The sequence below is a fragment of the Bos indicus x Bos taurus genome, chromosome 29 (assembly GCF_003369695.1).
Source record: "Bos indicus x Bos taurus breed Angus x Brahman F1 hybrid chromosome 29, Bos_hybrid_MaternalHap_v2.0, whole genome shotgun sequence".
In the NCBI taxonomy this organism is placed as follows: domain Eukaryota; kingdom Metazoa; phylum Chordata; class Mammalia; order Artiodactyla; family Bovidae; genus Bos; species Bos indicus x Bos taurus.
In genome coordinates this window covers 18,367,324-18,511,502 of record NC_040104.1, presented here as the reverse complement: position 1 = coordinate 18,511,502, position 144,179 = coordinate 18,367,324, and the positions used below count along the sequence as shown (strand labels likewise).

At 43.5% G+C, this 144,179-nt stretch overlaps 1 protein-coding gene across 1 annotated transcript; it reads left to right on the top strand.

Annotated features, from left to right (window-relative positions):
- Positions 1–40,456: 40,456 nt before the first annotated feature.
- On the top strand, positions 40,457–122,682 carry BARX2 (BARX homeobox 2). The gene is made up of 4 exons (XM_027532320.1): positions 40,457–40,993; positions 107,135–107,432; positions 112,815–112,899; positions 121,720–122,682. Exons 1-4 carry the CDS (start codon positions 40,807–40,809, stop codon positions 121,984–121,986), a joined length of 837 nt encoding a protein of 278 aa, XP_027388121.1. The 5' UTR covers positions 40,457–40,806; the 3' UTR covers positions 121,987–122,682.
- The last annotated feature ends 21,497 nt before the right edge of the window (positions 122,683–144,179 follow it).

Here is a 144,179-nt window from a genome sequence, read left to right as displayed (position 1 = left end):
CAGCCATGGCTCTCGTCCTGTCTCTCTCACCTCATTCAGAGCCCTTTCCTTCCCAGAGGTGGTTGTTTTTTCATCTTTGAGATAAAGGCAGAGTAAGGGCAGAGACAGCCTGGGGTCACAAGGGTGACCACAACAGAGTGGAATGTCTGTCATTAAATGTCTAGAACAGGGTGTAGTTTGAGGAGGAGGAGAGAGAATCTCACTTCAGGTTTTTCGGTAAGTCTGGTTATCTCCAAACCACCCAGCCAAGCAGGGCTTCAGTCCCACAATGGAGTGGTGATGGGCAAGAGAGGGAAGGCTAGAACTTAGGATATTTTTGCTTTACTTTGACGTCACTTGTGTCTTTGTTAGATGGAGCCTTTATCTCTGATCTCACCTCACCTCCTGAGGGTAGTAAGTGTGTCCTGGAGGTCCAGGGGCTGTCCGGAGCAGTGGAATCAGACCATTTAGTGTCTGTGTGACCATAAGCAAGTCACTGAAAGTGTTGGTCTCTCAGTCTTGTCCGACTCCTTGCGACCCCGTGGACTGGGACCTGCCAGGCTCCTTTGTCTATGGAATTCTCCAGGCAAGAATTCTGAAGTGAGTAGTCATTCCCTTCTCCGGGGGATCTTCCCAACCCAAGGATCAAACCTGGGTCTCTTGCATTACAGGCAGGTCATTGAGCCTCCATGAACTTCACTCTTCATCTGTAAAAGACTAGTAATAATAAATAGAGTAATAGGGAGTTCTCAGTGCAGGGGGAATGAGTTTGACCCCTGGTAAGGGAAGATCCCACATACCACATGGCGAACCCCCCAAAATAAATTTTAAATAAATTAAAAAAATAAATGGAGTAATAATACCTTCAATTTATAGGGTTCTGAGGACTACACTGAAGACACATTAAACCCTGCCACATCATAGATACTTAGTCAGTTCAGTCACTCAGTCATGTCCGACTCTTTGCGACCCCATGGACTTCAGCATGCCAGGCTTCTCTGTCCATCACCAATTCCCGGAGGCTACTCAAACTCATGTCCATCTTGTCAGTGATGCTATCCAACCATCTCATCCTCTGTTGTGTCCTTCTCCCACCTTAAATCTTTCCCAGCATCAGGGTCTTTTCCAATGAATGGATTCTTCACATTGGGTGGCCAAAGTATTGGAGTTTCAGCTTCAGCATCAGTCCTTCCAATGAATATTCAGGACTGATTTCCTTTAGGATTGACAGGTTGGATCTCCTTGCAGTCCAAGGGACTCTTAAGAGTCTTCTCCAACACCACAGTTCAAAAGCATAATTTCTTTGGCACTCAGCCTTCTTTATAATCCAACTCTCACATCCATATATGACTACTGGAAAAACTATAGCTTTGGCTAGACGGACCTTTGTTGGCAATGTAATGTCTCTGCTTTTTAATATGCTATCTAGGTTGGTCATAGCTTTTCTTCCAAGGAGCAAGCATCTTTTAATTTCATGGCTGCAGTCACCATCTGTAGTGATTTTGGAGCCCCAAAAAATAAAGTCTGACATTGTTTCCACTGTTTCCCCATCTATTTGCCATGGGAAGTGATGGGACTGGATGCCATGATCTTCGTTTTCTGAACTTTGAGTTTTAAGCCAACTTTTTCACTTTCCTCTTTCACTTTTAACAAGAGGCTCTTTAGTTCTTCTTCACGTTCTGCCGTAAGGGTGGTGTCATCTGTGTATCTGAGGTTATTGATATTTCTCCCAGCAATCTTGATTCCAACTTGTGCTTCATCCAGGCCAACATTTCTCATGATGTATTCTGCATATAAGTTGAATAAGCAGGGTGATGATAGCTATGTTTATTATTATTATATGAGATACTTAATAAACTTAGCTATTACAGTCAGGCTTCTGTTTCCTCAACTATAAAATAGGGACCATAAAATACCTATGTTAGTGAGTTGTTTTGAAGATTAACTCACTTCATATTTATAAAGTTCTTAGAGAGGTGCCACACACAAGATTAAACTCTGTCCGGGTGTTAGTAAGTAAGCTTTATCCTCTTGTCACTTTCTTCAACACCTGGACATCACGTTGTCCAGGCGAGGACTGTGCTAAGTATTGCAGACACAAGCCCACTGCAGCCACAGGGCTCAGGAGAGACGAGGGAGGAGGCGTTGATTTTACTGGGGAACACGCTTCTATTTTTTTTGTTCTGTTTATTCTAATGTTGCTGATTCCTTAGTCTGTATCCTCCTAATCAGCCTTCTCCCCTGTTCCCCATGCCTGGTACTTCATCTCTCATCAAAGGAACAGCAGCTGACTCCAGGCTTCCCTTATCAACTGAGAAAGCATGTGAGCATCCAGATCTGTATCTGAATTTCCTTTTGTGACCTCAAATCGAAAGACGCAGAGCACCACTATAATGCTGCATCTAATCCTCATTAAGCACGTGTTTATTAAATTCGTGTGAGGAATTCAAGTGCACATGAAGTCCAGCAAGGAAACAAATCCACCAGAAACAATGTTAAAACAGTCCACATAATCAGTTGGTTGACTTTCTTTCTCCCCGATCCATGAATTGCCCTGTTTATGTTTAACTTCTCTGGTGGCTCAGTGGTAAAGCGTCCGCCTACCAATGCAGGAAATAGGGGTTTGATCCCTGGGTCGGAAAGATCTCCTGGAGGAGGAAATGGCAACCCACTCCAGTATTCTTGCCTGGGAAATCCCATGGACAGAGGAGCCTGGCAGGCTACAGTCCATGGGATCCTAAAAGCATCAGACACAATTTAGCAACAAAACAACAGCCACAAAATTCATCTTTAAGATAACATTTATGGTGCCTTTACTATGTAAGCTGTTCTTATCTCATCCTCAGATCACCTCTAGAATAGCTATTATGATGTTTATTTCACAGGTGAGGAAACAGAAGGTTTACAGAAGTTAAATAACCCATCCCACATCACACCTGGAGAAGGAAATGGCAACCCACTCCAGTATTGTTGCCTGGCCAAGAATCCCACAGGCAGAAGAGCCCGGTGGGCTACAGTCCATGTGTTCGCAGAATCGGACATGACTGAGTGGCTAACACACACACATTACACACACATACAGTGTACACACACACACACATTACACACACATACACACATTACACACACATACACACACATCACACACACACACACATTACACACACACACACACACACACACACATCATACAACTAGTCAGTGGCAGAGCTGGTCCTTAAAGCTGCTTCCAGAGATCTTGCTTCCTCTGTTACATCCATAGACACCAACAAGTTTCCATGGAAGTTAGACTTGGCTGTTCTCTTGGCTTTGTCTAATCTACTCTTTAAAATATACAAGGTGGCACTTCCCTGGAGATCCGGTGGCTAAGACTCTGCACTCCCAATGCAGGGTGCCCAGGTCAGGGAATGAGATCCCACATACCACAACTAAGAGTCTGCATGTTGCAACTAAAGATCCAGTGTGCCACAACTAAGACTCCGTGCCACCAAATAAGTAAATACATGTTTTTAAAAACAAAATACAATCCATCAGTTGTGTTTGCTGGAATTTTTGGCAGAGAAACCGTGTGCATAACTGTCCTGTAAACAAAGGGTCTTTCGCCTCATCCTTCCTTTCCATTCAGAAAGCATCTTTCCTGCTGGACTCCCCACCCAGGACCAGCCCCTTCCTAGTCTCAGCTACACAGCCTGTCACTGACTCTAAGAGGGTTTTAACAAAAGAACTGGAACAGGACGGGTTTTTAAACCGACTGTCTCTTTCTCTAAATAATTAAAGAAGATGCTATCTGGGAGATCAGGTTGTTATTAGCTCTTCTCGAGTTCGGTGTCACTTGCTTTCACCCGAGGCAGGATTGAAGGCTGGGCTGAACGGCGGACATGGAAACGTGCTCTCATTTGGACAGAGCTGGGGAGCCCATTGTGCAGGCTGGCCATTCACCTCCCGTCTTGATTCTTTGCCAGTGGAATAGAGGGTGGGCTTGAATGGCAGGTTACGGTCCTTTGGAAACAAATTCAGAGGAAATGAATGAAGGAAGGAATGAATGAAACGCTTGTTGAACCCTGACAATAGCGGGTGGATTGTGGGTGGCAAGGCTTTGAGAATGCTAGCTCCAGGGCCCCGAGGGTGCAAAGCAACTAGAACACTGGAAAATAAGCCTCAGGAAAACAGTTTCTAAACTGGGGAGTGGGAACACAGCTCCCATTCAAACATGTCTCTGAAATCTCAGTCTGGGCAGGCGGTTCTCAGCAATTTCTCTTTCTGCAGGGATAGGGGGTGGTGTGGTAACAGCCCAGGAGCCCACCCTACACAGCAGGGTGTATCCCAGAAGCCTGTTGGACGATAAGGAGGAAATTGGTTTTCCGGGAGCAATTTCTCCATCAGCAGAGTATCAGCATTTGCATAGAGGAGAGGTTAGGCAGACTCTTGGAAGGGTTCCATCTGCTGCTCAGAGTCCTCATTTGGATGGCCATGGTGTTAAAAGGACATGACAAAATGCACTTTTTAATGTGGGAAGGAATGTTGATCTAGAGATTGAGGGACTCCAGGCCAAAGGAACTAGCTGGGAATGGACTCACCCTGAGCGCTCGAGCTGGTTCTTTGGTCTCCTTTTCTGCTACTAAATATAAAATGAGGTCACGCAGTGCACGAGGCAAGGGTTAGGGGCAAATTGAAGATTTAATAATATATATTTATAGTGCCTCATTCATGACAGGGCTTATGCAGATCCTTATTAAATATGTGTCAACTTGACTTGTTTCTTTGATTTACACTAGAATTTAGAAAGCTGGGGGAGTGATTATCTATATCTTGTCATTTAACATCTTGTTTCTGGGAGGAAATTAGGAAAAAAGAAAACCCCAGAAAGTAGCATCTCCTTTCTGTCGAATGCTACCCCCTAAAGGAACAGGACTTTTAGTTCTCTAGATTCCTTTCGGCCTTGCTGCCCAGGTCTGGAAGAACTCAAGACCCCAAGTTTTATCTGGCTTTGAATGTTATTTCTCTGGTGTGTAGGGGACAGCCGCACCCACTCTGGATTAAGGCAGGCACAGTGGGGTCAAGTCAGTCCACTGGAGGGCAAACTGCCTGGAACAATGGACCCTTCTTTACTCCCCCACCCACGCCCTGTTGACTCAACCTTCAGAGTTGAGAAAACAGAAAACGTTTCTGCCTACGACCTCCGGCAAGTCACTGAGCCTCTTTGGGCTCCAGTCGCCTCCACTGTGAAATGAGGGGCACTGGATTGGATGGTGTTTAAGAACCACAGCCATACATCCCCTCTTTTTCTGGGCCATCACCAATTCTAATAATGTGTTCTCTGCCCCCATAAGGGCACTTGGGTTTGCCAAACTAAATGTCCTAGTTTTGGGTTCTGAAAATATGGTCCCTGTTCTCATAAGATCACTTTCAGCACTGACATTCTATGCCACTAGGAGTCTAAATAGGTAATAACCTTAAGTGACTGTTCTAATTACTGGAGGTGTGACCGTGGGCAAGTCGGTTAACCTCTCTGGGATTCAGGCCCTTGTCTGAAAAATTAGGGACAATAAAATCTTATCTCCAGGCAGGGAGCTGGGCTAGACAGAATCCCTCCCTGCTAAGGATTTATGATTTGAGGACTGGGACCCATCTGCTTCAGCCAAGGCGTTGTTGGACTCCTGGATGTATAAATGAGGTCTGTTGTTGTTGTTCAGTTGCTAAGTTGTGTCTGACTCTTTGTGACCCCATGGACTGCAGCAAGCCAGGCTTCTCTGTCCTTCACTATCTTCCAGAATTTGCTCAAATTCATGTCCATTGAGTCTTTGATGCTATCTAACCATCTCACTCTGTGTAGACTGCTCCCTAAAGGATTGAGTAGAGGAGTAATGGTGATCCTGAGGACAATGTCCCTTTGCAACCTGGAGAAGGACCGGGAGCACCATCCTTGCTGCTCGATGCAGAAAAAGGAATTCTTTTGATGAAATACTGGCGGCCTCTTCCAGCGGTCCCCGACCTTTGTGGCACCAGGGACTTGTTTTGTGGAAGACAATTTTTCCACAGATGGGAGTTGTGCCGGTGGATGGTTTCAGGATGATTCAAAAGCATTCAGTTTAGTTCAGTCCCTCAGTCGTGTCTGACTCTTTGCGACCCCATGAATCGCAGCACGCCAGGCCTCTCTGTCCATCACCAACCCCCGGAGTTCACTCAGACTCACGTCCATCGAGTCAGTGATGCCATCCAGCCATCTCATCCTCTGTCGTCCCCTTCTCCTCCTGCCCCCAATCCCTCCCAGCATCAGTCTTTTCCAATGAGTCAACTCTTCGCATGAGGTGGCCAGAGTATTGGAGTTTCAGCTTTAGCATCAGTCCTTCCAATGAACACCCAGGACTGATCTCCTTCAGAATGGACTAGTTGGATCTCCTTGCAGTCCAAGGGACTCTCAAGAGTCTTCTCCAACACCACAGTTCAAAAGCATCAATTCTTCGGCGCTCAGCTTTCTTCACAGTCCAACTCTCACATCCACACACGACCATAGGAAAAACCATAGCCTTGACCTGACAGACCTTTGTTGGCAAAGTAATGTCTCTGCTTTTTGAATATGCTATCTAGGTTGGTCATAACTTTCCTTCCAAGGAGTAAGTGTCTTTTAATTTCATGGCTGCAATCACCATCTGCAGTGATTTTGGAGCCCCCAAAAATAAAGTCTGATGCTGCTTCCACTGTTTCCCCATCTATTTCCCATGAAGTGATGGGGCCAGCTGCCATAATCTTCGTTTTCTGAATGTTGAGCTTTAAGCCAACTTTTTCACTCTCCTCTTTCACTTTCATCAAGAGGCTTTTTAGTTCCTCTTCACTTTCTGCCATAAGGGTGGTGTCATCTGCATATCTGAGGTGATTGATATTTCTCCCGCTCAAAAGCATTACACTTATTTTATTTGTGTTTTATTTCTAATCTAACGCTACTGCTGATCTGACAGGAGGTACCAGTTCATGGCCCACAGGTTGAGGACCCCTGTTTTAAGCAGTTTCCTGTGCAACCTTTTTTTGGAAACAGAGGAAAGCCACTCAGGAACTCAGGCCAAAGTCCTGGGAATGTCAAAGTATTGCCTTGCCTTCCCTTATTCAGGAAGATTCTAGAGAGAGAATGTTGGGACTTTCCTGGTGGTCCAGTGGTTAAGACTCCATGCCTCTAATGCAGGGGGCCTGGGTTCTATCCCTGGTCAGGGAACTAGATCCCACATGTTGCAACTAAGACCCAGCATAGCCAAATAAATAAATTTAGAGAGAGAAAGTTGAGGGAATTCAAGTACTCTAAATCCTGGTTCAGTATGAGTTTGGGTGAGCTGAACCAATCACATCATCTCTCTGGGCCCAGTGTCCTCATATGAATAATTAGAATATCAGATTCCATGTGTTCCAAGATCTCCTATTTGGAGGGTCTAAGGACTCATATGGCATCCGGTCCCATCCCTTCATGGGAAATAGATGGGGAAACCGTGTCAGACTTTATTTTTTTGGGCTCCAAAATCACTGCAGATGGTGATTGCAGCCATGAAATTAAAAGATGCTTACTCCTTGGAAGGAAAGTTATGACCAACCTAGACAGCATATTCCAAAGCAGAGACATTACTTTGCCAACAAAGGTCCGTCTAGTCAAGGCTATGGTTTTTCCTATGGTCATGTGTGGATGTAAGAGTTGGACTGTGAAGAAGGCTGAGCGCCGAAGAATTGATGCTTTTGAACTGTGGTGTTGGAGAAGACTCTTGAAAGTCCTTTGGACTGCAAGGAGATCCAAGCAGTCCATTTTGAAGGAGAACAGCCCTGGGATTTCTTTGGAAGGACTGATGCTAAAGCTGAAACTCCAGTACTTTGGCCACCTCATGCGAAGAGTTGACTCATTGGAAAAGACTCTGATGCTGGGAGGGATTGGGGGCAGGAGGAGAAGTGGACGACAGAGGATGAGATGGCTGGATGGCATCACTGACTCGATGGACGTGAGTCTGAGTGAACTCCAGGGGTTGGTGATGGACTGGAGGCCTGGCGTGCTGTGATTCATGAGGTCGCAAAGAGTCGGACACGACTGAGCCTTCAGGGTTGGACCTAGTCTCATCCATTTTCTGCGGTGGAACAAGGTCAGGGAGAGAGGGCCCCCCAGCTGGGAAGGCTCCCTGAGAAACAGAGACAAGCAGGTGGGTGCAGAGGCAGGCAGCTGTGGCTGCAAGAGAGCTTTGGTTTGGCAGCTGGGCTTGAGACGTTCATACTGTGGCTCAGCCACTGGTAGCCCGGTGACCTGGGGCGTGTAACTGAACTTCTCTCTATCTGGGTTTCCCATTTGTCAAGTTTTAAAAGAGGCTGTAGGAGGGGTGAGATTGAATGAGCTAACAGAAGTAAAGTGAGATACTGATGAACCTATCTATCTGCAGGGCAACGATAGAGACACAGACATAGAGAACAGACCTGTGGGCACCGAGGGGCAAGCAGAGGGTGGGACGAATTGAGAGAGTAACATTGAAACATATACATTACCATGTGCAAAATAGATAGCCAGTGGAATTTGCTGTATGACTCAGGGAGGTCAAATCCAATGTTCTGTCACAACCTAGAGGGGTGGGAACCGGTGGGAGGTGGGAAGGAGGTTCAGGAGGGAGGGGTCATATGTATACCTATGGCTTTGATTCGTGTTGATGTGTGGCAGAAACCAACACAATATTGCAAAGCAATTAAAAACAAATATATTTTCTTAAAAAGAAGTAAAGTGAAAACAGTTCTGTGTACAAAGCCCTCCAGAAATGTTCATTCTCATTTTGGAATAAGACTAAAGGAAAGCTGATGGTTTTGCAGGATCTCAGAGGCAGATGGAGGAGTCAGACTGGGCTTGGTGAGATAAGGCATGGGGAACATGTCGAATAGAATTTGGGATGAAGAATCAGACCCAGGCAGCCCAGCCAGGCGGTGGCTGCTGGGATCAGGGTGTAAGGATGTGGTGACCACGAGGCAGATCTCAAGACGGAATGACAGATCAGATACGGGGATAAAGGATTGCTTCTGTGATGTTTCAAGGCCGAGTTTCTAGAACTCTAGATCCAGAAAGTGCCCCAAGAAAGGACCCATTCATCTAAATTGGAGAAAACCACATATTTCTCTGTTTGGAAAGTCACAATGTATATTAACAGAGTAAATCAGTCTAAGAACTCTGCAGTAAACAAACAGTTAAAATTTTGATGAATTCAGTACTTCTGAAATAGTTTGATCACAGGACATCCCTCCCCTTCTTCCCCCAGATGAGTAATTCAAAGAAGAAGAGCCTCTGTTCAGCAGGACCCCTCTGGAATCCACTGCCGTGGTAACATGTGTGAACCGTATAACAGTTCACAGAAGGGAGAACACACACACACACACGCACAAAGCCTAGAATGTTACTGTTTTCCCTTCCGCTGTTCGCTGGTGGGCTCACACAGTGGGGAGCCCAGGAGGACAGCTTAAAATTAAATGCATATTTCCCTTTCCGTGCTTGGTGTGAAGCTGCCTTTCTCCCTTGCCTCCTACCCACTTCCTTCTCCAGCAGAGTTTGCGTGCCCTAGAGAGAGCCATCTGGGTATTAATGCTGCAATATTGACTCTTTCAAGACACCTCCTTTTGGCATTCATTCTAGTTCGTGGTGTTTTACTTCAGCCTCTCTGTGTTAGAAAATCATCTGGCTTCTCTAAGTGGTTTCTTTGGGGGTAGTATTATTAGTACAATTTTTCTTTTTCTCCAGAATCAAGGCTATTTCCTCCCCCTCCAGGACTTCTTGGCATTTCCGTGAGGTGTATTATTCTGTTGTGCTTGAAATAGGTGGCATCCTGTTTGCACGGCAAATAGTAGAATAAAATCCCCGCTCAGGATCACTAAGGAGCCTTAGGGTCACTTCTGCAGAAGGAATTCCATCTGTCCTTGGTTGGCATCTTGACCCAGGAGACGTGTCTGGACTGGAAAGGGAAATGGGACCGGCAGAGGTGATGTCGACTTTGCAGGCTCCGGTTTGCACTGCGATGTGAGTAAATGCAGGTAAGGAGGGCCAGAGGCCACAAGGTTATGTGAACCACCGACATTCAGAAACTGAGAATGAACAGCTGGGGCTGGTCCCACTTCCTAAATCTGGGCAAGAAACTCTCATGCATAAAGAGACTCCTCCTGAAAATCTTCCTCATCCTTCAGACGTGTCTGTTCTCTTATCCCTCCTTAGCAGCATGGTGTCATCAACATATTTCTGTGTGTTGGATCATGCAGTTGTGTCCGACTCCTTTGTGACCCTATGGACTGCAGCCTTTCAGGTTCCTCTGTTCATGGAATTTTCCAGGCAAGAATACTTGAGCGGGTTGCCATTCCCTTTCCCAGGGGATATTCCTGACCCTGGAATCGAACCTGTGTTTCCTGCTTGGCAGGCCCATTCTTTACCAATGAGCCACCTGGGAAGCCCTCTGTTCTCATCTCCCTCCTTAGCAGGACGGTGTCATCAGCATATTTCTGCTTGGTTGGCTATAAGAACTGCACAAAAATGGGAGAGTTAAACAGACAGATCCACGGCTATCCTTGGCTTGGAAACCGTCTTCTAAATAAAACTCAACACTTCGGGTGCCCTTCTTGGGTACACACTTCTCCCCTGTGAATCCAACTTTTCTTGGCCACATTTTCTGGGCAAACCAGGTCCTTTGGGGGTTGGGATTCAGATACCAGATCAATTCCAGGTCAAACTGCATCTACTCAGCCACTGAATTCTGAAGCTCTTTTTCCACCCTGCAAGTCTCCTGATTGGCCTCAAGCAGGAGCCTCCACTCCCACTCGAGTTCCCAAGCAAGCTTCCCCCTGCAGCTGTGACTGTCACTCTGGAGCTTGCTCTGAGAGGATTGCCATGGTTTTCCATTGTTAAGGCTCCTTTTCCTCATTGGCCAGATAAGAAAGCTTTATCCTAGGAGACTGAGAATAATTGGAGAGACACTTCAAGGAGGCTTATTTCTGGAATTTAGGCAGGTGGGGCATGGAGCTGAAATAAGGGTAGTATATAAAAAGTAAGTGGGATCTCATTCTGTTATAGGCTGGTGAGGCCAGTGATGTGAGTTACTCGGGGGCATTGTTACTTGTTGATATCTCTTTCTTACCTGGTTGAAACCATACCTTACTCAGTTTTACATCTTCAGAAGCTAGCCCAGTGCTCGACCATAGAGAGTATTCAATGAGTGGTTATGGAACACATTTCCCTCTTCAAAAATAACTCCTCAGTGTGACTGGTTAACTCTATGTGATTATCTGGAGCAGAGACAAGTTTCTGATCTCACAGAGTAGATCGTGCTGAAACCACACTACCCAGATGGGACTTGAATCAATGGGCCAGACTCAAACCCAGCCTGAACCCAGATCAGGACTTGAACCCACAGTCTTTTAACTGAAATCACACACCTGGGGTCAGGACTTAAAGAAGCTCAGATTCTTTATGTCGAACTTCCCTGGCAGTTAGTGGTTAGGACTCCGTGCTTTCCAAGCAGGGGGCACAGGTTCCATCCCTGTTCAGTGAATGAAGAGCCCACATGTTGTTGTGCATAGTCAAAAAATAAATAAATAAAATTAAAAAATTTTTTAAAAAGATTCTCTAAGACTCATGTAGACAGAATTCAATAAAAGACAAAACAATAGGTAAGAAGAGTGTTTATTGAGAGACGCACATTCCACAAACAGAATGCATGGAGATGTCTATCTAGTAAAAGCTATGGATTTTCCAGTAGTCATGTACGGATATGAGACTTGGACCACAAGGCTGAGCACCAAAGAACTGATGCTTTCAAATTGTGGTGCTAGAGAAGACTCTTAAGAGTCCCCAAAGGAGATCAAACCAGTCAATCCTAAAGGAAATCAACCCTGAATATTCATTGGAAGGACTGATGCTGAATGTGAAGCTCCAATTCTTTGGCCACCTGATGCTAAGACCTGACTCTTTGGAAAAGACCCTGATGCTGGGAAAAGATTAAGGGTAGGAGAATGAGGTGACAGAGGATGAGATGGTGGGATGGCATCATTGACTCAATGGACATGAGTTTGAGCAAACTCTGGGAGATAGTGAAGGACAGGGAAGCCTGGCATGCTGTAGTCCATGGGGTTGCCAAGGTTGGAAGTAACTTAGCTACTGAACAATAAGAGACAAAATGTGGTCTATCTCAAAAGGGGAGGACAGCCTTGGAAGAAATGCACTCCACAGACAGTGTGGGCTATGTTGGAAGGCCAGGGGGCATGAAATGTGAGGTGGTTAGGTTTTACGGGCTGTGTAATTTCACAGTCTAGTAAGTGGAAGGATTAGTCCAACTGTTTGGGGGAAGGGGCAGAGATTTCCAGGAATTAAACTTTTAGGGTTGCCCAATTTTTTGGCCTTTTAGGGTTGGCCTAAGAACTGTTGTGAAACCTATGGGTGTGTCATTTAGCTAATACATTACAGGGCGTGTATAATGAGTCTCAAGGTCCACAGGAAATTGAATCTCCCACTATCTTGGACCTAGTTGGATCTAACCAGTTTTTGTCAGGTCGGGTGGTCATGTCATTCTTTCAAAGGTTGTGCCCTATCCCTCTTCCTTCCTGTTTCAATTCCACGAACAGGTACTTCTTAACATTTTCAGAGATTTTTCTTAAATGGAATTGAAACCTGCCTTTATTCTTTCTACTTTGCCCTCTGGAGTCAAAATTACAAATCAGATACCTCTTCCAGGGTGATATTTGGTTTTCTAAGAAACTTCTTTCTCATGTTCAGTTCAGTTCAGTTGCTCAGTTGTGTCCGACTCTTTGCGACCCCATGAATCGCAGCGCGCCAGGCCTCCCTGTCCATCACCAACTCCCGGAGTTCACTCAAACTCACATCCATCGAGTCGGTGATGACATCCAGCCATCTCATTCTCTGTCATCCCCTTTTACTTCTGCCCCCAATCCCTCCAAGCATCAGAGTCTTTTCCAATGAGTCAACTCTTCACATGAGGTGGCCAAAGTACTGGAGTTTCAGCTTTAGCATCAGTCCTTCCAATGAACACCCAGGACTGATCTCCTTTAGAATGGACTGGTTGGATCTCCTTGCAGTCCAAGGGACTCTCAAGAGTTTTCTCCAACACCACAGTTCAAAAGCATCAATTCTTCGGGGCTCAGCTTTCTTCATAGTCCAACTCTCACATCCATACATGATCACTGGAAAAACCATAGCCCTGACTAGACGGCCCTTTGTTGGCAAAGTAATGTCTCTGCTTTGGAATATGCTGTCTAGGTTGGTCATAACTTTCCTTCCAAGGAGTAAGCATCTTTTAATTTCATGGCTGCAGTCACCATCTGTAGTGATTTTGGAGTCCCCAAAAATAAAGTCTGACACTGTTTCCACTGTTTCCCCATCTATTTCCCATGAAGTGATGGGACCGGATGCCATGATCTTCTTTTTCTGAATGTTGAGCTTTAAGCCAACTTTTTCACTCTCCTCTTTCACTTTCATCAAGAGGCTTTGTAGTTCCTCTTCACTTTCTGCCATAAGGGTGGTGTCATCTGCATATCTGAGGTGATTGATATTTCTCCCAGCAATCTTGATTCCAGCTTGTGCTTCTTCCAGCCCAGCGTTTCTCATGATGTACTCTGCATAGAAGTTAAATAAGCAGGGTGACAATATACAGCCTTGATGTACTCCTTTTCCTATTTGGAACCAGTCTGTTGTTCCATGTCCAGTTCTAACTGTTGCTTCTTGACCTGCATATAGGTTTCTCAAGAGACTGGTCAGGTGGTCTGGTATTCCCATCACTTTCAGAATTTTCCACAGTTTATTGTGATCCACACAGTCAAAGGCTTTGGCATAGTCAATAAAGCAGAAATAGAAGTTTTTCTGGAACTCTCTTGCTTTTCCCATGATCCAGCAGATGTTGGCAATTTGATCTCTGGTTCCTCTGCCTTTTCTAAAACCAGCTTGAACATCAGGAAGTTCACGGTTCACATATTGCTGAAGCCTGGCTTGGAGAATTTTGAGTATTACTTTACTAGAGTGTGAGATGAATGCAATTGTGTGGTAGTTTGAGCATTCTTTGGCATTGCCTTTCTTTGGGATTGGAATGAAAACTGACCTTTTCCACCAGTCCTGTGGCCACAGCTGAGTTTTCCAAATTTGCTGACATATTGAATGCAGCACTTTCACAGCATCATCTTTCAAGATTTGAAGTAGCTCAACTGGAATTCCATCACCTCCACTAGCTTTGTTTGTAGTGATGCTTTCTAAAGCCCACTTAACTTCACATTCCTGGATGTCTGGCTCTAGGTGAGTGATCACCATCGTGATTATCTTGGTCATGAAGATATTTTTGGTACAGTTTTTCTGTGTATTCTTGCCACCTCTTCTTAATATCTTCTGCTTCTGTTAGGTCCATACCATTTCTGTCCTTTATCGAGCCCATCTTTGCATGAAATGTTCCCTTGATATCTCTAATTTTCTTGAAGAGATCTCTAGTCTTTCCCATTCTGTTGTTTTCCTCTACTTCTTTGCATTAATTGCTGAGGAAGCCTTTCTTATCTCTCCTTGCTATTCTTTGGAACTCTGCATTCAGATGCTTATATCTTTCCATGTTAAACATTTCTAAATACTTGAATTTTCTCTTATATGACAAGCTATCTTAGTGCTCATTGCCTGGGTGACTCTCTTCAAATAATTGATCATATTTATGAGCATAAATTAGAGTATTTGCCCCTGAAATCACTCCTGTTTATTAAGAACCCTTTTAAGGTGAGCACCAGGAATTGCCCTCCAGGCTTTGGGGCAGAGGGCAAAGTCATCCTGGACAGAGTCGCTTCCTCCTTTGCCCCCTGCTCTCTTTTTCTACCAACGCACCTGCAGAGCATTCAGGCCTTTAGGAGGCCACTACAATCGACAGCAAATTCTCAGGAATGCAGCCCTAAGGAAATGGAGGACAGGGCAGCTGAGTTTTGATGCAAATAGGGTGGAGAGCTATCTGGAGAGCTGGAGTTTAGGGAGAAAGACAAAGTCAAGCTGGGAGTTATCACAGGTGGAAAAATGCAGGGAGGGAAGGTTCCCCTTCCCCATCCCTTCCCTCAAAAATCAAATATAAAATAGGAGTGGGGGTGACTGGGGAGGTCATTCCAACTGGGAGGCTAAGAGGAGAGGCCTGGGGTGTGGCAGGGAAGGGAGAGGGTGCTCAGACAAATTCCCCCTACCCAGACCCCTAATCCAAGCCCCACCTATAGTCCCGTGCTTAAAAATAACATCTTATGGAAAAACCCCAATGAACTTTTAGGCCAACCCAATAAATCTGAGACTAAAGTTATTGAGCTTAGCTGTCAAAGAGAAAGGATTCCATTTTAATTTCATTTTAATAGACTTCTGCTCTATGAATTTTGCATCAAAATGTTTTACATTTGCACTTATACAAAATGTATGATCGAATTCAGAATGAAAAACGATAAATTACAGAGATACATGTTAGATCTTCTATTCTAATGCCAGCCTATTAAACCAACTCAGTAGTTAAGCAAATTCAATCTTCAATTAAAATAGACAAGTATTTTCACTAGTGAAAAGCTGAAATATAAATGACTGGCTTATATCTAGAGCTCTTTTCCTGGTCAGTAGGTAGGATAATTTGTTGTGAATTGGTCTCTTTTCATCAAGAGAAAGCAGTGAGGCTGTAATTTCCTATCTGTCACTCTTTCTTCTCCTTTGTCTTGAAGATGTTATTTTTCTTCAGAAAAATCTCCTTGGGGTGGATTTCTTAGCCAGATGAGTGTCTTGGTGATCTTAGAGTTCAACATCTTATTTTGTTGCAGATAAAAGCATCAGAGAGGTTGCTGATTAGCCTGCAGTCGCACAGCTAGTTGCTGACAGACTGTTAGTCCCTTAAAGAGTGTTATATTCTGCCTTTTCTTGGACTTTCAGAATTTATCTGGGCAGTTTGTCTTCTGGCTAGGACTCCCAGTCCTCCTCTCTCCTCTTGAGCGCCAGTGTTGCCTCTCTTAATTCCAACTCTACACACTTGGAATGAACACAAGCTTTCCCTCCTCCATGAGAACTGTGAAGACGTGTTAACGCAAGTTTGTGTTCCCAACGCAGTGAGGCCAGACAAACAGAAATGTTGGGACTTTGAAGCAGAGAAAGGTTTACTGCAAGGCCATGCAAGGAGATGGGTGCCTCATGCTCTATAAAGGGTTTCCCTGGAGGGATTCAGGAAAGGACTTTTAAAAGCCAGGCAAGGGAGATGGGGGTCAAAGGGTGCTAGATGGATCTTATCGAACCCAATTCTCTGGTCTGCTGATGGTGAGGGAGCAGGGTGGTTTTACAGGGGTGAACATGATCAGTCCTCAGGCTTCAGGAGGCCTGGGGCTGTGTGCTCAGGCTCATCAAGTAGTTCTTTCATTTAGTGGGTTTTTTTTTTTTATACATCTACAAAACAATTCGGGAAATACGCATCAAATACTGTTATCTATTCAATAAGTACTTCAGAGAGGACCTAAAGCAGATGATGCTGGGATGGAGGGAAGGCCCCATAGGGTCCTGTTCAGTTACATGCACAGAGAAATGTAGGGACTATTTCTAACACATTGTCCAAATCAGGTGGGGAATATTGGTGGGGAGGACGCCCAAGAGAAAAATACAAGATGGGCATAGAATAGGCTGATTTGCATCTGATTATGCTTAATGTCTGACCTTTCTCTGTGGCGAGAGAGTAAATAATCTGTCTGCGGGAGATTCAAGAGACACGGGTTTGATCGCTGGGTTAGGAGGAGGAGGAAATGGCAACCCACCCCAGTATTCTTGCCTAGGAAATCTCAAGGACAGAGGAGCCTGGTGGGCTACAGTCCATGGGGTTGCAAAGAGTCTGATGAGACTGAGCACGCGCGCGCGCACACACGCACACACACACACACACACACATTTTCTACATTTACTGATGTAACCCTGCAGGGCTAAACAGAAGATTACATAAATTAACCTGAATTTTGCTAACTAAATGACTCAATTTTACACTTCCATGCATTCACATTAAGAGAAAGAGACAGAAAAAAATGGAAAGGAGATTTAGGAAGAACAACTACATCAACATTGCTGGTCAGCGTCTCTGGTTCTCTGCATCTGGGTCTTCCTCCTGCCCACAGGGCATGTCTGCATGGACAGCCTTGGCTCATATGGGACTCAGCCTTACCATGTCCCACCGAGGTGCATTTACTGAATTTTGTTATTTAAAACAAATGGAGGGACTTCCCTGGTGGTCCAGTGGTAAGGACCCCGCACTTCCTCTGCAGGGGGCACAGGTTCAATCCTTGGTCTGGGAACTAAGATCCCACATGCCGTGGGGCAACTAAGCCGGTGTGCCTCAACTGCTGAAGTCTGTGCACTGTACAGCCTGTGCTCGGCAAGAGAAGCATTGCAATGAGAAGCCCACGCACCACAACTAGAGTAGCCCCGACTCACTGCGGCTAGGGAAAGCACATGCACCGCAAAGAAGACCCAGCGCAGCCAAAAATAAAGTAAATAAATAACATTAAAAAAATAAATTAAAAAATAAAACAAATAGAAAAAGACTTCCTCAGCAGTTTCATACCTGACATTGAACTTAACGACAAGTCAGGGGTACACAGTAGCCATGCTGTTTCCTCTTTTTCTTCCCATGTCTTCTCCTCTACAGCCTGTTCTCTCCTTTCCATCTTAATCTGCTTCTTTTTCTTCGATTCCTATCCTTCTTGGTTTTTTCTCTTTTCTCTTCCCCCATGTTTTTCTCTTGTGCCGATGAGAGATAGAGAAATTAGGAGTCAATTGAGAGTGATCCCAGAGGCCACAGGGAGAAGTGTGGAGCACTTCAGCTCTGGACTTGAGGCTGGAATCCTGGTTTTGACCTTTGCTAGCTGTGGAAGTCCCAGCAAATTATTTAAACTCTCTGAGCTTGTGGTTACTCATTGGTGAAATGAAGATGAAAAGGACAGCTTCCTTCATTGGTTTTTGTGAAAATTAGAAAAGATAATGCATGTAAAGAGCTTCATACAGTGGTTGGATGTTAATGGTAGCCACTTATTGTATTAAGAGAAAGAGAATGTATATTGTGGAAGCCATGCCTATATTTTCTGTGTTATCTTAGGGATAGGATTCTTGAACAAAACTGCATGTTTCAAATGTGTATTTAAGGGCTAGGGGACAAGACTTGCCATGTGTGTCACGTTCTTTTTGAATGAATAGCCCCATGGATAAGCATCCCACTTACCTGTCTGTTCCCCTTCTCTACTTCAGTAATTCTGAGCAGACAGCTTGTGGTAATGGTGGAAATGAGCAGATGGGGGACCAAAGAAAATGGGAAAAGGAGGGGTCACGTCTGAACCCGAAGCTGAGATATGCACGTTAGGTACTGTATTTATTAGAAGTCATTTGGGCCTATCTCTATCCCACTGACAGCCCCAGTGGTAGACAGATACACCTCAGAATTTATCTGGACTTGAGGAACACAGGCCTGAAAAGAGACGCTCTAGTGGGTGTTAAAAGAATGGGAGCTGGGGAGATCCAGGGAGAAGAGAGGTGCCAGGCACCACGTGCTCAGTAAACAGCAGAGAGATCAAGTAACAAATACATTTATTCACTATTAAACTATCTATCATGGGCCAGGTCTGTACCAGGCTGTAAGAAAAAAGATGACTAAGAAATGGTCCTTGTCTGCAATAACATGGATGGACCTAGAGATGATCATACCAAGCGAAGTAAGTCAGACAGAGAAAGACAAATATCATGTGATATCACTTATATATGGAATCTGAAAAACTGATACAAATGAACATTTTTACAAAACAGAAATAAACTTACAGACATAGAGAACAAACTTATGGTTACCAAAGGGGAAAGGCGGGTGAAGGGATAAATTAGGAGTTTGGGATGAACAGGTACACACCACTACACACAACATAGGTAAACAACAGGACCTGTTGTATGGCACAGGGAACTATGTGCAATAAAATATTGTATTAACCTGTAACAGAAAAGATTCTGAAAAAGTTTCAAATATATATAACTGGATCACTCTGTTGTCTACTTGAAACTAACACATTACAAATCAATGATCCTTCAATAAAAAGTTATTTGTTTTGGGAAAAAGAGTCAGTCCTTGTCACCAAGAAGCATATTATCTACTGAGAGACAGATATCTAAATAAATACTAATTACAAAACAGTATGGTATAGAATTTGGTACTGAATGGCTTGCTCCGCCTCTGGAGTTGGAGTGTGTGGCTTTGAATCACACTACTCTCACTTTGTGAGTATATTTGGACACGTCAATTAACCTCATTGTGTCTCAGTTTTCTCATCTATTAAATGGGGATAATAACAGTGTCTGTCTTCCTCATAGGGTAGGTGTGAGAACTGAATGAGTTATACGTAAAGCATATAGACTTCTGCCTGGCACAAAGTAAATGCTATGTATGTGTGGGCAACAAGCATTATTTTTACAGATGAGCACACTATGTGCTGGGGCTTCCCAGGTGGCACTAGTAGTAAAGAATCTATCTGCCAATGCAGGAGACATAAGAGACTCAGGTTCAATCCCCTGGGCTGGGAAGATGCCCTCGAGGAGGGCACGGCAACCCACTCCAGTATTCTTGGCTGGAGAATCCCAAGGACAGAGGAGCCTGGCGGGTTACAGTCCATAAATTCGTAAAGGGTCAGACACAGCTGAAGCGACTTAGCAGGCATGCATACCATTTGCTAGATGAGCAAGGTGGAAAGAGCAGATGATTCTGGAAGGTTTTATGGAGAAGGTAACATTTGACTTAAGTCTTGGTATAGTTTGGTCTTCCCTGGTGGCTCAGACAGTAGAGTCTGCCTGCAATGTGGAAGATCCGGTTTTGATCCCTGAGTCAAGAAGATCCCCCAGAGAAGGAAACTGCAATCCACTCCAGTATTCTTGCCTGGAAAATCCCATGGATGGAGGAGCCTGGTGGGCTACAGTCCATGGGGTTGCAAAGAGTCAGACACAATTGAGCGACTAACACTTTCACTTCATATAGCTGTTTGCTGGCAGAAATAGGGCAGGAGGAGGTATAGGAGAGAGTGATACATGCAGGGAGATCACTTGCATGAACAAAGACTTATGAAAGAGGATGGGGTGACTGGAAAACACAGTCCACGGATTGCTTGTAGGTCTTTAAATACATTTCCTTTCTTTCAAAGATGCAGTAAAGGGAAAACGACCAACTTACTTGGAGAAAATACATCTCACTGTGTTTTGTGCTGCTGTTGTCTTGAAAGCACTGAATGCCTGTGTGCATGGGGAAGGCAACTCCCATAAGGGGATGAAAGTTGTCTATACCTACAAGAGTAGAGAGGACATCTCTATGCACACACACACCAATGTCTATGCACAGAGACAATTGTCCTTTGTGGCTGGTTTGGAAATCGTTGTGTTCCTGGTCTTGCAAAGTTCAGACTTGTATTGATTGTCATGATCACAGACTTCTAGACCACAGAGATGACATCATCCAATGACCTCATTTTATAGCCAAAGCCTGAGGCCCAGAGAGTGACTTGCTCCACATGACTACATTGCCCAGTTACTTAGTGGGAGAACCAGGATGAGAACTGGGGTGTTGTTATTGGAGGAGCTGTGTCAAACAAGTCCATATGCTGAAGTCCTGACTCCCAGGACCTTAGAATGTGTCTGTATTTGGAGATATGGTCATTAAAGAGATGATCAAGTTAAAATAAGGTCATTAGGATGGGCCCTAATCCAAAATGAGTGGAGTCCCTTTACAAACAGGATATATATACATTTTAAATTTTATTAATTTTTTGAAGTAGAGTTGATTTACAGTGTTGTGCTAATCTCTGCTATTTAGCAAAGTGACTTAGTCATGCACAGACATTCTTTTTTTTAATATTCGTTTCCATTATAGTTTATCACAGGATATCTAATATAGATCCCTGTGCTATGCAGTATGTATGTGGTCAGTTCAGTCGTGTCCAACTCTTTGTGATGCCATGGACTGTAGCCCACCAGGCTCCTCTGTCCATGGAATTTTCCAGGCAAGGATACTGGATTGGTTTGCCATATCCTCTTCCAGGGGATCTTCCTGACCCAGGGATCGATCCCGTGTCTCCTGTACTGGCAGGTGGATTCTTTACAGGGAAGAATTCTTTACCTAGGAAGCCCTGTACTATACTGTCAAAACTTGTTATTTATCCATTCTATATATAAGAATAAGATCCCACATGTGACAATTAAGAGTCTGTACTAAGACCTGGTGCAGCCACATTAAAGAAAATAAAAATAATGCTGATTTAATTTTTGAACAGTGACTATTCATAAATACTGCTGGAGTATTTGCATGTCTTCATCTTTTTTTAATACTTACTTTTATTTGTTTATTTATTTGGCTGCTCTGGGTCTTAGTTGGCGCATGTGGGAACAAATTCCCTGACCAGGGATTGAACTCAGGTCTCCTGCATTGGGAGCATGGAGTCTTAGCCACTGGACCATCAGGGAAGTTCCCAGTGATTTAGCTTTTGTACAGTGACTATCCATAAATATTACTGATGTATTTGCATGTCTTTATCTTGATTGCATGTCTCATCCTTGGCAAGGACTGTAATAATGTACACCTTTATGTGTTCTTTGTGTCAATAAAAAAATCCTCATTAGATAATAAAAAGAAAATTTATCAGCAGTAATTCAAACAAACAGTGCCTCTGCTTTGGCATCAGCACAAATTCCTGCAATTGGTACCTCTTGGACACGCTGTCCGACTCCCTGTTGACACACTGCCATCTGGTGGAGCGGGGCCTGCAGACCGCCTTTCATAGTCTGATGTTGCCTGTGTCTTGACATATGTTTGTTCCCTTTTCCTGCTGATTTTCCTGACAGCTGTCCAAATCCAGGGGCGAGACCCATGCAGGCCCAGGCCTTTGCAAAATACCACAGGAGGCAAAAATTGTCTTCGATTTTCTCTTGCTTTGCCTTTCAATGATGCTAACAGCCTGGTGTTCCCTGGTTTGGGGATGAAAACTTGAATTCCATTCACCAAATTAACATCTCTCTCCCTTTCTCAAATCCCCTTTATTTGCATAAAGTTTAGAAATTTCTTCTGAAACTACTCTGTCATTGGCTTCAATTTTTTTTGAAGTAGGCATGTCTAGAATATTGCCTTCACTCAACAAAAATTTACTGTGTATTGACTTGCTCAATATTAGAACTAGGGGTACAGAGATGGTGGAAAGACCAGGGCCAACTTAATTCATTGCATGCAGAAGGCCTGGAGTCTTTCATATTGGTAGGGACCTATAAAAATGTTTCAATTTCTTTTAAAATCAGAACAAAAAATAAAGTTTTAAGTGGAATAAATGTAATTTGATTATTATATATGATCCTTTTAATGTATTGTTGAATACATTAAACATAATGAATTTCATTTGCTAGTATTTTGTTGAGAATTTTTGCATTCATATTCATCAGTATGGGGCTTCCCTGGTGTCTCAGATTGTTAGGAATCTGCCTACAATGTGGGAGACCTGGGTTCAATCCCTGGGTCAAGAAAGTGCCCCTGGAGAAGGGAATGGCTACCCACTCCAATATTCTTGTCTGGAGAATGCCATGGACAGAGGAACCTGGTGGGCTACAGTCCATGGGGTCACAAAAAGTTGTACATAACTGAGTGACTAATGCTTTTTCACTTCATCAGTATATGGGTCTATGATTTTCTTGTACTGTCCTTGTCTAATTTAGGTCCTGGGGAAATACTGGCCTTATAAAATGAGTTGGAAGTAGTCTCTCCTCTTGTATTTTATGGAAGAGTTTGAGAAGATTGGTATTAATTATTCTTTAAACGTTTGTTAAAATTCAACAGTGAGGCCATCTGGTCATGGTCCTTGTTGGGAAGTTTTTGATTGCTAATTCATTCTTCTTAACCAATTAGTCTGTCTAGATTTCCTACTCTTTCAAGATTCAGTCTTGATAGGTTGTGTATTTCTAGGATTTTATGCACGTCTGCCTTGTTCAATTTGTTCATAGTAGTCTCTTAAGATCATTTCTATTTGTGTGGTATCAGTCGTAATGACTCTTCTTTCATTTCTAAAATGGCATTGGACAGTCACCCTCTGCAGACCCACAGATTTGGAGATCCAGAGAGCTAGTTGTTCTCATCAATAACTCCCTGATTTTTTAAAATATAATTTTGAATTCATAGATTTAAACCTGTTTGAGGAGTTCCAAAGAATTGCAATTATTTTCATTTTGAAGCTCCAGCTGGATTTTCTTTGGCCAGTGAGAGTCTCTTTGTCTTGGTTCTTTCTGGCAAGATCCTAGGAATATTTGATAGCTTCCTTGTTATCTAGAAAGACAGGATGTTCTAGTCTTGCAACATTTCCTTCCCTAGACCTGAAATTCAGCCATTTTTTCAAGAAGTACTAGTTTCTTTTATTTTTTTTTTAAACTTATTTTATTTTTTGGCCACATGGCATGTGAGATCTCAGTTTCCCAACCAGGGATTGAACCCGTGCCCCCTGCAGGGGAAACACAGAACCCTAAGCAGTGGACCACCAGGGAAGTCCAAGAAGTACTAATTTCTTCAATTAATAGTGCAAATGGTATCAGGTTTCAATTGAAAGGTATCATGGGCTTCCTTGGAGGCATGAGTTCGATCCCTGGGTTGAGAAGATCCTCTGGTGGAGGAAATGGCAACCTACTCTAGTAGGAGAAGGGGACGACGGAAGATGAGATGGTTGGATGGCCTCACCGACTTGATGGACATGAGTTTGAGCAAGCTCCGGGAGCTGGTGATGGCTGATGTGTTGCAGGCTACGGGGTTGTGAAGAGTTGAACGTGACTGAGTGACTGAACTGAACTGAACTAGTATTCTTGCCTGAAAAATCCCATAGACAGAGGAGCCTGGTGGGCTACAATCCATAGGGTCATAAAGAGTCAGATACCACTGAAGCTACTGAGCTTGAACACTAGGTACTATGGTCTGAATTGTGTCCACTTCCTTCCCCAAGTTCATGTGTCAAAGCCCTAGCCCCCTAATGTGACTGCATTTGGAGCTAGGACCTTTCAAAGGTAACCAACGTTAAATGAGGTTAGAGGAGTGGTATTTTGTTATAGCAGCACAAGCAGACTAACATGTGCCTGTGTGACTACGTGTGTACACGGGTGCACAGGGTCATGCACACACACACACACACCTATATTTACATATTCTGTTTCTATAGAAACCTGTGAGTGCTCATCAAAACCCCCAATTCCAACCCAACAGCAGAGTATTCCTTTCGCCTGATGACCAGACAGTTCTTTCTCTCTTGTGAAGACACAGCAGGAAGGTGGCCATGTACAAGCTGGGAAGGCGAGTGAACCAGCCAGCACCTGGATCTGGGACTTTTAGCTTCCAGAACTGGGAGAAATAAAAGTCTGTTGTTTAAGCCATCCAATCAGTGCTTTTTTTTTTTTTTATGGCAACCTGAACAGACTAATATGCTTGGGATGCTCATTGTTACTGGATTGGTGATTACTTTTAGCTTCTTTAATGGACAAGACAAAATAAAGTTTATTCCTCATTATATGGTTTACAGTCCCAGGATAACAACACTGAAACTACCAACTATGTTATATAATGGAATATTTTCATCATATAATCACTAAAAAGGCTGAAAGCTCTTCCTTATACTTTCCTCATATAGCTCTACTATATTTGTATAGAGCATATTACCATTACACAATATTCTCTCCCTTTTAATTTTCATTTAGCCTTAAATTTACAAGTAAGCATAGGCTTAATGTTCATCAGTTTTGGGGTTACTTTTCTGTGTTCATAGTGCTGAGGACCTTTATTTTTCCCCAGCTTTATTGAGGTATAATTGACAAATGAAACATATTTATTTATTTTTAATTGGAGGATAATTGATTTACAATTCTGTGTTGGTTTATGCCATACAAGAACAAGAACCAGCCTCAGGTGTACACATGTCCCCTCCCCCACGAACTATTTATTTTTAATTAATTTATTTTTTGACTGCTCCATGCAGCATGTGAGATCTGAGTTCAGTGACCAAGGATGGAAACTGTGACCCCTGCAGTGAAAGCGTGGAGTCTTAACCACTGAACCTCTAGAGACATCCCCAACTTCCCCAATACATGTATTTATTTAAAGTGTATAATAGGATGATTTGACACATATTTATATATAATATCTATATATATGTGAAATAATGATGACCACAGTCAAGCTAATTCACACATCCATCACCTCATGTAGTCATCTTTTGCATATGTATGTTGTGGGAACACTTAAGATTTCCTCTCAAAGGTGGTTGTCTGAAAGCCAGGAAGAGGGGTCTCACCAGGAAGTGAATCAGCCAGCACCTTGGTCTTGAACTTCCAAGCTCCAGAGCAGTGAGAAATAAATGTCTGTTGTTGAAGTCTATGGCTAATCTATGGTATTTTGTTATAGCAGCACAAGCAGACTAACATGTGCCTGTGTGACTACGTGTGTACACGGGTGCACAGGGTCATGCACACACACACACACACCTATATTTACATATTCTGTTTCTATAGAAACCTGTGAGTGCTCATCAAAACCCCCAATTCCAACCCAACAGCAGAGTATTCCTTTCGCCTTGCCCTCATTTCGAATCTCAGACGATGAAAACTATGACTCTTGCTGTCCTCATTATTTTTGTCCTCGATATTACTTTATTTGCTCAGTCACCCTAGGCAATCAATCTTTTCACCCCCAATCCCTAGGTCTCACTTGGCCATCTTCCTCACTCTGTCCTAACCACCTGCTAAGCCACATCTCTGCCCAATCTCCTTCTTTGCTTGGGTCCCCTAATGGCTCTTCCCAGGTGGAGCTAGTGGTAAAGAATATGCGTATAATGCAGGAGACATGGGCTCAATCCCTGGGTCAGGAAGATTCCCTGGAGTATGAAGTGGCAACCCCCTCCAGTATTCTTGCCTGGGAAATCCCATGGGCAGTGGCCCTGGCAGGCTACAATCTATGGGGTCGCAGAGTCAGTCATGACTGAGCACCAGTGGCTCTTCTATTCAATTCGTTAAGAAGGAAATAAACTTGTATTATTTAAAAAATGAATTTAAATTTATCTTGAAATAGAGATTCACTGTTCTCTGTTGTAAGATTATGGCATGTTCTTATCTGTAAGGATGTTATTTTACTTCTTATTCTTTTTTTTTTTTCTTGTAAGAATTTACATAAGATTTGATTTTGATACTTTTCTCTTGCTATTTTTTATGTGAGGTTAGTTTCTCTGAGTTTTTAGAAAGAGGCAGAGTTGAGAGAGGCCCATCTAATTTCCAAAAGCATTAACAAACATGATAGCTTGCTTTCTGAGATTTCCGGTCTCTTTTCCTCCACCCCAACTTTGTCTGGGCCTTTTCTTCCATTGTCTTTTTCATCCCTGTCCTGTGAAATCTGATTTCACTCTTGGGACTTTCTCCTTAGTAGAGGTTCTGTTCTGGAAGTCAGTCTTTTTTTTTTTTTTTTTTTAATGGTACAGCCACTTTTTAAATTTTTTTTAAAGCACTCTTATTTCTTTATTTGGCTTCACTATGAGGCATACGGGATCCTGGTTCCCAGATCAGGGATTGAACCCAAGCTCCTGCACTGGGAACTTAGAGTCCTAAGCACTGGACCACCAGGGAAGCCCCTGGGAGGGAGTCTTGGAAGTCAGTTTTGAGACCTACAGAGGGTAGGCTCTCTAGACCTTTTCACGTTCACCTTGGACTCCTTGCACTCACCTGTTACCCAAGTAAATGGTACTACCATGCTGTTAAAACTGTTCGGTGTCAGGTGCTGCTCTCAAGTTAGACCATCACAGATTTTAGGGAGTACTAGTTGCTCTTTTGGGGTTCACCTTTTGTCAACTTCTCAGATACCCCATTGCTTCCATCTGCACATGTGCCAGTGCCCTACCAGCCTGTGCCATGGGTGGGTTGCCCTCACTGCTTGCATTTTGTAGTTCATGGGGACGCTTTATCACTTAGTTTCCCTGTAAAGTCGTGTCCAACTCACACAATCCCATGGACCATAGCCAGCCAGGCTCCTCTGACCATGGGATTTTCTAAGCAAGGATACCGGAGTAGTTTGTTATTTCCTTCTCCAGGGATTTTGGCCCCTGATTGACAACTACCGATCATACCTCCAGGCCCCCCCTCCACCTCCACTCCTATCAGAAAAAATAAGCAGAAGCAGTCTGCCCTCACCTGGGTGGAATGAAGGAAGACCTTTACAGTCCTGTCTCACAGCCTCGCCACATCTCCAGCTCTCTGACACATAAAATCCAGAAGGATTTGACTGTCCTGCTCTCCCGTGGAACATCATGCTGGCCCCTGACATTGATAACATTTTTTTCTAGTTGAATCTGGAAGAAAGAATTAGGGAACACTCTGACAAGATAGGAGAAGGCAATGGCACCCCACTCCAGTACTCTTGCCTGGAAAATCCCATGGGCGGAGGAGCCCGGTGGGCTGCAGTCTATAGGGTCGCTAGGAGTTGGACAGGACTGAGTGACTTCACTTTCATTTTTCACTTTCATGCATTGGAGAAGGAAATGGCAACCCACTCCAGTGTTCTTGCCTGGAGAATCCCAGGGACAGGGGAGCCTGGTGGGTTGCTGTCTCTGGGGTCGCACAGAGTCGGATACGACTGAAGCGACTTAGCAGCAGCAGCTGACAAGATGCATGCTAGAAGGGAGCTCAGAAGCGCTTGCTCCATCAGTGACAGTTCCAGGGCTGCTATGGTCTGGGGCTTAACAGCCACTGTTAAGTGAGGCACAGACTCCTGCACCTTGCATGCTCACTGCAAAGGAAAAGCACCCCGTTTGTGAGCCTGTTTGGGTTGTGGGGCTTCGTATCTGACATTTGGCTGTGCTACTTTGACTCACACACTGGGTCCCCCATTAGGCTGCTTATTTTGAGTGGAGCCTGATACAAGAACCCTTGGCAGAGCTGCAGGCTTCATTTCAAACTGTCCCACCAGTTTCACTGTAAAATCCAGCAGACCTAAAATTATGGAATCCCTGGCAGACAGAGATGCAACCTCCACCCAGCTCCCACAGGAGACCCCAGGGGCAAAGCCAGGCTTGTTCTGTGAACAACTATACTGTATTTGCAAATACAGCCACCTCACAGCTGGGTCCTGGCAGAGACGAGATGTCTGACGATGGGACACGAGATGAGTTTGTAACCTGAACTGTTTGACTAAACTACATTTGTCATACAACTAAATGCAACCACAGAGCAGCATGTCAGCATAGGATGGAACCAATATCTATGAGATCAGGCCTGAGCACGTCCAGGAGGCACGTTTTCTGTTGCCGCACAAGAAACTAAGTGATTCGAAACAATGACTTGTTATTTCTCTTGATTCCGTGGGCTGGGAATTCAGGCAGGAATTGGCAGAGGAGTGCAGGAGCTCCCTGCTGTGTCTCCATGCTGTGAGGTCATGACCATGGTGGGGCCAGATCATCCAAAAGCATTCACATGCCTGGCTCCTTGAGACCCCTCTGCATGGCCACTCTCCTCCCAAGAATTTGGGATTCCTCACAGGTCTGTGGTCTGTCAGGGGAGCTGGATTTCTTGCATAGTATGTACTTTCCAAGGGAAAAAAGTGGAATCGCCAGTGCTCTGAAGAGCCAGGTCCGGAGCCATCACTTCTGCTGTGTGTGTGTGTGTGTGTGTGTGTGTGTGTGTTAGTCACTCAGTCATGTCCAACTCTTTGCAACCCCATGGACTGTAGCCCTCCAGGCCCCTCTGTCCATGGAATTCTCCGGGCAAGAATACTGGAGCGGGTTGCCATTTCCGTCTTCCAGAAAGGATGCCTGATCTTCCCTATTTCAGGACATGATAGGGATTTGTGGTACTTCTGAGACAGCACTGAGGTCAGGGAGCCCCTGGAGTGGAGGACAGGGGAACTAGTTGTCCAGGGAGGGCATTCCTTAAACGTCTGCACTGAAATACAATAGAATGGTACCTCCTGAGGACCTTGGGTGCTGGTCTGGGCCCAGGTGATGCTCTGAGCCCACCGGCGCCTCTCTGAAACCAGTCTTGCGCGATGGAGATTTTTCTGCCAATAGAGGGAGACGTGGCACCACAGCACAGATGCAGTTCTTCCTTTCATCCGGGAGGGGGCAGTGCCGGCCGCCGCCCTAGACACCGCGGGCTCCCGGACAATCCGTTGCTGACTCCTGGCAGGGTCGCTCCGAAAGCCAAGGCGATTGGGCCCTAAAGCCCCTCCGGGGGCGCCGGGAAGGACTGCTAGGAGGTGAAAAACTTGTGAGAACTCCGAGAAAGCCCATTGACAGTCTACCTTCTACATGATTATCAACTCATTTTCCTTGCTCATGAAATTTCTGTTAACTTTCAACAGGTGATTGGGACTGTCTATATTTAGAGTAACCGAAGCTGCAGGACACATGAGATGCTTCGGCTTACCATCCGAGACCAACTTTGCTATTTCCTGACTTTAATATGTTTTCATATCAGCTTCCTTAGTATTCAGTACATCTCAGTTTTATAAAGTGCTGAGCATTAATCTTAATGTGGAAGATGAAAAACAGGTATTTGTATAACTGTAATTATAACTTTTCCCACCCCCTTCCCTCCTGTTTGGAAAAATAAACTGGTATTCTTGAAGAATCATTGTCCAGTGGGAGGTATAGTGAACTTGAACTCAAAAGACCTGGGTCTGGGTTGTTTCATCGCTAAGTCCTGTCAGACTCTTGTGACCCCATGGATTGTAGCGGGCCAGGCTCCTCTGTCCATGAGATTTCCCAGGCAAGAGTACTGGAGTGGGGTGCCATTGCCTTTTCCAGGGATCTGCCCAGCCAAGGGATTGAACCCTTGTCTCCTGCATTGGCAGGCGGATTCTTTACCAATGAACCCCCTGGGGAGCCTGAGGCTCTGAGATTAGGGTCTACAACATTCTTAGCTGTGGGTGGGGTCCTCAGGTAAAACACTAATTGTTCATACCTGAAACACAAATGATGAGATATGTCCCTTTTCATTCATAGGACTTTGTAAGCCTCTAATGAAATAAGCTATTTGGAAATTTTCTGTAAATGTAAGTGTTCTGCACATGTAAGATGTTTTAAAAGTATATAATATTTTTGAACTTAAATGAAATGCTTTTGAGGAAAATGAGAAATGTTAATTGAAAAATAATTCAAACAATATGAAAAACTACAGAAAGGAAAGTAAGTCCCTCAAAATTTCACTATTAAGAAATTATCACTGTTAGTATTTGAACATGTTTTCAGACAACTCTGCATGTCCATATTTACATATGTATGTAAACAGTGTTTCAAAAGTTAAATTGTATTCCACATTCTCTTATTTAAATGCCTTTTCCTCCACTCAACATTGCATAATATCTAATATTTATTGATCTTTAATAATGTGTCAAGCTTTATCTAAGCCTTTTAAGTGAACCCTTATTTAATCTCAGAGCAGTGGCATTGAGTATCTACTTTTATTGTAAAGATGGGGAACTGAGGTTCAGAGAAGTGAAATAACATTTTCCAATTTCCTGCCACTTTAAGGAGTCTTAGAACTAACGTATTTGCTTCTGCTTATGGCTTTTTCTACTTTTATTACTATGTCTTCAGCACCCTGTTTATTGGTAATGAAATCAAGAGAGCTACTTATTTAATACGTCGATTCTCATACCTGCAAATCTCTGGGGAAAGAGACTTAGGGGTTGAGAAATTTTTAAACAAGCTCTCCTTGGAAGTTGTTCTGTGTACAGTCATGTTTGAGAACCACAACCTTGGTTTAAATTCCTAGGTTGGGTTTGCTGGATCAGTCTTAAATCTGAGACATAATGCCAAACGGCCCTCCAGAAACGTCAACCAGTTTACATTCCCACAAACCGTGTGACTAATTTAGGCTCTTTTGCTTGGATCTCTTTTTCTATTCCACAATAGTATCTTATAAATTGTTTCCTAGTTTGTCATCAGGACAGTAACCTACTTCTTGGCTATTTAGCGTGTGTGTGTGTGTGCGCTAAAGTTTCAGTTTGAGGTTGAGCACTTGTTTTGAAATATGTTAATTATTTGAAGTTCAGGAACCTTTGTGTGTATTCTGTTCAACACTACCTTCTCTTCCTGTCTCATCTCTCTAACACCTTGCCTCATGCTGTTCTCTTTCTGGTCTCCAAGCCATTGTCTTCAGGACTATAAAACGTATTTTTCTAAAATCCTACTGGATAAATGAAAGTATAAACTGCATAATTAGTACCTCCAGGTGGAAAACAGATTCTTGTTATTTCCACAAGAAGTCAACTATAATCTACCTTCTGCCCCCGTTTGATCTCCTTAGTTTATCCTATTCTTAACCCAGAATCCTTCTGCCAAATTCTCCAAAATGTCTTGATCTTACCAACCTCCAGTCTCCCCACGTCAGAACTAAAGTCCTCCCCCTTGTCTACGTGAACATCATTCCTTTACTGGATCCCAGAGTTTATGAAGCAAGATTCTCCTTGTATTAAAGTTCTAAATAAAACTCCTTTTCTCCTTTTCAAAAACTATCTTCTTCCTACCTAGGAAACTGGATTTCTTTGAATTTCTTTGTCCTCAAAGTAAAGAGTTATTTTCTCTCCTAAAGAATACAGACTTTTTTTTTTAACCCATTCGTTAACTATTAACTTTTAACAATTAAGATACAGACAATTCACAAGTTATACACAGACAGCCCCTAAGTGACCATGTACTCTGGAATATTCAGTAGGAGGGTGAGTCATCTCAGACTTAAAGTTTACATTATTCATTTATGACAGTAATTGTTTCTAATTGTCTGTATCTTATAAAAAAACATTTAAATCTATACGCAGAGAATAAAGCCCTGTAAAATTAGACATAGGTTAAGTTATCTGGATTTCATTTTGCCCAAAAGAATATAAAAATGTCTTCTTTTTCTAATGCATTTATGCAAGTGAGAGCTTTCGTTCTGATACAGTTTTCTGAAACAAATTATTTTATAAACTGTTTCAGATCAGAAGATTTTTAGTCTGTGAATGAGAGCATGAATGTGAAAGGAAGACGGGTTAGTACAAGCAGAATGTTGGGCTGAGGTCCTGACACTTTCTCTTCCCTTCTCTGAGCATTTGTTTCTCTTTGGGGCTGTCTCTATGTCATCTAGAAAGGTAGTGATTTGAAATCACAAATATTCGTTGACAATTCCATATAGGAGGCTGAAAAAAATAAAAGGATTTCATTGTTATGATGATTTTACAGAGAAGCATTCTATGAAGCAGTGATTCAAAGAAACGGCTGTATTCTCATATATGTGGTCGTTCAAATAATGTATCAGATTTCCTTTAAGTGAGGACATAGGCGGACAGGAATGCTAGTAAATTCCAGGGGAATAAACACTATTCGGTGATTTCTAATACTGCTGCTTTTATTTTTCAACATTTAACAAACACCAGTCTGGCTTAATTCTGGCATGATCCCAACCTTGAGAACGTCGAATTCAAATGAACACAGAATCGTCTCAGAGACATGGCTAAGCCATCTTCATACCCATGACATTTTGGACTGAAGATCTGTCAGAACACCTCCCAAACATTAACCGATAAAAATCGCAACCTCCTTCAGGAACCGGTTTCAGAAGAGAAAATTAAAACCTTTTGAGCTGTATCCACTTACTGTCTACTCTGAGAAAACAACCCATTGTTCTGCTGTACAAATGACTAATTTGACTAATTTTTTCCCCTGACTTGGCAGAATCTTTTATTGAACTGATTGAAATGACCAGATGTTTTGGCAGCTTATGTAGACATAATCTAAGAAACTCAGTAATTGACTTAAGTAAACGTATCAGGATGTGGACTGGCAATAGAATTGGGGATTCTCTGTTCTGTGATGACTTCAAATCCCTTTTTAAAAGGAAGGCTGCTTGTGTAGTTGAAATGCACAACAGAGATTGGCACCATCTCATTCATTTACTTTAGTAATTTATAGCCTATGTAGATCTGAGCAACTCTGTAACTTTCAGAAAAAAAGCAAGGAAAAGCTTCAGCATTAGAGAGCTATAAAAATTGTCTGTGAGGCTGTCTGCTCAAGTGAAATGAAATACTTCTCTGCATAAGAATCCCCAGATGAAAAGATTGAAGCAGAATTTCATTTGACTCAAATTATCTAGAAAATGATACAGTTGCTTGCCTTAAGTTTTTGAGTGTTTTTTTGAGAAACTATTTAATACCAGAATTTTCCATTTTATTTTTTGATTCTCCATTTTGCTTTGAGCACACTTCTGTGTTATAATCTCTACTGATAATTAAAAATATTCATCATAAATAACTCACTAAGGTCAACTTTCTCTTAAAAGCCTATAACCAAAAGAAATATTTTATTTATTTTTTTTTTTCAAAAGAAATATTTTAAATTGTGGTTTATTCCTTAGAAAAGGAAACAGTTTAATGAAAAAAGAAAAAAAAAAAGGAAACAGTCTACACGTCTTTCTGTGTCCAAAAGTCTGCCAACCTGGGAAGACCACAGGGCAGACAGAAAACAAATGTCAAACTTTGGGCTGGACAATTCACTTGGCCTCAGGTTTTTTGTTTTTTTTTTTAAGAGTGTTTTTTCCCCTCTCCTCTAAGATTAAGGATTCCTCCTGAATTTGTTTAGGAAACAAGGTTTTTTAATATCTCTTATTTCCCCCTTTTCCTGTTTTTTCCTACTCATTTATTCCTATATTCTAAAAAATGTATAGAACCTGGGCTCTGGCAACTGTGCACACTCACCTCCTCTACACTTAGAACTAAGTGGGTGATTAGCACCTGTGTCCAGGAGTCCAAGCAACTTCCTCTTCCTTACCAGCTTGGAGAGCAGAGGCCATTACGTTCTGATTGGCACTCTGCACCCAGTGTTCTTGGTAAATATTGTTCTGTAAGAGCATAATAACAAACCCGCCAGCAAGTTAATCATTTGAGCATTGTTTTCCCTTCATGTGGTCAGAGGCAGACTGGCTCCACAAGTCTTTCCCTGTGCTGGCTGACACAGGAACCTTCCTGTCCTTGATAACAGCCTATGCCAACAACCAAACGACTGATCGCTCTCTTTGAAATCTGGCCTCTCTGGGTTGGTTGCTGGCTGGCCCTTTATTAGGGCAGATTACAGAGAATTCACATGAAACCTAACTGAGGCCTGCTTGAGGCAGAGGAGAGAATAAAAATACTTTATGAGATGATTTGGGTAAGCTGTCACCCAGTGGGTGCAGGATCTTAGCATTGTTTTGTGCAGACGGAAAACAACAACGATCAATGAGCCAGTCTCTTGTGAAGTGCTGGTTAGGATGATTGACACCTACAGATGTGCTGAGTCTGGGCTGCAGGTGCCAGATGTTGAGTAGCACTCAGGGACGCTTGGTGGCCAGCGCCATTCCCCTCAGTTAACGACAGTCCCTTACTCTTATACCGGTCCCTCCCACTCTTCATTTCTTGGTTGATCCTAGGTTCTGAACATTGAACAAAAGCCCAAACCAGATGTATATGAAACTGCAGTGGCTCTGACTCTTTTTAAAATATGCAATTGTATTTTGTGATGGTTTTTTAGCCTAATCCTTGCTGTTTATCTATTAAAAAAATTTTTTTTTGGCTACTTCACAAGGCGTGTGGGATCTTAGTTCCCTGACCGGGGATCTAACTTGCACTCCCCCTGCATTGGAAGCTTGGAGTCTTAACCACTGAACTGCCAGGGAAATCCCTTTGTGATTTAAAATATATATATATATATTATATATTATATATATATATTAGTTCATTTATTTATTTTTGGTTGCACTGGGTCTTCACTGATGCACAAAAGCTTTAATCTCGTTGCAGTGCGTGGGGGCTACTGTTTCCTGGGGTGAGCGGGCTGCTTATTGCAGCGGCTTCTCTTGTTGCCAGCCACAAGCTGTAGGGTGCGTGGGCCTCAGTAGCTGCAGCTCCCAGGTTCTAGAGCACAGGTTCAACGTTTATGGCACATGGACTTAGTTGCCCCGAGGCCTGTGGTGTCTTCCCAGATCAGGGATCAAACCCATATCTCATATATTGGCAGGAGGATTCGTTACCACTCACTGAGCTTCCAGGGAAGCCCTGTGATGGTTTTTGAAAGCAAATTGCTTCCTAGGTTCTGGACATTGAACAAAAAACCAACCAAAGGCTCAGATGCTTTTTGAAAAATGCAGTTGTATTGTGTGATGGTTTTTGAAAGTGAATAGTGTATTTTATAGAACTCAGAGTAAAGGCAGTGGGAGCACCGACTTCTCATAAATTAGCACAGTGCCTACAGTCCTCCATGGAACCCTCCAGCAAAAGTGAGTTGGCTATCATCATCCCACGTTGCGGGTGCAGACCAGAGGTCAGGGAGATTACTAACTGATTGGGCTGTGAATGGAACACACATTTGCCTGACTCAAAAGTTCTTTCCACTTACCCCAGGCTCAGAGCACTGCTCCCTAACATATTGAAAAATGATTCTCCTCTCTTGTGGCAGCTTCCTCATGAGTGAGGGATATTATTTCCAAAAAAAGAACAAATCAAAAGCAGTGGTGTCCCAAACATCAATATCCATTTCTACAACATTATGAAAAACATAGGAGTGCTTAAATTTTATTTTCCTGGCTATATCCAATGGGATAATTGAGAAAAATAGGCAGAAACAAGACTGTTTAGCCTGGATGGAAGGGAAGGTTGGGGGAGAATGGATACACGTATATGTATGACTGGGTCCCTTCGCGGTCCACCTAAAATTATAACAACATTGCTAGGCGGATATATTCCAATATAAAATAAAAAGTTAAAAAAAAAAAGAAAAAGAAAGAAGACTGTTTAATGTTAGGATAGAGCAATTTTAAAAAGGAAATAATCAACAAAACAAATGTTTTTTGAACTTTTTGTTTTATATTGGAGTACAGCTGATTCACAATGTTGTGATTGTTTCAGGTGGACAGCAAAGGGACCCAGCCATACACATATGTGCATCCATTCTCCCCCAAACTTCCCTCCCACCCAGGCTCCCACATAACATTGAGCAGAGTTCCCTGTGCTATACAGTAGGTCCTCAAAACAAGTGTGTGTGTGTGTGTGTGTGTGTGTGTGTGTGTGTGTTTTAATTTTTAAACCTGTATACCAAGCTTCTAAAAATTTGGAAACATTTGGATGATTCACTGCATTTTCACTTTTCACATAAATGTTAGGTGCCCTGTAGATACAGCAATCGTCTTTTTTTTTTTTTTCAGTTTAAAAACTTTTCCACCAGAAAGATGTTTCGAGAAAGAAGGACCTATTCAGACATTTCCAAGCCCATTTGTCAAGTGCATTGCATTTGTACCCTCTCTTAAAAAGATGCTTTACAGAGTATGAGAGCAGTTTTTGTAAATTAATATCATCATTAAAAATAAGCTGGCTTTCTTGTCTGCCTCCTTTGACTTCTTGTGCAAGACTGCTGGGCCGGGCTCTGCAGGCAGCAGTTTTGGCATGGCCCTGGAGCCCAGGGGAATATTAACTTACAAGGCTTTCCCTATTTTGCTTTTACATGTCTGAAACTATTTCAAAACTTAGCGACTGAAATACAAGTTATTAAACACACTTTACTGGAGTGTAAGGAGTGCTTTCGCTCCCCTCTCCCTACTTGGAGAAAAGACGATGGGGAATGAATTCGTTTACTCAGAAGGCTTATTTATGCACTGGCCACTTCGGTATCTACCTTGACACATTGCCCAAGGTTATAAAATGATAGTTACACAAAAAATGAAGCTGAGTTCATTTACCTAGGGTTAGCTCCTAGAGGCAATTTAAATGCCACCCTAGGATTTTTAAATACCATTTTGTTTTATTAAATTTTCATGTATTCTGGTTGAGTAGAGACACTGGGTGTCAGCTGAAATGGGAAAGAGCAGGTCTTTGGTTTCTAGTTGTCAAAACCTTAAACTTTACACAGGTGTCTTTGCCCCTTCTTTCTGGCTGGCCCTATCCCCAGGAATCAGGCGCCAGATGGGGGAGGGGAGCTGAGCTCCTGAAGCCTCCTGGGGGTGTGCATTATTATCCCCTTCCCTGCCTGCCTGAGCAAGAATGGCTGGGTACAGACGGGTCTGTTTCTCTCCGTGTGTGTTCCTCCCGGTAGAGGGGCAGACACCGCTGGGGCACCGTCGTCACAGGAGGCTGGGAAGTGTCTGTGGGTCTCCAGCAGCTGGAAAAGGTTTGAGGCTCTTTGGCAGATGTTTGCTGTTCCAGCCACTTCATTAATGTTGGAAACTAAACCCCGGACTATTTCTGACCAAAGCCCCACTTTGTGATTGACAGCTGGGGTGTGCTTCCTTCTACCGAAGCCCTTTACAATCTGAGATCAGGAGAAGGGGAGTGAAAAGAGAGAGATGAGAGCAAAATGGGAGCTGGGCTAGATGCCATTGCTGAAAAATCAAAACTACAAAGGAAAGAGAGATGGATTTAAGGAGAAAGACAAATTCAGTACAACCAGTGAAGATTCTGAAGTCCCACCAAGTTCTCGAGTCTTAGACACATTATACAATGATACAAACTTTCATGCATTAACTTATTCATGACATGTACTGAGAACCTACTATGTGCCAGGTGCTATGCTGGTCTTGGTGATATAAGATGAATTGTTCAGTGGGTGACACTAACACAGAGAAGACACTAATTCGGTAAAGAAACCCCTAAGATAGGAACAGCAACCCCAGTCTTGAGAAGTGGGGGATATTTTTCCAGAGGAGGTGACATATGAGATGGGCCCTGAATTACTTTTTCAGGCAGAGAACGAGGGAGGGGATGGGGTGCCTTGGGCATTCTCATTGAAGGCAAGAGCTGTAAAAAGGCACGGATCATGAAATGCCAACCTTGTGAAATAGATAGTATGATGGTCACGTACAAATGAAAAAACAGGCTTGTCTTTGATTATAAGTAACACAGAACTGCAGGCTCCAGACTCCAATATCCGGCATCCCTCTCCACTCTACTTGGAGACTTGTGCCCTCAGACCCCTTCTGAGATTTCTTGCGTCTGTGGTAGAAAATAGAAAAGACGGAAAGCCCAAGAATTATTACTTAATTTATTATGTAGCTATTTGAATACGCTGCAGATTTCCAATCGCAGGACCAGTTGCGGGAGAGTCTGGGCGAACGTTGTGCAGTGCTCGTGTGCACGCTGAGAGGAACGCGGGCTAGAGGGCGCGGAGGGCAGAGGCGAGGCCGGTTCCCCCCAGAACCGGCGGCTGGGGCTTTGGCGCAGTCCGGTCCCACGAGCCACCCGCAGCCGTCCGGGCGGCAGAGCGGCGATGCAGGAGCACAGGGAAGCGGCTTCAGATGCGTGTCTGAAGAGAGGGGGAGGGAGAGGACAAGAAGGAGCAAGGAAAGGAAGAGAGGAAAGAAAGAAAAAGAAATCAGGCTGGCAGATGGGGAGAAGGGGAAAAGCGGGAGTTCGATCGAGCAGAGGAGGCCCGAAGGCCTGGGAACAGTGGGGGAAGGAGAAATGGGCGCAAGCGGAGGAAAGGGACGGTGGCGGTGCAAGGGCCAGGAAGAGCCGGCGAGGGGAGGACCGGGCAAGAGGTGGAGGAAAAGACAGGGGCCAAAGGGCGCGCGCGTTCCGTGAAGGCCCAACAGAGGGTTCAAGTGGTTAACGCTCGATCCCTCTCCAGGGTCGCTGGGTGCGATGCAGAGGCCCACCCCACAGCACGCCGCGCCCTCCGCTCCCACCAAACAGTTTCTCGTCGCTGCAGACAACGCTGCACTTTCCAGCAGGAAATTTAGCTCCGCACCCAACAATGTCCTCTGCTTCAACGCCGTACCCCCTGGGACTGTCCCCAGCTCGTGGCGCAGCGTGTTCTGAAGGCGCCGGGCGGCGCTGCCCAGACTGAGCCCGGAGCATCCTCGGCCAGGCTTGGGGCAGAGGACAGGCCGCGGAACCCGCCACCACGGCCGGGGGCGCACCGGGGCCCAGCAGGGCGACCTCCAGGCCTTGCGGCGGGACGCGCGCCGCACCCGGACACATGGCTGCAGCTCCCGCGGGCCCTCGAGCTGTCTCTCCGGGGGAGAGAAGAATGAGCATAAGGAGATATGAGAATAAACGAAAATCGTACTAAATGCAGGGAAGGGGCGGAGGGGAGCCAGGGTGCACGCAAACACTTTGGGAATGAAGTTCCTCAAAGGCGCGTAGCGGGCCATGTCTAATGTAAGGCTATAATTCGGTTTATTACTACTTTTTTTCTAAGTGCCTCGTTATTAGTTCTCCAGGCGTGGCCCTTCCCTCGGAGTCGAACCACTCGCCCAGGCGCGCGCGTTCACTTGCTTTGCCGCGACTCCGGCTCCGGGACAAGCAGCTCCGCGGGGAGCCCGCCGCGATCGAGACCGCGAGATCTCACCAGCCCCAAACTCGGTCTCGGCGAAGGCCATTCGCATCTGTAATTCTTAATACTCCTTACGGCCCCGCGCAAACCCATTTCCAGACTAAATCGCGAGGAACTGGCAGCACCAACAGTTTCTGCCGAGCGCGGGCGCGCGGGGAGGATGCCGGCAGCACTGTCAGTCCGGGTGCCTAGGCTGGGTGGGGTCCCCTTGCCCAACAATTTCAACTGAAAGCAAAACTTCGTTCAGCTACTAATTGGAGCAGACTCGGAAGTTAGGCACCCAGGAGGCAAAAGACAAAACATTTCATGAACGCGTGTCCTCGAGAGTCCCCGAACCCTGCGCGTTGCCAGGGACCTGGGGGAGGAACGCTGCGGTGCCCGAGTATTCGGCGCCAGGAGCCACCGCCGGGCCGGCTGCCCGAGGACCGGCCGCACCGGCAGTCACTCTCCGCTGGCCCTCCTGGAGACGAAAAAAGGTTTATAAACAGAGTTAAAGAATAAAAATAAAAACACACACGCACACACATGTTTTTACTGATTTCTTTTTTTTTTTTTTAAGTTTACTGGTGGGATAACGGACAGCGCTAGGGTCATTGATGGCTTGGGATCTCCGTGGAACCATTAAGTTCGCGATCCCAGCGCACACTCCGGGTGCTGGAGCGCGCGGGCTGGGCGCGGGCTGCGAGCCTAAGGAACGCGAGGGGATGCCGTAGTCCTCGGGAAACGGCCTCCGGAAGTCCAGGTGGAGAGGGAAGAAGGCAACCAGATGCTGGGGGTCGCCGATTCTGGGGGTCGCCGATTCTGGGGTCCGCAGTCTCGGGAGCCACGGCGAGGTCTCCACTTCTTTCTAGTAACAGACCAGGAGGTGCCGGCCGGCTGGGTGCTGGCGATGGGAGCGGGACCGGGAGCGCAGCATGCCCAGAGCGTCGGGCTCGGCGGGGGCCGCGGCCAGCTGAGGCCTGGCCGGCAGGCGGGGGCGGCGCGCGCTCCCCTCACCGCGCGCACACACGGGCGCGCACACTGCACACACACCTGGAGCTCGTCCCGGGAAGGGGGTGGGGAGGAAAGCCAAAGCAAGTGTCTTAAAATAGGCAGGCAGAAGAGCGCTAGACGCTGAGAGGCGGGAGGAGGCGATCGCGAGCGGCAGGCACTAGGCGCGCAGGTCCGCGCCGGGTTGCACAGGAGGGCTGGGCGGGGTGGGCGCCGACGCCCCTCGGCGGCCAGCCCTCGGCGCAGCTCCGCACCCTGTCCCGCAGGAAGCGCGCGCTGATTGACAGCTGCGATGTCCCCAAAAGGCTCCGCGAAGATGCTGATCCGCGGGTGGGTCTAGACGCGCGGCCGGCGCGCCCGGTGCCGCCTCCCCTCCGCACGCCTCCTGAGCCCCGCCGCCTCCCGGCCGCGGAGGAGCCGGGCCGAGGCCCCCGCCGGCGTGCCAGCCCCACGGCCCCGGCTGGTGGGCGCTCGCCCGGGCTCACCATGCACTGCCACGCGGAGCTGAGGCTGAGCTCGCCCGGCCAACTCAAAGCAGCCAGGCGGCGCTACAAGACTTTCATGATCGACGAGATCCTCTCCAAGGAGACCTGCGATTACTTTGAGAAACTTTCCCTCTACTCCGTGTGCCCGTCACTGGTCGTGCGACCCAAGCCTCTGCATTCCTGTACCGGTAAGACGGCCTGCGGGGGCGCAGTGGGGTGCGGCAGCTTTGGCACCAGGGTCGGGCGCTTGACCACCTCTGTTCTCGCACCCGAGGGCGAGAGGAAGGAACCCGGGAATTCTGGGCCCCTGCAAGGGAACTAGGCTTCGCGGCTAGCATGGCAGAGGCCTCTGCAAGTTGGGGAAAGGCCCCGCAAGGTGTCGATGGCCAGGTTGGAAACGCAGTCACGGCAGCGCGCCCCCGAGAAACCGTGGCTCCGCAGCGCCCTGGGATCCGCCGGCAGGAGAACCTTCCTTCTTCCCAGCGCCGCTGTGGTTTTCCGGCAGAAAAGGCTTGTTTTCGGGCACAGAAGGCAACCCCCTGACCTGGTTCAGCGCCTAAATCACAGTTTCTCACCTGAGTTAACTCGTCCAACCCCCTCCTGTCTCCAGTGAGAATTTTACATGTAAATCAGTAGTATCCTGAGGTTCCCAGAAAAATCGTGAATCCGCTGAAGTTTGCTTTAAAGGATCGCCTTCTGGGAAAGTAGTACTTCTGGGGAAGAAGTGTGGCGTTGTGCGCCAAACACAACCCCCTGAGTTCTAAGCGAGTGAGAAACAATGCTCACAATAAAAACGGTCCTCAGGTCTGGTTTCCTTTCTCCATAAGAGCTAAGACCCTTGGGAAAGATAAAGAGCACTTAATAAATATATTTTAAAAGTCGTAGGTTTATATAGAAAATAAAACTTTACATTAAGAGAAGCTCCAAGTTTCATAGTACCCTGGTATTATAATTATAAAATCATTATAATTTGGATTTGGACTATCCAAACGTGGGTGTAGCAAAAAAAAATTTTTTTTAATCAAAAAAAAAACCTGTTGACTGTGCTTCAACTTAAGGTAAAAAGTTTAGTTTTTTCAAACTGGAAGACTCTTTGAAGTTATGTTTGTTGCATGGGTGATATGAAATAAATGAATTTAATTGTACTAACATTGAAAAAGTAAAGGGAAGTGTTAGCAGTGGTTTTCAAAGACAATTTTGTAATGTTCGGGCCAACTGCTGGTACACAATGCTTGGAATACTACATTTTCTGGTGGCTCCATTGACAGGCTCTTTAGGGAAATCAGTAAATCAGTGTGTGAATAGATAAAGTTCTTTCACAACCAAGTTGTTGCTACATGTGTTTGGTAATAAATGAATATTCTATTCAGTTACTCCTTTGTAAAATACAATTTGTCTGTAAGGTGAAGTTAGGTCTGATAGCCCAGAGCAAGACTTGAAATACTGAATTTCAAAAGCCAAGAAATTTATGAAACAAGAAATGAAGAAGAAATTTTAGAAACAAGACAGATATGGTTGATGTTGATGTTTTTACTTTTGTGTGTCTGCTGTGCGTTAGCCCTGGGATGACTCGTCCACATAGATCTTGAATGAAGAGAGGAGGTAGGCTGAACCTTATTTTGAGTATGAAGAATCATTTCCTGAAAAAACTCAAATCCCTTAAAGGAAAAAGAGAGGATCTGTTTTAATCATAAATCTCCATGAACCCTGCAAAGACATTGCATACCTGGGGGTCCCTAGGACAAAGCAGAACAGCTTCTCCTAAGCACCTTGGCATAGGCTGATGCCTGCAAACTTTTTAGTGACTTTGTACCATGCGTTGACTGGAAGGCAGCTTTTCCTGGCTTTTAGCAGTCACAGAGTTGGATCATAGAAGAAATCATGCCATAAAAAGAGTAATAAATAGCCTCCAAAAACAATGATCCAGTCATCAGTCAAGGCTGAGTAAGTTCTATGTTTTATTGAACCTTGTGCGGGACATAAATCAGAGGAAAATACAGTGATTCATATGTACTTTTGTGAGTGTTAAGAGTGAATTGCACATATTTCACAAACTAAACGTTTTGCTCAGTCTTGTGCTCTTGAAGTTCTTTGATGGTTTGTTGGGAAGCATGGTTGTTGGCACTGACATTCTTTCCCTATCGTTCCCGCGCTTGATTTCTTTAGGTTGTTCTTTTGAAACGTGTGTTATGATTTTGCTCTAGTTGAGATTTAAAATATAGAAACTGGGATTGGCCAGTGGAATTAAACTCAAGAAAACTGGCTACAATAGTCCATCCTTTCAGATCATAAGCTTTCAGTGGGTTTACGATTACAGTTAAAGCCTTACATGTATTAGATCATGGGAATACCATTAACGACTTCTCAAAGGCTTTGCAAATACCACGCTTTGAAAGTTTTGCTTTTAACAGTAATATTCAGGTTCACAAATCTTAAGATTGGATGAACTTAATTTTTTTTTGAACTTAATTTTTATTAATTGAAAAAAACAGCAATAAGTTGCTGGCATCCATAATGAAACTATATATACATATATATATGTATATATAGGATAGAAATAAGTACCTTAGCACTTTGGTGGAACCAATGAATAAAATATTCAAATCAAGTGAAAGGCATAATTTGGAATTAAAGTTACTGAACTGTCTCATCCTTTGGTTTTGCTGTTTTAAGGTTTAAATAACTAAGAGAAATGAGCTTTGTCAGATAAAATAATGAAAACTAAGATAGGAAAGTGACCACCCTCCACAATAAGTACATAAAATTGTAGAGAAAAAACTACAGTGTTTTAAAAGCCTCTACATAATTAAACAATCTGTGTTGTTTAGATTTAGCAATCCAAATGTCAGTTTATGATACCGATCTCCTTAGGCAGAAGAGCATGTATTCAAGTAAACTGAGAAATGGAAACATTTTTCATCAGGCAGATAATCGCCTGACAGTAATTTATTATTAGATACTTTAACCTTGATGGACTACTCATCTTCAAAAAAACTTATTTGTTTGAACAGGTCTTTTCTTATTAAAATATAGTAATTTTAGTTTTAGGACGCAATCTCTAAACGGATTTAAGTTTCCTAATGGATCTCTTACATCATATAATAGATATTGAGTGAAGCAATCCTTTTCTTAAAGCCAAAATAAAGGAATATTTGTCATTAAATTTAAAATGAAATAACTTAAAGAGAGTCTCCATTTGAAAAAAAATTGTTATTCTGACCATTGATGAATGTGGAACATGTTTAGAATTGAGTTTAGAACATGTTGTTCATATTTTAAAATCTGATAACAGTAATCTTTATTCAGAGGGGAACGATATTGTCGTTTAGAAGCCAGTGATGATCTCTCATAAGTATTAGAATGTTGACAGTGATTGAAGCGCAATATGACTTGTAGTGTATGATATCATGTTTAACTTTCTGGTGCCTTGTTTTATTTTTCTGGTTGTGATGACTGTTTCTTGGTGGGAGAGTTGCTTGAACTGGCTTCTCAGGACAGAACATTGCAGAGGTATCGTCACGGTTCCTTTGGAAGAATCTCTTTCAGTTTGATCTTTAGAAATGGGCAGGGTTTCTAAATTTGAGGAGTGTTTGGAAAAAATGAGTAACTTGAATCACAAAAACGAGTTGTTACAATTTACCCTAAGAGTTTTCATATGAGGATACTGAGAAACCAATGCACTGTGCATAATTACATATAGCATTATAATTATTGAGATTTATAACCTAGAATTACCCTAGGTCTTGGACATGCACATTTAGGGGGAGCTGACTATGATATTTGAACATTTTACAACCCGTGACCGCTACATGATTTTTAGTGATCTTACTGAAACCTATAGTTTAATTCCTTTTCTCTTCTCTGGGTTCTGTTGACTGTCTCCGGGACCTCCAGTGGCCAGTCTTATAGAGCTGACTGGTGAGTTTTAGAGCTGGAAGGAAACATACCAATCACAGACCAAGCTTCCCAAGTAGACATACTTTTATTTTTTGCAAAGTCCCCAAACTCCCCTCCCATCCAGGCTGCCACAATATGGAGAAGAGTTTCATGTAATGTATGGCTGAGACCCTTCACTTCACCCGAAGCTATCACAACATTGTCTGTTAATTGATTATACCCAGTACAAAATTAAAAGTTAAAAAAAAAGTGCTGTGGTCACATCATCAACATATGACAGCTTAGACGTACTTTCAGCCCGCACCAAACACTGCTGCCTTTCATATTAGGGTACTCAGAACTCAGGAAGATTTTTCCAATTCATTTACACACCCAGGATAAATCCACACAGTCACACCCAAGAGACAGTCAACCAGTCAATTAAAAGGGGCATGTGGGGAAGGGTGTTTATCTTAGGAGGTGGCTTTGAGAACATTTTATTCTTTGGTGGGTCTAAGAGAAACAAGTTCTTTTGGGTGGTGTCCTTGGGTTCATTTTTTTATCATAAAGATTGAGTGTCATCCTGGTTAAGAATGAAATGAGGTGTGGACATGTGTGATGACTTCTTTGGGACTTAGGGAGCTGGCCGCTGCTTCATGAGTTGGCTCCAGTGAGTCCCTAGATTGTAGCTCAGTTTTTTAAAATTAGAGCCCAAAACCCATTGGATATTGGGAGCCTGGCTCCTGGGCCCTGAAATGTTGATGGAAAAATGCAAACTGTGGGTTTGGAAAATGGTCTTTATCAACAGGCATTTGTATTTCTGCCAGAGGCAAATGGGCTTTTATTAGCAATTACTCATCTCTGTCTTTCCTGTTCCCATTCTCAGGGTAAATAAACTGAGGAATGCATGGGGTAGAGGACTCAGAGTCAGAATATATTTGGAGCGGAGCTCTTTTTGGATACTGAGTTTGGGATCCTCAGCTGTCGTCTCTTTCCTCTTTAAATTTTATAATGCCTCTGCAAAATAGAGAGGCTAAGGGGATTCCTTAGGAGTCAGTTTTAAGGAGTTTATTAGCAGTTTCTTCTCTGGTTCTGCTTTTTCTAATAGGAAATGGGAAAATGATTCCAAATTTAGCAAGTTAAAAATGCCTTTCCAAAAGTCTATAATCTTCAGTATCATTTAACTCAGTAATTTAATTCAACAAATATTTACACTTGGTTGGTGATGGCAGTCCCATTATTTTTAAGTTTATTTTAAGTCTTGACTAACAGTGGGGATATTTTAAACCTTTCTCTGAAGCACCTGTAGAGCCACTGCCTACTTTGTGGTCCTCTGAAGTCTGTTCGGGCAATTTAGAATTGTGGACATTAAGGGCATAGTAACCCACTCCAGTATTCTTGCCTGGAGAATCTCATGGACAGGGGAGACTGGCAGGGTTGCAGAGAGTCAGAGATGACTGAACTTCATGACTGAAGCAACTGAGCATGCATGCATGACAATTAAATCCTTTTGCTTACCATCTGGAATTTTCTTTTTGAAGTACACCTGAAGGGTATTATCAGCACCAAAATTGTCACATTAACCTCCTTAAATGCAACTCAACTGACACTGCATATATAATAAATCTTTTATGAAACCAGTTTCCTACAGTGTCAGTTGTACCTCTGGGTTGAAAATAGAATTTGTGATCCCAGCGTAGCCCGTATACAGTTGCTCGGCGGAAATCTAAATGAAAAGATTGTTACATTTTTACATCCAAGAAATCTATGTGGAAAGCAGTAAGGATGGTAAGATGTTGTTGAGATTGTAAAGAGAGATGAAAATGAAAGAAGAGATGGAATAGGGAAAAATAAAAAGAGTAGGTTTCTTTGAAACTCTTGAAGCCACTTGATTCCACCTTGTATGTAGCACAGTGTCCTTCAGGATGACCGTAGGGATGACACAAAGGTGGCTTCTAAGATTCTTCTGTCCCTGCGTGGAGAGGAAATGACCAACGCTGATTTTACTTAGACACCTCCCTGGGGTGTCTCCCTCAGGGGAGAGCCTGGCGCCAGTGCCCTGCCTGGCATTTAGGCCTCACGGTGCAGGACTGAGCCCGGGTGAACCCAGAGCATTTTTAGATGCTGTTTGCACTTTGTTTTGAGGTCAGAAGGAAGGGGTGGAAGTTAGGCAGGGCACGGACCAGAAGCGCCCTCCTTTGTAGGAGCCTGGGGACTTTGGTGTTGGAGCCTACAGGCTGCACTCACCACTCATCCATCCAGAGTGAAGACACTTTGGGTCCCCTGGCGACACCGTTGCTGACCTCTTAGCTGGAATATGATTAGAGGTCGTGGGGCTTTGGTTAGATGGATAGATAGAGGCCTCATTCTGCATTCTCTTGGGGAGTGTCAGTGTCCATTCTGATCTTGAGACGGTGGAGTTTTTCTCATGGACCCCTGACTCTGCTAGATTCACCCCCTTCTAACCCAGAACTTGCCAAAACCAACAGGTGCTCTCTGGCCTGCTGCGAATCACTGGGCTGCAGGTCTTTTGGGAACAGTACGACAAAGAGGAGGAAGGAGAGAAAGACAAATAGAGAACCTTTGGGTAGAGACTTCCCATGTGAGGCAAAGGCCCTCCGTCCCACCTGGCATGCCTGCCTCCGTTTCAGCTGCTGTGATGTTGGAATGGTTGTTTCTCCTTCCGTAACACAGATGACGGGATTAGAACTGGCCTTAGGATTGATCAAGAATGGGGTTCAGACCAGGACCGTGTACCAACTTAGTGATATTAATAAAATCAGAAATACTCTTGGTCCAGGAGGAGAGCTGTTTGTTTGTTTTTCACCAGAAATGCCTTGCAAACCCTCAGAATTTAATTTATTTTTATTGCAGTTTAATAACAGTTAGAAAAAGAAATGTCTTGTTAAAATGAATGCTCTAAATAAAAACAAGGTTAATTTTCCATTACAGTGTCTAATTACTTATCATCACCAGGGCATTTTTATATGGCGATTTAACTTCTTGGAAGCAGAAACTTGGCACACATTTAGGGAAGAAAGCAATACACCCAGATAGATATCAGAAGAGGGTCTAATTATATTTGGGCTGGAGTTGACACTTACACATGATTGCTCTGCCGAAGGCAGGAGGAGGGTCACTGAGGAAAGTCTCTGGTTTCTTGAGTGCTGGTGGAAACTGAATCTGGAGGGAGAGATGAGGTGCCAGTCACCTGTTGAAGCTGATGTCAGGACTTCTTGATCGGCCTGGAGGTCAGCTGTAAACGCTCCCTGACTCCCCTGGCAGAGTTCATGAGGATGAATGTGGCCCTTCTCCAAGGAGAAGCCAAGATGCAACTGAGCAGAAGCCAACCTGGGAGGCTCTTGGCACAAAATTAAATATGTTAAGAGTCTGAGCAGAGAGGCTTACGTGATTCCTTTTTATTGCATCTCTCTAGCTCACCACCATACCCTTAGAAACATGTGCTTCTGGATAGCAGGGATAGATAAGTATTTTCACAGAGTGCTTGCCACCGAGGTGATGTCAGTGTACTTTTGGTCACTATTATAAAAAACACTTCTCTGTTTGATATGTGATAGGATGATTGTCTTTTTGCTGTTCTTATGTGAGGGACGTCATGGAGGCATCTCATGAAGTCAAGGCTGTGCTTCCATCCCAGGAACACCAACAGGTCTCTAGCACTGACTTACCTGCTGGCTTCTACCACCACCTGCCCCCCTCCCTTTTCATGCAGGTACTTGAAATTCAGGATCATGGTCCTTCTGCAGACAAGATCACAGTCGCTTGTGGATTGGAGGATGTGTCACTTTGATGTTTCGTTTAAGCTGTCTGGGAGAATCAGCACTGCACACGTTCCTCATAGAAACTTGTAAACAACAGAATCTTATTATGTTCTTGTATCTAGGGGAAGTCGGAGTAAGAGATGCTCAGAGTCCCCTTCCTGGGTCCTGCAACATTTATCCCAAAGGAGTTGTGAACTGGGGAGGAAGGCTACAAATGCATACTCTAAACCTCATTCTTCATCTTCATCACAATAATGGAAATAGTGACTTGTTTTGAGGCTCTATGTGTAACAGGCACTGGACTCAGTGCTTTTTGATCTGCTTCCGATTGTTCCTAAGAGATGTTATCTCTACTTTTCTGATAGGAGGCTGAGAAATTAAGTCACTTTCCCAAAGTCACAGAATATATAAACATCTCTTCCAGACCAATTAAGAAAAAAAATGCAAGTAGGACTTCCCTGGTGGCGCAGTGGATGAGAATCTGCCTACCAATGCAGATAGGGGACTGGGTTCAATCCCTGGTCTGGGAAGATCCCACATGCCAGAGAACAGCTAAGCCCATGTGCCATGACTACTGAAGCCCAAGCTCTAGAGCCCATGCTCCGCAACAAGAGAAGCCACTGCAATGAGAAGCGCTTGCCCAGCTAGAGAGTAGCTCCTGCTCGCTGCTACCAGAGAAAAGCCCACAAAAAGTAACAAAGACCCAGCTCAGCCCAAAATAAATTTAAAAAGACAGCTTAAAAAAGGAAAAAATGCAAGTAGAAAAATTGGCAATTCATAGAAATGAAGATCTATGTCCAGTGAACATGAAAAGGACTTTCCTGGTAATCAAGAAAACACAAATGAAAACGAGGTACCGTTTCATACCCATCGGACAAGCGAGCATGAAAGAGTCTGATGCTATCGCTAGATGAGAAGGGTGCAGAACAATAGGCACTCTCATCCCCTGATGGTGGAAGTGTTGTTTGGTACAATTACTTTGGAAGCCATGTGGCAGCACCTGAAACTGCACATATGCACAGAAGCCCTTGATCTGGCACTTCCACCTCTGTTTACGCCCTAGATCACTGCATGTGGGCAACGGGATGCTGGGAGAGGAATGTTCATGTCTCTGTTGTTTATGCTAATGAAAAATCTCAAGCAGTTTAACTGCCTTCAGAGGAAAAAAATCATATGTATTGTATTCATGCAGTTAAATTCATGCAATAATGAAAATGAATGTGTGTGTGTGTGTGTGTGTTCGCGTATGCTCACTTGTGTCCAGCTCTTTACAACGCCATGGACTGTGGCCCGTCAGGCTCCTCTGTCCATGAAATTTTCCAGGCAAGAATACTGGAGTGGGTTGCCATTTCCTTCTCTGGGGTATCTTCCCGACCTAGGAATCGAAACCTCGTCTCCTGTCTCCTGCATTGCTGGGTGGATTCTTTCCTACTGTGCCACTAAGGAAACCCAAAAATGGATGACCCAGACCTAACTGTATGAAGATAGATAAGATTTAGAATTACAAGGCTGAGGAAGAACAAGCTGTAGGTTGACACCATGTATATAATGCTGGAAAATGTGTAGACTGATACTGTTATATTGTTTAGGAAAGCAGGTGCATGGGATTGGGAGGGCTACACACAGATTTTTTATTTTCCTGTGTAGTAATTTATTTATTAAGGAAAAGAAAAGGCCTAATGTCAGTATAGCCAGGCATAAATATTGGACAAAGTTGGTCACGGGCACAAAAATGTTCCTTACATTATTTTGTGGACTTTTCTGCATGTTTGAAAATTTTTATAGTATAAACTTTGAAAATGATAGTACAGAAGACTCCACATATTCATACACCTCTTGGTCTTGGGGACTTCTGATGGTTTTCTTCATTGCTTTCTATCCTGAAACAGAAACTTTTAAATACAAGCTTCCTGTATTCATACTCACAGTAGGGAAAGAACTTTATAATTAGACCTGTGTGTGTGCTCACCCTGAAACAACCAAAGCAGCTTCTGAAATTGGGTTTTGGATCTCACTTACCTACCCTGGCTGGATGGGGATGTCATTTATCACCAAGATAACTGCTGTTCCCCCAAGTAATGCTTTGGCATCTGAATAAATGGGCTGAGTTGGGCTTGGAGACAGGAGGGAATTGCTGATGAACTGTGTGTTTATTTTCCCTAAATACCCGTCAGTGATCATGAGAGCAAGAGTCGTGAGGTTCTTTTCCCCTCTTTCTTAATGATGTTTCAAAATCCAAGTAAATTGCCTTTGATTGCATCCTGCTTTGCTGTTTATCTGCTCAAATGATATGCCACCCTTAGCTTTTGACCAGTGGTCATTGCTATTAACAGTTTAACTTAAAATTTGTCTAGGGACATTGGTGAATATCAAATAATCAAAAACTGTTTTAAAAAACATAGCTTCTTGTATATTTTTGAGATTAGTTGTTTGTCAGTTGCTTCATTTGCTATTATTTTCTCCCATTCTGAAGGCTGTCTTTTCACCTTGCTGATAGTTTCCTTTGATGTGCAGAAGCTTTTAAGGTTAATTAGGTCCCATTTGTTTATTTTTGCTTTTATTTCTGATATTCTGGGAGGTGGGTCATAGAGGATCCTGCTGTGATGTATGTCAGAGAGTGTTTTGCCTATGTTCTCCTCTAGGAGTTTTATAGTTTCTGGTCTTATGTTTAGATCTTTAATCCATTTTGAGTTTATTTTTGTGTATGGTGTTAGAAAGTGTTCTAGTTTCATTCTTTTACAAGTGGTTGACCAGTTTTCCCAGCACCACTTGTTAAAGAGATTGTCTTTAATCCATTGTATATTCTTGCCTCCTTTGTCAAAGATAAGGTGTCCATATGTGCGTGGATTTATCTCTGGGCTTTCTATTTTGTTCCATTGATCAATATTTCTGTCTTTGTGCCAGTACCATACTGTCTTGATAACTGTGGCTTTGTAGTAGAGCCTGAAGTCAGGTAGGTTGATTCCTCCAGTTCCATTCTTCTTTCTCAAGATCGCTTTGGCTATTCGAGGTTTTTTGTATTTCCATACAAATTGTGAAATTATTTGTTCTAGCTCTGTGAAGAATACTGTTGGTAGCTTGATAGGGATTGCATTGAATCTATAGATTGCTTTGGGTAGTATACTCATTTTCACTATATTGATTCTTCCAATCCATGAACATGGTATATTTCTCCATCTATTAGTGTCCTCTTTGATTTCTTTCACCAGTGTTTTATAGTTTTCTATATATAGGTCTTTAGTTTCTTTAGGTAGATATATTCCTAAGTATTTTATTCTTTCCGTTGCAATGGTGAATGGAATTGTTTCCTTAATTTCTCTTTCTGTTTTCTCATTATTAGTGTATAGGAATGCAAGGGATTTCTGTGTGTTGATTTTATATCCTGCAACTTTACTATAGTCATTGATTAGTTCTAGTAATTTTCTGGTGGAGTCTTTAGGGTTTTCTATGTAGAGGATCATGTCATCTGCAAATAGTGAGAGTTTTACTTCTTCTTTTCCAATTTGCAACTCCTACAGCTCAACTCCAGAAAAATAAATGACCCAATCAAAAAATGGGCCAAAGAACTAAATAGACATTTCTCCAAAGAAGACATACAGATGGCTAACAAACACATGAAAAGATGCTCAACATCACTCATTATCAGAGAAATGCAAATCAAGACCACTATGAGGTACCATTTCACACCAGTCAGAATGGCTGCGATCCAAAAGTCTACAAATAATAAATGTTGGAGAGGGTGTGGAGGAAAGGGAACCCTCTTACACTGTTGGTGGGAATGCAAACTAGTACAGCCACTATGGAGAACAGTGTGGAGATTCCTTAAAAAACTGGAAATAGAACTGCCTTATGATCTAGCAATCCCACTGCTGGGCATACACACTGAGGAAACCAGAAGGGAAAGAGACACGTGTACCCCAATGTTCATCGCAGCACTGTTTATAATAGCCAGGACATGGAAGCAACCTAGATGTCCATCAGCAGGTGAATGGATAAGAAAGCTGTGGTACATATACACAATGGAGTATTACTCAGCCATTAAAAAGAATACATTTGAATCAGTTCTAATGAGATGGATGAAACTGGAGCCTATTATACAGAGTGAAGTAAGCCAGAAGGAAAAACACCAATACAGTATACTAACACATATATATGGAATTTAGAAGGATGATAACAATAACCCTGTGTACGAAACAGCAAGGGTGACGCTGATGTATGGAACAGTCTTATGGACCCTGTGGGAGAGGGAGAGGGTGGGAAGATTTGGGAGAATGGCATTGAAACATGTAAAGTATCATGTATGAAACGAGATGCCAGTCCAGGTTCAATGAACGATACTGGATGCTTGGGGCTAGTGCACTGGGACGACCCAGAGGGATGGTGTGGGGAGGGAGGAGGGAGGAGGGTTCAGGATGGGGAGCACATGTATACCTGTGATGGATTCATTTTGATATTTGGCAAAACTAATACAATTATGTAAAGTTTAAAAATAAAATAAAATTAAAAAAAAAACAAAAACATAGCTTCTTAGCTGGGAACAATCCTGTGGATGTTGGCACATAAGCTGGTGAGTTCTCTTTATAGTCTATAACCATGATTTGATTTTAAAACTTTGATGTGTGGTGTCAGGGATTGTTAGGAAGGAATGAGAACTATTACCATGGTAATCACACAGAGAGCTGTCTGTTAGGGGTGATGGATGGTCGTATTGTGGTTTGGAGAGGTTAACCTGGACCACATTACTTTCCAGTGACAACTGTGATGGCAGGTGCTTTGTTCAGCCTCTCTTAACAGCCCACAAATTCTTCTTTTCTCTGCAGAATAGTTGCAATGTATAAATGTTGCTTTAAGGTACTGTGACAAAACCCTGACATTTTGGGAGCTCTATCTTTCTATGTCCCTTCAGAGGGAATGTACTCCTTGGTGTGAATGAAACAGTCTGTACAGTCAAGAGTTTGCCAAAGCATTTCTCCTTCCAAAACCACCCCTCTGTCCAAAGTAAGGTACAGAGTGCATGAGTGCTCAGTCATGTTTGACTCTTTGCTACCCCGTGGACTGTAGCTGGCCAGGCTCCTCTGTCCATGGGATTCTCCAGGCAATAATACTGGAGTGGGTTGCCATTTCCTCCTCCAGGAGATCTTCCAGCCCCAGGGATCATACCTGGGTTTCCCTACATATCCTCCATTGGCAGGCAGATTCTTTACCAACTGCACCAGCTGGGAAGCCTCTCTCCAAAATCCATATATAAATGGAGAAGCAAATAGATCAAAGCATCCAGAGCCCACATCTCATCCCTACCGTCCATAGCCAGGGTCGCTGTGCTGTCTTTGGTACTTGGCAGTGTGGCGAGGTCTGCAGGAATTAATGACCACATCTGGAGGGTGGTGGCCAAATTGCACATGACTGAAAGGCCGGTGGATCTAGCAGACCTGCTGCCAGTGGACAGACTTTCAGGGCTACAGGAGCGAGGCCTTCTGCATTTGATCTTATCTGTATGGAAGCACAGAATGGCTTCGGTGAGAAGAATAGATTGAAACTTCATTTTTGCCACACTCTGTCCCCTTCCTGGGTTTCTCTAGTGAAATCTTATTCCTTCAAGATGGACTTACCAGGCTTGAGGCTCTGAACGGAGTGAATACTATCGAGAAACACACTCCATGGGCTGTGTGCGGCTGTCCAAGGAAGATAAAATGCAAGTCTTGCTCCTGCTGCCCTGACTGCCCATTTACTGGCAGCAAATCTGACGGCTCCACCTTTGATCTTCTCTTTGGAATGACTTGGGAAAGGACAAGCAAGGATTTGGTGTATTTATGGTAACTTTGAACAAGTTTCACTGACAGAGGGGATATATCTCACTAAGGTTCCAACCCAAGTTCTTTCTTTGTCACCACTGAACATTTGATTGAAATAATTTGTAACTTTCCCCAGAGGAGATTTTTTTAGGGAGAGAATGTTGTTAATTTTGTTATCCCTGGATATCATGGCAACTCATTATTGCTCTTAGCATGTTAAGACAGCTGTGTGTCTTGGAAGCATGCTCTCAATCCTCAGTTGGGAGGACGGCAGAAAGGAATGTCCTACTGGAGGGCTGGATTTTTTTTTTTTTTTAACTGGGACATTGAGCCTGGGCAGTTAGCTGCATAAACAAAATGTGTTTCACTTTTCAGAGAACGGGAAAGTAAAAATAATAACAATTATAAATGGTAACTGTGAGCCATTTGTAGAGGAGCCAACTGTGCTCCTCTATACTGAGTAATTTAACCATAAGTGGATACTCTATAGGAAGTAGTTATGGTTATCACTGTTTTTCAGAGGAGGACAGTATTAGTAAAACTCAGAGAGGTGAAGAAAATCATAACACGATCCCGTGAGGAAGTGGCAGAGTTGAGACTGGAATTCAGGTCTGTCTCTTTCAATATCAAGTTCCATCCTGTGATAATATGTTGTTGTTGTTCAGTCACTAAGTCGTGTCTGCCTCTTTGAGACCCCATGGACTGCAGCATGCCAGGCTTGCCTGTTCTTCACTATTTCCTGGAGTTTGCTCGGTGATGCTATCTAACCATCTCATTGTCTGTCGCCCCCTTCCCCTTTTGCCTTCAATCTCTCTCAGCATCAGGGCCTTTTCCAATGAGTCTGCTCTTTGTATTAGGTGGCCAGCTTCAGCATCAGTCCTTCCAATGAATATTCAGGGTTGATTTCCTTTAGGACTGACCGTTTTGATCTCCTTGCAGTCCAAGGGATTCTCAAGAGTCTTCTCCAGTGCCACAATTCGAAAGCATCAGTTCTTTGGCACTCTGCCTTCTTTATGGTCCAACTCTCACATCCATACATGACTACTGGAAAAATCATAGCTTTGAATCTACAGACATTTGTCAGCATAATGATGTCTCTGCTTTTTAATATGCTGTCTAGGTGTGTCATAGCTTTCCTTCCAAGGAGCAAGCGTCTTTCAATTTCTTGGCTGCAGTCACCGTCTGCAGTGATTTTGGAGCCCAAGAAAATAAAACCCATCACCTTTTTTGAGATCATACAAAGGTGTGTCAATTAGGAGTCAAGTATATCTTCTTGCATGGAGGCACCATGCTCTGTGTAAGGAAAGGTCCAGTGAATGCCGGCTCCCTAAGGATTTATTTTGAATGTATTAACTCCTTTACACATGTATTATACAAATGTATTTATGATCATTTCACATGTTTCTGAACAATTCCAGATGAATCTTAAGCAGCAGTGCCTTCTTTGGAGGACGTGAGTGGTGGGCAGATTTTGGGCCTGCAGCCGTCTGGCTGGGTCACCCTGAACTCATGTCATTATTTCTGGACATTAGTGTTCCCTGCCCAGGGATCAAACTGACACCCCCTGCATCAAAAGTGCAGAGTCTTAACCACTGGACACCAGGGAAGCCCCTGGAAGCTTCTTCTTCTGGATAAAGCTTTTCTGTGGGAGTCCAGAGTAGAATTCCCAGGCATGCCTGTGTTCATTCATTTATTCATTCTTGTGAACCAGAGAGAAAGTACTGAACGATGGAATGCTAGCCAATTGCCTTGAGAGTTAAGATTTTGAGTATTTTTTGTGAAATATTCATTATTAAGTTCAATGGGGAAAAAAAAAATCTGGGACTTCCCTGCTAGTCCAGTGGCATCTGCCTTGAAATGCAGGCCTGGTTTGATCCCTGGTTGGGGAACTAACATCCCACATGCCGAGGGGCAACTAAGCCTGGGCAGTATTACTGAGCCAAGAGAAATTCAAAGTGAGAGAAAAAAATCTGGCCATTTTTTTGGCATCGCTTAAAACAAAAGAATAAAAGATTAATTTCTTTCATATTTTATCCAGTCGGGTTGGGGTGAGTTCTGGGAATCTCCATTTTGAAAAAGAGATTGTAATGAAAAGTCAAGTTTGGGAATCACTGTAGTAGATGGTAACTTAAGGATGAGATTGAGGTAATTTATATCCATGACTCAAATATATGAAGCTGTTGAGCAGAATGATCCTACTGGATGGATTTTGAGTCAGATGGTCCTGGATTTGTTTGTGTTTTATTATTGGTGTGACCTTAGGCAAGTCATTTAGTCTTTCTGACACTCAATTTCCTCATCTGTAAAAGGAAGATAGTAATAGCTACCTAATAGGGTTAGTCATATAGGTTAAATGAGATAATGTGTATAAAGCACTTAGCATTAGTTCCTGGCACGTAAGTACTTGGTAATTGATAGCTTCTATTACAACTAATTATCTTATAATAATAACCTCATCTTGGTTGGCTGAAGCACAGCCATTTAGAGAATGATTACTATTCCTGGTGAATGAAACTCAAGAAAAATTAAATATCCTTTAAAAACCACTTCACTCTAGGGCATTCTTGTGGGTTATGTCATTGTACTGGCTGCCTTGTAAGTCCTCTGCAACCTGGGTGGTCTGTGAGCTGTTGAAGTCTTCATGAGTAGGTATGTTTCATTCTCTCCACCATTCTGGTTTATAGTGTGAATTTAGAATTTTGTGAATTCATACATGAGTGGCACAAACAAGTCAAACACTACAGCATCACAAAATGTGCTTTGTTACTTTACTTTTTACAAGAATTGCTCGGGATTCATTTACACCTAGGAAATATTTCATCATACATCTATGCATCTCAAGAACTGTTTTAGAAAAGTGGCAGAATTTCTCAGCATGTTTTTTTTTTTCCTTTGAAGAATAGAGTTAGGAAAAGTCTTTTCTTTTGAAAGAGAATATGTGTTTTTATTTTCTTATCTCAAAGTACTAAGAGAAGGAAAGAAATGCAGTTGATATCTTTCTTTCTGATTGGTAGTGTGGAAAAAGGTGGCAGGTTGGGGGTAATCCTTGTCTTCCTATATTTTTGAATCTGTGATTCAGAGGGAGTTCTAAAGGAAACCCCTGTATTACAGCTTTCGGTTGCTCATGGGGGTCTTTTATGATTGCCTTCTGATCAGTAATGATGACCATTGTATAGAAGGGGCTCAATGCACAGGGTTTGCATGGATTTTTCCTGGAATTGTGTTTCTTAACTACTCACTGGTATCTTAGGAAGCCAAGTATCTGCCAATGAAACTAACTGGTGGATCCCCTTCATAGGGTGAGAAGATTCCCATGGGCTGAAGGAAGTTACAGTGACCAGGGCAGCAGCTCTGTCCAACTATTTATAGTGGCGGTTCCTGCAGACAGTTTCTAGTGACATCATCCAGGTTCAGAGGGGGTGGGGACTGGCTGGAAGCAGGTGGGATAGGAAGGAGGAGGTGCCTTGGGTGGTATTAATTTGTGGAGAGAATGCCAAAGTGGTCCCTTAAGCTCCTCAGAACCCTTGTAGAAATAGGACTCAGTTGGAGATAAGGATCTTTCTCCCCTCTCTTTATGTTTACTTTTGAAGACCATTATTTTTTTATTTATTTGGCGTGCTGTGCCTTACTTGTGGCATGTGGGATGTAGTTCCCCAACCAGGGATTGAACCTGTGCCCCCTGCTTTGGGAACGAGGAGTCTTAATCATTGGACGACCAGGGAAGTCCCTATTTTCATGATTTTTTTAAACCTTTTATTTTATATTGGAGGATAGCCGATCAACAATATTGTGATAGTTTCAGGTGGATAACAAAGAGATATGGATCTATGGCAGCCTGTTGAGAATACTCTGTTCCCGGTGAATTTGGAGAAGCAGTGTTTCTACTCTGGTGGGAGGGGAGCAGGCAGGGATAGGTTGGGGGTGAGAAAGAATGAGGGGGGTGGGGAGAGAGGAGTCAGCGGAAGGCTTAAACAGGCTATTCTCCTGACGTGTGGATCCTTATGTGCTTGTTCAGCACTTGTTGTCCAGATTTGAAAATGAGAATGGGACATTTCATTTGGGAAATTGCCCTGTGAGTACGTGCTGCTTCTCAGAGGCGTAACTCAGAACTGACAGCAGCGATGACTTGGGGTTGGGCCAGGACTTGCTCAGCCACATAGGTTGCCTCATTATCATATATATTATGATAATATATATTAATGATGCATTAAAGAGTTTCACCATCCTGGGTCATGGAAGATACTATTATCCCATTAGGATGCAGTAATAGTGCTCTTGCAGTGCTCTGCAGGAGATGTGTGTACTCGAGATGAGCAGGCAACGGGGGCACAGAGTTCAAGGTGGAATTGCTCTCAGAAAGCCTCCCCTAGGACTTCCCTGGTGGTTGAGTGGCTAAGCCTCCACACTCCCAATCAGGAGGCTGGGGTTTGATCCCTGGTCAGGAAACTAGATTCCAAATGCAGAAACTAAGAGTTCACGTGCCGCAACTACAAGATCCTGCATGCTGCAACAAAGACCAAAGAGCCTGCGTGCCATAACTAAGACCCAATAAACATAAAATTTTTTAAAAAAGAGAACCTCCTCTGGGGCCCCCTCTCTCTGGGTTCATTCTGGGTCGGCTCAGTGCTTCAGTTTCTGCATTGATAAGACAGACCTGCCTCCCCGGTGTGTGGGCAAGAGTGGTTGATTAAGGATTATTAACTTAATGCCCTGAGAAGATCAAGGTGCAATGAACAAGCACAGTCTCCACGTGAGGGCAGCTGTTCAGTGTCAGGATCATTCTGCTTTTCCTAAATGGCTGGACCCCAGAGAGGCCAAACCTGGACCAACACCTGTCTTCCTGTTGTCATGAGCTCATGATGGCTTTTACACCTGTGCACAAAAGTCAGAAGAACAATATTCCATGACGTGTGAAAGTTATATCAGGTCCAGGTATCAGTGTCTATGAAGTTTTACTGGGGACAGCCATTCCCCTTTGTATACATACGGAGTCCTTTTGACGGAGAAAGTGTGGTCCACAGGATCTAAAATATTTACTATCCTGGCCCTTCGCGGGAAGAGTTTGCAGACCCTTGAATGAGACTGTTGGAAACAGGGTCCCTCGGCTGTGAAATGAAGTTGTTACCGATCCACATATGGGATGTCCTTCTAGGCTACAGCCTGATGCCTCACACACCAGGCTTGTGTAGTCATCTTGAAATGTGTGGAGGCCAGAAAGTGGGAGCTTAGTGGGGAATTTTACACAGACTCTCTGAACTTGGGATCAGGCTCTTAGCTCTATGGAGACATTTCCATGCCTTTCTAGAAATAACACTAGATTATTTTCTGCACAGAGACAGGGGTCAAAAATACTTCCAGGAAAGTGGTTGGGATTCCACTGAACTGGGGAGACTTTTCTTTATAGTTCTAAAGAGGAAATCTTTAGATTTCCCAGAGGAAATATGAGAATGACGACTGATGAGAGGCTGGGAGCAGCAAAATTACTGGCCTTTTTCCGTTTGAGGTTTGAGTGACTTTTATATGCTTCTTCTCTGACTTTAATTTGTTGCCTGGCCCTTGAAGTAATAGTAATAATAATAAACATTGTGCAATCACGGTAGCACAACCCCACCTGGAAGGGTGTGTATCACTGGATGAAGTGCATAATTGCTGTGGTCCTTTCTGCTGTGGTTTCCACACACATCTGTGTGTGTCCATCGGAACCATCAGCTCACCAGGGTCAGGGCTGCCAGGCCTCTCTGGAGGGACCAAGCGTGATTCTCTCGGTGCCTTGTCCCATCCTTGTTTTGTCTGAGCACTTGAGTTCCAGTGAGGCTTCTGGGTTCCAAAGCAACCGTGAAGTGTTAGGGGAAGTGGGAGACTGAAATTAACCTGATGAGGCGCTAACTTCCTATTTGTGTTGGGTTGTTCCAGCCACCAGCCTGAGAATCCTTTAGGTTTAACCCTTGCCACTGGGATGGAGTGGAGAGTGTGAGGGCAAGTGGAAGGCAGAGTAACTTCAGAGGAGAAAGTGGTTGATGTTGCAGGTAAAATTCTACCTGGAAGAGAAGTATGTGTGGGAGCACTTCATCAGACTTTCTTACACCAAATCAGAGGTGAAGTCACAAAGCAACAATAATAACAATAATAAACAAAAGAACTGTAAAAACAAATACGCATGATAGCAGACACTTACGTAATTGTTCCTATATACCAGGCACTGCTCTGATGACTTATGTGAATTAACTTATTTAATTCCTAATGCAATCATATGAGACTTTTTTTTTTCTTTTTTTTGGAAGTAAAGTTGAATTACAGCATTGTTTTAATTACTGCTGTACAGCAAAGTGATCAGTTATATGTATACTGTTTTTCATAGTCTTTTACATTATGGTTTATCAGAGGATATTGAATGTAATTTCCTGTGCAGACTAGTTCTCTTATAATCCCTGTTTCACTTGCAGCTGAGAAATGAAGCCTAGAATGTGGGAGAGGGTAGAAGCAATGACTCTCCCTCCTAATTGCTATTTTCAGGCCTCATTGCATTTGAGACACTATTATTCTTCCTGTTTAATAGTCGTGTCTGACCCTTGGGACCCCGTGGACTGTAGCCCACCAGGCTTCTCTATGCATGGGATTTTCTAGGCAAGAGTACTGAAGTGGGCTGCCATTTCCTTCTCCAGCGGATCTTCCCAACCTGGGGATAGATCCCTTGTCTCCTGCATCACAGGCAGATTCTACCAACTGAGCCACAGAGAAAGCACCTAATAGAGGAGGAAGCAGATAGAACGAAGTAGGGAGATAGACCTCTTCCTGGGTGGGAGATTATGGGAGAGAAGAGGAGAAACAGCAGGATTCTAGGTTGTATAGAGAGTGACTACATTAAGGGATAATCTCTGAGATCTATGATGCTAATATAGAAAGACAAAAACTCTACTCAAAAAATATGTGAGAAAAAAAAAATATGTGAGGGAAGGCAGAGGAGAAATCAAAACCTGTCACGCATAGAGAACTGTGTTGCCTCATTTGGAGCTTAAACACCTGTGCTGGGTACAAAGTAGGTCTTCAGCAATATTTAAATTTATTTTTCTTTGATTACAACCAATTTGACTTTCCCTTACCTAGTTCTTTATTTCTAGGCAATAAAAACACCCCTAGAGTGATGAGGACATGTTTTTTTGCCCTCAAGGAGCAGTAAAGTTCTTACACAGCTGGAGCCCTAGGGAATGTCTGGATACCCAAATATGCCAGGTGTGCCAGTGATGGACGAAATTCACTATTTTATCCATTATGCTTCACTTCCTTAGGTATTGTTCCAGGGTGAGTACGATTTAAGTAAATTTCACCTGATTGTTGGATGCCAAGGTGGGAAAGGAGGGGTGGGATGGATTGGGAGATATATACACCACTATGGATAAAGTAGATAAGTAATGAGAAGCTACACTATAGCACAAGGAGCTCTACTCAGTGCTCTGTGGCGCCCTAAATGGGAAGGAAATCCCAAAAGGGGGATATATGTGTATGTATAACTGATTCACTTTACTGCACAGCAGAAAATAACACAACATTGTAAAGTGACTATACTCCAATAAAAACTTTAAATAAATAAATGTCACCTGATTATAAATATTGTTAATATAAATATCAGGTAGATAAAAATATTTATATAAGATATGTAGGATAGAAAAATAACAATACAGAGGGGTAGATGAGGGAGGGACTGCAAATTTGAGATTAACAGATGCAAATTATTATATAGAGAATGGATAAACAAGGTCCTACTGTATAGCATAGGGAACTCTATTTAGTATTTTGTGGTAAACCATCATGGAAAAGAATATGAAAAAAGAATATATATATATACACACACATAACTGAATCACTGTTGCACAGCATAAATTAATACAACATTTAAATCAACTACACTTCTATAAAAAAGAGTAATGGTGAATAGCTGTGTACCTGCCACTCGGTTTAAGACAAAGGGCATTTTGTCTTAGGCTGCCTATGCTCTGGCCTGACACTGTCCTCAGCGCTTTGCCCATTAAGGACCCCGTATCTCAGCTCGCTATGCACACCTTGTGGTTTTCTGCAGTCTTACCATGTATTTGATGGTTCAGCTAGTAAAGAACCAGCCTGCCAATTCAGGAGATGCAAGAGATGCAAGTTCGATTTCTGGATCTGGACAAAGTGAAAGTGAAGTCACTCAGTCGTGTCAGACTCTTTGCGACCCCATGGACTGTAGCCTACCAGGCTCCTCCGTCCATGGGATTTTCCAGGCAAGAGTACTGGAGTGGGTTGCCATTTCCTTCTCCAGGAGATCTTCCCAACCCAGGGATTGAACCCGGGTCTCCTGTATTGTAGGCAGACACTTTACCATCTATCTGGACATGGAAATGACAACTCGATCCAGTATTCTTGCTTGGAAAATCCCATAGACAGAGGAGCCTGGTGGGCTACAGACCATGGGATCTCAAGAGTTGGACACAACTGAGTGTGCACACACGCACATCATATATTTATATCTCTTAATCCCTTTAGTTTGACTGTATATTTATTTTTTTTTCTTGGAAGAATTTCCTCTTCCCTTTTTATTTAAATGTAAACTGCAAAATAAAATCACCGAGTCAGTTGATTGATTATTCATCAGAGACTTGTGACAGGTCAAGAAATCAATTATTTATCATTTTAATTGTGAGAGAATGGTCCATGGAAAGAATAAAATAAAATTGTTAAGAGAAGTACTGTTGGGTTTCATACCCACCATTCCCTTTCAAATTACAAGTTTTACAGTTAAACCACAGTGCAATTAAAATGTGAATGGACTGATTGCACAAAGAGTCCATCATCTCTTAATCACATATTGATTAGCTCTGCTGGTTTTTGAACTTGTTATAAATGTATTTTTGTGACTTGTTTTCTCATATAACATCCAAGATTTGGAATCATGTAGATTCCAAGAATCACCTATGCTGTGTGTAGCTGCAGTTCACTCATGTTTGTTACTGTATAGAATCCAGTATATAAATATTATATGTTTATCCACTCCATTGACTTTTGCATTGTTTCCAGTTCTTATTACCAATATTGCTGCTTGAATATTATTGCTAAAGTCTTCTTTAAAAAACAATGACCAGGAAGACTCATTTAATTTTTTTTATTATTAAAAAAATAGTCTTAGAGCTTAATGAAAATTATAATGTTTGTTCTTTGCACAGATAAATGTAGTTTCCATTTGGGGGCACATATTACATATTACATGGGTTTATTTTTAGTTGCTTTTGGGGTTAATTTTTTTCCTGAATTGATAATGATCTGTGTATTTTATTTGATAAACAAATCGAAGCATTGACTGTAAAAAAAACTGCCCCATTTTACAGGAAAGGCTTTGTAAATATTTTGATAAACAAGTTTGAAAATAGTAGTTAAATTAGAATGTGAAGGACTTTCTTCTCTAAATTAAACAGGATATAAACTTTTGTCATCCAGAGCAACAAACAAACAATGTTTCATTATGTAGCTCAGAGGGTCATTGCCCCCTTCTTTTATTTGGAGACTAGAAAAGAAATTTTTAACGTTTTCCAACTTAAAAAGATAGGACTGAAAATACTTGTGAAATCACTGCTAGAATTGTGCACAGGCACAGAGATTTAACTGGAGAAGGATTTAGAGTTCACTCTGCTTTTTTTTTTGGACTAGAAGGAAAACCAAAGCCCCGAATAATTAGATGACTTCACCACCATCACAGCAAGGCTCTAGTCTTTTAGATAGGATTTCTCTAAAACAGTGTTGTGAGCTATAATTTCATTTTGAAATTAGAAGCCACAGCTTCTTTTCTTTTTAAATTTATTGACCATCTTCTGTGCTTTTTTTTTCTTTAAGCTTTTGGCTGTGCAGCAAGGCACGGGGGATCTTACTTCCCTCACCAGGGGTTGAACCTGCGTGCCTGAAAGTGAAAGTGCAGTCGCTCAGTCGTGTCCGATTCTTTCGGACCCCATGGACTGTAGCCTACCAGGCTCCTCTGTCCATGGGATTTTCCAGGCAATAGTACTGGAGTGGATTGCCCTTTCCTTCTCCAGGGGATCTTCCCAACCCAGGGATTGAACCGGGTTCTCCAGCATTGTAGACAGACGCTTTACCGTCTGAGCCATCAGGGAAGTCCTGTGCCGCGTGCATTGGCAGCAAGATCATTTGAATCAGGCTGCAATCGCAGGCAGTGGATACCGGGTGTTTGGGGCTGGGTGTGAGGCTTTTTTGTGTTTCTGGACTCGCCCCTGCCCTCCTGTCACTCCCTCCAGCGCCCCACGGAGCCCCACCCTCTGCCCCATCCTGAAATAGCCGTAATTCAGCGGGAGGGGGGCGGGAATTGCTGGTGAGCCCTGCATTTGCCCCGGGGTGGCTTTTGATTTCCTTTCCCTTTCTGGAGAATCTGAAAGCTTAAAATCTGTTTAAAGAACCTGGACTGGTAGGAATGTAACAGAGCCTGGCGGCCACCGTGGAGACTGAGGGTCCAGCCCGGCTCCGCTGTTGGTGACTCTGGACCAGCCACCGTCCTTTCCTGGGTCTCTCCTTTTCGAGTGTGAAGCAGGTATAATAGTACTAATACTGCTTTTTTGAGCTGAATCTCCATCATTTTATACAAATAATTTCACCTCTGAAATACATTTGAGGAAAAAAAAAAAAAAAACAACAACCCCACATATTTCCTTATGTTTTTACATCAAAACCAGGAACACATTTGCAAGAGGCCAGAGTGCTAGTGGTTGGTTGCTGGGCTCACGACCTGTCCAGCCTGGTCACACACCAGTGCCCTCCTCTTGCACTCCAGCAGCACTGACACAGTGGGGATATTATACCGAAACTGTCACTGTCCCTCCTGTGGGGCTCTGAGCTTCCATCAGAGGCAAGGTTTGTGCTTCATTCTTCTTTGTGCTTCTGGCATCTAACATATTAGTGGCGCATGGTAGGTACTAAGCTTCCCAGCTAGTGAAAAAGAATTAGCCTGCCAGTGCAGGAGATGCAAGAGTCGAGGGTTAGATCCCTGGGTTGGGAAGATCCCCTGGAGAAGGAAATAGCAACCCATTCCAGTGTTCTTGCTTGGGGATTCCCATGGACAGAGGAGCTGGACCATGGGGTCGCAAAGAGTTGGACATGACTGGGCAACTGAACAACAGCACCAAACTGTTGAGAATTGTCTGTCCCTGGTGTTTCTTTACAGGAACTTGTTTTTTCCCTTATCATTTTCTTGTCCACACTTTCGGGCATGTGAGATCTTAGTTCCCTGGCCAAGGATTGAACCCATACTGCCTGCGTTGGAAGTGCAGAAGTCTTAACTTCTGAGCGGCCAGGGAAGCCCCTACAGAAATCTTTCTTACTATATTTAATGGGTTTCTCTCTCACTCAGCCTTCCCTGCTTCCTCCACACAATTGACTTTTTTACCCGGTCTGGGGACCACCCAGATCCTACACATGCAGTTTTCACACATTGCTGCTCCTCCGTACACCCCCTTTTTTTGGGGTGGGGTCTAAAAATTTATAATATGTAGCTTGCCACACTTAGCTAATAGGCTTTATTATCTGGAATGATCTGCTTCAGCGTGAGAATCCTTAAATTGAAGGCTTTATTTGTCTATTTTACTGTGTCTGCTGTTTTTTTTTTTTTTAATTCTCTTAGTTCACCCTAATTGTACTTCACCATGAGGGATAACGGTTCATTTCAAGTTAATCTACGAGACTAAAGTGTAGCCTATTTGATGGCAGACCGGAGTTAAATGGCAGCTGTTAAGCAGTGCATAGCAACTCCTCACAAGGGCTTAAACATGAAAAAGCAATCGGAGTAATAGAATATGCTGGAATTTGATGAGGACACTGAATGCTACAGGACAGGGGACATGAACTTGCAGTTGCAGACAATGACCATGCTTCCAAAGCGAGAGCTCCTGAGCCCTTCAGCCCCATGGTGCCCCCAAGAAGGGCTGCTGGGGTTACCAGCAAGTTTCCCGTGTAGCTCCCTGGACCTTTATGCTCTGTCGTCACACACCACCCGTTCCTTTCTTCCTTCAAGTTCCCTGTGATAGAGACATACAGACTTGCCCCCTTCATGAAACCATAAGGCTGATGATCAAACCAATTGCAAAACCTTTTAAAACTTTCAGAGATGAAAAGTGGTAAGAAATGGAAAGAAGTCACCCAGTGCACGTAACTGGCATTCAACATTTTTTTCATGAAAGAATCTAGTCTAAGTTAGTGGCTATCAAAAAATGCCCTAGTTGAAAGTATTTTAAGAGTGTGGACGCCCTAGGCGGGTGGGAGGGAGACCCAAGAAGGAGGGGATATATGTATACTTATAGCTGATTCACATTGTTGTACAGCAGAAACTAACAGCATTGTAAAGCAGTTATACTCCAATTTAAAAATAAATTTAAATAAAGAGTGTGGGTCCATTTGGAAATAAAAATTATTAATAAGCTCTCTTGCCTTTTTTTTGTGCACAGGAAATTTTGTCGATGGTTGTTATTTTTTGGATTTTATATAAACTTAGATTCCGAACAAGTTTATCAAAAACTTAGTGTCTCCATTGAAAACCTTAGTGAATTCAATCTAACCCTTAATTGATGGAGTGATCCATACTTAACTTTCTGGCTAAAACAAAAAAATCTAATAGCACTTATTGTTTCAAGTAGAGTTCATTAAAAACAAAACAGGTGTTGTGCTAAGACCGTGGTTATGATGGGGACAGAGCCTCAGAGCTCTGCCCCTGTGGTTGTGGGAGAAATATGCAGAGGAATAAATGTGGAGTCACCAGCGCAACGAGACATGGCACGTTCCATGATGGGGAAGGTCTGTGTGCGGAGGGGCGTCTAACCCAGGCTGGGATGGCGTAGCAGTTACGGAAGGCAGCATTAAGATGAAACTGCGGGATGAAGGAGCAGGCTGAAAGCGGTGCCCCAGCAGAGGCAGGACATTGCTAAACTGAGTTCGTGTTCCTGAATGCTGTAATAAATGTAGTTGAGCTTTTTTTTTTTTTTGATGGTTGAAGATCTTATGACCTTCAGGGTAATTATTATTTTTTTTAGTATTTTTAAAATTGAAGTATAGTTGATTTATAATGCTGTGTTAATTTCTGCTGTATAGTCAAGTGATTCGGTTACACATGTTTATACATTCTCTTTTATATTCTTTTTTGTTACAGTTTATCACATGATATTGAATATAATTTCCTGTGTTGTACAGTAAAACCTTGTTGTTTATCTGTCTAAATATACTTGTTTGCATCTGCTAAACCCAAGAATAATATTTTAATCATCAGTGTTTATATAATATTGCAGATGAAATTGTATCAAATGTAGTAATATTAATGACAACATGGTCTGAAATGCATCTTGAGAAGCTGTATTTTAAAAATAAAACTCAATACTACTGTGGTAAGACTATGAAAACCATTAGGGTGAATTGTGTGTTCTTGAATCATGACTTATTGTTGCTTCATAAATCTATTTTTTCCCCCCTTTTCATCATTTTCCCCTTGGAAGGTCAGAATATTTTTCATGTTTCTTGATGAAGTTAGGACTTTGTGTTTTACCAGGAATGGAGGTTCACTGATGTACTGGGTTTACTTTTAATTTTATAATGAGCCCCTGGAGTGACAGGGGTAAGCTGTTTCACTTCTTTTGAACTCTTTTTCCTTTAGAACAGAAACAGTATGCTCATTAGTCAAGTGCTTGGAGATTCTTAAATATCAAATAGGAAACTTAGGAAAATGTAAAGTATGATTCTCTACATATAAATGTGTTTGCCTGTTCTAAGCAGATGTATGATAAATGTGTCCTGAAGTAAGTCTGATTGAGAATTTAACCATTTATAGTTCATTGTAAAGCATTGGAATCCTAGTTGCAGCAGGTGAAAAGAAAAAAACTCGCTGATAATTCTATTGGACTTTGAGAGAGTCGTGTGAGAGTATTCCTTGGGCAAACCACGCAGCTGTGGGATCTTAGTTCCCTGACTGGGGATTGAACCCCGGCCCTTGGCAGTGAAAGCATAGGTGTGTGAATATTTTTGATTCTGCTCCACTCATCATTTGGTTAGCTCAGTTCATCAGAATCTGCATGGGAGTTCAGGAGATATGTTAGCTTGGTTTGTGCAGGATACAGCTCAGCACCATTTGCAAAAGCTGAGTCTGAGTTCTAATACTTGCTTTACAGAACCTCAAGAGAGCCCAGTGACCATGCTGGGGTTTGTGAGAGAAGGGGCTGTGTAGCTATGAGTTTCCTTATCCTCAGAGGCTTAGGATAACTGTGTTTTGTTCCTTGATAATATAGTGGCTCGGAGAAAACCATTTCTGACTACTTTACCTCCCTAACTTATTTTGGGATTACAGTTCAACTCTAGGGATATTTTCAGAAAGAGAAAAAAAATGTAGCCACTTTTTCCCATAGCTCTTCTTTTTTTTTTTAAATCATTTAGAAAGTATAGTTACATTTCCTCATACTCATTTCAAGCTATTACCAACTTCTTTCTCTTTCTATTCTATCTTCTTTAAAAAATTTATCTTTAATTGAAGTACAGTTGCTTTACAATGTTCAGTAGCTCTTCAAGGAACATCATACAGACCACTTGGCAGTCCGTGGATCAGCTCATGTCCACCTAGTAGAGTGGTCCATCAGTATTGCATTTATAGGGGCTTCCCTGGCAGCTCAGACGGTAAAGAATCTGCCTGCAATTCGGGAGACTTAGGTTCAATCCCAGGGTCAAAGATCCCCTGGAGAAGGGAATGACTACCCACTCTAATATTCTTGCCTGGAGAATTCCAGGGACAGAAGAGCCTGGTGGGCTACCATCCCTGGGGTCACAAAAGAGTCGGATGCGACTGAGTGACTGCCACTTTCTCGTTTTTCTTGATTGCATTCATAACACTTAGGGGTTTGGCGCTGTAGGCTCTCCTGAAGTAGAGTTAATTAGGCAGCTTAGTTTTGAGATTATGGTTCTCATGGGAAGACTTGCAGATCGACTGGAGCGGCAGAGTGGGAGGACCAGTGGTTCTAGAGAGCCACGAGAACAGATTAGACTGTAAGCCAGCTGCTGCTTGTCCCAAGCCTGGAGAGTCTTTGATTAGAACTGTAGGCCTATAGACCTGAAAGGTACTGAGGCTGCTCATCTTAAGGACCTTTGTTTGGCGTAGGAGAAACAGGTGTGTGTCAGCTCAGACAACATTCTTGGAGCACCCACTCTTTGCCAGGTTGAGGGAGCAGCTACAATGATGAATTATCCCCTCAAAGAGCTTACTGAGCAGTAAAGGGCTGCAAACATAAGTCAATTTAAATACTCCGTGGAGGCACCGTGGGAGCACAAAGGAAGAGATTCAGCCCTGTCCCTGTAGGAGGCAGCAGGAAGGGCTGGGGAAGGCTTTATGGATGAGAAAACCTAAACTGAATCTTAAAGGATGAAAAGAATTAGCCAGGGGAATGAGAAACCTGGGGTGAGGCTAACAGCATCCTGGGAAGAGGGGAAATAGAACCAAAGATGAGGCAGCTTGGGATAGCATGTGTCTGGGAGCTGCGGGCAGCTCAACAGTAATAGGAGGTAAAGTGCAGAGAGCAAGTGCTGAGAGGTGGGGTGGGAAAGGACCACACCATAGAGGTTTTGTTCTGTACACTCTGGAGAGTCCCTACCTGGCTCTAAGCAGGAGAAGAGCAATCGAGTTTGGGTTTGGGGAGAATCACTATGGGGGATGGCTTTGCAGGAACAAGACTGAACACAGGAGGACCAGTTAGGAGGTTCTTGCCATCACCAGGGAAAAGATGATGGACTAGGACAGTTCCCATTGTCAGGCGGCTCAAGTGGTAAGAAATCTGCCTGCCAATGCAGGAGACGCAGGTTCAATTCCTTGGTTGGAAAGATCCCCTGGAGGAGAAAATGGCAACCCACTAGTATTCTTACCTGGAGAATTCCATGGACAGAGGAGCCTGGGGGGCTGCAGTCCATGGGGTCGCAAAGAGTCGGACACGACTGAGCACACGTGAACGCACACGGGACAGTGGTAGGATTGGACCAAGGATGGAGCCTTAATGGGCAGGAGAAAATTAGGAACCTAAGCAAAACCCCAAAGAGAGAAAAGAAAAAATCAGCAAAGAGTGTCAAGAAGAGGATTTCAGAAGCAATGGGTGATGGAAGCTACTAAATGTAGCTGAGGGATCCAGTTGGCTAAAGACTGAGAAGTGTCCAAAGTGGTGGTCTGTGACACAGCAGTACCAGTAGTATCTGGGGGCTGGCTACAAGAGCAAACTCATGGCCCACACGAGAGACATGGATGTAGAGATGGCTGTTGACGATCTGGACAGATCATCTTTATTGGAGTGGCTGGGACAGGATCAACACTGCAGACAATTTGGGAGTTAATATAAAATGAGAAAGTGGAGCTAATATTGTCTTGAAAGAAACTTGACCGAGACAGAAAAGTGAGTTTGTTAGAGACAGGTGTAAGTCAACAAGGCACATTTCTGGAGCTTCCCTGGTGGTCCAGTGGTCACAACTCTGTGCTTTCAGTGCAGGGGGAACGGGTTTGATACCTGGTCAGGGAACTAAGATCCCGCATGCCACACAGCATGGCCAAAATAAAATAAAATAAAATTATATGTTAAAAAAAAGAAGACACATTTCTTAGCATGGCTAAGACTTGAGCACCTGTTTTTGTTTTGTTGTTTTTCCTGTCTAAAGGAAAGTAGGAAGATTGAGGTTTATGATAAGGAGGTGGCTAAAGAAAAAAAAAATATGTAGAAGACTTACATATCCTTTCATAACCGTGTAAGAACAAATGTAAATTACTGTATAGTGGGATTGAAAGAAATGGCTGTTGCCTTGGGGTTGTGAGGCATGGGGTTTAATTCTGGCTCTGTTTTTCAAGGTTTCTTTGAGAAATCTTGTGTATGAATAATAATACATTGTAGGAGCCTCCCTGGCAGTCTAGTGGCTAAGACTGTGAGCTCCCAATTTGTGGGGCCTGAGTTCAATCCCTGGTCAGGGAACTAGATCCCACATGCTGCAGCTAAGAGTTCAAATGCTGCAGCTAAGACCTGGTGCAGTCAAAGGAATAAACAGATAAAAATAAATATTTAAAAATCCCATATGTTTAAAAAATAGTACATTGTGTATTAATAATAGCCCACAGCTATTTATGGCAGGGACCTGGTTAGAATTCCAAGTCCCTTACCATTAAGTGTGTAAACATGAGCAAATCATCTAGACATTCTTAGCGTTTGTTTCCTCGTTTCTAGAAAAGGCAAAATAATATCCACTATTGTGAGTTAATGTGGTGATTAAATGAGAAAGTGTGTATGTAAACTCTACGGTGTCCCCTATTAGCATAGACAGGATAAGTACTCAACAACTGTTTGAAGGAATGACTAAGAGAATTGATGTAAAAATCAGCACGTGACTAGGCAGGCTGTTTAATATTGGAATGTTGCAATTTCCCCATCTGTGGAAAAGGGCTAATAATAGCACCCTTTCATTTATAGAATTTTATTAAGAGAAAAAGGAGCCATTTATGAAACAGTTGTATGAAATTTAATGCTTCAGAAGTTAAAGGAAACATTTCACAGTACTGACGATTAACTGATTGGCTATCTTTTTCTGTGTCAGTTTCCTTGTAAATCCTCTAAAGGAGAAATTAGTCAAGTAATCAGTCAATCAGCGATCATTCATGCGTATGTGCATAGTCGCTAAGTCGTGTCTGACTCTTTGCAGCCCCATGGACTGTAGCCCGCCAGGCTCCTCTGTCCTCCAGGCAGAAATACTGGAGTGGGTTGGCATTTCCTTCTCCAGGCAGCAATGACTCATTGAATGTCTAATGTATGTAAGAGAACATTCTAGACACTGAAGGAGAGCCACAATAAACCAACAACAAAAGTCCAGGAGGAGCTTCAAGTCTAACAAAAGACATGATGTTCCAGGGTAGAAGTGATTCTAGCCGTGTCAGGAGCTCAAACAGTTCACGGTCAGGAACTTGTTCAGAAGAGGAGAGCATTTGCAAGTCACTTCTTTTTGTGGATGCACTATGTTTGGAGAAATGGCAGCTGCTAAGACCAGTGGTGCCCTTGGAATAATCCCATTCCTTGAGCTGCAGTAGTCTCCCTGGCAGCTTTGCGACTTCAAGGAACTCTGACCCCAGCGGCTTCCTTGGCCTCTACATTTCTTACTCGGGAACGAGCTCATTTGGAATGGTGGTCACTGATTACTCTGAAATTTCTTCCTTTCCACTGCTTTTTATATACAGACTAGGTGGTGGGAGAAATAGAAGAGGACGTACAAGGCAGGGTTGTGAACTTCGTGTTCATCATGGAAACTGGGTGACTGCTGCTTTGTCTTCTTGGACATCCTTGAAGGCTGTGTGAAATTTGCATCTGCCTGGAGATGTTATGGCCAGTTCATCTGTGAGGCTGCTTCTGCTTTCTCAAGCTTTGGCTTCCCGGTGGCAGCCTCCACTCTTGGACCACCATTTCTCAGTATACTCCCCACCCTGAACCTTTGGTCACAGTGCTCACTCAGCATGAGTATTTCCCAAGCTGCTGGTGACTGTGGAGGGCACAGTACTACTAGCACATGAGGTTCCATCTTATGTTTCCTGTATGACCAGTTGGCATGTTGTGTTGTAGAGCTGATGTGGAGTGGTGGGTGCCGGGAGGTGAAAGCAGTAATAGAGCCTCCACCCGTTTCTTGCTGAGATCTATCTCGATTGCTTCCATTGCAAGTGGATTTGGATGCAATGGAAATTTGTACTTTTCTGTAGGCAAAGAAAGGTCAGTAGGAGCAAGGACTGCATCAGAACAAGCAATGGGATGCTGAACCAAGGATCATTTCTTTTTTTGAGGTTTCCCTGGTGGCTGAGTGGTAAAGAATCCACCTGCAATGCAGGAGACCCGGGTTCGATCCCTGGGTCCTGAAGATCCCCTGGAGAAGGGAATGGTAACCCACTCCAGTATTCTTGCCTGGGAAATCCCATGGACAGAAGAGCCTGGCGGGCTGCAGTCCATGGGGTTGCGAAGAGTCAGACACGACTAAGTGACAAACACTGATTTACAATGTGTTAATTTCTGCTGTACAGCAAAGTGACTCAGTTATGCACATATATACATTATTTTTCAAATTCTTTTCCATTATGATTTATCCCAAGATATTGAATATAGTTCCCTGTACTATATAGTAGGACTTTGTTGTTTATCCATCCTACATATACTAGTTTGCACCTGCTAATCCCAAACTCCCACTCCATCCTTGGCAGCTACGTATCTGCAGGAACCCATTCTAAATAAGGATTTGATCAAAACTTCTGTGAGAGAGAATCCAGTGTCCATTTCACCCTGAGATTTTCCAGAAGGAGCATTATTGAGACCCAAAGGCACACCTGCCGACACAGCCATTTTTGTTACAGTTCTGTCTGCTATTGCCACATCCTTATGTAAACCCAGATCGGAGAGGTCATCGTGGGAGGCTGCAGGCTGACATGGGGGAACAATGCCCCCATTCACAGGGTACAAGGGCGGGCCTGTCTCCTGTGCCAAGCAAAATGGTGCCCAGGATAGATGTCACTCTTCTAATCTTGTTTCAGGTGATTAGAACCAATTAAGAGGGTGACACATAGCAGAGACGGAGAAGGAAAACACAGAGGGTGTCAGTTGGTTTCTCTTGGCCCAAGAGAGAGAGCAAGCATTTGCATCTGCCTGCTTCACAAGTGCCCTTGTAAACTGTTGGACACCTTTAGCTTGTCTGCTGACCTTTCCGGGCTCTTCTCCCCCTTGGTTCCTGAAACAGCAGAGTTGCTACCTGCTCAGTGAGAGTCATTTAGTCTTAAAGAATCTGGTGGGAAATGCTTTTCTCTTTGGAGAGCCTACTGTTATTGCATGCTTCCTTCCCAGGAGCACACAGAGCCTGTCCATTTGGTGCAAACCGTGGAGGGAGGAGGCCAACAGGTGCCATTGGGGGAGCATTCTGGTCCATTCGGGGGGCACCAGGCTTGTTTTGATCTTCACTCAGATGGGAGGCTTTAGCGGGATCCCCTCTTGGGCTAGGAAGGGGACTCTTTGATCTTGCTTTGCCTAATAGGCAGAACCCTCTTCTCTGTTTCCTCTAAGGACAAAAATAAACAGAGAAGCTGAGTTTGTGGACAGCTGCATAAACATGCAATTTGGAAGTATGCAAAAAATATGTGGGTTATATATACATTCGTACACATATCCTCTTGATCTGGTCTTGCATCCTTGTGACCATCGCTGGATCTGAGATTTTCATCGGATGCAGTAAAATCCAGTCCCTTAATGCTTCGAGGAGTTTAAGGACTCAGAGCACTTGGGAAGAAGCATTTCTCTCCCTTGGACATGCAGCAGTTCTAAGACATTCCAACTGTAATCATTTCAAGTGTAATAAGACAGCCCTCCTTAACATGTCAAAAGCAGGCTACTCACACTGTAGACGGCAGGTAACTTGATTGTGTAGTAGAGGCAATAAGTTTACACTTAGACAACAGAGTCTGCAAGTCTGAGGCCAAATTCATCTTCTTTTCTGTGCCCCTCCCTCCCAAAGAGGTCTTTCTTCTGACACTTATCACTTATTTAATGGGACCACCATTTGCCTGCTCACAGGCACAAAACCCTGGAGTGACCTAGTCTCCTTTGCTCTCAACCTCCAATCAGTCTCCATAAACGTTCTCTATTAGTCTGTCTCTTCATTGACAGAGTTCAGGTCATTGACCTGATCAGAACTAATGCAACAGTTTCCTAACTGATAGTATAGCTTTACATTTAATGACATACATAAAATATTTCGGATAATAATATGATAAGATGTGGAAAGCTCATACACTTTAGATGCTTGGGAGAACAGAGAAGAGACATTGACATTCAAGAGACGGCAGTGATTAAATGTTTAGAAACGTTTCACTATTTAGTGCTGGTCTCTAGTTATTTTCCATGGCTTTTCCTCCCTGACCAGTCCTGCAAGTTTTTGTCTTTGTACCCGTGTCACAATGCTCCCTCTGCCTAGAATGCTGGCGTTCATTTTTTCCTTCTGCCGATCAAAATCCTCTCTGTTAATCAGAGTGGCTCATAGCTATGTCCTTCCTGAACATTCCAGGCAGAAATCTTCACTCCCTTGACTGGATTTCCAGAATTCTTATATGCTTTATTCCACTTTTAATTGAATACCTTGCTTTCTAGTTTCCTGTGTATATTTCTTACCTGTCTCCTTACTAGATTATGGATTCCTGGACCAAAGTGGGGTTTATTTTATTTACTGTGTTTTTTCTTAATTGAAGTCTAGTTGATTTGCAATATTGTATTAGTTTCAGATGTAGGGCAAAGTAATTTGATATTTTTTCAAATTATTTTCCATTATAGGCTATTATACTGAATATAGTTCCCTGTGCTATATAGTATATCCTTGTTGCTTATCTGGTTTATGTATAGCAGTGTGTATTAGTGGTCTTCCATATTCCTAATACACACCTCCTCTCCCTCCCTTTTCCCTTTGGTAACTATGTTTGTTTTGGATGTCTGTGAGTCCCTTTCTGTTTCATATAATGTATGAAAGTGAGTGAAGTCTCTCAGTCATGTCCGACTCTTTGGGACCTCAGGGACTATAGCCTACCAGGCTCCTCCATCCATCCATGGGATTTACTAGGCAAGAATACTGGAGTGGGTTGCCATTTCCTTCTCCAGGGGAATCTTCCCAATCCAGGGATTGAACCTGGGTCTCCCACATTGTAGGCAGACGCTTTTACTGTCTGAGCCACCAGGGAAGTCCATATAATATATAATGTATAGGGTAATTTATGTTATTTTTTTTAGATTCCACATGTAAGTGATATTATATAATATTTATCTTTCTCTTTCTGACTTCCTTCACTTAGTATGATAATCTCTAGGTCCATCCATTTGCTGCAGATGGCATTACTTCATTCTTTCTATAGCTCAGTAATATCCCACTGTATATATGTACCACACCTTAAACTAGTCATCTGTTGTGGGATGTTTTTTCCCCTCAAACATATTTGTTACCTGCAGAGCATAGCATGGTGCCCTGCATAAGGTAACCCCTAAACAAATACTTTAAAAAGCAGATGGATGGTACCAACCATGATATCCACACATTTATCTAATATTCCTTGGGTGGGGGGAAGGGATAAATTAGGAGACTGGGGTTGACATATACACAGTTCTATATATAAAATAGATAACTGTTAATAATAGGACCTGAATACTGTATTCACAGAAAACTCTGCTCAGTATTCTGTAATGACCTATGTGGAAAAAGAATCTAAAAAAGAATGGTTATATGTATAACTGATTCACTTTTCTGTACAGCAGAAACTAACACAAAGTTGTAAACCAATTATAATCCAATAAGAATTAATTTAAAATTAAAATAAAAAATAATATTTTTATGCCCATCATTTTGTGCCTTTGTGCCCATGATTTCTTTTCCTAACCTTATTGAGACCAGGCTTTTTCTCCAGGAACTCATAGCCTGATTCAATTAGCAATTCTTGACAGAACATTATTTCTAATTACCCTGATCCCATCACCCTCTCCTGGAGAGTCAAATCTCACTTAAAGGATGCTTTCAACAATTGGGCCCAGTGCTCTGTGAGATTGGTCTTTAGCGATTCAAACTGTAATCAACTCACATCCCCCCTTTCACCCATACCTGCTCCACAGACAGCTGTTAAATCATGTTTTCCATGTTATATCTGTTTAATTAATTTATTCATTCGGTAAACTTTGCTCCTGCTCAGTTGCTTCAGTTGTGTCCAACTCTTTGCGACCTCGTGGACTGTAGCCTACCTCTGTCCATGGGATTCTCCAGGCAAGAATACTGGAGTGGGTTGCCATGCCCTCCTCCAGGAGATCTTCCCAACCCAGGGATCGAACCCTCGACTGTGTCTCCTGAACTGGTACGTGGATTCTTTACCCGCTGAGCCACTGGGAAGCCCAGTAAACTTTGAGTATCTATTAAATGCTCAGTACTCTACCAGATGCTGTCTCTAAGATTTAATTCTGGACTTAGACGCAGTTTTGAAATTGAGCTCAGGGACTTCCCTGTGTGGTCCAGAGATGAAGAATCCACCTCCCAATGCAGGGGACACAGGTTCGATCCCTGGTCTGAGAAGAGCTCACATGCTGCAAAACATTAAGCCCATGTGCCACAATTACTGAAGCCCTCGCTCTAGATCCCGTGCTCTGCAACAGGAGAAACCACGGCAACAAGAAGCCTGTGCATTGCAGCTAGAGAGTAGCCCCCTTCACCACAACTAGGGAAAGAAAGCCTACGTGCAGCAGTGAAGACCTGGAGCAGCCAAAAATACAAAATAAAAATACTGATAAATAAATAAAATTTCTTTGAAAAGAAATTGAACTCAGTCTAGTAGGAAAGACATACATAAATAGAAATTACCCACAGAGTGTGACAGTGCTGTGACAGAAATGTGTTTTTGTTATATAGTCACAAGCCTCTTCCCTGGTGGCTCAGTGGTAAAGACTCTGCCTGCAGTGCAGGAATCTTGGGTTCAATCCCTGAGTTGGGCAGATCCCCTGGAGGAGGGCATGGAGACCCACTCCAGTATTTTTGCCTGGAGAATTCCATGGACAGGGCAGCCTGGTGGGCTACAGTCCATGGAGTCACAAAGAGTCGGACACGACTGAATGACTAACACATACACATACAGTCACAGAGGAGGGATATTCCCTGGAAGGGAAGAAGGTGGGGAGAGGGCAGAGAAGGATTCCTGGGGATTTGGTAATTCTGTGAAAGCTTGGAGCAGTAAAAAAGAAAAAAAAAAGTAACTTAACCAGGGGAAGGAGAACAGGGCAAATAGGACAACCTTTGCGAGTGTGTGTGTGTGCAGGGGCGGGGGGTGGCTGAGAATGCCTGAGAGTATTCGGAGGACCGACCAGAACAGGGTCTGTGATGAGTGAGGAAGCTGCAGAGGTGGGCAGGTTTTGCATGCCTTGCTAGAGAGATTGGATTTTGTCTGAAAAGCTACTGAAGGATTTATTTATGTCTGTGGAATTTAGCCCATGCCAAGCTTTACAAATTCTGATAACATCATGCAGCGCGTTACTTTTTTGTGGCATGAGAGGACGGTTTGGTAAGAATACTTTTTCTGTTTCCAGATAAATTTTGGATAAAAACATTGGAAAAGGCATACTAACACATGGACAGAGGCCCCTGACATGAAGGTAGCCATTCAACAGCATTGAGTATGGGTGGTCAGCGAACAGCTGCAGGGCTTACAAAACCTGCTCACTGTCCTGACCTGGCCCTTCCTGTCTCCCCAGACTCCTGCTCTGCTTCGTGCACGTCCTCTCAGCTGTCCCTGGGATGCGCTAAGCTTTTCCCTGTTCTGGTCCTTTGCCTCAGCCATTCTGCATCCTGATACACTCATTCTTTCTATGGCTGGTTCTCCTCAACCTTGAGATTTCTTCTAAAAGGTCTTTTCAGAGGCTATATCTCAGACTTCTTAATCCCAAACCCCACCTGGATATTTTCCATCATTCCATCTGAACACTTCTTGCATATACTTAATACAAGTATGCTTATATATTTGTTAACTTTCTACCATATTATTTATTCATCTTCTGTCTCTTTCTCTAGACTGTAAGCTTTCTTTTTTAATTTATTTATTTTTGATGGAAGGATAATTGCTTTACAATATTGTGTTGGTTTCTGCCATTCATCAACATGAATCAGACATAGGTATACATGTGTCCCCTCCCTCTTGAGCCTCCTTCCCACCTCCCACGCCTTCCCACCCCTCTAGGTTGTTACAGAGCCCCAGTTTGAGTTCCCTGAGTCATATAGCAAATAGGCTGTAATCTTTCTGAGAGGAGAGACCAGGTCTCTCTGTCTACCACAGGTGCTCAGGAAATATTTAGGTGCTATTAAATGTGGAGGTTTCTGTGTGAACACCCATCAAATATGGTGGAACATGAACCCTAGGATATGGGCAATGACCTTTGCTGACCTCAGGCTGACCAAAGGGGAATCTAATCACTATCCAAAATCCACGGTGATGGCCATATTATAGATGAGGCTAAATTATAGCAAGATTCTTTCCAAGTATATTCTTGGACAGTCTCAAAGTAGGTCTGTGATTCAGGGGATGTCACAACCTTTCTGCTTATGCTATGGTGACCCTCCCTGTAAAAGTGAGTCTATAAAGAAAGTCGGGGGGACTTCCCTAGTGGTTCAGTGGTAAAGAATCCTTCTGCCAATGCAGGAGACAAGGGTTCAATCCCTGATCTGGGAAGATCCCACATGCTACTGGAGCAACTAAGCCCATGTGCTACAACTATTCAGCCTGTGCTCTGGAGTACATGAGTTGCAACTACAGAAGCCTGTGCACCCTAAAGCCCATGCTTCATAACAAAGAGAAGCCACTGCAGTAAGCCCACATGCCACAAGTAGAGAATAGCCACTGCTCACTGCAACTAGAGAAAGCCAGTGCAAAGCAAAAAGCCAGTGCAAAGCCAGTGCAGCCAAAATAAATAAATATGATTTTAAAAAAGGCAGTGAGTAGATATAAATGAGAATAATATGGACATGATGAAGTTATGCTCAATAACTTGCCTTTTAAATATGGCAGAGCCATGTTGACATGGAGATTCAGTAATGGAATTCTGGGATGATGAGCTACATGAAATCAGGAGTAGAATTGCCATGAGGCTCCTATAAGGCAGAGTTCAGAGAAAAGAGGTTTATTCACTTAGAGACAGGAAGACTGGGAGGCTTCATGATAGTTTGTGAGCGTGTCAATCAGTAAATCAACAAGCATTTGTTGACTTACAGTTTGAACTTGGTGATAAGTTGCTTTTCAACCCTGGCTGCGCAACAGACTCCTCACAGCCCACCTCAGGCCATTTAAATCAGAACCTCTAGGGGTGGGGCCTGGGAATGAATATTTTTAAAAGCTCCCAAGATCATTTTAATTTGCAACTGGGATTGAGATTTACAGGCATGGAGTCTCTTTGGAAGATAATCAGATGTGTAATACGACTCCTGTCCTTAAGGGGCTTGATTGGAGCTTGAAATTTAACAATGACAACTCAAGTGATAACACAAAGCCTGTGCCAAGTGAGTAGTTTGTAACATGTGTAGATGAGGTTAGAGTAGGGACATATTTTTGTACTTGGGATACTTCAGTTCAGTTCAGTTCAGTCGCTCAGTCGTGTCCGACTCTTTGCAACCCCATGAATCGCAGCACACCAGGCCTCCCTGTCCATCACCAACTCCCAGAGTTCACTCAGACTCACGTCCATCGAGTCAGTGATGCCATCCAGCCATCTCATCCTCTGTCATCCACTTCTCCTCCTGCCCCCAATCCCTCCCAGCATCAGAGTCTTTTCCAATGAGTCAACTCTTCGCGTGAGGTGGCCAAAGTGTTGGAGTTTCAGCTTTAGCATCAGTCCTTCCAAAGAAATCCCAGGGCTGATCTCCTTCAGAATGGACTGTTGGATCTCCTTGCAGTCCAAGAGATTCTCAAGAGTCTTCTCTAACACCACAGTTCAAAAGCATCAATTCTTCAGCACTCAGCTTTCTTCACAGTCCAACTCTCACATCCATACATGACCACAGGAAAAGCCATAGCCTTGACTAGACGGACCTTTGTTGGCAAAGTAATGTCTATGCTTTTGAATATGCTATCTAGGTTGGTCATAACTTTCCTTTCAAGGAATAAACGTCTTTTAATTTCACGGCTGCAGTCAGGGACAATTAATTAAATATCAGTTATGTACCCAGCCTTGGAATAAATTCTGAAGGCGATACAGAGGAGAATAACACACAAGAAACATCTGTTTCATATAGAGGAAAACAGAATTAACAACTTTGAAAAAACCAGAATGGTATTTGCTATGGTAAATTATGATTGGGAATTTAAGTGCATTAAGATATTGAAAAGGAATTCCCTGGTGGTTCAGTGGTTAGGACTTGGTGCCTTCACTGTGTGATGCAGGTTCAATCCCTGGTCAGGGAACTAAGATCCTGCAAGCTGTGCATTGTACCCCCGCTGCACCTCCCTCACCTCCCCCACCAAGAAAAGTATTGAAGAGATACAATTAAACATATTTGGAGAAAGTTTCTAGTTGGAGGTAGAATTTGAGTTTTGCCTTAGAGAACTGCAAATAATTTAATTCTACAATTTAAAGAGGACATACTTCTTCTTCCCAGGCAGCATGGTATGCACTTTGCAGGAATTATCTCATTCAGTGATCACAGTATACTTCTGAACTATGTTATTATTATCTCTCTTTTGCAGGTGGCAAAACTAAGGCTTATTGAAGAAGACATTTGTCAAAGGCCACACAAGGTATAAAGTGGTAGAGTTAAATTCAAAACCAGGGCTGTGTGGCCCTTGGACTGGGCTTGAACTCATGTCTATAAGACCAGCATGAGCAGAGAGGGAAGGCCAGGGTAGGCAAAGTACATTTCTTGCATGTTGAGTAAGTAGCAGGTGAGGTTGAGTAGACCTTTGATTGAAAAAGTGAGTTGGGGCCCAGTTCAGTTTATCAGAGATTTTGATGTCCATTTCATGGAATGTAACTTTATATAGATCTCTCAGCAGGTGAATAGATAAAGAAGATGAGGTACATTTACACAATGGAGTACTACTCAGTCATAAAAAAGAATGAAATAGGAATTTCCCTGGCAAGCCAGTGGTTAAGACTCTGCCTCCCAATATAGGGTGTGTGTGTTCAAGCCCTGGTCGGGGAGCCACATGCCTCATGGCCAAAAAACCAAAACCATAAATCAGAAGCAATACCGTAACAAATTCAATAAAGATTTTAAAAATGGTCCATGTCAAAAAATATCTTGAAAAAAAAAAAAAGAATGAAATAATTCCACTTGCAACAACATGGTTGAACCTAGAGATGATCATACCAAGTGAAGTAAGTCAGAAGGAGAAAGGCAAATACCATATGATAAAACTTATATGTAGAATCTAAAATATGATACAGATGAACTGTTTTACCAAACAGAAACTGACTCACAGACATAGAAAACTGACTTGTGGTTGTCTGGGAGAAGGGGGCAGGAGAGGGTTGGATTGGGAATTTGAGGTCAGCAGATGCAACTATTATATACAGGATGGATAAAAATCAATGTCCCGCTATACAACAGGGGGAGCTATTTTCAGTATTTTATATATTATATATATATAACTATTTTCATATATTATATATATATATATATATATATATCTGAATCGCTTTGCTATACAACAGAAATTAACACAACATTTTAAGTCAACTATACTTCAGTAAGGGCTTCCCAGGTGGCACAGTGGTAAAGAATCCACCTGCCAATGCAGGAGACACAAGAGATGCTAGTTCAATTCCTGGATAGGGAATATTCCCTAGAGTAGGAAATGGCAACCCACTCCAATATTCTTATCTGGGAAATCCCGTGGACAGAGGAGCCTGGTAATCTACAGTCCATGGGGTTGCAATAGAGTTGGACATGACTGAGCTACTGAGCACACACACACATACATACTTCAATAAAATAAATTTTAAAAAATGTCTCAGAAGTCAAGGCATGAAGGCCGAAGGGCCTGAACAAGGTCAGTGACAGAGGGACAAGGAAGCATTCGATTTGGGGCACCTTAGAGAGGAATATCTGTTCTTCATGTCCAAAGATGGCAGAGCATGTGGGATTGGACAATAAGTACCTTGGGGCTTATTTTGGCTTGATTTGAGTTTGAATTTCCTTACATTACATTAAAGAAAGGTAGGGAGACGTTCAAGGTCAGGAGGGGCGGCGGTGAGGAGATACCGCTTCTCCAAGGTAAGGAGCAACGGCTGCACTTTGCTGGAGCAGCCGTGAAGAGATACCCCATGCCCAAGGTAAGAGAAACCCAAGTCAGACGGTAGGTGTTGCAAGAGGGCATCATAGGGCAGACACACTGAAACCATACTCACAGAAAACTAGTCAATCTAATCACACAGACGACAGCTTTGTCCTGATGGAACGTGGTCCACTGGAGAAGGGAATGGCAAAAAACTTCAGTATTCTTGCCTTGAGAACCCCATGAACAGTACGAAAAGGCAAAATGATAGGATACTGAAAGAGGAACTCCCCAGGTCAGTAGGTGCCCAATTTGCTACTGGAAATCAGTGGAGAAACAACTCCAGAAAGAATGACGGGATGGAGCCAAAGCAAAAACAGTACCCAGCTGTGGATGTGACTGGTGATAGAAGCAAGGTCTGATGCTGTAAAGAGCAATATTGCATCAGATCAGATCAGATCAGTCGCTCAGTCGTGTCCGACTCTTTGCGACCCCATGAATCGCAGCATGCCAGGCCTCCCTGTCCATCACCTGGAATGTTAGGTCCATGGATCAAGGCGAATTGGAAGTGGTCAAACAGGAGATGGCAAGAGTGAACGTCGACATTCTAGGAATCAGCAAACTAAAATGGACTGGAATGGGTGAATTTAACTCAGATGACCATTATATCTACTACTGTGGGCAGGAATCCCTTAGAAGAAATGGAGTAGCCATCATGGTCAACAAAAGAGTCCAAAATGCAGTACTTGGATGCAATCTCAAAAATGACAGAATGATCTCTGTTCGTTTCCAAGGCGAACCATTCAATATCACAGTAATCCAAGTCTATGTCCCAGCCAGTAACGCTGAAGAAGCTGAAGTTGAATGGTTCTATGAAGACCTACAAGACCTTTTAGAACTAACACCCCAAAAAGATGTCCTTTTCATTATAGGGGACTGGAATGCAAAAGTAGGAAGTCGAGAAACACCTGAAGTAACAGGCAAATTTGGTCTTGGAATATGGAATGAAGCAGGGCAAAGGCTAATAGAGTTTTGCCGAGACAACGCACTGGTCATAGCATACACCCTCTTCCAATAACATGAGAAGACTCTACACATGGACATCACCAGATAGTCAATACCGAAATCAGATTGATTATATTCTTTGCAGCCAAAAATGGAGAAGCTCTATACAGTCAGCAAAAATAAGACTGGGAGCTGACTGTGGCTCAGATCATGAACTCCTTATTGCCAAATTCAGACTGAAATTGAAGAAAGTAGGGAAAACCACCAGACCATTCAGGTATGACCTAAATCAAATCCCTTATGATTATACAGTGGAAGTGAGAAATAGATTTAAGGGCCTAGATCTGATAGATAGAGTGCCTGATGGATGGAGGTTCGTGACATTGTACAGGAGACAGGGATCAAGACCCCCATGGAAAAGAAATGCAAAAAGCAAAATGGCTGTCTGGGGAGGCCTTACAAATAGCTGTGAAAAGAAGAGAAGCAAAAAGCAAAGGAGAAAAGGAAAGATATAAGCATCTGAATGCAGAGTTCCAATGAATAGCAAGGAGAGATAAGAAAGCCTTCCTCAGTGATAAATGCAAAGAAATAGAGGAAAACAACAGAATGGGAAAGACTAGAGATCTCTTCAAGAAAATTAGAGATACCAAGGGAACATTTCATGCAAAGATGAGCTCGATAAAGGACAGAAATGGTATGGACCTAACAGAAGCAGAAGATATTAAGAAGAGGTGGCAAGAATACACAGAAGAACTGTACAAAAAGATCTTCATGACCCAGATAATCATGATGGTGTAATCACTGACCTAGAGCCAGACATCCTGGAATGTGAAGTCAAGTGGGCCTTAGAAAGCATCACTACGAACAATGCTAGTGGAGGTGATGGAATTTCAGTTGAGCTATTTCAAATCCTGAAAGATGATGCTGTGAAAGTGCTGCACTCAATATGTCAGCAAATTTGGAAAACTCAGCAGTGGCCACAGGACTGGAAAAGGTCAGTTTTCATTCCAATCCCTAAGAAAGGCAGTGCCAAAGAATGCTCAAACTACCGCACAATTGCACTCATCTCACACGCTAGTAAAGTGATGCTCAAAATTCTGCAAGTCAGGCTTCAGCAGTACGTGAACCATGAACTTTTCCAGATGTTCAAGCTGATTTTAGAAAAGGCAGAGGACCCAGAGATCAAATTGCCAACATCCGCTGGATCATGGAAAGAGCAAGAGAATTCCAGAAAAACATCTGTTTCTGCTTTATTGACTATACCAAAGCCTTTGACTGTGTGGATCACAATAAACTGTGGAAAATTCTGAAAGAGATGGGAATCCCAGACCACATGACCTGCCTCTTGAGAAATCTATATGCAGGTCAGGAAGCAACAGTTAGAACTGGACATGGAACAACAGACTGGTTCCAAATAGGAAAAGGAGAATGTCAAGGCTGTATATTGTCACCCTGCTTATTTAACTTATATGCAGAGTACATTATGAGAAACGCTGGGCTGGAAGAAGCACGAGCTGGAATCAAGATTGCCAGGAGAAATATCAATCATCTCAGATATGCAGATGACACCACCCTTATGGCAGAAAGTGAAGAGGAACTAAAAAGCCTCTTGATGAAGGTGAAAGAGGAGAGTGAAAAAGTTGGCTTAAAGCTCAACATTCAGAAAACGAAGATCATGGCCTCTGGTCCCATCACTTCATGGGAAATAGATGGGGAAACAGTGGAAACAGTGTCAGACTTTATTTTTGGGGGCTCCAAAATCACTGCAGATGGTGATTGCAGCCATGAAATTAAAAGATGCTTACTTCTTGGAAGGAAAGTTATGACCAACCTAGATAGCACATTCAAAAGCAGAGACATTACTTTGCCAACAAAGGTCTGTCTAGTCAGGGCTATGGTTTTTCCAGTGGTCATGTATGGATGTGAGAGTTGGACTGTGAAGAAAGCTGAGTGCTGAAGAATTGATGCTTTTGAGGTGTGGTGTTGGAAAAGACTCTTGAGCGTCCCTTGGACGGCAAGGAGAACCAACCAGTCCATTTTAAAGATCAATCCTGGGATTTCTTTGGATGGAATGATGCTAAAGCTGAAACTCCAGTACTTTGGCCACCTCATGCGAAGAGTTGACTCATTGGAAAAGACTCTGACGCTGGGAGGGATTGGGGGCAGGAGGAGAAGGGGACGACAGAGGATGAGATAGCTGGATGGCATCATTGATTCAATGGACGTGAGTCTGAGTGAACTCCGGGAGCTGGTGGTGGACAAGGAGGCCTGGTGTGCTGCGATTCATGGGGTCCCAAAGAGTTGGACACGACTGAGCGATTGAACTGAACTGAACTGAGGGAGATTTTGGAGTTGAGCATGTCTCTCCTTCTTTTAAGAAAGAGGCCAATGGCAATTTTTCTGAAATTGTTTAACTTTTATCTAAATTAGCTGTAGCCTGTAAGGATTGAATGACCTTTGATTCAGTTCAGCCCTGGATATTATTTAATGTAGGCCCTGAGACTAAGGACTAAGCTACTTCACGTGGCTTATCTTAGAGCTTCTGAGATAAAGGAATTACGTAAGTTCAACCTTTCCTTCTGATGTAGAACTGGTAATATTTTCTCAGTGAGCCAGTAAGCCTTAGTTCTCATTTCCCCTGTTTTCTTTAGTATTAATTACAGGTCCCGGGTTGTATAAGATCTTTCCTTAATAACCCAAGAGTTTACCAAATGAGATCTTCTCCAAGTCTTGGATGGGAAGCCTTTCCAGATCTTATCTTGGGCTTCCCTGATGCTGTACTGACACCTGTGTCTTCAAGTGCTGTGCTCGCACTGCCTGGGGTGACAGCAGGGAGAAGCAGGGGACAGTTCCGAGTCTGCCTGGAGCTCTCTGCTCTTGCTGTCCTGTGCTAGCGTAGGAAAGACTCTATGCCTTGATGACTGGGATCCTGGTTGTGAGAAAATACTAGGTGAGCCGGGAGCGTTATTACTAATGATTTTCACAAGGGCCGAAGTGTTTGGGCCAAAAATAATTAGAGTGAGCAATAGAGCTACCAGAAGAGCAACCAAATAATGAGATGGCAATTAATGAACCGGCTCATTTTTCTTTTTGGCTCCAGGACATTAAGCCTTTGATTTTGTCATGATGACTAGTAGTAATATTGTTCATTTATACCTTTATTTAATAGTTATTGTATCCCTTTATTTGATAGTTATTTTACTTTTCATTTCTTTTAGTTTTAATCTTAATTTAATATCAAATCTTTTTTTTTATTAATTTATTTGGCCGCACCGGGTCTTAGTCTCAGTATTCGGACTCTTACTTGGACCATGTGGGATTGAGTTCCCTGACCAGGGATCGAACCCAGGTCCCCTGCGTTGGGAGCGTGGAGTCTTAACCACTGGACTACCAGGGTAGTCCCAAGTCTTTTATTTTAATTAAAAAATTAGATTCCATCCCTCATACCCACCCCAACATAAACCTTATGAGCAAGAATGCTTTTGGTGCTTTGTAACTTTCTGATTTCCTTCCCTGTGATAGGCCCCATAATAAAGGTCCCCAGTGTTTTGGTGTGTCGATAATGATCCACTCCAGTATTCTTGCCTAGGCAAGAGATCCCATGGGCAGAGAAGCCTGGTGGGCTACAGTCCATGGAGTTGCAAATGAGTCAGGCACAACTGAGCAACTGAGCAACTGAGCATGCTGTACACTGGACCTCCCTTTAGGTATCCATTTCCTCCTCCCTTTAGATCCAGAAGTATCGGGAAAAGCCTTTCACCTTACTTTCATAGCCAGGCCTCCAGGATGTCATGGGAACTGCCAGCACACAACTGACCCAGGCATCAAGCTTCCCCTCCTACGACTGCCTGCCCAGAGATTCCAGACAAGCAATGCTAGGTGCTCCCCGGAGCCCATTTGTCCTAATTTGTATATTAAGTGCTTCTCCTATCACCTTCGGTGTTTCTCCGTTCTCCTCAAGAAAGACCAGATTGCTTGCAAACCATTTCTCAGACCACAGAACACTGAGTCGTGGAAACTTTGGGCTTCTTTCCATAACTAAAGTGTTCAAAGAGTTGTAAGCCGAGGACTGATCCTGTCCTTTATTGCACAAGTTATGTTTGCACAAGACATTTATCAAGATTTGGTTGAACAAATTCCTCTCCCCCAACCCTAACTTTTCTTTGTTCTCCTCCTTCTGAAGAAAAGAGGTCAATAGGCCAGTTTAGATCTTCTCTGAAGCCTTAGCTGACCCTTGCTGGTTCTGAAGTAAAAGTGTGGCTTAAGACCCACTAATTTCCCTGAATCTTTCAAAGATTCTGTTTCTGGAGGCCCCTTCTTCCAAGGTCCAAACTCCCCTGGGCTCTTCTCTCCCTTTTTTGGCTTCTCAGAGTTCACACCCAGAGAGACCCATTGGTTTCAGAGATGTGGATTTTTAAGAAATCTTCTGGTCCCTCCCCCTTTAAAAAAAGATTTATTTATTTAGCTAGATCCTCTAGAGGAGGGCATGACAACCCACTCCAGTATTCTTGCCTAGAGAATCCAATGGAAAGAAGAGTCTGGCAGGCTATAGTTCATGGGGTTGCAAAGAACTGGACACCATTGAGCGACTAAGCACACACACATCTATTTATTTATTGGCTGTGCTGGGTCTTCGTTGCTGTGCAGGCTTTTCTCTAGTTGCGGATAGTAGGGGCTACTCTTTGTGGTGGTTTCTTTTGTTGCAGATGAGCTTTAGGGCATGTGGGCCTCAGTAGTTGTGGCTCCCCACTCTAGAGCACAGGCTCAATAACTGGCACATGGGCTTAGTTCCCAAGGCATGTGGGATCTTCCTGGACCCAGGGATTGAACGTGTGTCCCCTACATTGACAGGCAGATTCTTTACCACTGAGTCACCAGGGAAGCCCAGAAATCTCCTGTCCTTTGTTTCATCTTTGTCTTGTGTGGGAAAGGTTGGATTAGATGGGCTGGCTGACCTCCATGTAGACACTCTGTTGGGTCTGCAGGTGGGTTCAGGGCTGAGGCTGCCATGGAGGGTAAGGCTAGGGTATGCTTTTTTGAAATTTCATTTGTTTTTTATTTTTTGGCCATACCTCTCATCGTGTGGGAATCTTAGTTCCCCTACCAGGGATCAAACCCTCGTCCCCTATGTTGGAAGTGCAGAGCCTTAACCACTGGACCACCAGGAAAGTCCTGGAGGTGCTTTTTTGATCCTTATGCCTGAATCTGAGTTGGGTCTCTTGTATGTCATACTTGGGATCCATGCTGTGTGTGGATTCTGAGATTGTTTACCGGCCTTGACAAGAGGTGACATTGATAGTGGCTGTGGGGAGAGTAGGGTGTGGCTGGGGTGGAGGTGGGAACGCTGGTTATGAAAGACTAGCAAACATTAGTGTGTGGACAGTGGGAGGAGCCACATGGGGGATGGAAAAGTTTGGCAGGACAGGCTCTTCCTACATGAACTTTCTCAGAAATTCCTTAGCAGAAACGAGCTGGCTTGGTGCTTCTGAAGGAAGCTATAATGGCTGTGTATCTTTGACTGTAATGCCCAAAGAGTTCTGAAACTCAGGATTATAGAGATTCTTGCTGGTTAAGAATAAGAAGAAATTGTGTTGCCCATGACCTGTACTTGGAGTTGGTGTGTTCGTGCTGATTATTTCCCATTTGAACTCTGATGAGCCAGGTGCCCTCATCAGTTAAGTGAGCAGGATAACAGGTGTCACCACGAGTCTGTATTTAATTGCTACCTTAGAAAAGTGACAGCCTGAGCATGACTCTAATAACTTCACTATAGGCCTAAAAATATAAAAGACTAACTGCGGTTCTTCATCTTCTCTGTGAATGGATGTTTGCCACTGAGATCCTGGTGCGGTGTAGATTGGTATGAGGCTATTTTGGGAGGCTTTTGCAGTGTCCAGGGAGTTCATCCAACCAGGGTCTTTATCTGTACTTTAAATGACATGACCACACTCCTGCCTCTGCCAGCCCTCTAATGAGCTGTGGGGTAGTGATGTGGATGCAACAGACCAGCGAGGGACCCCGCTGTCTTCTGACTCTCTCAGCTCCGCTCCCAGGCCTGAGAAGATGCTTCCTGGGGCAGCTCTCAGCTTAGCTCTCAGATGTGTGATGAGAGAGGGAAGGCGGGTTCTGGCCTGAAATAAGGACCCAGGGATGCTGGGCACAGGGCCTGCGGGGTTGGACCGTTGGAAGAGAGCTCGTGCCTACAGGACACACTGTGTGTTCAGCTCTTCTCACTGGGGCCCGAGTTGCTTTGGTCAAAAACTCTCTTTTCTGTGCTGAATCTAAAGAGTGGAGATGAATCTTTTTTGACTGTTGAAACTACTGCAGAGTCCCGTTGAGTCTGAGCTAGTAGTTAGTTATGCTTCACGTGGGAACTGGTTTCTGTCATGTTGAAGGCAGGAAGGGGAGAAGTTCTGGGAAGGACTGTGCTTGTCTGGGGGTCCCTGTCCGAGGATAACTCTTAGTCTATAGGTGTATTGCCCTTTTCAGTTTAGCATAGTATATATATAGTGGTATAATAGTATAAAATAGTATATGTAAGTGAAGTACATCAATGATTACATTGACATTTGTATAATTTTCCATTTTCTGATTAAATTTCAAAATCTTATTCTAATATTCATCTCATAGGCAGAAGAGACCCTAAATTAGTATATATATAGCCTTATTTTATTTATTAATTTATTTTGTTGAAATATAGTGGATTTGCAATGTTGTATTAATTTCTGCTATACAACAAAGTGATTCAGTTATACATATATATATATATCCATTCTTTTTAAAAAATATTCTTTTCCATTATGGTTTATCTCGGGGTATTGAATTATATATCTTTATTTTAAAAATTTGTCCCTTTGTACATCAACTCTACTTCAATTGAAAAAATTCTGTGCTTTGAGATATCTTGGTAGAATTCTACACTGCAGTTTATTGACCTTATTTTTTTCTGTTAATAATTGACAATTTTTGAACCAGTAGTCCTGAGCTTAGAATCTAGTGAGAAGTAGGGTTTATCTGTGCTTGTACAACTTTTCTACAGCAATTGTTAACACATTCCCAGCTCTGGAAATAAATTTGACTAATTGGGAGAAGCAGTGTTGATGTATATCTCTAGAAATAAGAGTTGCAAGTTCTATAAAAATGCCTCTCTGCTTCTCACATGGTCAGTAGGGAAATGGCTCATGGAAAATGAGAAAATACCTGGGTATCTGGCTACAAATCTGAGTTTCTTGCCATGTGTGTGGCTTGGCTCAGTTCTTTGGTCTTGGTAATAGGCTCATTATTGCCATGTTAGATGGATTTCAGTATGTCATACTTTGTTTCCATCCAAGCTGTTTCTCAGGAAACACAACTGTTTGTCCTCTTTTTCTTGTTGGACTAAAACCATGGCACCATCTTTCTTCCAGGCAGACCAGTCTATCCAAATAGGACCTCCTATGTCTTTCAGAAATCTGTGAGCTTTGCTGGTTTTTCTGTATGTGGAATGTACACAGCTTTTTTTTGGTGTCTGTGTTTCTGTAGATTTAAATTTTCTACACTGAAACATGTTGCTTCCTACTGGGAAAAAAAATGAATGTGATTTAAGAAGAAACAAAAGATGATATCCTTTGTCTGTTTCTTTTGGAGAGGGGGAATGGGGCACTGAGTCATGAAAATTATGGAGCCTTGAGATAAGAATTAACTATTTGGATGTCATGTGAGCCAACATGTATGCCCCGTGCTAAGTCACTTTGGTTGTTTCTGACCCTTTGAGACCTAATGGACTGTAGCCTTCCAGGCTCTTCTGACCATGCAGTTCTCCAGGCAAGAATACTTGAGTGGGTGGCCATGCCCTTCTCCTGGGGATTTTCCCCGTCCAGGGATCGAACCCACGTTTCTTATATCTTCTGTATTGGCAGGTGTGTTCTTTACCATAGTGTTACCTGGGAAGCCCATGTGAGTCAATATTAGTGCCTAATTCACAAGCACACCCTGGAAGAGGCAGAGGTTTAACTGTGCTTGAATGTGCATCAACTGTCTGGAACAATAGAATGCCATAAGGGAAAGTCCCTGGTAAGGTGTATTTTAGGATTTTGAAAGGTAGCATGATATAATAATGAGCATGGCCATGAATCAAATTTCTGTACAGATTCCAGATATTTGCCCTCATCATCAGATAATCTTTGTGAGGAGTAAAAGAGATATGTGTGTGCGAAGTTTAGCCCGTGGTGGTGCCAATAAACTCTCCTCCCTTTGTCCCCTCCATCTGCCCATCACCTTGAGGTTATGGGTGGAATTTAAGGGATGTGAGGTTGACTTAGCATCTGTTAAGCATCTCTTCTTTTGGAGAGATTGGGTTATTATTTTTTTCTTATGAACAAATTGATGTCAATGTTTCGGGCCATTGAGCTTTAATATAGTCAGAGATCTACACTTATTTCCACCTTTCTCTTAAATATCTACTAGGATGTTTAGGAAAAATTTCCAAGCAGAAGTCTTTCAGACTGGCTGTTAAAAATATCAGATTATTAGCTGTTAATCTCTAATATGTTCAAACTTCCTAAAAACTGGACCACATGATTACAGCCATTCCAGAAAACAGTATGGAAGTTCCTAAAAAATGAAAGATAGATCATATGATGTGATAATTTCACTTCTGGATACGTATCCAAAGAAAGTAAAATCACTGTCTTAAAGAGACACCTGTGCCCTCGTGCTCAGTGCCACGCTATTCATGGCAGTCAAGACATGGAGACAGCCTAAGTATTTGTTGACATATAAATAAAGAAAAAATGAGATAAACATTCTCTATGCAGTGAAATATTACTCAGTCTTGAAAAAGGAGGAAAGCCTGCCACTGTGACAACATAGATGAACCTGGAGGACATCACGCTGAGTGAAATGTCAGACAAAGACAAATACAGCATGAACTCCTTTAGAGGTGAAGTCTAAAATAGTAGGACTGAGAATTCCCTGGTGGTCCAGTGGTTAGTTTCCACTGCAGGGGTACAGTTTCCATCCCTGGTATGGGAGCTAAGATCCACCCACATACTACACTGTGTGGCAAAAAAAAAAACAAAAACAAAAAACAACTGTATAACTCATAGAATAGAAACAGAGAAAAGATTTGTAGGGAGCTAGATTGCAGAGTAAAAGCATTAACCATTAAAATAAATAGACTATATGAATGAGGAAGAATTAGTGTCTGAAGCCAAACAGTACTCAGCACTCTGGCAGGCTCTTGCCTAGAAAGGCAATACGTGACGTGAAAAAAGTGACGTTAAAAGAACATTTGTCTCTTCAATGGACACGAGTCTGAGCAAACTCCGGGAGATAGTGAAGGACAGGGAAGCCTGGAGTGCTACAGTCCATGGACTCACATAGAGTCAGACATGACTTAGCGACTAGACAACAATAACAAACTGGAGGTCTGGGCTCTGGTCCTAGTTCAGACATCGACTTTGTGTGACTATCCCGTCAAAGGCTGGGTTAGGAAAAACTACTCTCTGTGTTTTGTTATTCAATGTGTCATTCCCTATAAATCAAATAGCGTCGAAGTCTTAATTGTGCGTGGTGAGATTAATTCAAAGATAGTCTTTTGCCTTTATAGTTAAAATCTGGATCACCTATGAGGCTATCAGATGAGTAAATAATTCATCAGTCCACTCCCTTGTGAACGGACAAGATTTAGTGGTTCTGGGGAAGTTTACGTGAGGGCATTAATACTCTTGCTCTTAGCTCACTCATTAACTGCAGCTAATATTTATTTAGTTGATGCCATTTGCGAAGCATGGGAAGTACATCGTGGGAAAGGAAGTATAAGACAAAGACTTCACAATTGAGTTGACGAATGTAAGAGACTCCGTATGTCCGAGTGTGGTTATTGCTCGTAAAGTCGTTGTATCTTGGTACTCAAAAGGACCCTAGAAACCACCCAACTCCCCCAACTACTGATGAGGAAAACTCAGAGAAAGAGAGACCTCATCGTGGACTGAGGCCAAGGTGAGGGGAATGGCGTTGTTGAGTAGAGTTGGATCTTAGACAGGATGGGGCTCAGTGCAGGGAGCATCTTGCTGTAGGAACAACTCTCTTTGGTCCAGTTGACCAGTTAGTTACCATGGTCCACATGATTCACATTCAGTGTGTTGCAGGATTTTATTGCTGTTTTCTCTTATTACCTACAAGAGCAAGACTCAAGCATGAGTAAATATTGATATCTGTTGTATAATTTTCTCACTACTGTTTGGGGGTACACTGGCTGCCATTTGATCTTAACTCCTTGAACAAAAGAGAAAGGGAGAGGAATTGTTTCATTCTAACAAGAGCCTTCCACCAAACAACAGAGTTCTGTCCCTCTCTTTTCAATTAGTAGATTCCTCTCAAGTTTGAGTGCATTTTGCAACACAGTTATGTATCTGCATAAGCTTCAAAAGTACACTTTTATCAGAAAATAATGGGGCACCAGGAAGAGGAGATTTAACCATTGAAATCACATGACTATCTGCATGACATCAAGGAATCTTGATGGAGATGCCTGCATTATGCTGGTTATCACAGTAGAGAGAGATGTGCTAGTCATTGACTGTACTGGGGGCTTACCGGGCACTGGTTTGAGAGGCCTCCAGTTTAATGTTTTGCCTTCATGTTCCAGGGTATCCCAGGTGAGTAATGCTTTACAGTGGTAAAGCATTCACCTGCCAATGCAGAAGACGTGGGTTTGATCCTTGGGTTGGGAAGATCCCTTGGAGTAGGAAATGGCAACCCGCTCCAATATTCTTACCTGGAGAATCCCATGGATAGAGGAGCCTGGTAGGCTACAGTCCAGGGGGTGGAAAAGAGTCAGACATGACTGAGTACACACACAGAGAATGCATAGGGAGAGGAGGAAAACTAAATTGGACTTAGAAAATTACATTTTGGCATGAGATGCTCAGTGTTTGGTGGCTGCTTCTCCTCCTGGGTAGTCAAGAGCTTGCCTGGGCCCCACAGGACCACTGACAGAAAGCAATCTTCAGTGGCTTCTCCTTGGCACTGCCCAGGGTCCTAGCACAATATGTATTTTCCCGGTCTGCCTGGTGGAGATTCCTATACCATGAAGATAGGTCTGGAATATCAGAGAAGGGGAGAAATTTTCAAAACTTACGTCAAGAGATTTCCTAGTGAGTAAGCTTATTGAAAGTGGATCCTTCTTGAAATTCTCTGGTCATTTCCACTGACCCTGTATTCCTACTTGTGCTGCTTGCTTCTTACACTGCAGTGTCTCTGGTTTATTGGTCCTATTTCCTTTCCCAGCTCCATTGATGAAGATGTACCCCAAGGCCCAGTCCTTCATCCCCTGATGGCCTTAAATCTTTGTTCTTGGGAGATGAATTCTACTTTCAACCCTTCAGTTATGTGCTGACCAAAGGTTAATGCCTTGTTGAGGAAAAAACTCTATGAGAAACTGACTGAAAGCTAGTGAGACCAAAGCACAGGACTGAGAAGACTGTCCCACGATTCAGAAAGCAGGCAAGGTCCAGATCCTGCAGGGCCCTCACGGGCCTTGGTGAATAGTTTGGGTTTAGTTTTAAATTCAGTGGAGATCTGAGGAACAGTTTTATCCATGAAAGTAACATGTTTAAATTTGCATTTTACTTCATTCTGGCAGTTGCTATCACAATGACCCAGGTACAGCAGCTTGGGTTATAGCTTGGTAATAACAGAGGTGGAAAGAGTTGCTGTCATTCACTTGCTAAGTCATGCCTGACTCTTTGCGACCCCATGGACTGCAACCTTCCAGGCTTCCCTGTCCTTTACTATCTCCTGGAGTTTGCTCAGATTCATGTCCGTTGTGTTGGTGATGCTATCTAAACCATTCCATCCTCTGCCACTCCGTTCTCCTTTTGCCTTCATTGTTTCACAGCATCAGGGTCTTTTCCAGTGAGTCAGCTCTTCAACTCTTATTCTATGTAAAATCCACAGACTCATCTCCGAGTCCTTCAGCAAAAATGAGTTTATGACCATGCATACCTGCCAGGAATCATATGTCAAAATCAGTGTATGATTTTACCTCAAACTAAATAAGCCTCTGCAAGCCGTGTCTCTTCTAATGAAACACTGTCACGGGACAGAGGCAGAGGCTCTCTGCTCCCAGCAGTTCTGCTGCAGTATTGAATCTTCCAGCATCTTCTCTGTTCGCCCTCCTCTCTCTTCCCAATCTAGTGCTTCTCCAGATCCTGTGGGTTCTTCCTAGACAGTGATTCTGAAATCTGTTCCTTCCTTCCCTCTCAGAACCCAAGCTCCTCCTTTTTTCATGACCAGCCACTGTACACTCTAGAGTGCAGAAATCCATCCTGAATTCCCATGAGTCTTCTGCCATCCAGCATTTGCCATACGCTTCTTTGTCTACTTATTAACTTTTATTGTAATGCCTCATGTCTCCAGTGAGATAATTAGCTTCGATAGGCTTCACAGATGATGGTGACAGTGAACCAGACGGCCCCTCCTGGTCAGTTTTGTGTAGCCTCTATCCCTGTGACAATAGAACCTTAACTGGAAATGACAGTGTACAAGAGACAAGACAAAGGGGGATTAGGTTAGCACAGAAAGCAGGATTAATGTTTGTTTTTTCGATTGTTTTCTTGGCCGTGTCACAAGGCCTGTGGGATTCTAGTTCCTTTACCAGGGATTGAACCCATGCTCCCTGCAGTGGAAGCACGGAGTCTTAACCACTGGACTGCCTGTGAAGTCCCAGGATTATGATTTCTTTGGAAATAGAAGCATCTCTGAAATTTGGAAAGGTAGTACTTTTTTGACTGTTGGAAAAAAAAAAAGACTACCTTTTTTTGGTATAGTTCTTCATTTTTTACAAAATTGTTTTATACTCATTATCCATTGCTATCTTTCAACAAGCTTGGGAGAAGTATTATTAGTGTCATTTTTAGGAAAGAAAGCTGAAGGTTGGAAGGATGGTTTGACCAAGACCACAGACCCCAAACGTGTCAGAACAATGTCTCCCGTCTTCTAATACCAGGTAAAATCAGTTCAGGTCAGGCGTGGCATTTTCACTGGGAAGATGCACTTAAAATTTTTTTTTAATTTTTATTTGAAGGATAATTTCTGTACAATATTGCTTTGGTTTTTGCCATACATCAACCTGAATTAGCCATAGGTATACCTATGTCCCCACCCTCTTGATCCTCCCTCCTACCTCTCACCCTTTCCCACTCCCCTCGGTTGTTACGGAACCTCAGTTTGAGTTCCCTGAGTGCATTTCCATTGGCTGTCTATTTTACATATAGTAGTGTATGTGCTTCCACGCTCCTGTCTCCATTCATCTCACCCTCTCCTTCCTTCCTCCGCCCCAACCCGTATCCATAAAACGATGCACTTTTTAATTCTGTCCTGAAGAAGTTTGCAATCTAGTGAGCAATAGATGGGTAAACACATTAACTCTTGCTCCAAGGTTCGAATTAAGTAAGGGTGAATAAGGACACGTACAAAAAGCTGGGGTGGGGGTGCCTGGAGGTAGGAGTGATGAATTCAATCTCTGTACTAAACAACAGCTGCTCTGGGAAGCTTTCCATCCATGAGTGGTTACAAGGAATGGCTAAAAGCAGGTGTGGGTGTATGGAGACAGCAGAATGGCCAGGAGGAGAAAGACAATGTCATTTCTTATGTATGCTTTGGTGCCAGAGGACATGGAGCAGTGACAGCTAGAGGGTGGTTGATGACCACATCTGGGTGGGTCACTTTAGGCAGGATGGGAAGGTTCACACACCTATCTTCCAGCTTAATTGATTTCACGGAGCTCCCGGTGAAGCCCTGTGTTTTTGTGGGCGTCTGTCATTTTGATGATGCTGCAGGTTGAATGTGGTAAGACCGAGCTTGTTTCTTTGCGAAATCAAGAATCTGAAAAGATGGCGTGATGCAGTCCAGCCTTCTGGGGTTGCTCTCATGTCTCCTCTTTGTTTCCCAAATCTTCATTGCTCTAAATACCCAAAATGTCTTCTCTCCATCCCTTTGTGAACCTTCTTCAGTTTTTAATTTCACTAGATGCTTATTCCAGAATCTACATTATGGCAGTCGCATATGGATGCTGGAATAAATTTATTCCACATGTTTCTAATTCATTTACACTTAACTCATCAAAATGCCCACCCACTTTTTTTTTTTATGAGGTAGTTGATGGCTAAGATGTTTTGTTAGCCTTTGAGTTGGCCTCTTAAAACATTTTCTTTTTTCTTTAGTAATACAAAGCCATAACCTGTAAAGGGAGCATGTATTCCATTAACTCTTACTGGGCTAGAAACTTAGTATGTCACAGAGTTAAATGGCCATTCAGCCTCATTATATCCTCTTTCCTCCCTTCCTTGCCTTTCTTTCTCTACAGCCAAAGAAATAGATACACAAATATTTAAATAAAATTCACATGCTGTTTGGTCCAGAAACTTACATTTAAAAATGTACCCAGCAGGGATAGATGTTCATTGCAGCATTATGTGTCGTAGCAAAAACATAACTATCCTAAATGTCCACAAAGGGAGGAATGACTGAATAAGCATCAGGTGCAATCACAGTGTAGACCGCTGTATTTAAAATGTTTATGTAAGTGTATGTTTAGGTATTGGGATGAATTACATCAATTATCAACAGAAACAGAGAACAATTTTTAACATATGATACAATTTTAATAAATATAAACTCACTTTCACCCGCTGTAAACAATTTGAAAGTCTTCTTTCTTTATGTGTGTTTTTATAAAAAAATTAATTAAAAAATTACTTATTTATTGGCTGCACGGGCTTTTCTCTAGTTGCAGTGAGCAGGGGCTACTCTTTAGTTGAAGTGCATGGGATTCTTATGGCAGTGGCTTCTCTTGTGGAGCACAGGCCCTACGGGCTTCAGTCGTTGTGGTGCATGGACTCAGTTGCCCCATAGCATGTGGGATCCTCTTGGACCAGGGATCTAACTGGTGTGCCCTGTGATGTCAGGCAGACTCATAACCACTGGAACACCAAGGAAGTCCCTATATGGATAATCTTCAAGAATGGTAAGGGAGGAGGCTTCCCTGGTGGTCCAGTGGTTAAGACTTTACCTTCCAACACAGGGGATTTGGGTTTGATCCCTGGTCAGGGAGCTAAGATCCCATATGCCTCAGGGCCAAAAAGCTAAAGCATGAAACAGAAGCAATATTGTAAAAAATTCAGTAAAGACTTTAAATAATGGTCCATGTTAAAAAGAATCTTAAAAAAAAGATTATTCTTATAGACAAACAAGCACTGAACTTTGATGTCTGGTTGCCACTTACCCTCAGCTTAGCCTTTTCTTAGTCCACCTTCAACACAAGATGAGGCACGTTAATTTTAACCATGCATCTCTGTTTGCCCTGCAATTTTTAGAGATTGACTTTGGTACGGTCCTGTGTGCCACCACCTTCATCCTTCTTCACCTGCAACTAACCTTGGGAAGGGCTATGAATTGTTTATCCAGGTGTGCAAAACCACAGTAGTTATTTCTTCATGGTTTTAGGGGGACATCACTGGTACTAGTGGTAAAACCCACCTGCCAATGCAAGAGACATAAGAGACGTGGGTTCAGTCTCTGAGTTGGGAAGATCCCCTGGAGGAGGGAATGGCAACCTGCTCCAGTATCCTTGCTTGGAGATCGCATGGGCAGAGGAGCCTGGTGGGCTGTGGTCCACGGGGTCGCAAAGAGTCAGACATGACTGAAGCGACTTAGCACACATGCACTGGCTAGATTAGCCCTCTCACCGATTTACTCTAGCTGTCTTGTTTTGCTGTTAGGGCATGTAAAGACCCCCACTTGGCAAAGAGAAGCTGGCATATTCTAGTGTTGCTGAATCTTGCTTTTCATGCATATGTACAGAGGATAAGAAGAGAACGCATGTGTAGCTCACAATTAAGTCTGCTTTCTTGCTAAGTCCAACTTCCACTGAGCTCATTCACGGAGCATCAAACCATTGAAGTGAAAAGAGGAAAGAAAGAGAGCTAACGGCAATTAAATGCATTTCATCTGTATAGTAATCTACATGGGGAAATTATTATTACTCCTGCTTTACAGAACAGGAAATTGAAACTAAGAAAGTTTTGCTAACCTGCTCAAGGTCCCTCCAGGAGTCAGTGAGGTCCCGTTCTTTCCATTGTCCTAGCTTACCAGCCAATGTGTAGGGATGTGAGTCCATGGGAGCCATTTGGTGTGGGTGGTTTTATGATTTTCCCCAGGAAACTCAGCCAGAGCTCCCCAGTTGTTCCACCAAGTCTGTCTTTTAGGTTAACTGAATACATCTCTACCCATGTCTCTGTGTATGCTGCCTCTGTTCCTCAGAAGCTTTCTGCGGGTATATAGGTCACACATTCCCAGGACATAAATCAGTCAAGCAGGCAGCTTAGAGATCCTTATCCACTCAGACCTTTGACCTTCGCTTGTGTCAACCAGAATGTGGGTGTAGAGAGCCAATGTAGGGACTTGGTGTCTTGGAGGAATGGAAGAGGAACCCCCAGGAGGTGTATGGGTGCCGACACGGTGCTCTGGGGTTCAAGTCCTGCTGTAGCTAGGGGTAGACTGGTGTCTACCAGTGGAGAGGAGGAATTATGTTGGGGAGCTGTGCCTGAAATTGGCCACTCTGGACTGTGCCCATACTCGGCCCAGTTGCATTCACGTGTGTCATTTCCACTCAGTTTGCAGAATCCACTTGGGCTTCCCAGGTGGCTCAGCAGTAAATAATCCAACTGCCAATGCAGGAGACGAGGGTTTGATTCCTGGGTGGAGAAGATCCTCTGGAGGAGGAAATGGCAACCCACTGCAGTATTCTTGCCTGGGCAATCCCAAAGACAGAGAAGCCTGGCCAGCTACAGTCTATGGGGTCACAAAAGAGTTGGACAAGACTGAGCAGCTAAACAACTTGTGGAATCCACGCGATGGAACATTCTGTTTAGCCTCCTGAATGTTTCACTTCTTCCCAGGCTGCCCGGGATGTCCCTGAGCATCAGCCTATCACAAATGTGCTCAGGTTTTCTAATCCCAAAACAGTTTCTCAAAACTGTCCCACATTTGGCAGGCAGCTATTTCTAGGTTGACGGTACATGCAGTTACGTGATACCCATCTTACAGCCTTATTGGTCTGGGGGCTGGGTTAAAGAAAACAGCTATTAGAAGATGCATTCACTGTGGTCATGTTTATATTCCTTTTGTCAACTAAAATGTGTTTGTTTAAACAAAGTCTTTGGTTTATGACAGTCATTACTCCCTCTCAGTAGCAGATAATGTGCTCAAATTTCCCAAGTGTATGTAAATGATCCAGGGTGGCTGGGCAGCTGTCTTCAGTCAACATTTTCACATAGTGATAATTCTCAGGAAAAGGAAAAGGCATACTTAATACATAGTGTTATACATTATCTGCCTTCTCAGTAACCCAAGTGGCCCCCCTCCATTGTATGTGATCATTTATCATTTCCCCTCTATTTTTAAAACCTAAATTCGATTTTTTAGCCAAAATGTAAATAGGGGGCTAGATGATTTCATAGGACTTCTGTGAGAATGTGAAATGGGAGTGTGTAAGTGCTTGGTGGAATGAAAGCTCTGGGTACTGTTTTGTTGGAAATCAGGTCATATATTAAAAGAAGGAAAGACAGGGAGCAGCTGGCTGGAGTATATTTGGTCTCACTTTTCTGCTCTCTGGTTTGCCTCTCAGGAGATGCCCCGCTTTGCTGCACACACAGAACCCACCCTGTGTCCTGGTGCAGCCATGCTGTTCTTTCCTTAGGGACACACATCAAATACTAAAAACACAATATGGTGTCTCACTGAGATTGTGTTTATTTACGATGATGGCCTCCCTGAACTCTCCAAACATTTATCAGCATCCCAGAGGCCTCATGGGTATCTCCAACATCAGAAGGTGCTCTTTTCACTGAATGAAGTTGCTCAGTCATGTCTGACTCTTTGCAACCTCATGGACTGTAGCCCCTCCAGGCTTCTTTGTCCATGGGATTCTCCAGGCAAGAATCCTGGAGTGGGTAGCCATTCCCTTCTCCAGGGGATCTTCCCAACCCAGGGATCGAACCTGCATCTCCTGTGTCTCCTGCATTGGCAAGAGGGTTCTTTACTGTCTGAGCCACCAGGGAAACCTACTGGGGGAGTACAATTTTGTTACTGAACCTGCATCAGAGTATTGGGTAAAGATTTCTGAAATTATAAACTTCGGTGAATAGAATGTTGCCTTAAATCAGTACCATTCTTCCGAAGTTTTTTATTTTGTTTGCGTTTTTTTAATGTGAGGTTTTCATTGGGTTTAAACTTTGTGGAATCAAATATTATAAATCTCCAAAAGCCATTTTTAAATACCCATAATTGCTTTCAGCCTATAGAGACCAGGATTGTCAAAAGAATAATTTTTCCCAATGGCACCCCACTCCAGTACTCTTGCCTGGAAAATCCCATGGACGGAGGAGCCTGGTAGGCTGCCCATGGGGTCGCTACGAGTTGGACATGACTGACTTCACTTGCACTTTTCACTTTCATGCATTGGAGAAGGAAATGGCAACCCACTCCAGTGTTCTTGCCTGGAGAATCCCAGGGACAGAGGAGCCTGGTGGGCTGCCGTCTATGGGGTCGCACAGAGTCGGACACGACTGAAGTTACTTAGCAGTAGCAGCAGTAATCTGTAAGGTCAGGGGAAGTCTAATACATTTTTAGTAGGATTTGCTTTTTTAGAGACTAACAAGTTGATTCTAAAATTCAACTGAAAAAATTAATTAATGACAATAGCCAAAAAAGTTTTATAGAAAGAATAAAAAGGGAAAATTTGTTCTATAATAAAACTCCCCAATACCCCACAATAATAAAAGTGGAATGGTCTTATAACAGGATCATATATTAGTTCAGTAGAGTCCAGAAACAGATACATGTATATATAAAGTAATCCATCTATTTCTAAGGCCCCATAGGACCCAGTGTATCTGTAGAATTCTACTCAATGACAACTGAAATCTGATTACAGAAGCCTTGAGCATGAAGATCTTTAGTATTTTTTAAAGGAATATATTCAAGGATTTTACCCAGTACACCCCTAAAATGTTTTTCAGAAATCCTCTCAAAGTAGTCTTCACTCTCCCCAAAGTGCAGACTCTCGGCAGCCCCCTCAAAATCTGCCCCTTTCTGTTCCACCCGGTTTCCTAACTCTAGCCTCCCCAACCCCACCTCCTCCTGCACACCCACCGCCCTCCTGTAGCAGCTCTACACCTGTTTATAACCATACTAATAGAGGGCAGCCCTTGAGAAGGGTGGTTCTTGTCCTAGTTTGGCTGCTTGTCTACAAAGCAGGAAGCTCTCATACTTATGGTGACTAAAATTCCCCAGTAGACTCTCAGAATTCTGATAAACAGAAATTCCCAACTTCATTTCTTTAGGAACTTAATGTCTCAAAGCTGATACTTTAAGTAATGGACTAGTCAGATTTGGAGAATTGTTGGCTATCTGTTTAGAAAAAATAAAGTGACACGTCTATATTTTACCAAATAAACACTTTGTAACTATGGGTTTCAGTAGATTAGAATATACATTATTAGATTTAGAACTTATGTATATTTGTGAATATGTGCATGCTAAGCCACTTCAGTCATGACTGACTCTGTGCAGCCCTAATCTATGGACTGTAGCCTGCCAGGCTTCTCTGTCCATGGAATTCTCCAGGCAAGAATAATGGAGTGGGCAAGAATAATGGAGTGCCAGGCCTTCCTTCAGGGGATCTTCCTGACTCAGGTATGGAACCCATGTCTCTTAAGTCTCCTGAATTGGCAGGCGGGTCTTTACCACCAGCGCCACCTGGGAAGTCCATGTTTGTGTATACACAGGGGCAGTTATGGAAGTTTACCTCTAAGATTTGGGGTTGAAAACTGAGAGGGGAGACCTTTATTTTATATATTTCCGATTATTTTAAAGTTCTTTTATAACAACTTGTGTTACATTGGTAATGAGAAACAAAGTAGTGAATTTTGCTGGTGGTCCAGTGGTGAAGAATCCTCTTGCCAATTCAGGGGACACAGGTTTGATCCCTGGTCCAGGAAGATTCCACATGCCTCAAAGCAACTAAGCCCGTGTGCCACAGCTGCTGAAGCCCGTGCATCTAGAGCTTCTGCCTAGCAATAGGAGGAGCCACTGCAATGAGAAGCCTGCCTGCTACCAGGAAAAGCAACCCCTGCTCACTGCAACGAGAGAAAGTCTTCATAGTAACAAAGACTCAGTGCAGCCATAAATAAATAAACAATTTTTTAAAAATAGTAGTATAAGAAGCTTTTAGATCGTTTCTTTTTGAAGAAGCAGCATTTCATAATGTATACAGATACAAAACCACTGTACAAGGTATCCTACTTTTTCTTATTATAAAATATCATTCCCAGATTCTTTTCTTTAAAAGAAAGAAGAAAACCTTAAGTGTTAGCCTTGTCTGGATAGTTATTGGAAATAGTAGCCCTTGATGATTTATTGTTTAACAACTTTGTGGTTTCTACTGGGTCTTATCAGACATGTGGTCAAAGAACAGGAGAAGTTACCTGTTTTCGTGGTTGTGACTGGGGTCTAAAAACAGAAGCATGGAGATGAGTAAGAAGAGAAATGCCAGCCTAGAGGAGAGAGCATACACACAGCACACAGGAGCTTTTGTGAACACTAAACAAGTGTGAGTGTTATCTGGCTCAGATATTCGCCTTGCTCTTGTAGTGAGTTGTTGGGGCTGGGCTGAGTCCCAAAGGGCACCCCAGAACTTCCTGTTTTCGTCATATATCAAGATGGGCTCAGGATGAAAGGTGCTTTCATGACATTAGTATGAAAGTGAACAAGTGAACGTGTTAGTGGCTCAGTCTTGTATCCTCTATCCATGGGATTCTCCAGGCAAGAATACTGGAGTGGGTAACCATTCCCTTCTCCAGAGGATCTTCCCAACCCAGAGATTGAACCTGGGTCTCCAGCATTGCAGGCAGATTTTTTTTTTTTTACCATCTGAGCCGCTGAGGAAGCCCCATATAAGAGCTTGAAGAATTCTTCGAAATTATCTCCTTTTACTCACTTTACAGCTGATAAAACTGAGGCCCAGAGGGATAAAATGATTTCCATAGGTAGTGATAGTGACATGTTAAACACAGTTCTATGGAATAATGGAAAGGAAGGACTTTTTCACTTGAGCCTTAAAAGTATCAGCAAATAAGAAATGGTGCAGCCCTCAAGCCAGTCAGCCCTCAGCCACTACCCCCGCCCCTTGGTGAGCCTGAGGGAACTCAGGAGGGAGACCAACAGGCTGCAGGCTGCTCACTACCCTTGACCACTGCAGCTGCCCCCAGCGGTGCACCCCGAGGGGGCTCAGGAGAAGAAGGAAGGGCTCAGCTATACTGGCCCCAGATAGCTGAGGTGCATATCAAAGGAATGACTTTAGTGAGTCCAGATTTGTTCTTCTCTTGTGCGGAAAAGTGCTACATCCATTAACTTGGGATGTCTGTGTTTTCTCTCTCCTTCTCTTTTTAAAACTTTTATTGGAGTATAGTTGCTTTACAATGTTGTGTTAGTTTTGGCTGTACAGCAAAAAGAATCACCCATATGTATACATATATCCGCTCTTTTTTGGATTTCCTTCCCATTTAGGTCATCATAAAGGACTGAGTGGAGCTCCTTGTACTATACAGCCGGTTCTCATTAGTTATGTATTTTATACATAGTAGTGTATGTATATCAATCCCAATATCCCAGTTCATCCCACCAACCCTTCCCCCTTGTTGTCCATGCATTTATTCTCTACGTCTGTGTCTCTATTCATACTCTGGAAATTTAAGTTCATCTGTACCATTTTTCAAGATTCCACATATAAGTGATCTTATAGGATATTTGTTTCTCTCTTTCTGACTTACTTCACACTGTACGACAGTCTCTAGGTCTGTCCATGGTTTTCTTTAGTTAATAGTAATCCTTTGATGTTGTGACCACCTAGTCTTTGTTGCAAATATTCCTATATATCCTGGCTCCTCCCTTACCTCTTCAGAGCAGTCCCTTGGAGCTGTCTGCAAAGATGCTCCTGGGCTTCATGTCTTAAGAAAGTCCCTAAAATATAAAACATAACTCTCAACTTTTAGGTTGTACAATTCTTTTCAGTCAACAAAAGAGAAAACATATTTTTGGACAGGAAAGGTCTCCTCTCTTAAAATTCGGAAGAGGCACAGAACTGTCTGGGAACTACCACGCCTCACGACCCCAGCACACCCTGGGGCAGACATTGCTAATCAACCCCAGCTCTCTTCCATCAGCTGGACTCTGACCCAGCCTGAGAATCCTCCTTAACATAGAGCTGGAGGCAGCCACTATAACAGATCTGAATTTTCATGTGAATTAAAATCTTTTGGGCCCCTCTTTTCTAAATGATGCATCTATGTGATTCATGGTGTGGTAACTGCCCCGTAGTTCAAGCCAGAAGAACCTAGTTTGACTCCTAAATGTGCTTGTTTCTAGCTCTGTGACACCGTCTAAGTCCTTTAGCCTTTCTGGCCAGAACTGTTTTCTTGTCTCTGAAATGAGGGAGTTGAAGTAACTTTTAAGCATCTTTCTACCTCCGAAAAATGTTTTGATTCAATGTTTGTAGACTTCCCAGGAAGAATTTATACTTAGAACCATGTATTTTTTATAAAGACCGGAGGTGGTTCTCAGGTACTTTGTATATTACGAATCTATTTCAGATTCCTTAAGTCTTCAGTTCCTTGCTTTATCTGACTACTTCCTTCTATCTGCTGTGTCATTGACCCATATCTGTGAAACCAGAATTTAAAGATTCTAAAGGAAGAGATGAGGAAAGAGTCATTTAAAACCAGAGGGATTTTGGGACCCTCTTCTTTGTCCTGTAAGGCTTGAATGTTCTCACCCATTAGGCTGATCTAACCTGCATGTGTTCTGTCCGCCCAGCCTTCCCCATTTATACCCGGTTGTGAACAGGAGGCCCTGCCAGGCAGACGGGTCTCACTGTGGGGTCCTCTGGGATCTCTGGCCCCCTTTCTCTCCCTGCCCCTGCCCCGCCCCATGTGACTCGCCTCCCTGTTTGTCTTCCAGGCCCCACTTCCCTCCGGGCATATCCTCTCCTCTCGGTGATCACCCGACAGCCCACGGTCATCTCCCATCTGGTCCCCACCACCCCGGGAATCGCCCAGGTTCTGTCCCGCCACCCGGCCACTGAAGCTGCCTCTGCGGAGGCCCCAGGCGAGAACCACGGGAGCAGCGAGTCTGAGACGGAACAGCCCACGCCCCGGCAGAAAAAGCCCCGCCGGAGCCGCACCATCTTCACCGAGCTGCAGCTCATGGGCCTGGAGAAGAAATTCCAGAAGCAGAAGTACTTGTCCACCCCAGACAGGTGAGGACACGGGGAAGGGACTGTTCCAGGAAAGGCCCTTGAGAAGGGAGACTCCTTTTGCTCTCAATGTGGCATGGAGGGCCACAAGGACTGTTCTAGGGTTTGTGCAGGACACTAGGGCAGGAGTCTGTCCATGGCTCAGCTCAAGTAATCTCAGCCTTGGTTAAACAAAAGCCAGCCCACCTGAGTGCTTCCTAGGTGGTGCAGTGGTAAAGAATCTGTCTGCCAGTGCAGGAGATGCAAGAGACCCAGGTTTGATCCCTGGGTGGGGAAAATCCCCTGGAGTAGGAAATGGTCAACTCACTCCAGTATCATTGCCTGGAAAATTCCACAGACAGAGGAACCTGGTGGGCTAATTATAGTCCATGGGGTTGCAGAAGAGTCAGACACGACTGAGCCATTAAGCACACACATAGCTCACCTGAATTCATCATACTTAGTCCCAGAAGCCTGCCTGATGCTGAATTTTTACTCCTCACTGCATCTCTGTATGTTAACTACTGCAGTACAACAAGCATGGTGAAAGTGAAAGTTGTGTCCGACTCTTTGTGACCCCATGGACTATACAGTCCATGGAATTCTCCAGCAGAATACTAGAGTAGGTAGTCCTTCCCTTCTCCAGGGGATCTTCCCAACCCAGGGATTGAACCCAGGTCTCCCGCATTGCAGGCAGATTATTTACCAGCTGAGCCACAAGGGAAGCCCAGCAAGCTTGTTTACCATACAACAAGCATGGTAAAGCTTAGCAAATGGTTGCCCAGGCGCTCAGCTGGGAAACAGGTTTGGTGTTTAAAACCACTGACACTTAGGATCAGATGCACTGGGACTAGACCTGGAGTTGAGGTCCATGATCTTCCCAGGCTTCTGCCTACCCTCCAACCCCCAACTGGCTTAGCAGGCACACCTGGCTTCTGCATGGCAGCCTGGATTAATGGGGCTGTGGAGCTGTCAGATGTCCTGATGAACTTGACAGGTACCAAGTCAGAACCATTTGGCTGAGACCAAGGAGGACCTGGATGAAGGTCTCTTCTTTAAACCCTTTTGAGATCTCAGTGAGGGTGGCTATGACCCCTGCTTTACTCAGAGGCTTCAGTACCTCCCCACTTTCTTTAATTTAGCATCTTAGCAAAGAAATATGCCGCAAGAGTGTATGTTCTACCTTGTTCTTTCAAACTCACTCTGGAATGACTGGCCTAATGTGTGACCCTGTTTATTGGAAGGATTTTCAAGGTACTTTTGCTCTTTCTTTGCTTACTGCCTTGTCTATTTCAGGTCTGACCCTATTAAAGAGAAGGAAAGGAAACTCAAATGCATTTCAAGCTGTTTATTAGCTGCTCGATAAAAATTTGAGAGAGGAGCTTGCAAGTCATTGATTAAAAGGGAATTTGTTTACTGATTCAGTTAGTTGAGCTCCCAGCAGCTGTGTGCAAGGCATTGTGGCAGGGATTATGGGTCCAGAAGATAGCAGACAAGAGACTTGCTCTAGAGGAGGTCACGGGGAAGGATGTGGCTGCAGTAACCACATCACGACTTGGGGTGTGGATGCCAACATGTTCCTGAGGGCTCCAGGAGCACAAAAGTATTGCTGAGTGTATCTGGTGGCAGCTGGGAAGCCTTCTCAGAGGACGTAGCACTTCAGAAGCACTTTGATCCCAGGAGGGAGATCCCACAGAGGGAATAACGTGCGAAAGGCACAGATGTGCTGCTGGGCATGCTGAGTGCTCTGCAGGTGATAGATGTCTCCAGCTCCAGGAGTTGGGGGGTGGTGTGTGGGGGGAGTGAGGCTGCAGAGATGAGAAGGACCCTGTATGTCTGACCAAAAGATGTGGACTTTGTTGTGCAGGCTGTGTGTCAGTAGCTGTGAAGAGCTGCGAGTGTTGTGGCCAGATTTACGTTTTATTTTTTTCATTTTTTATTTATTAAAAAAAACTTAGGCCATGCCCTATAGCATGTGGGATTTTAGCTCCTTGATCGGGAATCAAACTTGGGCCCCCTGCATGGGGAGCATGGAGTTTTAACCACTGGACTAGCAGGGAAGTCCCGAGATTTACATATCGGAATCTTCATATTGGTAGCACCATACGTAACAGAGAGGGAAGAGTGAGAAGAGATCGAGCAGGGAAAGCAGGTGGACAGAGTCCAGGGAAGGTCATTGAAAAGAATTAAGGTGGAGACAGTGGGAACAGAGACGAGAGAATAGATCTGAGACCTGTTGTGAAGCCAGAACAACAGAATTTCCATTGGCGTGAGGCAGACAGCTGAGAATTCTGTGGCTCCTGCCTGGGCCACCAGGGAAAGAGGGACAAGCATTAACTGAAGCTGGAAGGCAGAGGGCAGAGTGAGTTTGGTGAGGAAAGAGTGCATTCTGTTTTGGACATGTGCAATTTGGGGCACCTTCAGGCAGAGGATGGAGGCAGGTCTGTGGTTTGGGGATTAATAGATGAGATCTCTGGGGCTTCCCTGGTGGCTCAGATGGTAAAGAATCTGCCTGCAATGAAGGAGACCTGGATTCGATCCCTGGGTCAAGAAGATGCCCTGGAGAAGGGAATGGGTACCCACTCCAGTATTCTTGCCTGGAAAATCCCATGGACAGGGGAGCCTGGCTGGCTACAGTCCATAGGGTCGCAAAGTGTTGAATACAATTAAGTGACTAAGCACACTCACGCGCGCGCGCGCGCGCACACACACACACACACACACACACACACACGGTGTTCTGCTATTCTGATGCTCCCTGGTGTAACGAAGCACCTCCTGCACTCAACACACGTGGAGTACAGGAGGTGGAGTGGGCATCTGGATTTATGAATCAGCACACTCAAGATGACATTCTAGGCTTATTTTAGAAGTTAGAATTTTTTTTTTAGCAGAAATGTTAGTTCCAAATCAACCTCCTGGGGCTTCCTGCTACCTGCCCAGGCACCTCTCAGGTGAGCTTGATTCACTTGCCTGCAGAAGAGGACCATCTGGCTGGCGTGGAGGCTGCCGCCCAAGCTGCCCCACCAGCTGTTCCTCACCTCGTACGTGACCGGGGCCATGAGCACGCCTCCTCCCACGGCGCACACCCTCTTCCCCTGTGTTTGTTTCTCCAGTCTCCTAGGTGACCCCATTGAAGCGAATTTGCACAGGGAAGTGAGAATCTGTAACGGCGGCAGGTAATGAGAGAGAGCTGATGACAGCGAAGTGTGTTTCTGGGGCCAGCATGAGTCAGGAGTGCATTTTTCCCAAGTGAGCTCATCCTGGTTTGCCAATGCTGTGGCAGAGCTGTGAACTGATCCTTCCATTCACTGATGCACCTGACGGCCTTAGGTGAACTGGCCAGGAAGGCTATGGAGAGGGGGGAAGCCCTCTGCCTCCAGGGAGGTCTGGGAGACCCGTGGGATGGCCCCCCTGGGCTCTTGGTGTTTAAATGAATAGCTACCTGGGATGCCAAATTGTGGCCAGAAAGGCTACGATGCAAAATTTACCTATGCCCCCCAAAAAGCTATCCAGAGATACCGTAAACTGCTATATGGTTGTTAATAACACTTGTTTATAGTGTACCCGCTGGGTGACAGGCATTGTTAGGTGCTTTGCATTAGCAGTTCTCAAAGGGTTTGGTCTTGGGACCCTTTTACATTCCTAAAAATTTTTGAGCCCCACCCCCCAGAAAACTTTTGTTGGTTAAACTATTGATATTTACCAAATTGAGTATTAAAGTTGAGAAAGTTTAAAAATATTTAGTTACTCATTACAGGATAACAATATTAGACCTATCACATTAACATAAATAACAGTTTTTAAATTTAAAAATTTTCCAAAAAAGTGAGAAAAACTGATCTTGTTTTCACTTATGCAAATTTATGTCTACCTTAATAAAAAAAGTTTAGATTCTCATATGTGCTTCTTGGGCTTCCCAAGTGGTGCCAGTGGTAAAGAATCCACCTGCTAATGCAGGAGATGCAAAAGGCGCAGATTCAATCCCTGGATCGGGAAGATCCCCTGGAGAAGGAAATGGCAACCCACTCCAGTATTCTTGCCTGGAAAATTCTATGGACAGAGGAGCTTGGTGGGCTACAGTCCATGGGGTCACTGAGTCGGACACGATTGAACGCACACACACCTGGGCTGCAGGGCTTCATTAGTGGGGAGGCTAAGGACTGCTAGCACAAGGAATTTACTGGCTTCAGTCTGTTAATGACTTTCAATAAAACTGTCAGCTTACAGTAGCCCTTTTACTGGGCAAGCAGATAGGTGTGAATGGGGATTGAAGCCAGGAGCTGAAGTCCTTGAAGGAAAATGGTTTTTCTTATTGGAGATTGAATTGGGCACTCTGGTCCAAGCAGGGGGTCTGAGAAGGGTACCTGGCATGCCAGGAGCCACACCTGGAGCCTTCACTCCTGTACCACTGGTCTTCCTGATGGTGAGGTGTCGCTTGTTACTCCTCAAGTAGAGAAAGTTGAAGCTGAGGTGCTGTGCTTAGTCGCTCAGTCGTGTCCTATTCTTTGTGACCCCATGGACTGTAGCTGGCCAGGCTCCTCTGTCCATGGGGCAAGAATACTGGAGTGGATTGCCATGCCCTCCTCTGTGGGATCTTCCAACCCAGGGATCGAACCCAGGTCTCCTGCATTGCAGGCGGATTCTTTACCAGATGAGCTACCAAGGAAGCCCCAGGGAAGCTTGGGTGCAGCTGAGGCTGTGTACCCAAGTCCCTTGGCCCAGGCTGGTGGCTCTGCAGGCTACAGAGAAATGTAGGACCACGCTTGGCCATGGAATGGGGAGCAGGAAGGGGACGGATGTAATGTTCCTTTTGGAATCCGTAACAGTTGAGGGCAGGGATGAAAGATGAGTCAACCTGTCAAAACGTATTTTTGAGCCCTCGTTCTTGATTTAGAATGCGGTAAGCACGTTTGTGATTATGAAGGAAGCAGTGGAGTAAGGGAGGCAGAAATAACTCATGAGAAGCAGAGACCAGTGAGAACTCAGAGCTCCCTGGTTGAGACGTGACCTGTGCAGAGGAAGCAACCTTCAAGGGGGTTTGTAGAGATAGCAGGGGTCGGGGGTGGGGGTGGCAGGAGGCTTACCACCCGGAAAAATGGGACTTTACCTTTCCTCCCCAGTTTGGATTTGGGGTCAGAGCCTTCATTTTATACAGGATCAGAGTAAAGAGTCTGTCGGGTCAGGGAGAGGACTTTGCAGTGAAGGTTCAGAAATTCCTTTCAGGTTCCATGTAGACAGTTCTTAGGCTTGGGCATCTATTTTTTAGCTTCACAGTTTCCTCCATAGGATTCTGGGAAGGGAAGCAGAGCTCTTTGGGAGGAACTGGTTTAATGGGGAGGTCCACGTGTTGGTAACAGGCCTTCCCCTCTTCCTCATCATCCCCCTGTCTCTCGTGCCTTCTAGGTTGGACTTGGCCCAGTCTCTGGGACTCACTCAACTGCAGGTGAAGACCTGGTACCAGAACCGCAGGATGAAATGGAAAAAAATGGTAAGAAAGAGAATAAGTCTTAACCATGGGCCCATCATGATCGGAAGAATTCTTACTACAGGGCTGGCAAGAAGGCAGGAAGGACCCTTTGGTGGATTGAGCTCCAGAGACTGGAAGGCCTTTTACCGTGCTGGCTGGGAGGGAGGCCGTTTGAACAAAAGGATGAGCAATTCTTTCTGACCTGGATTTCCTGACCAGAGGGATATTCTTTTTCACAGTTTCATTGGAAATAAAAAGGAAGCCTCCAGACTTGTCTGTTGCTGCTTTTAACCCCACCTAAAATCCCACGGACGGAGGAGCCTGGTAGGCTGCAGTCCATGGGGTCGCTAAGAGTCGGACACGACTGAGCGACTTCACTTTCCCTTTTCACTTTCATGCATTGGAGGAGGAAATGGCAACCCATTCCAGTGTTCTTGCCTGGAGAATCCCAGGGACGGCAGGGCCTGGTGGGCTGCTGTCTCTGGGGTCGCTCAGAGTCGGACATGACTAAAGTGACTTAGCAGCAGCAGCAGCTAGCCTTTTCAAAGAACTTCCTTCCCACTCCCACCAATAGCTAAGAATAGAAGTCAGTCCTCTCTGTTTTTTAGAGGACATGTAGGGTGCACCTGCTCTTGTAGAATTCTCAACTCTAGTGGGCATCAGAGGAACCTGGGTGGCAGGTATGAATGCAGAACTCAAGGCCCTTCCTAAGATTCTGCTTTGCTGGCCCAAGGCAGGGAGTGTTAACTAGCACCCAGGTTCCTCTGATGCATATGGTATAGTGACTCTGATTTCCCAAATACCACTCTAGTGCCTTACAGATGAGTTGTTCCCTATTTGGTTTTTAAATGAATTTATATAGCAATAGAAGGGGAAAATGTGGAAGCAGTGACAGATTTTATTTTCTTGGGCTCCAAAATCACTGTGGACAGTGGCTGTAGCCATGAAATTAAAAGACGCTTGCTCCTTGGAAGGAAAGCTATGAAAAACCTGCTGCTGCTGCTGCTAAGTCAGTTCAGTCATGTCCGACTCTGTGCGACCCCATAGACGGCAGCCCACCAGGCTCCCCTGTCCCTGGGATTCTCCAGGCAAGAACACTGGAGTGGGTTGCCATTTCCTTCTCCAATGCATGAAAGTGAAAATTGAAAGTGAAGTCACTCAGTCATGTCCGACTCTCAGCCACCCCATGGACTGCAGCTTGCCAGGATCCTCTGTCCATGGGATTTTCCAGGCAAGAGTACTGGAGTGGGGTGCCATTGCCTTCTCCCTAGACAGCATATTAAAAAGCAGAGATAACACTTTGCCGACAAAGGTCCACATAGTCAAAGCTATCGTTTTTTCAGTAGCCATGTACAGATATAAGAGCTGGACCATAAAGAAGGCAGAGCGCCAAAGAACTGAGGCTTTAGAATTGTGGTGCTGGAGAAGACTCTTGAGAGTCCCTTGGACTGCAAGGGGATCAAACCAGTCAGTCCTAAAGGAAATCAGTCTTGAATATTCACTGGAATGACTGATGCTAAAGCTGAAACTCCAATACTTTGGCCACCTGATGTGAAGAGCTGGCTCTTTGGAAAAGACCCTGATGCTGGGAAAGACTGAAGGCAAATGGAGAAAGGGCAGCTGAAGATGAGATAGTTACATAGCATCACTGACTCAATGGATATGAATTTGATCAAACTCTGGGAGATGCTGAAGGAAAGGGAAGCCTGGAGTGCTGCAATCCATGGAGTTGCACAAAGTTGGACATGACTTAGTGACTGAACAACAACAAATTAGTGTAAACAGCTCTTTAAAAAAGAAACATCTCTACATTTTAAGGACCTCATTTCATAATGGCTTAGCCCTCTCTTTTTCTTATTCAAAAAAAAGCAACAGTTAAATCCAGATTTTCCAAAGCAGTTGTCTCACTTCCAGTTTTGAAAATTCCAAGGGTCAAAGCCCAGAGAAAACAGGAGAGTTGGGAAGAGAGTGGGAAGAAACCTCTGACCCAGGCCTTTCCATGTTCTCGCTGGGTCTCTGGCCCCCTCTCCTATCCTGTGGACCGAGCATCTCAGGCCTGCCTGCATGATGTCCTAATTGCTAGGCCATCTGGTCACAAGCCTTGGTGTCTCAAGGGCTGGAGTATGAATTTTCTACAATGACCAAATAACTAAGACCTCCTTCCCCTGCACCAGCTACCTAGTTTTCAGAAACAAAAAGAGTTAATAGGCACTTTTTGATAATGGGTAATAGATTTGAGTTTTCTCCATTTTGTGTTTTTATCCAATATATGTATTTTTTTCTCTGAAAACTTTGGTTCTTGCTATTGCCTGCTAACAGGCTTCCAGATGGTGCTAGTGGTAAAGAATGAGCCTGCCAGTGCAGGAGACATAAGAGATGTAGGTTTGATCCCAGGGTCAGGAAGATACCCTGGAGGAAGAAATGGCAACCAAGTCCAGTGTTCTTTCCTGGAAAATTCCATGGGCAGAGGAGCCTGGTGGGCTACGGTCCATGGGGTCGCAAAGAGTCAGACATGACTGAGCACACACAAGCAAGAGTCCAGAGGAGAAGTGAAATATTGGGACAGCTTGCAGGGAGAAATTGAAATGGAAAGATAAATAAGATTCGATTAAACATGTTGTTGCTCCCCAACTTCTAGAATGCTCAGACACCCATGGAGCCTTTTAGGGGACTGATCTCTAAGGGAACCAGATCTGGGACCTGGAAACACTGGGCTGTGTTTCCCGGCGTGCCCCTCCCTGGTTGGTTTTGGGCAAGTCTCTTCACTGCTTTTTGTGCAAGTTCCACCACCCACCTCCTTCCCCGTCCCATCATCGTCATCAAAATTGATGTCTCCTGAGTGGCAGAGGCATTGTTTGAGTTGGTTATCAGCGATCTTTTCGTGACTCAAACGATGGAGGCACTGACAGCCCGCCAGCCCTGCCAGCACCGCCCAGTGCCCGTGGGGAACACGTGTGCCCCTGCCACTGACGTCAGCTGTTTTCCACCAGCCTCTGCACGGCTGGCACCGCTGCAGGCCGTGTGTCGATAGTTATCAATGTCGTAGAAAACAAAATGGAAGTAACTGCACAGATTTAAATCTCCGAGCAGTCCACAAGCCAACCGAAGGCAGGCCCCTTCCAGAAATTTCACCTTATGAGCAGTGACTTTTCACCAGGCAGTAGAGATGTGGCTATAAGACACCAGTTGTTGTTGTTGTTGAGTTGCTAAGTTGTGTCCTACTCTTTGCGACCCTGTGGACTGCAGCACACCAGGCTTCCCTGTCCTTCACTATCTCCCATAGTTTGCTCAAATTCACGCCCATTATGTTGGTGACACCATTCAACCATATCATCTGCTCTTGCCCCCTTCTCCTCCTACCTTCACTCTTTCCCAGCATCAAGGTCTTTTCCAATGAGTAAGATACCAGGCCATCCATTAAAAAAAAATTCAAAAAAGGTACTCAGTCAGTGGAGGTAGCTGACCTGTAAGTCGCTCATTATTCAGAGTGATCAGGGCAACACTGGAAGGAAATAAAAGGTTCAGCATCAGTAGGAGAAGGGAGGGCTTCCTGGAAGGGGTGCCATCTAAGCTGGGTTTAATGGATGAATAGACACCTGCCAGATGAAGTTTGGAAGGGTGTCAAAGGCTGAAGGAAGGAACAGAAGTACACAGGGGCACTGCAGGGACCTCAGAACAGCTGGAGTGAAGAGGAGAACAAGGTGGCTCAGGTGTGGGTCACGTTCTGACTTTCTCAAAACAGCAAGGCATTGTTGGGATCCTGATTGCTTCATAGTTTCCCCTGGTAAAACTTTCAAGGCTGCCTCTTCAAGGACTGGGAAAGAAAAGAATAATTGAGTAATAAAGATGTCTCAAGGCAAGTAATCTCACTGGAACTGGAAAAAGAGCATTCGCTTCTCAGAGTTACTCGCATGCTGCCAGAACCGAGATAGCATCTCTGACTAGTTTTTACCGGTCAGCGTGTAGAACCTGTGGCAGGTTGGGTAAATGTGGTCTCCCACGTTTGGTGGGATCTGCACCCTCCCTTCCGTTTCTGCTTGGCTTGGGTTCCAGTAGGGCCCAGCAGGCTTCGTAGCGGGCCAGAAGTACCTCATCATTCAGGGGTACTTTTCATCTCCAAAGTAGGGTTCTGTTCTGTGAGAGGGTCCAGATGGGTGGTCCCTTCCTCTCCCAGTCACAGAGCTGGGTGGGCCACGTACCATGCCCAGTGGTCATCTTGTGCACCAAAAGTCTCCAGCTGGTCAACAATTCTGTGTAACTGCTACCAGTTTCTACCTATGTAATCGTGGGCAAGCGCCTGTTTCCTCATCAGTAAATGCCTGATGTCCACCTTACAGGGATGCAGATGAGGTCAGTGAGCTAATCTGAGCCAATCCCTGTAGGACCCAGAACAGTGTCTGCCCCATAGGATACAGTCAAGAAGTGTTAGCTGCTGTTCATCTCAGTGTTTTTTTTTTGTTTGTTTTTAATTCTTTACCCATTCACAAAATTCATGTCTATAGAAAATCTCAACTTTTGGAGGCCAGGAGAGATAACCTGAAAATGAATTCTGCAAGTTTCCGGGATGCTGGTTAAGACAGTCAGGTGTTTTTCTGCATCCTCCCCACCTGCAAGCCTTCCCCGGTCAGTTGGTGCTTTAGCATTCAGGATTGAGTTGAGTGGAACATCCCATCTTCTGGCAGAAAATCTGCTAAACAGTGAGCTGGGGGAACATCTGTGCTGGAGATGGTGAATGTCTCAACTTCAGAGAAATAGCATCAGTCACATGGCTCTCTGGACTTCCCTGGTGGCTCCATGGTAAAGAATTTACCTGCCAATGCAGAAGATGCGGGTTCAATCCCTGGTTCAGGAAGATCCCCTGGAGAAGGAAATGGCAACCCACACCAGTATTCTTGCCTGGGAAATCCCATGGACAGAGGAGCCTGGTGGGCTACAATCCATGGGGTCGCAAAGAGTCAGACATGACTGAAGCAACTAGACAACAGCATGGCTCTCATTCCCATAGAGCAGCAGATAGAGAAAGGGAACAAAAAGGCAATGGGATAATGAGTCCATGGCCTAGGATCTGCTGGGAGGTTAGGAGGTCGGTAAGATAAATGTGGTAGAAATATCAGTTGAATCCTTCCCTTGCACATTACGTGCAATGAAATACCAATAAGAGTGTTAGATTCAGGCAATCGAGGTTTTGTATTCAAATCCCAGCTCTGCCTTGGGTTGCTTTTCCACCATGACAAGCCACTTCTGCCTGAAAAGTGAGGGAGGTAGAAGGTTTCTCTCTGCGCTGACAGCCGGGCCCTCCCATCAATGTGCCCGTCCCCCGCCCACCTGTGCAGGTGGAGAAGGAAGGTCCTGACATCCCCAGCAGGAGGGCACAGGAGAGTCTAGTTTTAGAGTTTGGAGGAAGGCTGCCAGCGGGCCAGGTTAATAAAAGTAGGTGGTGTGCTGGGTGTTTTTCCCAGAGGCGTGTGACCTCACGTGCAATGGGTTGCCTGGCCTCTCTGGACGAAGGAAAGTAAATTGGCTCCAGGGATGCCTAGGGAGGAGGGGTCCTGAGAGAAGGGCCGCAGAGTGCACGTGAGTGTGTAGTCTTAGCATGGGGTGGTTGCGAGATAATTGCATGTCTCAGGTGTGCTGGGAGGCAGAGGCCAGAGGTCAGGTGCAGAAAGCAGCCAAGAGTGTAGTTATGTCCTAATTATTGCTTGTGCTGGAATGTTTTATTCCATTTAGAAAATGGTCTGATTGTTTTGATTTTTTTTTTTTTTTCATGCTGTAGGAAAACAGCCAGGTGGGGTCTAGCCAAGCTGTGTGGGTGGTGTTCCCTAATTGCTGGGCTGGACTTTCTTTTGCCAATTAGGTGGCTTCCTTAGACCTGCTCTTTTATAACTTGATTACTACGTGGGGCAACTCGATTTTGTATAACCTCTTTCATACTGAGTGGAGCTGCTTTCAACACGTCAATTTCATCTTGGCACATTTGGGTGCTTTCAACAGCCTGTGCTCACAGTGAAACCAAAATCAGATACTGACATATGAAAAGGAATATAGAGACCTCTTTTCCCCAGAGGTTGATTCTGTCAGCATCTCTATCTTGTTAGAAGTCCCCTTCATATCTCTGTGTTAGCTGTTTGGATTGAAAGTACAGTGGCTGAGTAGATGCCCAGCTAAATGGAGGTGTTTAGTGCAAATTTATGGTTTTCCTTATACCATAAGCAAAAGTTAACTCAAAAGGAATCATAAACCTAACTAAACATTAAAACTATGAAACTCCTATGGCTGATTCATGATGAGGTTTGACAGAAAACAACAAAATTCTATAAAGCAATTATCCTTCAATAAAAAATTAAATTTAAAAAAAGTTATGAAACTCAGAGGGAGGGGACATACATATATCTGTTGCTGATTTATGCTGATATATGGCAGAAATAACACAATATTTTAAAGCAATTTTCCTCCAATTAAATTTACATATTAAAAAAGGAAAAAAGAACTATGAAATTCTTAGAAGAAAACATTTTCTTTTGGAGTAAATGCTTATGACCCTAGGTTAGGCAAAACCTTTTTAGATAAGACACCAAAAGCACAAGCAATAGCAACAAAAATTGCACTTCATGAAAATTAAAAACTTGTTCTGTTGAAGGACATCATCAACAAAGTGCAAAGGTGGGACTTCCCTTCTTAATTTGCCAGGGGTTAAGAATCTGCCATGCAATGTAGGGGATATGGGTTCAGTCCTTGATCAGGGAACTGATAATATCCCCCATGCCAAGGAGCAATGAAGCCAATAAATAAATAAACATTTTTAGAAATGACTTGAAAAGGCAACACAGAACAGAAGAATATATTTGTAAATCTTCTATCTGATAAGGGGCTTTCATCCAATGTATTAGTATTAATAGAGAACTCATAACTCAGTAATTAAAAAGGACAACCGCATTTTTAAATGGGCAAAGGATTTGAATAGACACTTCTGCAAGGAAGATATACAACTGGCCCATAAGCACATGAAAAGATGATGAACTTCAATAATTATCAGCGTTGTACAAATCAAAACCACAATGAAAAGCAACTTCACAACAGCTAGGATGGCTGGAATGAAAAAGACAGGTAGTAACAAGTACTGGGACTTCCCTCTGGTCCAGTGGTTAAGATTTAACCTTCCGATGCAAGGAATACAGGTTTGATCCCTGGCTGGGGAACTAAGATCCTACATACTTTGAGGCCAAAACAAAACAAAACGTAAAACAGAAGCAATATTGTAACAAATTCAATAAAGGCTCTAAAAATGGTTCACATCAAAACAGCCCTTAAAAAATGAGTTTTGCAGAGGATGTGGAGCACTGGAGCCCTCACATACTGCTGATTGGAATATAACATGGTGCTCTTGCCTTAAGAGAACAGTCTGGAAATTCCTCAGTCTTGGACTTCCCCTGTGGCTCAGATGCTAAAGAATCTGCCAGCAACGCGGGAGACCCAGGTTCTATCCCTGGGTCGGGAAGATCCCCTGGAGGACAACACAGCAACCCACTCCAGTATTCTTGCCTGGAGAATCTCAAGGACAGAGGAGTTGCTGGGCTACAGTCCATAGGGTTGCAAAGAGTTGGACACAACTAAAGTGACTTACCACGCACGCATGCATCGCTCTTTCACAGAATAGGAAACTGAGGCCCAGAGTCTTTAAAGGACTCTCCCAAAAACAAAGTAGACAAGGGGCACAGTTGGTGTTTAATCTAGTTATTCTACTTTCAAAACAAGAACACACTCTCTCCTATGTGTTACTGCTTCTTCAAACAACATAAAACCATATGTTTCATATTTCCTTTTCTGATTACAGAAATACATGATCATTGTTGAAAAATTTAAAAAGACATTAAAAAAGAATTGAAATTATCCTTGATCTTGAGACTACAAGCAGGGTAATGTGTAGTTGTCTAGCCACCAAATTAAATTATGCTGGTTTAGAACCCATTTTCACAAAACTATATTAATATTTCCCATGTTATTATATGTTCGCCTATATAATGATTGTAATGGTTGTTAAGTTTTCTCTCTTTGCCATATACTATAATTATGTACTCAATTATATGGTGGAAACTGTAGAGTATTTTTCTGGCTGTTGTTGCCATTTTTGTGATGAACATTTTTGCACATCAGTCATTGTCCCAATCTTTGATGACTTCCTTAGGCTAAATTGTTAGAAGTAGAATTTCTGTGTCAAACATTATGCACATTTTTTTTTAAGACTTTTGATTTGCATCCTCAGGTTGTCTTTTGAAAAAGCTGTACCAATTACACTTTTATACAGACATATGAGTGTTTATTTTCCTGTTTGTGACACTGTTTTTTTCTTTTAACTTATCAACTTGCTGTCACACTCATATTTTAATTTTCACTTGTTTCCCTATTTTTGAAGTTGGATTTTTAATGTATTTATGATCATTGTATTTAATAGAAATGATCCTGACTAAAAGTACATTGAACCTTTCATGAATGAAGCTGTCTTTGTAGACTGCAGGTGACTCCTGGAGAATATTTTTTGCCAAACTTTGCAACTTCATTGCCGGGAAGGAATGGTTTAGAGCAGGGGTGCCCAACCTGGGATCTAATGCCTGATGATCTGAAGTGGAGCTGATGCAATAAAAATAGAAATAAAGTGCACAATAAAATGTAATGTGCCTTTATCATCCTGAAACCATCCCCTCCCCAGTCTGTGGAAAAACTGTCTTCCACGAAACCAATCCCTGGTGCCAAAATGTTGGGGACCGCTGGTTCAGAGATGGGGGAGTGGGAAAGTGGAGGGAAGAAGTTATTTCTTAGATTTGATTTCATTTGTCTCCTACGTAGGTTCTTAAAGGTGGACAGGAAGCACCCACAAAACCCAAAGGTCGTCCCAAGAAGAACTCCATCCCCACATCAGAAGAGATAGAAGCTGAAGAGAAGCTGAACAGTCAGGTTCACAGCCAGGAGCTCCTGGAGCCCTCCCAGAGCCTGGAGGGGCTCTGTGATATGCAGAAACCAAAGGCACGCGTTGTCCCTGTGGAGGTGGCTGAGTCCCCAGGCCAGGCCCAGGAGTTGCCAGTAGCCTCTCCGGAACCCCCACCATCAAGCTAAAATAAAACTCTTGGTCGAGGGGAAGGGGGAGACTGGGAAGAAGGGAAAGAGAGAGGGCAGGGAGACCAGGGAGAAGAAAGCTGCCAAGAGCCCGAGACCTGGGGGAGAAGACCACGGCCGGCTCCCTCCCTCCTGCCCACGGCTCTCAGCTCCAGCTTTTGAGGAAGACTTGCTAGCCTTGGCCTGCTCTTCCTGAAAGGCTGCCTAAGCCACACAAGCCCTTGACTAAGGGACACAGTGCCTTGGAACTGCCAGCCCCAGTTGGGGTGACGCCGTGGAGCTGTCCAGGTCCAAGCTCCCCCTGGCATGATGGGGGACACTCCGACCAGCCTCGGAGCAGCTAGCCATCAAAGCAGAGATGGAGGAGTGGGCAGCATGCCCAGGTTCCTTGCTGACTCAGCACTTATTTCTGTAGCTTTAAAAGAAAATTTAATGTTTTTGATTGTTGTTTTTTTTGGGGGGGAGGGGTGGTCGGTGAGGGTGGGCAGATAAGAGTTGGGGGGAGTTTTGAGTTAATAGAATAAAGTTTGTTTGAAGACACGTGTGCCTTTGTACCCATTATAAGGTAGTCAGGTGACCCAGGAACTGATAAACCTTGTTTTTCTCGCTTGATTCAGTTGCCATCCCTGAAGCTGCAATGCAGATATGTTAAGATAACTTTTATTTTTTAATTAAAAATAAATCTTTCAAAAAAGATGGGATGTGTTGTTTCTTCCAGGGAGTGTATTTAGATCTTCTAGAATATGTCCTATGGAAAGAGGGTGGTGCTAGTGGTAAAGAACCCGCCTGCCAATGCAGGAGACACAAGAGACCCGGGTTCGACCCCAGGTCTGGGAAGATCCCACATGCCATGGGACAACTAAGCCTGTGTGCCCATGTGCTGAGCCTGAGCTCCCTATAGCCTGTGCTTCATAACAAGAGAAGCCACTGGAGTGAGAAGCCCATGTATCACAACTAGAGAAAGCCCACACACAGCATCAGAGACTCAGCACAGCCAAAGATAAAATTAAGAAAAAACAAAAAACCAAAACTCGTAAGCCTGTGAGCTTGTAGTATACAACTCCTTCGACAGGACTGGATTCAAGTATCGTGACTGCCACTTCAACTTTGCTAAGGCCGTGCCTTCCCTTGGCCATTGAGATCAACAAAGAGAAAGCAGTCTCTCTCTTAACGCAGAGGTAAGGACTTGGCTTCTGCGAACCAGTTCGTGCAGCCCACACCCAGCTGTCGGCCACTGCCTCTCTCAGCTGAGCCCACCCCACCCAGGGCTTTAGGATCTGCCCACCAGGCGGAGTCACCACGGCCAAAGTAAGCAGGTGAGTCCTGCCAGCTGGGTCTCCCTTCTGTCCTGTTCTCCTGCCCCAGGAAGGCCCTCATTAGGACGCAGCTTTCTTAGGCTGGTTTGTCTCTGGTCTGGGCTCTCATGCTGTCCTTCTCCTAGGCGTCTGACAGTGGCCACCACGGCTCAGGGAGAGGTGTGTGCACACATCTGGGTTTCCCTCAGCTGGGCTCTGGGCACTGTTTCTGACTTCCAGCCCTGGGTTCTTGGCCCATCATCTTTGGTATTGTTTCTTGGCCCTATGTAAGAGACAGGGGTTTGATCCCTGTATCGGGAAGTTCCCCTGGAGGAGGAAATGGCAACCCACTCCAGTATTCTTGCCTGGAGAATCCCATGAACAGAGGAGCCTGGTGGGCTACAGTCCATGGAATCACAGAGTCGGACACAACTGAAGCCACTTAGCACAGCACAGCACTTGGTTGGTGGGGTGAGTGCAGAGTCTTAAGAGCTTGGGGTATCTTGCCTCCTGTTTTCGAAGCCCCAAGCTCAATGTCACCTCCACTGACCAGCCTTGAGCTTGTCCTCCAGCCTCAGCTCTGTGGAGTTCAGCCCCATGGCTCAGAGGTGGGTCTGGGCTGGGCCTTTCCAAAGCCGATGGGTGCAGATTCAGGGGCCAAGTCAAGCTCCTTCTCCACCTCCATCCTTCCCTTTTCCTTCCAGGTCTCAAGCCTCGTGACCAGTACCCAGAAACCAGTTCCACAAGTCCCTGTGGGGGACCGCCTCCTTTATCAGCAGCCACTGGATGTCTACCTTTGAGGACCCTGCTGAACAAAAGCATTCTCTCCTCCAGCATCCAGGGTGGTGACCCCTGTGGGTTCAGGGTCTTATTTCGGGATCTGCTCACCTGCTGCCTTTTGTTTTTCAAAGGATGGAAGAGGGCGGAGGCAAACTGACCACGGAGGGAAGGTGACCACGTGAGATTCCTGCATCCCTGTGAGGATGGAAGAGTCTCTTACAAGCACTATAGCTGATGCTGCCCCTTGGGCTGCAATGTGGACTGTTTTTCCCAGCTTTACAGGAAGCTTACTCATTGGAGTAAAGTTGATCATCTAACCCTGGTCGTGCAGCTGGCGGGGAGCCATGCTGAGAACTAAGCCTGGTGGCCTTTGTCCTTGCCGAAGGTCTCCATGACTGGCCTGCCCTCTGTCCCCACTTGCAAACCACCTGGGCCTTCTTGGGGTGGTGGTGGGGAAGTTGCTTCCAGCAGCAGTCTGCTCCCTGCACACAGCTTCAACCAGATTGCAAGGTGGCCTCCCTGCCTCCACTCCCACCACCTGGACTCCCAGGGCAGGTCCCAGCCTCCCAGGGTGCCCAGGCCTGCTTGCCGAGCTCTACATTCATGTTCTGGGGCATGGCACCCCCTGAATGACTTCTCCATGGTCTGCAAAGGTCTCACCCAGCTTGACTCACACAATCTCCCAATGGGTCATGCTGTGAGCTTCGAGCCCTCACATTAGCCCAGGCAGATCTATCAGAAACCAACCTTCACTGGGCTGGTTTCCAGTCAGTCTCAGAGATTGATCAGTCCTAGAGCCATCTTAGAGAAGGGGGCCTGCGGACCTCAGTGATCTGCCCTTTGAGCTGTGTATAGATTCCCCTGCACTTCTCAACACCTTTCAACTTCATCACCCAGCCTTGCCCCACGGCCTGAGAAGGGCCAGGGCTGGAACTGGACTGCAGGGCAGGAAGCTCTTTCCTCAGGAAGCTGTGCTCTGTCAGCCTGCTTACATATTGTCCACTCAGCAGAAAATGACCAGGGACCTAACAGGACCGGGTTAAAGGCTGTCCTGGGGACTCACCCCAAGAGCTCCTGCCTGGGTCACCTGCTGGATGATTGCCTGAGCCCCTGGCGATTTTCTGTAGCTGCGACAGAAATCTTACCCCATCCAGTATTTGAAGAGCAGGAAGTACTGGGATTAGACAGCTGAAATGTGCTTTACACACACACACACACACACACACACACCCCATGCCTGTTTCTCAGGATTTCTATACACTGAATGCCTGTTTGTCTAAAGTTTGTGGGGGGCTGCTGCTCTGTGTCCACATAGACTCCCTGGTGGTCCCCTCTCTGCTGTCCTCGTGGAGGGAGGACCTGAATCTTCCAGGCTTCTCCAGAGGCTTCTCCCTCCTCTTTGGACCCTTGCAGTCCTGCTCCACGAGGCTGCGCCCCTCCCTACCCAGGAGACAGTGTCCTCCTCCCCACTGGCTCCCTCTCCCTTCCCCTTCTCCAGCATGAGTTTGAAGCCACGTCTTCCCCTTCTTTCATTAAGCTCACCTCTACGCCAGTCTAACCTGTTCCTTTCTCCCTGCTTCCTCTTAATGCATCTTTTGTCATCATCATTGTGATCCTGCCATTCTTCCAAAGAGCACACGGATGTGTTTGGTTTCCCTGTTAGAGCATGAATTCCTTCAGGCTGTTTTCCAGTTGATACGTTCCGAGTTTCTGCACAGAGGCTCCCAAGAACCACACACAGGCACTGGAAGATCAGGACCTGCTGACACCGCTCCTGGCCCAGGGGTTCTGTGTTCTCAGCAGGAGGGTCGGTCTGGCTTTGAGCCATACACTGCCTCTCCCATCACTGACCCCTGTTAGCACCTCGCTTGCTGGCGGCAGGGCAGGGGGCTGCCAGCACTTTTCAGAGAGGAGAGAGAAGGCTGAGCAAAACATCTGTTGTCCGCAGAAAGAGTCCCACCAGCCAAGGGACGCTGTGCCAGGCTTCTTCCCCAGGGACAGAGGCACTGGGGAGGGTGATGGGGAGCCCCCACTTGCTGGCCTGCAGGGCCAAGGGTCAGCTCACCTCTATCTGGCTAACCCTTTGAGGGGAAAGGCATTGAAGCAGCTTCGAAGAAGAAACCCTTGGAACATTCTCCAGATCACAGGCTGGGATGCAGCTGGCAGCCTGGGGAAAAGATGCATACAGAGGTGTTTGTCTAAAACAGAATTAAAATCTTATGTAGGGCTTTCCGGGTGGCTCAGTGGTAAAGAATCTGTCTGCCAGTCCTGGAGACACAGGTTCGATCCCTAGTTGGGGAAGATCACACAGGCTGAGAAGCAACTAAGTCTGTGTGCCACATAGACGGAGCCCACGTGCTGCCAACTACTGAAGCCCGCACGCCCTGGAGCCTGTGCTCCACAAGAGAAGCCACTGCAATGAGAAGCTGAAGCACTGTACCTGGAGAGTAGCCCCCATTCAGCACAACTTGAGAAAAGCCCATGCAGCATAGAAGACCCAGCACAGCCAAAAATAAATAAAAAATTTAAAAATCTCCTATTTAGACGCAAATCCTATTTGTAGCTGGTGGCGGGTGGGTGAGGCGGTCTGCTCTGGCTCCTGAGGTGATGTGGGAGGTGGCTGAAGGGAAGGCATCGGTCCTGGAGGACTGGGGGGACAGGGAAGGAGGAGGTGGCAGCTGCGCCTAGGGCTCACGTCTAAAGCCTTGGGGCTGGCAGCACTTGCAGGTTGTGGGGAGGGAGGGCTGGGGGAGACAGCAGAGAGAGGCCTGACACTCAGGCAGGAAGCCAGCAGTGACCTCTGCCCTCAGAAAGTGGGGTGTCCCGGCCTCTGGGCCCAGCAGCAGTGTCAGCCCCATTGGAGTCAGCAGGCGCTTCCCGTGCCTGCCCAGGGCTGGTGCCAAGGGCAGGGGAGCTGCGAGGGGGCCAAGGAACATGTCTCTGTCCTCAGTAAGCTTGCCGGAGACACACCTGAGTGAGTGTTGGAGCAAAGGCGGGGATTCCAGCTAGATCTCTATGTTTCTACCCTGCCCCTACCCAGGAGCTGGTGTTCTTTGTGGGCAAGGAAGGTGATTCATGGAGGGCGCATCCCCACCATGTCCTTACCAGGCTAGGCCACTAAGGTAGCATTGAGTCCTTATGTTGGACCCTTGTACACCCGGGAGGGTGATTAACACTGGAACAACAGGTGTGCGATAAGTCACCTGAACCTGCCTCTAATCCCAGATTGTTGCCCCAATCCTGGGCGGAGGGTGGTTTGGGAGGCAGAAAGGTCCTGGTAACACCGCCTCTAATCCAGGTGCAGATGCTGAAAAGAACGGAGCTCTGCACCAGCCTGCTTCGGCCTCCCTGCCTCCTTTTGCTCTTGCCCCTCCTGTGGACAGGGGATGCGTGGTCCTCCCCGCCTCCTCCCCCATCCAGCTGTGTGTGCCCGTCCAGGTGTGCGTGCTCATCCAGCCATGCGCACTGTCGGCCCCTGGCTGCTCCAGGTCAGTGGTGGCCGGGAGGGTGCGGGCAGACGCTGTGGTTGCTGAGGGCTGGTAAGTCACCGTGACAGGCCCCTTTCATACTGACCTCCTTTCCTTCCAAAACCCTCTTCCCTCTGTTTACTCTGGTGCTGATTTATTAGATATGCAGTTAAGTGCCCATTTAGCTCTGCAAACTGTCAGCACCCCTGCTTTATGAATAAGATTATTCACTGACAAAACCTTTGAAACATTTTTTTTAACAAGAGGGTGGGGAGGAATGGGGGAGAGGAGAGGACCAGGAAGTAGCGCCCCGGGTCAGTGAGGAGGCCAGGAGGGACCGAAACCAGAGCGTGGCCTCTCAGCTCAAGAATGCAGCCAGCGCCTGGAGCCGCCTCACACTCACCCTGTCCATCAAGACAGGTGTCATTGCGTCCATGGGACTGTGGGGTCTAGAGTTCACTCCTTTGTCTCAGCTGCGTGTGCCTGCTCTGAGTGGTTCTGAGAATCTCAAGGCCTGCTGGGTGAGTCGGTGCCCCTTGGGCGTCCTCGGTTGATGGGCCGGTTCTGCCAGGGCTCCCCTCCTCCATCCAGGTGGCATCTCTTCCCAAGCACCCACTGCTTAAACACACAGAGGGTAGCTGACCCTGGTCCGTGTCTCTCTATACCCTCTGACCAGATGCCAGGCCCTGCAATGAGGACCACTTACATCATCACACCTAACACCTCAGCAGCCCTGTGATGGCAGCATAATTAGCATCTTGGCTCAGAGATAGGGAAGCGAGGCCAACATGGTGAGGTCTCCCCAACACAGCTATGGGTCTGTCTCCCCCACAAACCATGCCTGGGCTTACTTCTAAGAAGGCTGAGGTGACCAAGTCTGATCTGAGGTCAGTAGCACCCTGCAGGTGCCCTCACCCACCTCCCACACAGCTGTCACTGGGGTCCCCATCATGGCATGCTCTTACAGTGCGGGGTACAGAGAACAGAGCGCAGTCTTCCCCTCAGGTGTGAATGATCAAGTCCTCCAACTACCCACCTGTGATGGTGAATACCTGGTTCCCCCTCCCACTTCTATTGTGTTTTCAGAGGCTTGGAAAGAGTCGGAGTTTGGGGGTGTGTTGTCCTTGGCAGTGACCTTGGAAAGGGGTGCTGGCATCTGGAGGAAGCTTGATGGGAGGGGTCACGTCTGAAGCACAGAGACAGCATAGATCCTCGCTACCAAGTGGCAGGCAGTGCCAGGGGATACCGGCTTCCACCCCGAAATGGGAGGGGCACAGAGAAGCTGGGAGACCCCCAATAGGATCTGTGTGGAGTCATGAGACTTCTATTCTGGCTCTGGACATGGATGCTGTGCCTTCTTGGCAGTCTTGGGTGCCCTCTGAGGTCTAGGCCAGCCTTGGAGCTTGCCTTCTGGACCCAGAGGTCCCAAAGCTAGTGTTCCTTTTCCTGCTCCTCCCTGTCCTCCTCTTGATTTCTCCCTCAGCCATTTATTTCTCTCTATTTGTAGTATGTGTTCAGTGCAAACAAATTCCCTAATACGAGAAAGTCACTGTGAATCTGAGCATCGTTAACACAGATACAAGGATGATCCAAGCAGATGTTCCACACACAAATAGAAAGCAACAAGGAGTATTCATGAGATATACAAAAGCTTGAGATGTGTTGGAGATGCTTGTTTTATACTGTTTTCTAAGAATGGCAAATATTTGCTTTTGTTATCAAGACTATACGCCTGTTTGGACCCTGGAACACCAGAGTATGGTCATGGTAATCAAAGAATACAATGAGTGCATATTTCTAAACATAGGTTTCTGCACACACAGACAGTTGTATAAGATGTACTTTCCAGAATCAAGCTGTTTTCAGACCAGGTGTCTGGTTCTAACCATTTAAAACACTGGCTGACAGGGTGTGCTTCAATGCTAGCCTTATTCATATAGGTGCAAAAAGTATTTATAAAAATAGCATAAAAGAATTTTTATGAGCTCAATTCAGGTTAAGTTTCCAATGTTCAATTTATCTCAGTTTTTTTTTTTTAATTTCTTTCAAGATTTACAAAAAATGTTCACTGGATGTTTTAAATTTTTACATATACTGAAAAAAAGGCACTAATTTAAAGTTATTTGGGACATCCCTGGTGGTCCATTGGTAAAGACTTCACTTTCAGTGCGAGGGGTGTGGGTTTGATTCCTGGTCAGGGAGCTAAGCTCCCACAAGCCTCAGGGCCAAAAGACATAAAACAGAAACAATATTGTAACAAATTCAATAAAGTCTTTAAAAATAGTCAAAACATTCTTAAAAATAAATAAATTTATTTGGGGTCATATTCTCTCAGCCAAAAGAATCTGACTCTTTTGGTGAATGGGAATATGTGAAGGGAAATGCCCAGTTTTCAACCTTTCTGGCTTATAAGCAACATTTAGTAATTATCTTCCATTTTGGGTAGTTTCCAATCTATAACTACTCTGGCACACGCCAGTTACTTTCAGCAAGTCAAGTGCAAAACCCTGGAGGAAACAATTTAGTTCCCAAGAGAACAGTGAAGGCTTATCAATGGAAACCTTTATCCAGAATAAGTCAGCATTAAATCAGTGCTGCTGAAATAATACAAAGAAGCTTCAAGGTAGAACCTGCAGGTTCCCTCCACTGTACACATTGATAGGAACCTGGAAATTTTCATACTATCTAGTTACTTTACATCTGTATAGATTTAACCAAAGTGAAAACTGAGTCTCCATTCTACATTCTGTTTTTTTATTCTAGATCAAGGTAAAGTCTTTTCATTTCCAAAGTGGGGTTTTGGGTATCCACATTTCCTAAGCCATATTATTTTTATACTTGGATCTCTCTTTGATTTTGTATCAGAAATCTCATTTTCCAGGTTTTTAACATTGGCATCTACCATAAAATTAAATCCCTCAGATGTTCTTCAAACCAATCACATTTAGGAGTCTCAATAACTAAGCCACTGCTGTACAGCAGAAATTTTTACAACATTGTAAATCAATTATTCTCAATAAATTTTTTAAAAAGCCCCCAAACACCCCCACCCCACCCTCCAAAAAAGAAAGTAAGTGCTAAATAATTGTTTGATATGAGGGACATGGACAACTGTTAGACCCTGTAATGCTTAACTTTATGTGTCAAAATTAGCTAAGCTATGTTGTTTGGTCAAACATCAGTTTAAATGCTGCTGCGCAGATAGATATGATTGCCATTTATAATCACTGGAAAACTGTATGAAGTTTCCTCAAAAAAAAAAAAAAAATAGAACTACCATAGGATCTAGAAACTCCACTTCTGGTATTTATGTGAAGAAACCAAAACAACAAAAATGATAGCTACACCCCCATATTCGTTGCAGCATCATACATGCTAACCAAGATATAGAAGCAACCTAAGTGAATACTGACAGATGAATGAATAAAGAAAATGTGGTATGTATATATATGTATAATATATATCAGATGAGATCAGTCGCTCAGTCGTGTCCGACTCTTTGAGACCCCATGAATCGCAGCATGCCAGGCCTCCCTGTCCATCACCAACTCCCAGAGTTCACTGAGACTCACATCCATCGAATCAGTGATGCCATCCAGCCATCCTAATGAAATATTATTCAACCATAAAAAAGAATGAGATATTGCCATTTGTGACAACATGGATGAACCTTGAGAGCATTGCATTAAGTGAAATAAATCAGACAAAAATCAAGTATCATATAACCTCACTTATGTATTAAATCTAAAAAAAAGACAAACCACACATACACCCCCCTCAAAAAAAAAAAAAAAGAACAAACTGAGCTCATAGATACAAAGAACAAATTGGTGGTTTCCAGAGGTAGGAGTGAGCAAGATGGGTGAAGGTGACCACAAGGTACAAACATCCAATTAGAAGATAAATAAGTCCTGGGGGTTAGTATGCAGCATGGTGACTACAGTTAACAATTTTTTGTTGAATATTTCAAAGTTGCTATATGCAGAGTACATCATGAGAAAAGCTGGGCTGGAGGAAACACAAGCTGGAATCAAGATTGCCAGGAGAAATATCAATAACCTCAGATATGCAGATGACATCACCCCTATGTCAGAAAATGAAGAACTAAAGAGCCTCTTGATGAAAGTGAAAAAGTTGGCTTAAAGTTCAACATTCAGAAAACTAAGATCATGGCATCCAGTCCCAACACTTCATGGCAAATAGATGGGGAAATGGTGGCTGACTTTATTTTTGGGGGCTTCAAAATCACTGCAGATGGTGACTGCAGCCATGAAATTAAAAGATGCTTACCCCTTGGAAGGAAAGTTATGACCAACCTGGATAGCATATTAAAAAGCAAAGACATTACTTTGTCAACAAAGGTCTAAAACCAAGGCTATGGTTTTTCCAGTCGTCATGTATGGATGCGAGAGTTGGACTGTGAAGAAAGCTGTGCGCCGAAGAATTGATGCTTTTGAACTGTGGTGTTGGAGAAGACTCTTGAGAGTCCCTTGGACTGCAAGGAGATCCAACCAGTCCATCCTAAAGGAGATCAGTCCTGGGTGTTCTTTGGAAGGACTGATGCTAAAGCTGAAACTCCAGTACTTTGGCCACCTCATGCGAAGAGTCAACTCATTGGAAAAGACTCTGATGCTGGGAGGGATTGCGGGCAGGAGGAGAAGGGGACGACAGAGGATGAGATGGTTGGATGGCATCACCGACTCGATGGATGTGAGTTTGAGTGAACTCCGGGAGTTGGTGATGGACAGGGAGGCCTGGCGTGCTGCGATTCATGGGGTCGCAAAAAGTCGGACATGACTGAGCGACTGAACTGAACTGATGCTGTACATCTGAAACCAATACAATGTTACATGTCAGTTCTATCTGAAAAAAAATTGTAAAAATTGTCAAACTAAAGAAAGTTTTACAATGAGCAGCAGACTTTGAGTGAGTCAGATAATATTCCATAATATGGGTGGGCTTCTTTCAATCAGTTGAAAGTTGCAAGTAAAAACATTGAGGCTGCCAAAAGGAAGAAATTCTGCTTCCATGCTTCCTTCAGACTCAAAACTGCATCAACTCCTGCTGGAATTTTCATCCCACCAGTCTGCCTCACATATTTAGGACTTGCCAGTCCCACAATTGCATAAGCCAATACATATCTATCTTTTTCTTTATCATGTCTATCCATAGATGATCTATATCTTCCACTGGCTCTGTTTCCTTGGAGATCCTTGAGTAACTCCCATCCCAAGTCCCAAGTACAGCTCCTAATTCAGATGCTCCAGAGGAAGAACTTTCTTTCCTGCCCCGTGCTGTCTCTTCCCTCTGCCTTCTTTCCTTTGATTTTTCTGTCTTTCATATGGCAGCTTTTCTCGTCCATGATCCTTGCCCAACTATATAAATGATACATGAGGTAGTTGATGGAGACTTCAGGTAGAATTATCAATTGGTGGGCTTTATTTACCATAGGGCTTTCAGGCTTGAACCTGGCCTCTTTGGGGGGCAGGGGGTACCTATGTTTGTAAGTTGTTTGCAGTGAAGGCATTTATCAAAGAAATAAGTGTGATAATAGTTCCAAGAATTTGAGTGTGTTCATTTCTAGATGAAGAAAGTCTACTTTATGCTTAGTGTGAATGAGAAAAGACCCACATCAAGGCAACTGTCATGAAAATTTGGAACACGAGGAATGTGAGAAAGATGCTTATATACATCTCCTGGGGCATGTTTGCAAGCATCTCTAGAATAGACACCTAACTCTTCTAGCGTCTGCTAGGGTGTACATGGCCAGCATAATAGATGTTGCCAAATCACTCTCCTACATGTCCCAACTGAAAGCAGTGAATGACAGTGTGATCAGACTTCAGGTTTTGCAATCTAATTAGGGTGAAATGGTATTTAATTATCATTTTAATTTGCATTTTCTCTTTATTAGAGAGGTGTGGCATATTTTCACATATTTATTGTTCAGATATATTCCTCTGTTTATTGTATATAAATATCCTTCATTCATTTTTCTTACTTGAGTAGTTGTTTATGTATTATAGATATTAATTCTTTTTCAGTTATAAAGTGTTACAAAAATCTTTTCCCATTTGTACTTTTCACTTTGTGTTTTTAATGTTTTGTTCTATAAATTTAGAATGCTTCTTTTAAAAAAATTAACATCTTTGGACTATATCTTTTTTATATATCATGTAGGGTATTGTTATTTTTGTCATTATTATTTATATTTATTATCTTTTTTATATATCATGTAGGGTGTTGTTATCTTAGTCGTTAAGTCATGTCCGACTCTTTGCGATGCCACGGACTGTAGTCTGCCAGGCTCCTCTGTCCATGGGATTCTCCAGGCAAGAGTACTGGAGTGGGTTGCCATTTCCTTCTCCAAGAGATCTTCCCGACCAGGGATTAAACTTGAGTCTTCTGCATTGCAGGCAGATTCTTTTACTGCTGAGTCACTGTAGGGTAGGGACATATTTTTCATCCCATAGGGACAGGTATCATGCCTTAAATAGCCATCTTCCACTGACTTGTAATGACACCAAACTTATGGATATATTGATATATTTTTAGATCTGTGTCTAGGGGGTCTCTGCTCTCTCAATTTGCCTTTTGTCTATCCATGTTATAATACCATGCTCACTTTATTTTATTTTCTAGTGAGTTCCTTTAATTTCTAGTGAGTCTTACTGTAAGTTTAATTCATCTCCATAGACTCTTCATGTACACAATTGTTTTGCCTATTTTTAAATGTTAAATTTAGAATTAGATGATCAACTAGGTGGGAAAAAACTCTGCCAGTAATTTTATATTTTTCACTGAATTTGTACTTTAATTTGGAAGATATACTGTCTATTTAAAGTTGTTTTTAAGCTCTTTAAGTTCCTTTTCATAATTAAAAAATAATTTTCTCCACAAAAGTCTTATGCATTATTGTTAGAATTATTCCTAGGTACTTTATAGTTTTTGTTGGTATTGCAAATGGTGTGTCTGTGTTAGTCACTCAGTCGTGTCCAACTCTTTGTGATTCCATGGACTGTAGCCTGTCAGGCTCCTCTGTCCATGGAATTCTCCAGGCAAGAATACTGGAGTGGGTAGCCATTCCCTTCTCCGGGGGATCTTCCCGACCCAGGGTTCAAACCCAGGTCTCCCAAATTGCAGACAGATTCTTTACTGTCTGAGCCACTAGGGAAGCCCCGTTGCAAATGATATCATTTTTCAAAATTTATATTTTCCATTTGATAACTGTTTGTCTGTAAGAACACTGATGATTTTATATACTGATTTTATGTAGAACTTTGTTAAAATTCTAATATTAGGATTATAGACATTCTCAAGTATTCTAAATAAGTATATCCTCTGAGAACAATAGCAGTTTTGTTTTTATACTTTTCAATCTCCTTTCTTCCTAATCAATCAATTTTAATGACTCTAGGTTGATTCATGTTCTCTTTTTTCTTGAATTAGTTTTAAAAATTATTTTCCTGGAAAATTGCCCATTTGGCCAACCTTTTAAAATTATTTCATTTTTGTTTATTTATTTAGGTATAGTTGACATACAGTATATTGGTTTCAGGTGTACAACATAATGATTAGGTATGTGTTGCTGCTGCTGCTGCTGCTGCTAAGTCACTTCAGTCGTGTCCGACTCTGTGTGACCCCATAGACGGCAGCCTACGTGGCTTCCCCGTCCCTGGGACTCTCCAGGCTGGAATCTCCAGGCTGGAGAACACTGGAGTGGGTTGCCATTTCCTTCTCCAATGCAGGAAAGTGAAAAGTGAAAGTGAAGTCGCTCAGTCATGTCCTACCCTCAGCAATCCCATGGACTGCAGCCTTCCAGGCTCCTCTGTCCATGGGATTTTCCAGGCAAGAGTACTGGAGTGGGATGCCATTGTCTTCTCCATTAGATATGTGTCTACACTTCCAAATGATCACCCCATAAGTCTTGTTAACGACGTTCATCACCATACATAGTTAACAGATTTTTTTCTTATTATGAGAACTTTTAAGATCAACTTTCTTAACAGCTTTCAAATGTGCAATATAGTATTGTTAACTATAGTCACCATGTTACACATTATATTGCCAGGACTTATTTATTTTATAACTGGGAGTTTGTACATTTTGACCATTTTCACCTATTTTGCCCCTCCCCCCACCTCCCCACTCTGGTAATCAGCAATCTGTCTCCCGTATTTGTCAATATTTATAAGCTTGTTTGTTGTACGATTTTGTTTTGTTGGCTATTACTTATGAGATCATATGGCATTTGTCTTTGTCTGACTTATTCCACTTTAGCCTGATGCCCTCGAGTCATATGACAAGACTTCATTCTGTTTTATTGCTGGATAATATTTCATTGCATATATATAAACCACACCTTATTTATCCATTCATCCATCAACAGGCACCTAAGTTGTTTTCATATCTTGGTTATTGTAAAGAATGCTGCAATGAACAGAGTGACACATATATCTTTTTTTCCCCTTACCACAGTAATCTACTGTAATCTACCTTTTTTACTTTTTAACTTTAAAAAGCATATATCTTTTGGAGTTAGAGTTTTCATTTTCTTTGGATAAATATCCAAAAATGGAATTTCTGGTTCACATACTAGCTCTATTTTTAATTTTTTGAGGACCCTCCATACTGTTTTCCATAGTAGCTGAGCCAATTGACATTCCTATCAGTACTGCACAGGGTTCTCTTTTCTCCAGATCCTCAACAGTTCTTGTTATTTCTTATCTTTTTGGTAGTAACAGGTATGAGGTGATATTTCATGGAGACTTTGACTTGCATTTCCCTGATGATTAGTGATGCTGAGCATCTTTTTTAGTACCTGCAGGTCACCTGTATATCTTCTCTAGAAAAAAAGTGTCTGTTTAGATACTTTGTCCATATTTTATTTGGATTGCTTTTTTTTGCTATTGAGTTGTATTGTTCTTTATATATTTTGTATATTAACTCCTTGTCAGATAGATGATTTGCAAACATAACCTCCCATCAGTATAGGTTGCCTTTTCATTTCATCGCTGGTTTCCTTTGCCTTTTAGCTTGATGTAGTTTCATTTGTTTAGGCTTCCTTTTTGTTGCCTTTAGTTTTGATGTCAGATCCCACAAGTCTTCACCAATGTCAAGAATGACTATGCCTTTTAAAAAACTGGTTGCCGGAGAACTGAGAAGATGGCGGAGGAGTAGGATGGGGAGAACACTTTCTCCCCCACAAATTCATCAAAAGAACATTTAAACGCCGAGTAAATTCCACAAAACAACTTCTGAATGCCGGCAGAGGACATCAGGCACCCAGAAAAGCAACCCAAGTCTTCGAAAGGAGGTAGGAAAAAATATAAAAGACAAAAAAAGAGACAAAAGAGGGAGGGACGGAGTTCCGTCCCAGGAAGGGAGTCTTAAAAAGAGAGAAGTTTCCAAACACCAGGAAACCTTCTCACTGCCGAATCTGTGCCGAGCCTTGGAAGCACAGAGGGCAACATAACAGGGAGGAAAAATAAACAAACAATTAAAACCCGCACATTGCGAGCCCTACGGTAACTCCCCCAGCGGAGAAGCAGCGCAGACGCCTGCATCCGCCGTTAGCAAGTGGGGGCTGGGAGGGACGCGCTGCACGGGCTGCATCGCAAGGATCTATCCTGAATACCCGGAGCGCCATCTGAGCGAAATAATTTGGACTAGCAAACCAGACTGTGGGATATCTACCACGCAAAAAGTCAGCCCTAACCTAAGACACCACCAGACCTGCGCACGGAACAAAGGACTGAACAGAGATAGCCGGCAGCAGACCATTCCCCTCCGGTGATAGGAAGCCAGAGCCGGAAGGGGACAATTGCAGCCCCAGAAAGACATTATCTATAAAACTGTAAGCAGGTTTCTTTGCTAACTAAAACTTCTTGGGGGTCTGGACGGTCAACATCTGCCTGAGAAGGTGTGCCAGTGCACACCTAGATAACCGAGCGGCAGGGAGGCGATAAGTCACAGCAATCGCGCGCGCCAAACACCTCATCACCTGAGCTGCTCGGATCTAGGAAGGGCACAAAACGCAGGCCCAACCGAGAGTCTGCGCCTCTGAGGACTACCCGAGTGCCTGAACCTGAGCGGCTTGGACCTGGGAAGTGCAGGCAGCCCAGGGCCGGCCACAGATGGTTCCCGGCGGAGCAACCCAGAGCCTGAGCAGCGTGGGCAGAGAGGCTACACACGCCGTGAACGGGGGGCAGACCCAGTGTGGCTGAGGCACTGCGAGCACACGCCAGTGTTATTTGTTTGCAGCATCCCTCCCTATCTCCCCTCAGCGCGACTGAACAAGTGAGCCTAAAAAAAAAAAAAAAGTGTCCTCCACCATCCCCTTTGTGTCAGGGCGGAAACCAGACACTGAAGAGACCAGTAAACAGAAGAAGCTATAACAGAGGGAACCGCCTTGGAAGCTACAGGCAATAGATTAAAACCCTGTGGTTACTACCAACTACATAGGAAGGGGCCTATAGATCTTGAGAAATATTAGTCGGACCAAGGAACTAGCCAAAAATGAACTGAACCCACAATACTCACAACAAAACCGGAGAAAGTCCTAGATATATTTTTACTATTTGTAGGATCATTCTTTCTTTCTTTTTTTTTTTTAATTGTTTCTTTTTAATTAAAAAAATTTTTTAAGTCCTCTATTATTCCTTTAATTTTCACTTTTATAACTGATTACTTTGCAAAAAAAAAAGAAGACCCTATTTTTTTAAAGCAAACTTCATATATATATATTTTTTATAATTTTTTTGACCTTGTTTTTTTTTCCCCTTCTTTTCTTTAACATATTATTTTTGAAATTCCAAACTCTATTCTAGATTTTTAATTTAATTTTAGCTTTTTGGTATTTGTTATCAATTTTGTACCTATAGTTTTTTTTTTTTTTATAATTTCTGTGACCCTTTTTTCTTTTTTCTTTTTCTTTTTCTCTGTTTCTTTCTCTTCTCCTTTTAAATAAAATTGTATATCTGAAATTCCAAACTCTACTCTAGATTTTTAATTTATGCTTTTTGGTACTTGTTATCAATTTTGTACCTGTATTTTTTTTTAATAATTTATGTGACTTTGTTTGTTCTTTTTTTTTTTTTTTGTCTCTCTTTCTTTTTCTTCTTCTTTTTTTAACATTGTATTTTTGAAATTCCAAACTCTATTCTAGATTTTTAACTTTTGCTTTTTGGTATTAGTTATCATTTTCGCGACCTTGTTTGTTTTTGTTTGTTCATTTTTTCTCTCTTTCTTTTCCTTCTTCTTTTCTTTAACATCGTATTTTTGAAATTCCAAACTCTACTCCAGATTTTTAATTTTTGCTTTTATGTATTTGTTACCAATTTTGTACCTTTAAGAACCCAATCTTCAGTACCCGTTTTTCACTAGGGAGTGAGATTACTGGCTTAACTGCTCTCTCTCCCTTTGGACTCTCCTTTTTCTCCACCAGGTCGCCTGTGCCTCCTCCCTAACCCCTCTCTACTCTACCCAACTCTGTGAATTTCTGTGTGTTCCAGACGGTGGAGAACACTTAGGGAACTGATTACTGGCTGGATCTGTCTCCCTCCTTTTCATTCCCCCCATTTATCCTCCTGGCCACCTCTGTCACCTTCCTCCTTCTTCTCTTCTCTGTATAACTCTGTGAATGACTCTGAGCCATCCAGTTGTGGAGTGCACATAAGGAAGAGCTTACTGAATAGCCCACTCTCTCCTCTATTGATTCCACCTCATCTCATTCGGGTCACCTCTAACTCCCTCCTCCCTCTTCTCTTCTCCATATAATGCTGTAAACCTCTGTGGGTGACCCTCACAGTAGAGAAACTTTTCATCTTTAACGTAGATGTTTTATCAATAGTGCTGTATAGAAGGAGAAGCTTTGAAACTACTGTGAAATAAGACCGATAACTGGAAGCAGGAGGCTTAAGTCCAAACCCTGACTCCAGGGAGCTCCTGACTCCAAGGAACATTAATTGACAGGAGCTCATCAAATGCCTCCATACCTGCACTGAAACCAAGCACCACACAAGGGCCAACAAGTTTCAGGGCAAGACATACCAAGCAAATTCTCCAGCAACAAGGAACACAGCCCTGAGCTCCAAGATACAGGTAGCCCAAAGTCACCCCAAAACCATAGACATCCCATAACTCATTACTGGACTTTTCATTGCACTCCAGAGAGAAGAAATACAGCTCCACCCACCAGAACACCAACACAAGCTTCCCTAACGAAGAAACCTTGACAAGCCACCTGTACAAACCCACACAGAGTGAGAAAACGCCACAATAAAGAGAACTCCACAAACTGCCAGAATACAGAAAGGACACCCCAAACTCAGCAATTTAAACAAGATGAAGAGACAGAGGAATACCCAGCAGATAAATGCCCACCAAACCAAACAAAAGAGGAAGAGATAGGGAATCTACCTGATAAAGAATTTTGAATAATGATAGTGAAATTGATCTAAAATCTCAAAATCAAAATGGAATCACAGATAAATAGCCTGGAGACAAAGATTGAGAAGATGCAAGAAAGGTTTAACAAGGACCTAGAAGAAATAAAAGAGAGTCAATATATAATGAATAATGCAATAAATGAAATTAAAAACACTCTGGAGGCAACAAATAGTAGAATAACAGAGGCAGAAGATAGGATTAGTAAATTAGAATATAGAATGGTAGAAATAAATGAATCAGAGAGGATAAAAGAAAAACGAATTAAAAGAAATGAGGACAATCTCAGAGACCTTCAGGACAATATTAAATGCTAAAACATTCAAATCATAGGGGTCCCAGAAGAAGAAGACAAAAAGAAAGACCATGAGAAAATACTTGAAGAAATAGTAGTTGAAAACTTCCCTAAAATGGGGAAGGAAATAATCACCCAAGTCCAAGAAACCCAGAGAGTCCCAAACAGGATAAACCCAAGGCAAAACACCCCAAGACACATATTAATCAAATTAACAAAGATCAAACACAAAGAACAAATATTAAAAGCAGCAAGGGAAAAACAACAAATAACACACAAGGGAATTCCCATAAGGATAACTGCTGATCTTTCAATAGAAACTCTTCAAGCCAGGAGGGAATGGCAAGACATACTTAAAGTGATGAAAGAAAACAACCTACAGCCCAGATTATTGTACCCAGCAAGGATCTCATTCAAATATGAAGGAGAAATCAAAAGCTTCTCAGACAAGCAAAAGCTGAGAGAATTCAGCACCACCAAACCAGCTCTCCAACAAATACTAAAGGATGTTCTCTAGATAGGAAACACAAAAACGGTGTATAAAATCAAACCCAAAACAATAGAGTAAATGGCAATGGGATCATACTTATCAGTAATTACCTTAAAAATAAATGGGTTGAATGCCCCAACCAAAAGACAAAGACTGGCTGAATGGATACAAAAACAAGACCCCTACATATGTTGTCTACAAGAGACCCACCTCAAAACAGGGGACACATACAGACTGAAAGTGAAGGGCTGGAAAAAGATTTTCCATGCAAATAGGGACCAAAAGAAAGCAGGAGTAGCAATACTTATATCAGATAAAATAGATTTTAAAACAAAGGCTGTGAAAAGAGACAAAGGTGGTCACTACATAATGATCAAAGGATCAATCCAAGAAGAAGATATAACAATTATAAATATATATGCACCCAACATGGGAGCGCCGCAATATGTAAGACAAATGCTAACAAGTATGAAAGGAGAAATTAACAATAACACAATAATAGTGGGAGACTTTAATACCCCACTCACACCTATGGATAGATCAACTAAACAGAAAATTAACAAGGAAACACAAACTTTAAACGATACAATAGACCAGTTAGACCTAATTGATATCTATAGGACATTTCATCCCAAAACAATGAATTTCACCTTTTTCTCAAGTGCACATGGAACCTTCTCCAGGATAGATCACATTCTGGGCCATAAAGCTAGCCTTGGTAAATTCAAAAGAATAGAAATCATTCCAAGCATCTTTTCTGACCACAATGCAGTAAGATTAGATCTCAATTACAGGAGAAAAACTATTAAAAATTCCAACATATGGAGGCTGAACAACACACTGCTGAATAACCAACAAATCACAGAAGAAATAAAAAAAGAAATAAAAATTTGCATAGAAACTAATGAAAATGAAAACACAACAACCCAAAACCTGTGGGACACTTTAAAAGCAGTCCTAAGGGGAAAGTTCATAGCAATACAGGCATACCTCAAGAAACAAGAAAAAAGTCAAATAAATAACTTAACCCTACACCTAAAGCAACTAGAAAAGGAAGAAATGAAGAACCCCAGGGTTAGTAGAAGGAAATAAATCTTAAAAATTAGGGCAGAAATAAATGCAAAAGAAACAAAAGAGACCATAGCAAAAATCAACAAAGCTAAAAGCTGGTTCTTTGAAAGAATAAATATAATTGACAAACCATTAGCCAGACTCATCAAGAAACAAAGGGAGAAAAATCAAATCAATAAAATTAGAAATGAAAATGGAGAGATCACAACAGACAACACAGAAATACAAAGGATCATAAGAGACTACTATCAACAATTATATGCCAAAAAAATGGACAACGTGGAAGAAATGGACAAATTCTTAGAAAAGTACAACTTTCCAAAACTGGACCAGGAAGAAATAGAAAATCTTAACAGACCCATCACAAGCATGGAAATTGAAACTGTAATCAAAAATCTTCCAGCAAACAAAAGCCCAGGTCTAGACGGCTTCACAGCTGAATTCTACCAAATATTTAGAGAAGAGCTAACACCTATCCTGCTCAAACTCTTCCAAAAAATTGCAGAGGAAGGTAAACTTCCAAACTCATTCTATGAGGCCACCATCACCCTAATACCAAAACCTGACAAAGATCCCACAAAAAAAGAAAACTACAGGCCAATATCACTGATGAACATAGATGCAAAAATCCTTCACAAAATTCTAGCAATCAGAATCCAACAACACATTAAAAAGATCATACACCATGACCAAGTGGGCTTTATCCCAGGGATGCAAGGATTCTTCAATATCCGCAAATCAATCAATGTAATACACCACATTAACAAATTGAAAAATAAAAACCATATGATTATCTTAATAGATGCAGAGAAAGCCTTTGACAAAATTCAACATCCATTTATGATAAGAACTCTCCAGAAAGCAGGAATAGAAGGAACATACCTCAATATAATAAAAGCTATATATGACAAACCCTCAGCAAACATTATCCTCAATGGTGAAAAATTGAAAGCATTTCCTCTAAAGTCAGGAACAAGACAAGGGTGCCCACTTTGACCATTACTATTCAACATAGTTTTGGAAGTTTTGGCCTCAGCAATCAGAGCAGAAAAAGAAATAAAAGGAATCCAAATTGGAAAAGAAGAAGTAAAACTCTCACTGTTTGCAGATGACATGATCCTCTACATAGAAAACCCTAAAGATTCCACCAGAAAATTACTAGAACTAATCAATGATTATAGTAAAGTTGCAGGATATAAAATCAACACACAGAAATCCCTTGCATTCCTATACACTAATAATGAGAAAACAGAAAGAGAAATTAAGGAAACAATTCCATTCACCATTGCAACGGAAAGAATAAAATACTTAGGAATATATCTACCTAAAGAAACTAAAGACCTATATATAGAAAACTATAAAACACTGGTGAAAGAAATCAAAGAGGACACTAATAGATGGAGAAATATACCATGTTCATGGATTGGAAGAATCAATATAGTGAAAATGAGTATACTACCCAAAGCAATTTATAGATTCAATGCAATCCCTATCAAGCTACCAATGGTATTCTTCACAGAGCTAGAACAAATAATTTCACAATTTGTATGGAAATACAAAAAACCTCGAATAGCCAAAGCTATCTTGAGAAAGAAGAATGGAACTGGAGGAATCAACCTGCCTGACTTCAGGCTCTACTACAAAGCCACAGTTATCAAGACAGTATGGTACTGGCACAAAGACAGAAATATAGATCAATGGAACAAAATAGAAAGCCCAGAGATAAATCCACGCACCTATGGACACCTTATCTTTGACAAAGGAGGCAAGAATATACAATGGATTAAAGACAATCTCTTTAACAAGTGGTGCTGGGAAAACTGGTCAACCACTTGTAAAAGAATGAAACTAGAACACTTTCTAACACCATACACAAAAATAAACTCAAAATGGATTAAAGATCTCAACGTAAGACCAGAAACTATAAAACTCCTAGAGGAGAACTTAGGCAAAACACTCTCCGACATACATCACAGCAGGATCCTCTATGACCCACCTCCCAGAATATTGGAAATAAAAGCAAAAATAAACAAATGGGACCTAATTAACCTTAAAAGCTTCTGCACAACAAAGCAAACTATTAGCAAGGTGAAAAGGCAGCCTTCAGAATGGGAGAAAATAATAGCAAATGAAGCAACTGACAAACAACTAATCTCAAAAATATACAACAAGAGCTACAGCTCAACTCCAGAAAAATAAATGACCCAATCAAAAAATGGGCCAAAGAACTAAATAGACATTTCTCCAAAGAAGACATACAGATGGCTAACAAACACATGAAAAGATGCTCAACATCACTCATTATCAGAGAAATGCAAATCAAAACCACTATGAGGTACCATTTCACA

Bases quoted from the DNA above. Each gene is read 5' to 3' on its own strand.
- BARX2 (XM_027532320.1), top strand. From the start codon at position 40,807: ATGCACTGCCACGCGGAGCTGAGGCTGAGCTCGCCCGGCCAACTCAAA. The intron at 107,433-112,814 runs GTGAGGACACGG...CGTGCCTTCTAG, and splicing joins TACTTGTCCACCCCAGACAG to GTTGGACTTGGCCCAGTCTC. The intron at 112,900-121,719 runs GTAAGAAAGAGA...TCTCCTACGTAG, and splicing joins GGATGAAATGGAAAAAAATG to GTTCTTAAAGGTGGACAGGA.